The 136999-nt window shown below is 33.3% G+C and overlaps 3 protein-coding genes, 1 long non-coding RNA gene and 1 pseudogene across 4 annotated transcripts; 2 read left to right on the top strand and 3 right to left on the bottom strand.

Annotated features, from left to right (window-relative positions):
* Positions 1-14502: 14502 nt before the first annotated feature.
* LOC145562289 (AP2/ERF and B3 domain-containing transcription factor RAV1 pseudogene) lies at positions 14503-16137 on the bottom strand (annotated as a pseudogene).
* A 48506-nt stretch (positions 16138-64643) lies between these two features.
* LOC145562286 (receptor-like protein 4) lies at positions 64644-81199 on the bottom strand. Its single transcript, XM_081622510.1, has 9 exons — positions 80922-81199; positions 79776-80831; positions 79087-79237; positions 78929-79000; positions 77473-77541; positions 75046-75117; positions 70212-70289; positions 68329-68534; positions 64644-65467 (listed from the first exon to the last, which is right to left on the bottom strand). The coding sequence occupies exons 1-9, from the start codon at positions 80992-80994 to the stop codon at positions 65361-65363; spliced, it is 1884 nt and encodes a 627-aa protein (XP_081478636.1). The 5' UTR covers positions 80995-81199; the 3' UTR covers positions 64644-65360.
* An 11430-nt stretch (positions 81200-92629) lies between these two features.
* On the top strand, positions 92630-104339 carry LOC145562288 (uncharacterized). Its single transcript, XR_014094313.1, has 3 exons — positions 92630-94289; positions 103857-103916; positions 104035-104339. It is a non-coding gene; the product is annotated as an uncharacterized LOC145562288 (long non-coding RNA).
* A 5488-nt stretch (positions 104340-109827) lies between these two features.
* LOC145562287 (putative galacturonosyltransferase-like 3) lies at positions 109828-111145 on the top strand. Its single transcript, XM_081622511.1, has one exon. The coding sequence runs from the start codon at positions 109905-109907 to the stop codon at positions 110931-110933; it is 1029 nt and encodes a 342-aa protein (XP_081478637.1). The 5' UTR covers positions 109828-109904; the 3' UTR covers positions 110934-111145.
* Positions 111146-114493: 3348 nt separating this feature from the next.
* LOC145564918 (uncharacterized) lies at positions 114494-117416 on the bottom strand. The gene is made up of 2 exons (XM_081625075.1): positions 117349-117416; positions 114494-115652 (listed from the first exon to the last, which is right to left on the bottom strand). Exons 1-2 carry the CDS (start codon positions 117414-117416, stop codon positions 114494-114496), a joined length of 1227 nt encoding a protein of 408 aa, XP_081481201.1.
* Between the last annotated feature and the right edge of the window lie 19583 nt (positions 117417-136999).

Here is a 136999-nt window from a genome sequence, read left to right as displayed (position 1 = left end):
TATCAGATTAGATCAGATCAGAGCTTAATAAAATCAGACCAAATCTACTTATTTCAGGTAAAGAGAAGAAGTCCTTACCGATCAACCCAAAATCGACCCGACAAACTACTTTAACGAGTGGAAAAACCAACCCACAACTATTTGTACTATACTAGTACGTACTTCATCACAACTTACCTACCGAATGATAACTTAGACCAGCTCGTACATGCATCGTTGACCAAGGACCTAAGAAGGTTCAAGACTCCGTGTACATTACTTAGCCATAAATCCTAAGAGATAAGACCCTTAATTATTGGCCAATACCTAAGCACGTAGTATGCGTTAACTTAAGCCTAATTAACTACTTAAATCACTCGAAATATAACCCATAAATCAAGCATAATTAAGGCCTACTAGTCATTAGTCAAACATTATATTGGTTGGACCCTTGAATATCTGCAACAAGTACGACCAATCATATAATTTAAAAATAATATAAGATGAAATGTTTTATGTGTCTTTTCCTAATACATACACATAACATGTGGATTGTAGTTATGATTTTCTGAATTAGTGTTAATATAAACACAACTATGTCATTATATTATTATTAACTACATTCAGATGTGCTACAAAACAAAATCCAACTGGCCACAGATTATTTATTTTATTTAATTAAATGCGAGAGATTATATTATATGTTGTGGTCTACCTTAAATTAATTAGGATTAAGATTAATATTAATATCTATTAATCTTACTATAATTGGATATCGTACCAAGTTGCTGTGATGTAGATTCTGACGAGGCCCTTTGCTGGCACCTTGCGATCATGATAATTGTTGTACACAAATAAATATCATTTCCAACTAGTGTGTTAATTATACTCAGACTCAGCTCATTTGTTGCTGAAATTACATTATTATCCTTTGATGGTTAAATTATGTGTTATAGATTTGTTGTATTTAATTTTTTTTGACTTATTTTAGCTAAAATAATTTTTTATGTTGTTGTAAATTTAAGTTCTTAATGTAATTTGGACAAAATAAGTTTGAAAAACAACTACTTTGCCCTTTATTTTAATTGATTGTATGGGAGATACATTAATCAAATATGTGCTCGTACTATTATATGAGCTATTTAATGTATGTGGAGGCATACTATGCATGTAATGCACCAATAATTTTGACAAAAGCTACTTATTCTTTGATTAGATTTGTCAAAAATTATTAATTAACTCATATATTAATATTTCATTACTTGAAATTCAAATCATAATGATGGGTAGATAACACATTATTTCACTTCTTTTTTTTTTTTTTTTTTTTGAGTTAGTAACGCATTTTTTTTACTTGAACTTGAACCGTGTACACGTACTAACCAAAAGATTATTACAGCAGTTTTTGTCAATGACAAAGGTATTTATGAGAAATTAAAATTCAATAGATATGAATACGATTAGCTAGCTTGATTCGAATTGATCAATACAATTCCTAAGCCAAATTGAAGACCTAATTTTATCAAGTCAAACTTAAGTCTTCACTAATGACACCTTTATTTATAGAAAGTGATTATCAACGTAAATACATATCACAAGAAATTTCAAGGAAGTTGGTTAGTGTATAATTTCCAAACCTCACCATAATTATATTCCATCCAATAATACATAAATTATGGTTTCAGCTGCTTTAAATTATCTTATAATCCTAATTAATTGTTTTCGGATAATATAAGAGGATAAAATGATTCCACATTTAGGAAAAATGAAAGTGAGGGTTTAAAACTTTAAATTTTAAAGTAACCTCAAGCCTGAGAAAAACGTACTCCCTTCCTCCTTTTATTATATATATGTATTCTTTTTTAGGATCATTAAAATTAAGTGCCTATTTCTATTTATAGATTTTACTTTTTGTCAATATTATTATTCTCTTTTTGATAATTTGTCATCATTTTTCTTTTTCTTTTTTGTACTTTAATATCAATTCTCAATACTTTATTTCCCTCTCCTAATTTTCAACCACTTTCTCTTTCTTTCTAACTCTCTCTAACTCCACATGCATATTTATACTTCCCAATTATTAGTTTTAAGGAATCTTTAATTTTCTTAATTCCCGTGTAAAATGAAAAATAAATATTGAATAGTAGGACGGAGGCAGTAATAAAAATAATACTTCGTACTACTTAAGAAATAATAATTAAAAAAAAAAAGAAAGAAAAAAAAAAGGTTGAATAGTTGTACGTGGTGGTTGTCTAATCAACTGTAGCATCTAATACTATCATGATATATTATTCATGTGACAGTTCACAGTACACAATGCCGACATATTTTGACTGCAATCGTTGACATCATCTAAGTCGTTTTTTTTTTTTTTTTTTTTTTTTCTTCTTCTTAATTTGCGGCCATTTGTATTTTTTTTCCAAACAATTTGATATTCTGACGGCTCAAGTTTGCTACGCTTTTACTCCGATTTTAAAATTGTTATTCGGACTCCTTTTCGTCTCCAAGGCTCCAAGCATTTGCTTTGTTTTTCTACACGTATATGCTTAGAGCCTGTTATGATTCATTGAAGTGAGGTGAATTAAAGTGAATTGATTAGAGTTGAATTGAAATGTCTATGAGAGAAGGAAATTAGCAACTGAATTGAATTGATTGGAGCTGTTAAACTCAAGGAAATATTGGAGAAAATAGCTTAGTCTTTGCATTGATATTAATCACATATATATACACAATATAATAGGATACTTAACTTGTTTAAAACTCTTAACTAGATAAACTTAACATAAATACAATATTAACAAATATAACCAAACCGGCTCTATTAAGAGCTGAACTGAATTAAAACTAAATTGAAGAGAACATGCCCTTAAGAAGGTGATTGGATAAGATTAGGATGGCAACGGGCCGGATTGTGTAAAAGTCGACCTCGACCCTCCAAGCTGTCAAATTTATTATTCACCCCCGACTCAAACTCTGATAATCAGACTTTGATCTGACTAATAATCCTAGCATATGACTTGGATCACGATTTTCAATTTTATTTTTGACATAATAATCAATAGCAACCAAATATATAATCAATGTTAAAGATCGACTAACCTATAAAACCATAAGTTGGATTATTAAAATCGTATAAGTACATATAAAAGTCAAAGTCGGATTGGATAGTGAAAATTTGACTTCAATCCTCCTCTGGCTCGAAGTTGTATTTTGTAAAATAAAGATGGATTCGGATTAATCTTTTCTTATAATCGGTTCAGATTTATTTCTTCAAATCGGATTGGATCAAGGCGAGATTCAAACTAGAGTGTCATCCCTAAATAAGATAGTAGAATTTAATAAATTAAATATAAGTATTTTTTTTTAAAAAAAATATTAGAAGGTTTTACTTGAATAAAGTGATTAAAGCGAATAAATGCCGCATAAAAGTTTTATTTATTTATTTTTATAGGGAAAATTGCCGCAATGAAGTTAACTGTACCGTTGATATAATTTTTTTTTTTTTTTTTTTTTTTTGAAACAATAATAATACAATCTGATTTAAAGAAACAAAACATGCATTTGTTCAAAAAAAAAAACAAATAAAAAAAAATTAAAAAAAACGCATGCATCATGGATCATGCATGCCTCGCTACAACTTCCCTCTAGAAACCTTTATTACGTACTCCGTACATGAGTGATACTCTCATGCTTCCATTTTGTGTATCAGTGTATGCATAATAGAATATGCACAATGTTCTACTTCAGTAGCTGTAACTTGTAAGTTAATTTTATTTATACTCATAAAATTCTAAACTTTATATCCCTCCTTGTTTTTATGTGATGTTTTGACAGGCACAAAATATTATGCTGTAAATATTCAATTGAGAGTTTCTCCGCCGATTGAAGGAGTTGAATTTGTTAAATAATTGTGTAAAGTAAGGAATGTGAGAGCATAATACTCCCTTCGTGTTTTTTTTAAGTGACACACTTTCTTTAAATGGTCGTTTTTTTCAAGTGACACACTTCCTCTTTTAAAAATTCCTTACATTTTAATAATATATCTTCACCCCACTATCTCTTACTTTATCATTTCTCACTCCTTTCATGGTCCCCACTTCCTCTCACATTCTTTTACTTTATCATTTCTCACTCCTCCAACCTACCCCACTAACATCTTATTTTATTAAAGCCAATAAAATCTCCTAAAACTACGTGTCGGTCTAAGTGTGTCACTTAAAAAAATACGGAGGGAGTAATATTTTTTAAAAAAATACGAGTAGAGTTGGAGTGGGATTGGGGATCATGTGAGGAAATTGATATACGAAAGTAATAAAATAGTGTAAGGTATTTCTGAATTTCCATTAAGAAATCGTTATAATTTTTTTTTTAAAAAAGTGGTCATCTATAGAGAGTGTTGCAATAAATAAACAAATAAATTAACGAAAGGAGTAATTAGAATTTTAGAAATACATTTGATTGTATTGACTTGGCACATTTATGAGCTTTTTTTTTTAGGAAAATTTGTCAAAAATAACACCATCTTTGGGCCGTCTTCCAAGAATAGAACGATCTTTGGATTATTCCAAAATAACACCACCTTTGATGCACATCCGCCAAAAATAAAACAAAAAACCTGTAACCTGTTTCACAGGTTATATTTGACATGTGTCCATGTGTGATTGGTTGAAAAAAAAGTATTTTATTTTAACATTTTTTTTAATAATAATGATTTTAAAAAACAAAACTTAAATTTTTTTTTTTAAAAAAAAATTAAAACTAAAATAAACTGAAATAAAACAAAAAACCACCCTCACTGAAAGCAACCCCACCACAACAGCCCAACGCCGGCGGTACCCCATCCTAACCAGCCCCTCCCCTCAACCACCTTCCCCCACCCTAAAACCCCCCTCCCTCCCCTCGAAAAACCTCAACTCCCCACCAGCAGTCGCCAGCCAAACCCATTTCCCATTTCGTCGCCACCCCGCTAGCCGTCTCCTTCATCGGGAACCACCACCCCTCACCAGACCATCCCACCTGAAAGCTCCCTTCCCCGATCCCGATTTCAGCCCCCCACGAACCTCCACATCCACCACGAACTCCCCAGAAACCAACAAATTCACACCCATCACCTTCGAATCCGCCATGTAATCACCGCCCTTCATCCCTATCACCGTGAAACGGCGCGCCGAGCTACCCTCGAAACCCAATCAAACACTAACCGAGCTTGAGTGAAGGAAAAGGGGTGCTAGTAGGACGCTGAGAAAGGGGTCAGGGGGAGGCCTAACAATGGCGGGGAAGGGGTGAGACGACGTCGGCGGGGGTAGGGGGGCTTGGTAGTGGAGGAGGAGTGGTGGTTGGGCCGGTGGGGTTGGGTAGGGGGTTTTCTTTTTTTAATTAAGGTTTTAATTTTTTATTTTAAGGTTTTTTTTTTAGATTTAATGTTTTTTTTTAAAAAATAATTTGACCACTGACAGTTTGACATGTGTCATAGGTAACCTATTAAACAGGTTACTAACAGGTTACGTTCTATTTACGGAAGATATGAGTCAAAGGTGGTGTTATTTTGGAATAATCCAAAGGTCGTTCTATTCTTGGAAGACCGCCCAAAGGTGGTGTTATTTTTGACAAATTTTCCTTTTTTTTTAATATAATTTAATTAGCTTATACTCAATTATTGCATCAATATAAAAATAAAATAAAAATCGATCAAGCAAAACTTAAGAGGGGATAATTTTCAATATAAAGATGAATATGAAAAGCAAGCACGAGTCTAATTTGTAACCAAAGCTAAGTTTACAAATGATACTTAGGGCCTGTTCACATTTATTGAATTAAACTGAACTGATTGGAGTTGAATTGAATTGAACTGAACTGAATAGAACTGAAATAAATATTTTATGAGAGAAGGAAATTAGGTGCTAAACTGAACTGATTGGAGCTGAACTGAACTAAACTGAACTGAACTAAAATTAAGATGAAGTGAAGAGACCCTTAATTAACTTATATTTTAAATTTAAACCACTGTTGAGATAATTGCTTAAGATACAAGCAATACAACTCAAATTTTGGGGAAGAATATCTATCTAAAATCTCGAATTGACTTTATAAAGATTTGGAATTAGGACTATAGAATTTGTTTGTAAGTTTTGCAAAACAAGGAAAACTTCCTACAGCTAGCTACAACTACAAATAGGTTTTATATTGCTTACGGACAAACGACTATTTTGTTGAGGCCATTGCTAGTATAAAGGTGTAATTCACTCCGTAGAATACAAGTTTCAGCAATTCAGGCCCTGTTTAGTTCGCCTTATACTTGCTTATCTGAACTTATCTAATCTGATCTGATCTGGTCTTGATTTGAATGTCAGATTTGACCAAACTTTGACTTTACTTATACGATAATGTATACGTACGGAAAAATTATATCAAGTGGGGTCTTATTAGATTCGTAATAATGTGTATTTTATTATTATGTGATTTTTTTAAAAAAATTCATTACGAAATTAAAGATATTTAGCAATAAAAAACTGCACATAAAACGATGATCTGATCTGAACTTATTTTTTCTAATCTTATCTAAACTGAATTTATTTTTTTCGATCTGATCTGAACTTATTTTTTCTGAAATAAGTAAAAATAAGGTAAACTAAACAAGGCTTCAATAATCATACTTGACTAAAACATTTTTATAAGGTAAAGTTTAGGCTAAAATAAGGCGACAAGAAAGTGCATTTGTGGTTGTACAGGTTACAGAGTATTAAATTTCAAATTAATCAACAACAATTGAGTTTCGAGTAAATAATACTTTGTAATTATTTAAACAGGTTCAATATATTATTAATGATTTTATATGTGATAGTCAATTGTCTAAGTTAAAGGCATTGTACACTTTGTTGATGTTTAAGAGTTTGGGTCTATTCTGATTTACTAAACTGAGTTGAACTGTTTATGAGAAAAGAAAATTTGGAATTGAATTGAAATTAAGTTGAAGAGAACAGGTCCTTTATATAAACACCAAAGATTTGTTGTCCTCAACTTTATTTTATCGAATACAACTTATTCGGATTATTATAATTTAACTTAATTGTTTTTACTGAAATTAAAACAAACAAGTTGTGTTTAACTAGACTTAAATTTTATTTTAACCTTTATCTCTTTTTTTTTTTTTTTTTTTTTTGATGAAAACTTTATCTAATTTTGTTAAACCGGTGCAATTTACTCCGTGCTCATTTAGCTTTTTCTACTAGTGTTATTTTTTTTTTACTTCTTTTAATAATAGGAAAAATTGCCACCATTAATCCGAACTTTGCCTCGTCCACCAGTAATAATCTCTACTTTCGTTTATTCACCATTACTCCTAACTTTGTATGCCTTTAATTTCTATCACCCCCAACTGGTCATCTAACTTGATATAGCAGGTTACCTAGACACGTGTCCACACGTGATAGGTCCAAACAAAATTAAAAAAAAAACTACCAAACTCAGCCCCCCACCCCTATCCCGGAAAACACTCCACCCCCACCCCCACCCCGCCGGAAAATCGCCCCCACCCCCGAAAACCCCTCCCCCACTGCCGGAAAACGACACCCACCCTTCCCCCGCCCTCGAAACCCATCCATTTCCCTTCCCCCACCCTCGATTTCGCTGCCCAGCGCAGCCAAATCAACCCCCTTCTTCGCCGATTTCCCCCCCTTCCTTGCCGATTTCGCCCCCTTCTTCGCCGATTTCGCCTACACCTTCCATTCCCCTTCGAATTTCGCCCCTTTAATTCCTCGACGAATTTCGCCCCTTTCCCCTTTAAAAACCGGCGACAATCAGCCACGAAATGGGCCACAAACGGCCGAAATGGGCTGCGTGTGGAGAAGGTGTGTGTCGGTGGTGGTGGTGGTGTGGTGGTGGAGGTGGGGCAGCTGTTGGGTTAGTTTTAGGAAATTTATTTTTATATACACATATATTTTTTTAATTTTCTCTTTTTTTTTCAACCAATTACATATTAACACGTGTGCAAAAAAATCTAATTCACAAATGTTAACCTAATTAATCGGTTGCAGGTCATATGGGAGTGATAAAAATTAATATGGTATAAAGTTGGGAGTGATAGGGAATAAACGAAAGTTGGGATTAATATTGGCGGATGAGGCAAAGTTGGGATTAATATTGGCGGATGAGGCAAAGTTGGGATTAATAGTGACAATTTTTCCTTAGTAATATTATTTGGGAGTGATAGAGAATAAACGAAAGTTGGGATTAATATTAACGGACGAGGCAAAGTTGGGATTAATGGTGATAATTTTTCCTTAGTAATATTATCGAAAGTTCTTTAAATAGATAAGCTAAGAATTCAGAGGATACTCATAATTGTCCGTACGAAAGAAAAAGAAAGTTTGGTTTATTAATTGAATATAGCTAAAATCCTGTGTAAAATTCCGCAAGATGAAAATAAAGATAACTGAAACGCATGCTGAAACTATGTTAAAGTAATAATTTGAGATGCAGTCGTTATCTTGTAATTATGCTTGTTAAAATGTTTACATCTGTCTGATAACCAACTTATTTACAGTAAGTCTTCAAAAGACAACGACACTTTCCTTGGCAACCAGATCGGATTCCTTTTGTTTTCCTTCTCTTCATCTTCGTCTACTTGTTCTCTTAGTACTTATTGTCATGTCTACAACATTAATTATATATCCTCGATTATCTATTTCGTCCACATCATTTATCATATACTTTTTTAAAACAAAAAAATAAGCGAGAGTGGTAAAAACAAATTCTCCTATCTATATATACTAGAGTTCGATAGTATATGGTGATTTATACTTCTTCCATTCAAATTAAGTTATCAACTTATTACATTGTTAGTGATAAATTAGACCACTTATATAAGTTATATTAGCTTGATTAATTCATTATATATACAATTATTAGTTCTCGACGAAGAGTTATATGAGAAAGAATCGTTATCATGTGAAATTTTATTAGACAATCATACGTTTGTATGTGATAGAAAATAGGATTAATAGTCTAGATATTTTGTTATAGTAGGATATATTTTGTATATATTCTGTAATTATCTTTTGAGATTTCCTAACAAGATTAAGTCTCATACTTGTAACCCTATATATATTGATTAATTGAATACAATCGAATCTGGGGAGTTTCACAAAATCTAAAATGATATCGGAGCCAATGTGACATAGAGGTCATGGGTTCGAATCTTATCTACTCCTCCTTCAAAATGGAATTAATTCGCGCCAGGTATGGGTGGGCCTGTGTTGCATCCACATTTCAAGCCCAAAGGGCCTTTCATGTGAGAGGGAGTGATAGAGTATAAAACATATTCTTGGGCCTCAACCATCATCTTAAGCTTTTGGTTGAGTTGATTCTCTAACAGTATGATTATATTCATAGCAAAATATATTCCAAATTGCCATTTATCGCACAATGGCAATAATTGAGATAGTTTTATCAAATAGCCTCAAGCAAAACACAACATAAAACCCAAAAAAGAATAATTCCAATTGCTTCATTTTTAGTTAGCTTTAGTTATTGTTCATTATGCCATATAAAAAATAATACCATGGATACAATGAACTCAAGTTGTTTTCAATATTTATTCTATTTCTCTTTTCAACTTTTCTTTTGTCAAGAATCTAATGATACAAATTTGATAATATTCTGTCATATACTTATATTTTGTTGCATAGACTAGGTTAGAAGGAGGTTGTATCTTCGAATACTTTGTATTATACACAACCAAGAGCAGAAGAAAAAAGGCATTTTAAATTAGCAATAACTCAATAATGCATGCTGTACGTGATTGTTTATTTTTGGGTTATTTTAATTTATTTTATTTTAATTATAAGTCTTATGAATGGACATTATCTCTATGAAAATTAAGTGGGAGTTTAGTGTTAGAGCTCCCATCTTTTTAAGGGTTTATATATAATTTTCAACTCGACGGACTATTGTAAGCTAATTAATCATCCAAATCATCAATTTCGCGGTTGAGATAATCTTTTATCAGAATTGTGAAAGGAAAGATTAGTGCTATTATTAATTTCAGATAAGTTGTCCATTTGAATATAAGGAAAAATCTCGAGGGATGATAATTCTCCTAAACTTAGCTTGTTCAATAACAAATGGTACTAACCTAACAAAATAATAAAAAACGACACTTCCATCTCCTTTTTACATGAGATCAACCAGGAAACAAAATCAATGAAAGAACTAAATAATAAAATGTCTTTAAAAATGGAGTCCAAATCTATGAAGAAAATAGCAGCCTTAGTGAGACGAGACCTAGCTAACTTCAATCGACTAATTTATCGGATAACATGAACCCACGAAGGTGAACAATATATATGTCTGAATTCTTATACCAAGTATAATTTTACCTACATTCTACTATTTAGGCCAAGTTCCATTCACATTATATATACTCAATCTAAATTACTTTTACTAAATTAAATTGGTTTTACATAATCACAAATATAGTTATTTTTAAAAATTACTGATGATTTTTACCGATTAAAAATAACATTGGCCAGAGTTAACTTATCTTTATTAAGTTAAACTTTTAACTTATTTTTATACTCCTTAGAATATCAATTTTGTAAGATGAGGATAGATAATATGTTTAACTATTTCACTTCAACTTGATCACAAACTTTTACAAAAATCGGGTGTACAATAATTATTGTACATCCATTATAAAGATAGCCTAAAGTGATCAAAAGTTACCCCTAAAATAAATAAAAGTTATTCTAATATGCATAAAAGTAACCCAATACAAATAAAAATTATCTACGCTTTATTAGTAAAGAATCACATTTTAAATGACTAAAAATCAATTATTAGTGATTGAATGTAATTAAATTACCATTATAAAACTTTTCTTGGAGTCTATTTATATAAAAATTGTATTATGTTTAAAGTTATCCAAAAAAAGGCAAAAAGTAGTTACCCTTAAATTAGCTAAAAGTTACCCTTATAGTGCTCAATGTACATTAATATTAATGTAAACCGAGTGTATACAAAAGTTTTTCCAACTTGATATATAGAACCAAATATCTATACCTTTACTGAAATGTGAACAGTAATTTTAGCTTTATATTATTCGGAAATGTAAACTCTAGGATCCTAATTTATTTTTGCTGAATTTATTAGATCATCAGTTACAAACTTCTTTCTTAACTTATTTTTGCTGAATTTAGTTAATTAGCTCATTTTTGCGGTAGAACTTGTTTAAACAATTCAATAACATTTTTAATTATATCACCTTCTCTTTGATTTCCTAAACATGTTTAATCATGCTTTCAAGGATCCGTTAATCACATAATTAACAAAAGCTTTGCAATCTAGACCACTAGACAATTAATTAGAAGTAAAACTACTAAATTAGTGATGATATCTACAAATGGCGCATAGCTGGCTGCCAACAACTCTTTCTCATTTCTGATTTTATCACATGATTCAAACTTTAGATTAGAATAATCATTCAACCAACAAATAAACCTATATAATAATATAAATAATTTAGCTTAATACAATGTATAATTCTATAAATTGGTCACCTATGCCAAGAATTTATATAGCCATCAGAAAATGTCGAATGGCTTCTTGTAGTACAGACAAAATTAGAAATGTACCTTGTATTTTAATTTATTTAATTAAATATGTTTGTTAAATAAATTCATGTAATAATAATTTATATTATAAGGTTAGAGATTCAATAAGATTTTATAACAGCCAAATATCTCTATGTTTCGTCATGCATGTATCTAGACGTTTGCGTACACTTTACATGTAAGTTGTATGTACAAAAGTACGAATTCCATGTACAAATATAGTAATATTAATGCCATAATTTTATGATATGAATGATCATTTTGTACCATGCAATGTATACAACGAGAATTGCACTAAGAATAGTGAGAAAGTTTTCTGACAATGTTGGATTAATATGAGAATTGTTTTGTTGGATTCGATGTCATATTCATAAATAATGTTTAACGTTGTTACTATTTGTTCTTGGTACAATGTTGGAATTAGTCTTGAGGACTTCGCACAAATACACATTAATTGACTTGGTCTTTTAATTGTATGTCTCTCTCATAGCCTTATTATCTCTTGGCAAGAGGAAACTAATTTGCACGGGAGTTCCAATCTTTTATGCTTTAGTGTGTACAAAACACGATCTGAATTTGGATTGAAAATAGACCGGATTAAAATCTTGATTTCGGTTTGTTGGTCTGTTTTTGTCACAAATTTGTTTAAACTCGATTTAGGCTGGTAACTTGGTTTCTTATATAAAAAATATTAAAGATTTACGTTCAGCTTATGAATTACTACTTTTTTTTTTTTTTTTTAATTTTGTTATTTTTTTAAGTTCATAAGTTCCCGAAAGACAATATTTCATATAGAAAATAAATATTAAAAAAAAACGTAGAAAATATTTCGTAGAGCACTATATATCACTTAATAAGAAATCTTCAAAATGGAGTAAACCATTATTGAGGGATGGAAAAGCTTTTCCTTTATTGGGGGTATTTTGAGATTTTTTTAAAATATAAGAGTTGATAAATTGTCTGTTACCCTTAGTACGTATTGCATGTAATATTATAATTAATATATAAAAGAAAACCAAATACTCGTAAATTTTGAGAAATTTTGAAACTTATACAAATCGAAAAAAAATATTTAAATCCTAGCATGACTATTTTCATAATGCATGAAAAAGTAATTTGTAATTTATTTATTTATTATTTTTAAATTAAGTTGTTATAATTTTCAAATTAACATATGCATAGTTAATATAATTTAATAGCCATTATATTTTCTTTTTTCTTCAATTGGAAAAGAGAAAGAGGGAAGAGGAAGAAATTCATCATCTACTTGTGAAGATATATATAACTAAATACATTAATTTAATGCATGTATTAATCATGAAGACCAATAAATCAGCCACCCCTCTCATTAAAACTTCAAATTATTAACATATAATGGAATGAATTGATGACAATTTGATACAATTCCTTTGTATTTTAACATTGATTAAAATTTGGCAGTATTATTCAAGGTTGTAATTGATATGAAATTGACTTTTCTCTCAGTTTTCTTAGTAGTGACTTTTCTTTTAGGGTTGTAATTAATGTGAAGTATGTTTTAAGTTTTTTTAGTTTACTTCCACAATTGTTTTCCGTCTTTGTTTTTAATATAAAGACCTCTTTTTAATTAGTTATGATGAGATTAAATGTTGTATGAAAGATAAGGTTTCGAAGAGAAAGGAAACATACATTAAAACTAATCTAAACTAATAGTACTAATTTAAGAAACTAATTATTATATGTGTTATATATACATGTAGTGTAAAAATGGTCTATAATAATGTAATTTTGTCCCTTTACGTGTTAATGTTTGATAATTCAAAGTTATAGTTACAACTTACAAGCTAATTGTGATACAGTCGATAGATATATCATGTGCCTTCCTCTACAAAGTCAAGTCTACTTGAATTTCGAAAAGCTTATTAAAAAATCTCAACAGAAAAAATATTTGGCGTAATACATTTGTTTAAACATTAAAGATAATATTGTAATAATTATAATAGTAGCAAGTGGGAGTACGGTTTTGTATTAAACCATTTCTGTTTGGGTATTAAAGTCATTTCAATATATGCAAGTTGCATGGTGAGATTGGAATATTTGACACCTTAACAACTCCACAACTATTCCCTAATTTCAAACTATTATGAAGGAAAGATGAAGAAATAAAGTTTGGGTGAAAACCTAACATTGGATAGATATTGGGTTACCTTAACAAAAATCATAGCTTAACAAATTGGTGAAACTTTAAATAAATAAACAAGCTTTTTTTTTATTTATTTATTTTTTTATAACTATAAATATCTATAATATTGAGTGTGGTTATTTCTTCGAAATTTACATGAATTATTGTTCTTATAAAAGTCAAGTATCATGTGTTTAAGCGTTGCTTTATACAGACTGTCGTCACTTAATTTATAAAGTGATATTTTTCAATCAATGGTCTCTTTCAAAATTAAAAATAAGATGAATTAGCAGATCTTGTTTTGATTTAGTGCTTACAGATCTTGAGAGAGAGAGAGGAAAAAAAAAAAAAACCCCAAATACATACTCATAATTATTCCCTCAGCTCCATTGTTGCTCCATAAAATAGCAACACATTTTCATTATTAAACAATCGATCGGACCTTTCTCCATCTTGTAATTCCACTCAACATTACTATTTTAATTCTGTTGTTGATAACATATTTCCATTTTAAGTTCTACCTTTGATGCAAAAGGAGTAGCAATCTCTCTTTATTGCATAGCATATCAATGGTGCTTTATTACTTATTATGCACCAAAAAGTCTCATTTATTTAATTAACCACATGAGGAACATATCCAAACTAATTAATTAAATTGGGATATTTTTTAATCAAAAGTTTTTTCTAATAAAAAAAAAATTGAAAAATAGATTGATATAACATGTACATAAAGAAGGATGGACAGTTTTCCCATTGCTTTTGAACTTTCGTTCCTTTCATACTATTTTTTTTTTGTAATTTTTTTTTCTTCAAAGTTTACATAAAAACATAACCAGCTCTCTTCAGCTGTGTTTTTTCTTTCTTGTTCTTGCTTTTTTTTTTGGGTTGTTATACTAATTTACATATTGCAACTTGCACCACCTGCATCCTACACCTATCTCCACATTAAACAATTAATCAACTAGAATAATTAAAAAGAAAAAAAAAAAACAAAATCAATTAATTAGATGTCACAAAGCAGCAACCACCATCTGCTTCTTGCTACTAGACTCCATGGTCAACAACTCCACCTCCCTTAACCTCTTCCCATTGCCACATCCATTTTCGGCAACCGCTTCGGCCACCGCATTTGCACTAATCCCAACTGGAGCCTTACAAATATTTACCCCAAACAATCGTAGCATTGGCCCACTTGATCGTACCTCCACTACTGGGTACTGGACAACAACGCGGTTGTCCAGTACCTCAGCAGACTCAGACTCAGGCCCGTTTCTAATATTTCGTTGTTTGTAGTCAATGTATAGCTGCTTATCCGGGCCAGTAGATCTCTGGAAGCTTACAATATCCCCAGCCTTAAGACACTTCTCCTTAACAAATCGGCTCCACCCCTTAGTCAAGACGTAGCTCTGGCTGCTATTCCAGTACGAGTACCGGAACCTCCAGACCTTCTCGTTGACATCCTCGAAGTTTAGCAGCACGCCTTTGGACGAGGAGGAGCACGTCCCGCTCCCACCCTGGAGCGGGAAGTGCTTCTCGGCGTGCTGCTTAGGTATAACCAACCTATTCAACTTCCCTACATCACTTGGAGTCACTACTTTCTCAAACAATTGCTCCCTCCCAAATCCTCCACTACTTCCGTCAATCGGCTTAGCTTTCTCACCAGATAAATTCAATCCACCTCCCACTTTCTCAACGTCCACCTTAAAGTTCCGCCTGCTTTGCTGCAACTCATCGATGTAAGTATGTTTTCGAAGCATATCCACAATCTCAGTTTTCGACCTCGAGTTCAAGAACCTAAGCTCACCAGCACCCAGCTCGTCCTCCGGCGAAAGCGGCTTGAAATTCGTAACAGCGTCACGGCCACGGAACCGTTGCGCAGCTACGTCGTAAGCACGAGCAGCTTCATCTTCTTCATTGAAAGTACCAAGCCAAACCCTCTGATGCTTCTCATAGATTTGAGCCCCCCACCGGCCATTTGGCTGTGGGACCACTCCCTTGTATTTTGACGATGGGAGCTTCCTCGACTCGGCCTCGATTCCGTTTTCGGAATCGATCACCACACTCGTACCGCTCCCCATCCGGCACAGACTGCCCGCCATGGCGGACGCCTTGCCGGGTAAGGGAGCAGGTTTCATAATATTACGAACCATTATTGTAGGTTGTGGGGTGGTACTAATCAGAGATTCACTCGTTGAAGAACTTTCATCCATACTACTTACATCCATTTTCTTTTTATTTTTTTTCAAAATATCAAAAATTAACTTTTTTCAATGAATATTTCTTTTAGAGAGAGAAAATTAGGAAAAGTGGTGAGTTCTAGAGAGAGGGGGAGGGTGAGAAGTTGGATAATATTATGTGGGGTTTGAATGAGGTTGGGAAGGTTGAAGAGGGGTATATATAAGAAATTTTCTACTAAAGGAAGTAAATAAATAAGTAAGAAAATAATATAATTATCAAAGTATAACAATAACATGAGCGCTCACAATAACATAGAAAATTATTATATTTTTTATAATTTATGAAAAAAAAAAAAGGAGAAAAATGTAAGTTAGGGGAGTGGGTCAAGAGAAAGGAAGATTCAAGGATAGAGTGGGGAGGAGTGAGAGTATGTATGTGTTGTGGGCTATGTATGGGAAGGAGAGTGGGGTCCATAAGAAATAAGCAAGTTGATGGGATTCACATGAGTATAGAAACAGCCAATAGGAAGAGGAGAGAGAAAAAGGGTGTGGGTAAAGCGTAGAAATCGTAATAGTAGTAGTATGTCGTTGTAAGTGCATCCCCCCTGAAATATGTCGTCGAGTATTATCTATCTCTGCTGCATTACAATAGGATAAACTTTCCTTTTGATTCGTCTGCATGGCCCTCCCCTCCTTCCTTACTCTTTTTTATCTTAATAATAATAACCATATTTTTTATGCACATGTACTCCCTAGTAATTATTCGTTGTTATAATTTGGACAAATATTTTGTTCTAATTAATAGCCGATTCTGTTTATCTCATTTTGACTTATTTCATATTTAATAATTTCAGTTAAGTTAAAGATAAATTTAGTTTAGTAAAAATAAGTTCTAATAGAGAGTATCCAAGTTCAAATTACAAATAAAATAAGTTTAGTTAATTTTAGATAAGTTTAGATTAGATTAGTTAAGTTACTTTGGTCTAAAAAAAAAGTTAAGTTATTTTGAGAAAATTCTAATATACTCTTATGACTTTTGAGTTCCACAAACTTTTAAAATGGACGGTTAAGATTATTTGTTTTTCAATTTATTTTAATTGGTAATTTTAATTAAAAAAAATATTTTTTAATTATTATATATATTTTTTATTTTCAGAAATTTGAAAATATAAAAAAAATAATTTATGGAAGATAAAAATATATTTAAAAATTAAAAAAAATATTTTTAATTAAAAAATAAACCAAAAAACAAATAATCTTAGCCGTCCATTATTAAAAAAAAAGTGTGGTAGTCAAAAGTCATAAGTCTACATTAGAATCATCAGTTGTGTAGGCTTTTACGGCGTTTGGTATGAATTGAGGATAGGGAAAGGGATGATTTAATTACTAAAATAGAATAGGGAAATATTAAGATATAAAATAATGATTGTCTCTAATTTGATATATTAGTAAAAAAAAAAGAAGGGAAATTCTCACTGGTGAACTCCAATTACTTAATTTTACAAGTGGTAAATGTTTTTAAAATTAATTATCAACGGTAAACCTTAATTAGAATGACTAATTCATTGGTAACCTTAATGGTGATTTAATCTAATTATTTAGTAACCATGGTTAACTATAGCAATAATTACTAATTTATCCCTAAAAAATAAGCTTTCCCTCCAAAATTATTTCCCTAATTCCCTCCTAAACGAATTTCCCTAAGTCTATATATTATCATTTCCCCCAATTTCCCCCAATTCATATGAACCCTAACTTCTAACTCTGTTCATTTCTCTCTGTCTGCCCAGCAATTACCCCCAATTTCCACCATTTTCGATGAGAAATTCTCGCTCGTCTACTGCTAGGAAGGCTATCACCATGGATGACAACATTGCGTGGGTGAAGCATACTTGTTGCGGTTGTTCTCCTCCCCAGATTGTTGTTGTTATGATTTCAGAGACAACGAGAAACCCACGGAGGCTGTTCTTTAAGTGCAGAAGCTGCGATTTCTTTGCGTGGTTGAAGGAAGGAGATATAATTAGTGTTGGAGAGGAAATGGAGGTTGAGTAAGGTGGTAGTGTTTTTGGTGTTATTGATAGGCTTGATGAGTTGCTAAAATTTATCAAATTAATTGTTAGGGTGGCCCTGATAATGTATTTTGTGCTTTTATTTGTAGTTGGTAAGTGATGATTAAGGTTGTTAGGATGGTGGGGGTATGTTTTATGGATTAATAGTGTGGTTTACTAGGAGAACAAATCTCAGTTTATGTAGTGCTTTTTCACGAATAAAAGCACTTTATTTACATAAGATTGTTTGCAATTTCAACTGTTATTCATATTGAACCAAAAATGACAGCATAAATAATTGAACAAAAACAGAGATTGTATTGAAACAATAATCACAGGACAAATTCATATTGTCATAAACTTGAACCAAACCATACTTGTTCAAAAAACAACCAAAAAAATCCAAGTCAGAATTTGGCAACCTAAAAAGGCATACATTGTTTGATTTCCTAATGTGATCATACAAAAAACAGCCATACATTATAATTCAACTCTGAAATGCCAGCATAAATAATTGAACAAAAACAGAGATTGTATTGAAACAATAATCACAGGACAAATTCATATTGTCATAAACTTGAACCAAACCATACTTGTTCAAAAAACAACCAAAAAAATCCAAGTCAGAATTTGGCAACCTAAAAAGGCATACATTGTTTGATTTCCTAATGTGATCATACAAAAAACAGCCATACATTATAATTCAACTCTGAAATGCATAATCTAACAAGGCTGTAATGCTGAAACTCCTTTCTTTGCCTTGGTACTTGGTGACTGTCTTACTGGTTGTGATGAAGATGCTAGTGTAGCAGGATCTGGTTGGCTTTGACTGATTCCTTTCCTTGTTTTTGGGACTTGCTTTGAGGGCTGCTCTAGATTTGGCTTGCTTTGGGGCTGCTCCAGATTTGGCCTTCTCTTTCTTAGTCAGTCCACCTTGACATGTTTGTGAATTGTGCCCAAACTGTTGGCATTTGCTACATTTCACACTCTTAGACCTTTTCCCCTTAGCCTGCTCACCTTCTTCTACCCTTCTATTCCTAGCAGGTCTCTCTATCCCTCTCTTCATTGGTGGTGGCCCAATCTCTTCATAAGTGTTGTCCTGCCATTGCTCTAGATCAGGTATCACTTTGATGGTGTTTGCATAGGTGAGCTTGTACCTATGGACTGAGTACCACTCACTGATGTACTTCCTAAGGTCATCATGTGAGTGCAATATTGCCCTCATAGCATGTTTACAAGGCAATCCAGATAATTGTCATGCATTACACACACATGTTTTATCCTTAAGGTTCACAGCAAGAACAGATCTGCCATCTAACACTTCAAATTGTCCATCACCAGATTTTAAGCACTCACATGACCTAGACTCAAACCTTATAACTTGAATTCTTCTCATTATGTTAGGGAAGAAATCATCTCTCCAAGCTTCACAAGCTTCCCTTCTAGTAGCCATTCTTACCATAGTTAACCTTCTTATACCTACATTCAAAGTTAGGAAGACATATTAGCATGTGTTCAAGTTGCCCAAATCAATAATCCTCAAATGAGAGCTTGATTAATATTGTTACCTTCAAGCAAGGTCAATACTAGTCTGCATCTATCTACTCCCAAAGTAGAATTGAAGCTTTTAACAAAGTTGGATTTGTTGATATCATTTTTGATGGTTGGATTGAAAGCATGCTTTGTCCAAGTTGACTGTGGGCCAAGTTCTACAAGCCACACCAATGCAAGTGGATTTGCCTTCCGTAAAGCTGTCATAACTTTCTTGAAAGTGAATTGGTTGTATGCCCCGGCAGCTTTCCAGAAAAGCTGGAACATTAGCAAGCCAGGAAATTAGCCCTTGAAATTTTTTACTACATGCTTGCAGCAGTATCTCCTCCCCACCTTTGGCCAAATTTCAGTTAAGGTTAGATCAATACCCTATACAGACAAAATAACCAATGTTATTAGCATCATAATCACAAAAAAAAAGCAATGAACCAATGCAGAGAAATGAACCAATGCATCAATGTTACCTTTTGTCTGTCAGAAAGTATGCACCATTCATCCCCCCTTCCAGAATCTTGTAGAGAATTCTTCAAATGCCAAAGGAAGAATTTCCAGCTGTCAGCATTTTTAGCTCCCACAATTGCCTATGCAACTGGAAATATCTCATTATTTCCATCCATGGCTACTGCAGAGAGCAACACACCACCATAATTGCCCTTAAGGTGGGCCTCATATACTCCAATCAAGTTTCTGCAACCTGCTTTCAACCCATCCAATGCAGCTTGAAAAGCAATGAAAATGCTGCTGAACTATAGAGGCCTCTCAGGTTCAGGTCTAGTCCAAACAACATGAGCAACATAGTTTGGGTTGAGCTCTCTAACAACATCACAATACATTGGCAAGTGTTTGTATGAATCATCATGACCACCATGTATTTCTTCTAAAGCTTGTGACTTAACTCTGTATAATATGCTCTGTGCCATGTCAACACCATATCTCTTCCACAACAACTCATTCAGGGACTTAGCTGGGATGTCATTGTTAGCCCTAATATCATCCATAAACACTCTTCTTGCCCACCTCACATTCACCATTGGATTCCTAGTCTCAAGTCCCTGGCATGCGTGCTCTGGATTACTAAGCTTTTTTATTGCCCATGTAGTGTTATCTAGCAAAATTGATATATGCAGCCTCCAATTACAGTGTATGTCTGAGCATCTTGCTGCATATCTTTTGGTGCTAGAATAATCAACAACAACAACAACAAACCCACATTGTATACAATAATCCCTAACAACATCTTTGAGGTGTTGTTTGTCAACAAAAAGCTGCCATTCCTTCAAAACTATTTTACCAAACCCCTTATCCTTGTAAACTTCCCCATTGTTATACAGCCTACTCAAGTAGTTATCCTGCTCATCCTCACACTCAAATTCTTCTTCCTCAAAAGGATCAAAGGAATCCTCAACCATAGGCCCATATTCATCCTTGGATTGCTCTTCCTCTTCACTTAAACTTTGACTATCCTCATCATCACCATCATCCTCAGACTTCTCATCTGGATTGTACCCATCTTCATTATCATCATCATCATCTTCATACACTGTCAAAGCTGTCTCAACAGTGTCTTCACCTAAACTGACTTCAGCTCTCACATTCTCACTGCCACCTCCAACTCTATTCTCATCCAACTTATGCATAGTGTTGACAACACTCTCACCACCACTTGTACTACTACTAATTACAATAACCTTTCTTCTGGCACTAGTTCTAGGCATCCTCCTTTGAAAATAAGTTGAGACCCTAGATGACTTAGACGATTCATTGAACCCAGAGTTGTTACTAACACCAAATGCACCTACATTTTGCATAGGGGGTACAATGTGTTGGGAAGTTGGTTTAGGTTGTGTGTCTTGGATGATCAAATCTTCAGGGGATATGTATTGAGGTTCTAGGTCTTGGGTGTTAACAGGTTACTCAGGTTGTTCACCTTCCCAGGGGGTTGGAGAAATATTGAACCAATGCTCTAATGCATTTCCTCTCCCTCTTCCCCTCCTTCTCCCAGATGCATTTCCTCTCCCTCTACCTCTCACACTGTTCCTCCCCCTACCTCTAGCCCTTCCCTGCCTCTACCACTACCAACACCCTCTTCTTCCAATCTCTGTTCCATTTCAGGCCATGTTTCATCAGGATCATAATTAAGCACTTCAAGTTCAACAGTTGTATGTTGCTTGCCCAATGCACTCACATGCCTATCAAAGTCTTCCTTACTTACAACTTCAGCTTCTACTTCTTTGGTCTTTCTCTTTCTAGGTGTAAGTTTCTTCCTAGGTTTAATAACTAAAGGCCTCAAAACTTCAGGCTCAATCATTTGCTCCTTACCAACCTTAGATGCATTCATTTGATGCTTTCCCTTAACCAAAGACCTAGCAGCTGCTACAACTTTACTGTCTTTTAATCCATCCCCAACCCATATGTAGATCTCTCTTCTTTTTTTTCTTTTTTTTTTTCCTGGCAAGTTTGTAAACATTTTCATCACATCATTGTCATTTTCAAGTTTCACATGCTTCATCTTGTACACATAATTGAATGTGGGGTTTTTAGGTGTTTCAACATTGTTTTCCTTTGCCTTTTCCCAATACTCTACAATTAGGTCTATTAGATTAACCTTATCAATATCCTCAACCAAAATAGTCACATCAACACCCCTATATTGAAACTGTAAGACTATATTATCAGCCATTCTGCATCAATCACTAACACAAATAACAACACTTGTATAAGATTCATACCCTAGTCAGACATGATAACAATCAAACCAAACAACAACTTTGACAACAATTGCATACAATTCACACATCTAAACCATAAAAAAAAAACTTCTTTCGCATTTAACAATCTCAATTTGACAATATACAAGCATAATTAATAAGCATACAATCATCAACCATACGAAACCAAAAAACAGGGCATACTACAAATGTAAGCATAAAAACGCATACCTAACTTCGATTCACGCTCCAGTTGATAAATTTGCAACAAAGATCGCACTTTTACTCCGCTATGATGCCTAACAATCCAGAATTTTGCCCCGAACTAGCGCAATTTAGTCACACTTAATTCCCCCAATTGCCTTCAGATTGCCCTAAAATTCACTCCAAAATTATCTTTCACCTCCAAATAATTAAGCTAATACTCGATATTTGTAACCCTAGATTTTTTTACACTGATGAAAATTGCAAGCTTAATCTGCAATGGAGCTCAGAATTCGAATAGGAAGAAGAATAAATAAGGGAGATGATGGGTTGGTTTATTTTTTATTAGACATTGTTGGTTGAGGGGAAGTAAATAAGGGCAGAATAGGAATTTCAGGTTTTTTTTTTTAATGTTTTAAATGTTAACCATGGTTAAATAATTAGATTAAATCACCATTAAGGTTACCAATGGATTAGTTATTCTAATTAAGGTTTACTATTGATAATTAATTTTAAGATCATTTACCACTTGTAAAATTAAGTAATTGGAGTTCACCAGTGAGAATTTCCCAAAAAAGAATAAGATTGTAATACAGAATAAGATTGTAATACAGAATAAGTGATACATGTAAATAGAATCTTACTATATATGTAGTTACTTATTTCATCATTTATCCTTGTCCAATCTCAATACCCCTCCTCTCCAAATTACTCCTGTTATTTTTGTGCCAAAGACGGATTTTTATCTCTATTCCTCATTCCTTAATTAGCCCGATGCGTCTCTCCAAACATACAAATTATTTCTTTTTCCTTTTCGTATTGTATATTTTTATTCCTAGGAACTAAATCATCCAGTGAATTATGTTATGGTCTCTCCATCCTATCCTGTTTCCATATATTAGGAAGTAAATTGACATATATGCATTTATGAAATTATGAATTATAAATTTATAATGTATATTTCTACAACTTGGATTTTCATAAGGTTTACACACTTTTCTTTGACAAAGACCATATATATAAAGTTTTATTATGTAATACTTTGTAATATATACTTTTAAAATATTTACGTTTTACAGAACAATTTTTTACACGTGTGTACCAATGGCAATGAGCATATAATCTAGCTACAAAATTAGGCCCTGTTCTGTTCACCTTATTTTCACTTATTTCAGAGTTAATAAGTTCATATAAGGGTTAATAAGTTCAGATAAGATATGTTCAGGAAAAATAAGTTCAAATAAGTTGTGATAAGGGTTAATCAAGGCTACTAAGTTCAATTTATAACTAAAATAAGTTCTAACAAGGGTTAATAAGTTTAGATAAGTTCAGATAAGATCAGATAAGTAAAAAGAAGGTGAATAGAACGCACCCTTAATGTATTTTGCATTGGTAGCTTAGCTTCGATTCATTGTCAAATTAAAATAAGTAATTGTTGAAAAAAAATAAAGAGTGAAAACCCTTTAGAAAATTTACAATATTTATCTTGAAATAAAATAATGAAAACTTGTTATTATTAATCCCAACTTTGAGCCATTTACTTTCATTAATCCCAACTATTGATTATTCCTGAATAATCCCAACTTTAGGGGTTTTTTATTTTATCAAGTCCAAATGACCAGTGACCTAAAGAAAAGGTAAACTTCTTTTTTTTTTTTTTTTTTTTTTTTATATTGCCACATGTCAACTTTTAAATGGTCAAAAAAATATAAATCTTAAAAAAACGAAAAAAATCTGAAAACTCCTCCCCCCCTCTCCTTAGCTTCCAAGCTACTAGATCCCCTCCCTCCCAGCTTGTAGCCATCGCCACCCCTAGACGACGACCACCACCCAACCTAAACCCCTGCTTAAGAACCCGAAACTCCTCCCAACCCGGAACCACCAAGTAAACCCCTCCTAACTGGCGTTCCCCCATCCAATTACTCTCCATCTTTGAACTCAACAACACTGCTTTCGCCACCGCTGAAACCACCCCAGATCTTCCTCGTCCACTACTTGTCCTCCCGTCAACAACACCCGTGTTCATTTCCCTAACTCTGAAGATGCCATTGAACTCTTTGTTGATGGTTACGCCGTCAAAACCCCTAAGGGATTTGTTGTTGTTCATGCTTGTGAGGTTGTCGGTGTTGAGATTCCTAGATTTTGCTATCATAGCCACGCTTTGATCGGTGGGAATTATCGAATGTGTTCGATGATGGTGAAGGGAGTGGAGTGAGGTGGTTTTAGCGTGTGGAGTAAGGTGGTTTTAGGGAGTATTGATTGTTGGGGAGAGCCGAAAAAGGAGAGGAGGACGGTGGGGAGGTGGTCTACGGCACCAACGCTGGGGAGGGGGGAAATCGGTGTACGGGGGAGAGAGAGCAACCATCCAACGTCAAAGCTTGGGTGGCAGATGTGGCATATCGGTGGTTGGGGGTGTTTAGCTGGGTTTTTTTTTTTAAATATTTTTATTTTAAATTTTTTTACCTATAGAATGTTGACACGTGGCGAATAACTTGCTATTACAGGTTTGGTAACCTATAGGGCTTGATAAAAGACAATACCCCCTAAAGTTGGGATTATTTAGGAATAATCGATAGTTGGGATTAATGAAAATAAATAGCCTAAAGTTGGGATTAATAATAACAAATTTTCCATAAAATAATGTATTAACAAGAGCATGAATTTTAGATGATGAAATGTGAAAAAGAATGATGGTTGTACTTAATTAGTTTTGGATTCATACATAATTTTAATATGAATTTCTGTCCAACTCTATTGAAATTTGATATATTGATAGTTTGATTATCTTCCAGTCGTAGCTAAATTTAGGTGATTAATTTTAAATAAAATATATTTGATTAAAATAGTAAAATATTTTTGATGGGTGGTCAGATTTTATTACAAAAATAAGTAATACGAAGTAATAAGCTTTTCCGTAGAATATATCCTTAGTAGAAGTCAATAACAAGTTAATGGAGACTTTTCTCTCTCAGATTGGGTCCAAGATTATATCCGATTTTTCATTAGTCAAGATGGGCCTTACAGTACTCAATTGGGTATCTTTGTCGGTACCCTTGGGAGTTTTTGGTTATGTCGGAATTCCAGAATTTTCGGTGACTCTACTGCTATTTGCTCCTTTGCTTCTCGGTTTGCAGAGGTCATGGATTCTCATACAATATTCCTCGACCACGAAGTTTCTGGTGCCCCCGTCCCTGTTATTGGGGGTATAGCTGGTACCTCGCCCCCACCTGGGTTTTATGCAGCTCAGCTTGGTTTGCTCAACCAAGGGACTGCTTTACTATCTATACAAATTGATGGTTCTTGGTTCAAAGATTCTGACCATGTTGGGATGGGGTGGTGCTTGGATAATGTGGATCTGTTGGATGACCGGATCGTTGGCGGAAGTAACTTCGGCGTTTGCTCTTCAGCCTTACACGCCAAGGCAATGGCGTGCTGGTATGGATTACAGTGGGCTTCGGATTGTGGGTTTCAGTCCCTCACAGTCTTTACTGATTCCTATAATCTTGTTATGCTTCTTCGGGGGATGGTCAGGGTAACATTGATTACCTCTGGCTCATCACCAAGATTAAGCGGCTTGGCTCAACCTTTCAATATTGTCGTGTTCATAAGGCAGATCATCAGCGTGTTCATCGGGCTCATCAAATTGCTAGAGAAGCGGCGGTTAATTTTATTTGCTTTAATGTTAATTTGTAGTTTGTTTTTATCCTTTGAAAAAATAAAATAAAATTAAAATTAAAAAAAAACATTCTAAATATAAAAAGTTTCATGCATTACTTATTGCAAGTCTGCAATCATAAATAAGCTGTGTGAGCACTGTGAAGTCCCAAATTTTATGTTAAATTTTGTCCAAATAAATCCATAGATGAACAAATGACCTATTGTATACAAATTTAATCCCTACCTTATGAAAAATAGGAGATTGCACCTATGAATAGTGCACGGACCTATATGTCTTTCAAAATATTTGTTTACGTTCTTACCCCCATATGTAATTTCTTACATTTATGTCCTTTCACGTGTACAAATGTAATGAGTGTTGAGCTTTCTCTCTCCTTAAATTTATGCACCTTTATATTATTTATTTATATTATAGGTAAACTAGCCTTTTGGGCCGTTCGATACACGGGTTATTACTTAGATTATTTTTCTTATAATGTGTTGTTTATTTGTCTTAACATTTTTTTTTTGCTATTTTTTTTTAAAAAAATAATAATCTTAATTTATTATGTTGGAAATGAAACATTTTATTTTCTTACTTAAATTTGCAAGTTATGAAATGCATAAAAAGTTGAACATTATATTAAAAGGGAATATAAAAGGCAAATATTAAGGAAGCTGACATATGACAAATGAGTAATTTATGATGATGTGGCATATGAGAGATTTGTGGTTTGTGTTTTTAAATACCAAGGACCTGTTCTTCAGCTTAATTTCAGTTCAGTTCCTAATTTCCTTCTCTCATAAACAATTCAGTTCAGTTCCTAATTTTCTTCTCTCATAAAAAATTCAGTTCAGTTCCTAATTTCCTTCTCTCATAAACAATTCAGTTCAGTTCACTTCAGCTCGGTTCAGCTCAATTCAGTAAATCAGAACAGACTCTTAGTATAGATACAGATATATTACAGGTAAATTTAAAGTTCTCATCTCATGATCGAAATTAATAAGATGACTCCATTAGATGGATGAACTTGAAAGATCTTTCAACTTAATTGATTAAATTAAATGGAAAATGAAATAAAAAAATTTAAAATGTTTGATATTTAATTGGGGGTTATGGTTTAATTGCATGACAACTTTATCAATTGGACAAGGAAAAGGTTGTTTCTTTGTGAAGGTCAAAATTAACGACTTACATATAATTGTGTTTAAATGACATTGAGACCAATGAAATGAATCTGATAATTGTGACACAATAGATGTACTAGGAAGAAAACCAAATTGACTACGGTGAAAAGGGGAAAAAAGCAAAAAGGAGGTCAACGGAATTATCAAGGGTTTAAAGGATACAATGGGGTTGCATAAAGCTTTTTCTGCTGCGTAACCAAATCCACGTTTTGGAAGAAAGTTACCATTGCAATCAGCTGATATTTTCTCTAATTGTCTAAATGTTAATGTTTATTTGAGTTGGGTATAACTGTTTCTCTTTTTTAGTTTCATATAGTTAATCCCATATAATTTATGTAGAGTAATTACTAGGTTGGGTCAGAGTATTCACTTGCAAATAGTAATGCTTTGGAAAACTTTTCCATTATTATATGCATATGTAATGTTAAATTACTTCTGTAATTATATAATATGTGCTCTATGATTTTTGAATTATATTTAATCTATTCCTAATTAATTTTGTAAATGTTTTTGCAATATTGCACTGTTGAATAATTGCATAGATGTTTTCTGAGAAAAAGTTGTGTAGGAAAAAACGAAAAGCTTAAACACAACCCAATATACATATTATATTAATTTATTAAACTATTTTCCCTAAAAACCCTTTGCCGTGAAAAGTTTAAATACGACCCAAAATAAACATCAAGAAAGGGCAATTCACTAGTCGCGCATCGTGCGCGTTGGCTACCCTAGTCAATATAAAGGTATTATAAATTATATTTAGGAATTGAAATAATACTCCGTAGTTGAACAAATGACCTATTGTATACAAATCCTTAATCTTAGCCATCAAATCACCACCTCATTGATTAAAGTAACATGTATTATGAAGTGCTTCACACAATTTTAGCTAGTTAGCTTGCCCATCTGTCTTAAATAGTTCATCCTCAATCACTTATGTCTAATGTCTTAGTTTGAAATGTCAATAATGTGTTAGTTTTGAAATCCAATGGTTTATTTTCCTATTTGCTATTTCTTAAATAGTGCTATAGGGTACTTTTGTGCTTGATTCGATAATTTTTATTTATTTATTTTTTTTAATTTTATATTTTTTTAAAAACAACAATAAGGTACTCCGTAGATTATTTAATGGAGTATATATGTTTATGATGCAAGGAGTCAAACATTTATTATATATTGAATAATTCAACTTGTTATATATTAATTACTTGCATACACTAAGTATAATATTTCAAACTATATGGCCCAATGCAACCTTATTGTCAAAGCTAAGTTTTTGGTGTTATTAGCTCAAAAATTTAAATTAGGCTAAGATAAATATTAGTAAAATGATATGTACAATCCTTAGGGTTACATGTAAGAAAATAATTAGAATTACACGGAGCATTAAATATTTTTAATATAATTTAATTATTACATTTATTAGCAGCTCTTGGGGTGTGTATATCATAATCAAAATATTTATACTCCGTATCACATTTTAATTTTCTTTCAAGATGTAAAGGGTCAAATGACCCTTAATTCGCGACAAATCAATTAATAGCTAGTTGTAAGAAGCAATCATAACAACTACTCGTATATACAATCATAATCAATTATCTACCATGCATCTTAATTAAAATCATAAATGTATTATACATAGTAAATCATACGTAGTATACTAATTAAGCAAAAGGTATATACTTGTACATATTTATCACTACCAATTAAATTTATTAAATGATTAAAATAAAATTTAAAAGTTGAATTTTTGGTTTCTATTGTTTTCCTTATTTGTTTCGGTAAGGTAGCTAGCTTATCATAAATGGAACTCAATAATTATTCAAAAAATCGATCATTTAGAATATTTTATGAGTGTACCTAACTATGTATCCTAATGCAAATTGAGGTATTATTTTTGGATTGAATTGTGTTTGTCTATGTTACACACAAAGACTAACCAAGTAGCAAAGCGGACTTGATCGATTTTGCACATGTTAACTCTAATTAAAACACTAAAATAATAATGTTAATTAGCAAGCAATATCTATCAAACAATTCCTTTTAAGAGCTTTTGAATATTTTAGTTCGTTGATATAGTCCTTTAACATGTTCGTTAATGTTCTCGATAATATAATAGACATTATCGTGAGAATACTATACGATACGGAGTATCCGATGATGTATATGTATTTCCCACACCTGGGCCCTATGAAAATCTTATCTGATTATAAAACCACAACCCCACCAACATGAAAACTTGCTCGATAATTTGGTGCAGCAGTCTTTTAATGGATGAATTCTCAATACTACTAGTTGTATACTTGTACAATAATAATAATAATAATAATAATAATAATAATAATAATAATAATAATAATAATAATGTATGGTATGATATTAATATAGTAAAAGTAGTACATATAAATTCACTCCCCCGTCAAAAAAAAAAATCACTCCAGCTGCAGGCCAGATTAACATGAAAGTGAGAGTTATACAACACTACTCGTAGTGTGTAGAAGAAACAGCTGACCTGAATAATGTTGGATGGGTAAATGGGTCCACACTACTCGACCTATATTTGTAACTAGACATATACAATATGATAGGATAATAAAAACGATATGATAGACTTTATAAAAACGAGCAAAAACCATGGGTAACGATGCTATCTCATTGGCCACTCTCTTTATTGTCTACCTTCTACCCTTTTTTCTAATTATTATTTGGGCAAAATATGTATGCAATGTATTGTATATTTCAATATTTGTATATCAAAGGCTCCTAATAACAAGTGGATTGTGGGCATGCATTAGATGCATGTACCCATGTACGATATAAACTTATCAAGTAGTCAACCATTTTTGACGCAGTTGGCGGAGAATTTACTTTAATTTGTAACTTTGACCTCACAAATTTGAATTTTATCATATATTTGTTTGGGAGTAGAGGGATTCCCTTATTTCCCCTTTACTCTAAAGTGTTAATCTTTAGATTTAAATTAGTTTAACCTGTAAGATTTGTTGATTTAGTAGGGTCTTTCATCTTACCTTTAAAAAATATATACAAAATCAAGTTATGTTATTAGTCAACTAGTTTATTACTAAATTTAAATACCATATTTTAGGTTTTTTAATTTCTCCTTTTATATCAAGTAGCCACTTTTGTCTTTTCTTTTCATATCTACGAAGTATATAACTAATTAGAGTATTGTATTATGGAGTATATGGTATTGGTTTTAATAAGAGTCCATATATATGTCATATAATGCTCTCCTTTTAGTAGTATAAGAATTCTTTCTTTTAAAATACATAAAAGTACGAAGTATATATAGATAAACAAGTAATTTATACATAAACCTGTAACCTTAAATTTAAACATTAAAGTGTAAAAATCTAATATAGTAGTATAAAATGCTTTAATTTGTATTACATTTTTGTTCTTTCGTACTAAAGTCAATGAAATAAAAATGATTCAACCATGATATTTATGCATGCAATCATGCATTAATTATAAAGTATTGTGTAACGCTAAACGCCTATATCCATATCCAAAAACTAATTTATTGATTTCTTCATACTTTTCCATCAAATTTCATATACAGCTACTTATTTGGCTTATATATGTTGATTAACTATTGGTCAATAAAACGAAATTTTTTGTTTAATTTGTCTTAATATGTAGGCATCCAAGAATCAAGTTGCTGCGGTCCAATAATTATTATTGTGGTAGTGGGAGAAATATGTTTTTGTTTGTTTACGTCTTGATTAGTATGTAGAAAAGATGTACGTACAGTATACAAAAAAGTTTTAAACTGTAAATTTTTAATGTCTCTTGTAAACTACAATATTCTACTTATAGAAAAATATCTTATAAACATTAGGTGTACATATCTCTATGTGCATCATGTCGTGAGAAAGGATCTTTTTCAAATGCTCAATACTAATTATTCACAAAATCAAATTAAATATTGAAATAAGATTAAACTCAACTCATGTAGACAATAAATGGTGAGTGCAATTTTTTTCTAAAAATAAATACATAGAGAAACTAAAATTAGAAGCACATAATCATGTAATAAATCATGTTGCATTCTTTCAAAAAAAAAATGTAATCATGTTGCATTAAAGTGAATTATCACCTAGTACTTCGTATTACATATGGATCGGAATATTTGATTTCCAAAAAAAAAAAAAAAAAAAAAATGCACGAGATGAAAGTTGTACTTATTAGGTTTTTTTGTCTTTTTATTTGATAAAGTAGTATTAGAATATGTCTTGAAATAGTTAATTTTCTTTGGATAGTAATCATAAGGGTGTTGTTGTTATTTAACCTGGTAAATATTTTGTAATATGTAGTATATATCTTCAAGATCAATAAACTCTCATCTCGCTTGTCCATGGACGTATTTGACTCGCTAGTAAGTTATGCCAAGCACGTAAAATCTGTGTTCTTGTTTGTTGATTCCAATAATATTTATTTCGATAAACTTTTAAATAAATCGAATGTACAATAAAATATTGTACATGTGTTATAAAGTTACCCTAAAATAAGCAAAAGTTACTCTAATATGAGTAAAAATTACCCTGCCATAAATAAAAGTTAAAGTATTTATGCTTTATTCATAAAAGTTACCAAAAAAATTAAAGTGACCCTAAATTTAATAAAAGTGACCCCCTGATATATACAAAAGTTACTCATTTATTTCTTACATATGTTGTAACATGTTGTCTATTACCATATAGAGAAAAATGCAAGGTTTACTAAAGAGATTACTAACTAATAAATTTAAAATAATTTTTTAAACATTATTGTATGGATATAAATATCCAAAATATTAAGCGTAAAGGAAAATAATAAATCATCAATACAGCTCAAATGATTTTATAAACATTTAAAAGAAAAAAAATAGAGGAATTTTGTTTTTAAAATATTAGGTATGGGCTTTTTTTTTAAAAAAAAAAAATTATATTGTTGGGTTGTTTTATACTCTTATAGTCTTATATACGAAGTAGTTAGGATATCCTTGTTTAATATTACTCGTATTATTTTTTTTTTATTTTACATTTTCTTGTTTAGATGGATAACAAATTAAATCAACAATAAACTTAATTTTTTTTATGTATAGATATAATTAACAGGATAAGGTACTTTGATCAATTTAAGCATATTGTGTATTTGTGATCAGATATGATTAGATGATAGGATGCTAGAGCATCTTTGAATATATATATATATATATATATATATATATATATATATATATATATATATATATATATATATATATATATATATATATATATATACCTATTACTACATAAACTAGCATCATTTGTCCAATTTTTTTCTATAAATACCTACTTTAAATTTTTATCTTAAAAATTAATTATTGTGCATGCTTTAATACGGAGTATTAAATTACTAATCATCATATTTATTAATTTTATTAATTCAGATCATATGATATGTTTTAATTAATTATATCCTGGAAAGGAGGAAAAAGGTTTGTCAATGCAAGTTCCATCTTGCATTTTATGGCGTATCAAATTAAAAAAATATGTCTCTTTCTAATTAAAATGAAAAGAAAAGCGTCTTTATTACGCATAAATCAATTATTAGCTCACCTATCTTTCAGTTTATAGATATTATTGTTCAGTTTTTCTTCAATCAATGTTGATACTTGATAGGCAAGCTAATTTTTACGAAGTACGTAGAAGATTATCCATTCGCTTCTCTTGTTTTTACATGGACCATCAAAAACTATTATTGTGCTTGTTTAATTTCTTATTTATAATCAATTTATCAACTAATTTACAGAATATGTCAATTGGATCATATGAGGGATTAGAGAATGTAAAATAAATTTCTTGATCAATTTTGATTAACAAAGATATCATGTAAGTTAAATTTGATTGGGGTTGTATATATATTGAAAACAATAAAATAAAATTAAAAAAAAAAAAAACATGTAGGTTAAAAATACTAAATAATTTTATCTCAACTCGAAAAATAAGATGCTTACTTTCTATTTCGGAGAATTGATAACTTGTAGTCATTTTTTTGAGCCAAAATCAATGTTGGCAAAAATTAAGTCATTTAATTTTAGACATTTCATGTATGACATGGGTTGTTTAATGTCGGCCAATTCTATGTTGTTTTTGTTAATTCTACTCATAGACAATATATGAAGACAAAAGACCTAAATAGTCAATCCATCCGTAATTCTAAAAACTGAGAAAAGAAAAACGAATTTTATAGATCAAAACTATCAATAAATAATATATTCCATTAGTACGACTATATGACCAGTACCTTTCTTAAATTGTAAAATCAATCAACACCAAGAAAATAAACATTGCATGCATGGGTTCATTCAAATTCATGATATAATTTATAAACCATGCCATGCATTTCAATATTTTTAACAAAATTTGTCCTAAATGAAAAATCAACAAAAAATATTACTTGTGGAAAAATTGTACGGATGGGGGTCCTTAAAATGTTGATAAAATAGACAAAAACAATTGGACAACCCATCTCATCTCTTAATGCAACTTGACAATACCACGCGCATAATGAATGGGCGGATTCAGTAAATACTGTTGTGCTGCCTAATTATTGGTCAATTCACTTGTTTCATTTTTATTCCATTTTATTTATTTTTTTTTTCTCTTTCCTATTGGCTAACTAAACTACAAAATTGTCACGTTTTCTCAATTTTAACTAAAAAAAATTATTTAAATAATAATTTGAATTACTCATAAGATATTTGTCACGTACAATAAGAGTATAAAGGTACGGTTAATGGTTGTATAATCTTGACTGTTTGTGTATTTATTGCATTTTTCCCTACAAGTGGGAATTACTTGCACCCTTTTCTGGGGTTTTGCATGTGACCCTTTTTTTTTAATTTTATTTTCTTTTTAGGGAATATTTATAATGTACTCGTAGGATTTATATATACCACAGCCATCATGTGATAGTGGTACAAAACATATTGGTACGAATTTCCAATTGTACCATTTCTAGAAGGTAGAAACATTTTACTCCGTATTTAGCAACCAAAAAAATAAAGAGAAAGAATTTGGTCAATAGTTTTTTTTTTTTTTTTTTTTTTTTTTTTTTTTTTTTTTTTTTTTTGACAAAGTTGGTCAATAGGTTATGTAAGGAAAATATATACTTCGTATCTAACAGATCTAGGCCCTCTTCTCATCAGATTATATTCAGTTCAGTTCAGCTGTAATAAGTTCTGTTTAACTCCTAATTTTCTTCTCTCATAAAATATTCAGTTCAGCTTTAATATGTTCAATTCAGTTGCGTTCAGTTCAGCTCATCTCATTTCAATTAATGAGAACAGGCCCCTAGTAAAATACATGTAGTCATTATGATCGTTAAGTTGTTCAAATTCGTTAGTATATTTGCCTGCATACAGTTTTAATCAAAAAAACTGTTGAGTATTATTCACTTGATTATAATTTAAGATTGAAATATATTATCAAGTATCATTATGATTAATAAAATAACCAGTTCAATTCATAGCCAAAATTAGTTTATAACACAATTTATTAGTCTTGAAAAATTCAATTCCCGAATAAATCAATTTTAGTTTAATTTAGATAAATGAATGTATCGCATGAACAAAACGTACCTTTATTCACCCCTCAATAAATTTTCTTATCATTTTTACTCCCTTGACACCAAATTATCCACCACCATCAATAAATCGACTGATTTCATCTTATATTTATTTTATTTTATTTTTTTAAAAGTTCAAATAATTTAAAATAAGATAAGCTCGTAAAAAATAAGTTTGAAAAAAATTGATTTGGAAAAAATAAGTTTAAAACAAATAAAATTAAGTTCAGATAAAATAATTTTAGACAAAATTAAATATACCAAACAAAGCCTTATTATGATATATCTACCTTAATTCTTAACTAGTTTAGCGCCATCATATATTATTCTATATCATCTAGAACTTTAAGAAATCATATACAGTAAATGTATTACAGAGTACGTCGTATATTTATATATGCAATGTTATCCTGCCCTTATAATATTCAGTAAAAATAATTTCACTTCAGTAAAATTAATTTCAATTGAGTAAAAATAAGTTCAGTTCAGCAAATATAATTTTAAGTTTAGTAAAAAATAATTTCAGTTCAGTAAAAATCAATAATTTTAAAGAATAAATATAATAACAATTTAGCAAAAATAAGGTGAAATACACGGAGTGTAAATCTGTTTCTTCCTTCCTAAGGAAAAGGAGAGTTATATAACATATCTCCATAAAACTCCTTTATTTATTTTTCTAGATTTTTTTTTTTTTAAAAAGGGTTGGATTTAGTTTAGATTGATGACATCAACATGGAATTTATTCGTTAAGATCTTACAAGCCTTCCCATTATAATATAGGTGTTGTGAGGACTAAACACGTAGATAAAACATCCACCACTTTTATAATTGACAAAGCAATGTGAACTTGAATAGATTGTACCAATATCACGATGAACTTAATTGACATTATTATCTTTTCTTAATAAGGCATCATTTTGTTTAAGTGATCTATTTCTTGATTGGTTTGTACCCCTTAAATAAAACTCATGCTTTTGTAATATGCGTCATTATCTACTCGACATTATTACCAATATATTTGTCATCGATAAATTTGTTATTTATAAATTAAAGGAAATTAATTAAAATCATAAGAGTGATATGGTATGATCTCAAAATGTATGAGATCAAATTTCGTTTGCATTACTACTTTTGCATAACCTTAGCTTGTATATCTTGCATGTTAAATATACTAGAATAACTTATGCTTGTATAATTTGATGAGTATCCATGACACATAGAATATCAAGCTTAATCTTAGAATAAATTATCGCAAGTATGTGATATATTCCGTACAAGATTTTTAGACTAACCATAGCACAATGTAATATACGTTGCATCTTTTAATATCTCATTTCATGTTGCTTTTGGTGGCATTTCACTTTTTCACTTTTCACTTTTCACTTTTCTTAAATCCAATAAGCTATATATATCGGATACTTTTGTTCTTTTATTCATTAAAACAATTACTTTACATTATCTAGCCTACCTATCGGTATCACTAACTAGCTTGATCCAATAGTAAAGACTCAATTTATTGGTGGTAATTTTATCCAAACCTAAAATTGTCCAAGTGGGATTAGTGCTAAGTTTAGCTAAGCCAATGGGTTAAGAATTAGTAGATTTTAAGGATTTAGTTAGTGCAACAATGCGGTCATTTGCTCCCACTTAATTTGAGATATTTATAAATTAAACAATTCGAACTTAAAATTTTTGAAATTTTACTCTTAATCTTGACGACTATTCGCTCTAAATAAAATTTTTATACATAGTTTTACAACACGTATTGAAATAATTTTTCTTTCCTGAATTTGCCACTTGGTCGATTGTACAACTGTATTCATTCCTTTTACTACTTGTAATCATCTTCATCATCCAATTAGCTTAGACTTTCTTATGTGGCCGGTTTATAGCACTAATGAAGCCACTAAGATAGAGTAGGAAGCCCTTTTTTTCTCTCTAATCCACATAATTAATATGTAGCTTTATAAGTCTTTTTAACTAAATTTGAGTGGTTGTGATGTCATTTTCAAAACTAAAAAGTAAATTGGAATTTTATTTAATTTTTGACGTGTTGTTCCACCGTTTAATAACACAAGAAAATGATAAAATATAGCAGCCTCTTTTTTGGAAGCATTCGTTTACTAGTTTAGTGCTTAATTATATGCCTCAAAAAGCCAAAAAGCATGAGTTTATCTCTAGCTATCTCTAGATTTGTTTGTTTGCACCTAAACTTATCTTAAGCAAATTATACTATAATACAATCTAATTAATTAATCCGTGTGATTAAAATTGGAACTCCTTCTAACTCCAAAGAGCCTATTTCTGTTGGTTGTGACGCAATATAATGTGATTTGAGATTACTATGACACCTCATATTCTTTATATTTTGCACTATTAGGAATAACTTTTATTTTCCAAAGGTGATCGCCAAAGAAGATCTCCACAATAAATGAAAGAGCAAAAACAATAAAAAAGAAAGGACCTATTTTTTTTCTTTTTTATTTGTTTTGGATTTGCTTACCAATGGGCGGCTATAAGACGTACGTAGTAAGGGTAAGGTGGCTATTTTAATTCCTACATTCGGGTATAAAATTACAACATGTTTGATTTTATGTTGTTATGCAAATTGTGCAATCAACAATATAGTAATGCAGAAATAATAAAAACTAAATTAACAATAACAACACTCATGATAACAATAATGAGCCTATGAAAAAAATTTCATATGGACATTAAAATGGGTAATCGCCTCTTCAATTCTCCAATCTTTATGTGTTGGTGTTGTGCATGAGCAATTGATGGCGTGGCATTACATCTTGATTGTAGCCTTGTAGGATAAAATTCGTATTATACTCTGTCCGAATTTATATGTACATGTGGTTACTTTGTCCGAATAAATTATTTGAGTGTTTTTTGAAATATTAAGTCTTAGGACTTGTTCTGATTTACTGAATTGAACTGAATTAAATTGATTGGAGTCAAACTGAACTGAACTACTGAACTGAAATGAAATGAAATGAATTGTTTATGAGAAAAAGAAATAAGGAACTGAACTGAACTGAACTCAAATTAAAATGAAGAGAACATGAGCACTACAATATTTTTAAATTGTTTTTATACAACACATTAATTATATTATTCTTGTAATATTTGGATCAAAAGTGAACATTATTTATTGAAACTTAATTTTACCATTGAAATTGTCGTTGTTAATTATCTCTGAACTCTAATGTTCTCCACAATTAAGGGTCTGTTCACTTCATCTTAATTTCAGTTCAGTTCAGTTCAGTTCAGCTCAGCTCTAATCAGTTCATTTTAGTTTAGTTTAGCTCCAATCAATTCAGTTCAGTTCAGTTCAGCTCCTAATTTTCTTCTCTCATAAAATATTCATTTCAACTCAGTTCAGTTCAGTTAGCTTCAATCAGTCCAATTCATTTCAGTTCAGCTCCAATCAGTTCAGTTTAGTAAATGCAAACAGGCTCTAAGTCTTTAAGTTGAAGCCCTAGAGAGCCTGGTATTTGTAACTCTTTATAATTTTACCGGTTGAAATTTAATTGGTTTTGCTAATCATCATGTTACTTGTTTTGTTTATAATAACTACACATGTCATCAATTCAATTCAACCGATACAAAGTATTATGTATATGTTAATTTTTATGATATTTCAGAGACGCACAATGTATGGTGATCTCAGTAGCACAATATAATACTCTCTGGCTCTCCACCAATAATCTCAATTTCCGATCTCTTCCTTTTTGTGTCCCGCAGCTGGTTCCTCCCTTCACAAGATCACTAGAATTTGTTATATATACCCGAGTGATCGGGAGTCATCCGGGTTTACCGTACACCCGGGGTCATTTGCTCATTTCAAATAATATTTTTACTCTTTTATTAATTGAATGAGCAAATGATCCCGAATGTACGTACGGTATATCCGGATATACATGATAGGCTCACAAGACCACAAGGGCTAAATTCATTATGCCTAGCTTGTTTTTTAACCATAGGTAGCTCCTTGCCGCAATTGGGAGTACATTTACCATTTTTATTCTTGTAAAGTGACCTCTAGAACAAATGATACGAAAAGCCGCCAACTAATCTTCGATTGTGTGTGCCATCTCATCATTAGTGGATTCACATTTGACTGATTATATTGGATTTGATTTTGATCCAGTGTGCTGGCAAATGTGATTTACTTTTATCATTATTTTTTTTTTTTTTTTATGCAAACTTTTATCATTATTATAAACTGTAGGCATAGTTGCACAAGGTTAATTACAAATATTTTATAGTAAGTTGCTAGACCTTTTGATTTATTTCCGGTACTAATGTTTTATTTTTCTTAGTCATTTTATTGTTACTACTTTCATAAGCCTCTTAAAGCTATAGCCGTATACAATTTGACAAGATCGGTGCACTGTAGTACGGATCTGTTCTCTTCAGCTTATTTTCAGTTCAGTTTAGCTCCAATCAGTTCAGTTCAGTTCTCAATTTCCTTTTCTCATAAAATATTCAGTTCAGTTCATTCAGTTTAGCTCCAATCAGTTCAGTTTAGCTCAGTTCAGTAAATCAGAACAGGCCTTACGTGTTTAAAGTAGATAATCTATTTATTTTACGGAACAATTCATTTGATTGGTTAATTTAGAGCTTGATGTACTCTCGTGAATTAAATAGTGTGAAACTAATTGTATGTTTAAATTTTATGGAGATATTTACTTGACTAGTTTAATTTGGTAGCTATTTTGATAGCTAAGTCATTAAGGCCTGTTTTCTTCAGCTTATTTTTCAGTTCAGTTCAATTCAGCTCTAATCAGTTTAGTTTAGTTAGTTTAGTTCAATTCAGTTCAGTTCAGTTTCTAATTTCCTTCTCTCATAAAAATTCAGTTCAGTTCAGTTTAGTAAATCAGAACATGCCCTAAATCGGCATTTGGTATATAAATTCCTTTGTTCTGTATGTGTAATTTTGGTTTTTCATCGCGTGTGAAAAGAAATTGTCAATTTATTTTAATTCCTTTGTAATTAGTTAGCTAGTTACTTAGACATTAGATATTCTAGCAGTCTAGCTAGGGCTTGAATGGAGAGAAACACATACATGATACATGCAAAATTGCAAAGGCAAGAGAAGTTTTTGTGTCTTGCTGCATTATTACATGAACATTAGTTGCGTACAATTTCTAGCAATCTATTTTGTGCCTTTTTCTCATGATTCTAATTTTCTTTTAATTTTTTCAATTATTATTATTTTTGTTTTTCCTACTTTATTTTCTTGTGTTGCCATTAATTATTGTTCAAACTAAGAAGCTAGTCGGACATGACACATGAGAAATTAACTAACAAAAAATCAAAATAATTCTAGATACTTATTATTCTAAGAGACAACATGGTTTGGGGCAGCAGCACCTAGGACACCTACCTAACATGCACAAGACTTTGCTTATTATGTTCTCACTACTTCAATAAAACTACAATTACCAAAACTTATAATTAATTTTAATCCTATACTTAACTAGGTCAATGTTAATTATCTTTAGTAGTACTCCGTAATATTTTATTACTTCATATTATTTTTATTCCAATCTACTTGCATCATTTTTCTATTTGATGCATCACAATTTACTTGTATCATTTTCTTTTATCAAAATTTTTTTTCTCTCTACTTTATTTCTTAAATTGAGTCTCATCTTCACCAGGTCAATTTGTTCTTTATACTTTTTCTTATTCATAAATTTATGTGTACATAAATGCTTATAAATCAAGTAAATTGAGACGGAATAAATTTTATAAGTAGATAAACCCAAAAAGATGTAAAATACCCTAATTGTGCAGGCAAATGGCTGTTAAGATATAAAGTTGCCTAAAACCAATAAATAACACCATCGACTAGTAAAAAATAATGGATCTCTCATTCTCATGTATCTTTAACCAACAGTCTATAGTTCTATTATGTATGTACTAACATATTTATGTGGTAAAGTGCTATAGTAGTATAGTGATTGGAGTGCATTTTAAGAAGAAGATTCCAATTGGGAATATCTATATATTACATGGAAGAGTAATGATATTGATTTGGCCTTAATACAGCCACTAGCTACATGTCTAGGCTTCTATATAAGTGGGGTCCTTTTTACCCTATATTGGGCTCAAGTTGCTTTTGTTGACTGTAAAAATATCTCTTCTATGTTCTTTCGTCAATGGTATTCTTGTAGAAGTGGTCTTCTTTCTTTGTGTGCAATCTTGAAAGGACTTATAATATGTTTTAAAATTAATTAGGTTTTTTTATTGGGCTTGTTCATTGGATTTCTTTATCTGAATTTATTTGATTTGAATTTATTGGATCCTATATTATCGACTCTACATTTTACTTAAATCTAATTAATCATAGTTAAGGCTTGTTCTCATTAGATTATTTTCAGTTCCCTTCAATTCAATTTAGTTCAACTCAGCTTATTTCAATCAATGAGAACATACCCTTAGTTCTGTAACTTTATTTTTTTTATAAAACGAAAAGAACACGTTACCTTAATATTTTCTACGTCTATATTATATAATTATTATATTTGGATGTGATGATCAAAACATGTTATTTGTAGTTATAAATTACGCGGTAGTTGAACAATTTTATGTTTTTCTTACTAACGTTATTTTATTTATTATATCAATTTCATTCTCAGCTAGCATCACAGAATTTTTTTTTGAATAGTTGATTAATAATATATATATATATATATTTTATTATTACTTTTTAAATTAAGCTGTAGGTTTCACTAGAGTCTTGCTAGTAAAACATCATAACTCATTATAAAAATAAAAAATTCTGCAATAGTGCAAGACTGCCATTGGTTGACATAGGAATATTATAAAAATGGATCGTGAGACCCAAGGTACCTTCAATTATCTAAGGACAAGTCACAAGTGTTTAGTAAAAAAAGAGTGCACTAGTACAATTTTAATGTTTCACGTACAACTTGTCTTGCATTAAAGTCTTCCATTTGTACGTCAAAGTAAACCTTACGGCTTGGAGTAATAAAATTAAGAATTTTTACCTTAATATTCACTCTTTCTTAATTAGTTTGCCTAATTTTTTTGTGCTATATTACAAATTTACAAGTCAACTACTTATAGGTTTACTTTGGATTTCACACTCTTCAAGGTCCTTCATAAGTAAACTATAATGCTTTGTATATACTCCGTAATACTTTATACTAGCTACATGTTTTGTAATTCTTAAATTTAACTAATTACTAGTCGTTGGAGCACGCGCGATGCGCGTGCTCCTCCAACGGTAAGATAAGTGAAATTCGTGGTTGTGTTCGATTATTGTGATATTCGTAATTGTGTTCGGTTATTGTGATATTCGTGGTGTGTTCAAATTTTATAATAGCAATGATACACATGAATTTGTAGTATTAACAAGCTAAGATTAGTGATAAAGTTTTAATGGGGAAATGTCTATTGAAAGTGATACAAATTAGTGCTACAAATTAGCTAACACTTCCTCTCGACATTACCTTCTCTATCTACATATCTCGTTCTCCCTCTGGTCCCTTTTCCTCTCTTGACTCTACTCTATCTCTCTCCTAGCCCTTTTCTTTATTTCCCAAAACTCTCCTTCTCCTTGCTCTTTTTTAGTGGATTCATAGCTTTAAACTCTCTCTCTCTGTCATGTAAATCCAAAAAAGTATTTAAGTTAAACAATTTCCTAGCTACAATAATTGAAAAATAAATTTCTGGGATATAGAGGAGATACTAACCACGTTCACCAATATTGGAAAGACTCCAAATTTTACAAATGTAAGGTTTGCAAATTTGAGAATATCTAAGTTTAAAAAAATTATCCTTGCAAAATACTTTGATGGTTTTACAAATTTTAGTCAACATCTGCTTTTTAATGTCAAATCCTCTTCTCTATATGTAGAAGAATTGTACAATATTTATGACTTGTCAAAATTTAAAAAGTTTTATTTATATATTCCACAATTACATTAAAGATGATTTCTTGTATATCTTCCTTCTATAAGGATGGTTTCCTCCGTCTTTGTCTAGAATCTCCCCTTTTATTATTCCTCTAATCTCCGTATGTAAATATTGTTGATCTTACAACAACCACGGTTTAAATAACAATAGAAATTGTAATAACACTAATTCATTTAATAATATGCAAAACAATAATTATCGAAATGTTGGGCGTGTATATATTCTAATAATGTAGAGTACATATATGCGCCAAGTATAGATGAAATGTTGAAAACTAAGAATCTCATGTTATATTGATATCTGTACATACAATGATACAAGTAATCTAATGAACAAAATTGAGTGCAAAAAAAAAAAAAAAATGAAGAGTACCTAGAAGATGAAAACCCAATGAAATCAAAAGGACAAAAAAAGTATCAGTAAACCAATGAAACAAAGAGTTCTAAGTTTGTGATCAGAAAGTGATGAAAAATTGAGCTTGTACATGTAATCTAGAGCTGAGGAATTTGTAAAATGGTGAAAGTCGAGAAATTATGCAAAATAAGAGACAGAACAAAATTAATTACTTAAGTAATACTCAGAAGCAATATATAATGATCTATTGAAGTAATAATAAACAAAAAGAACAATATTTCTGCACCTGAGGGATTGTCTTCCTTTGCTTTCGGTCCTGCAGCAATAACATTCTCGACAGGTAGAGGGGCAAAGGATGACCAATATTCGAGTTTAGCTTCTGTGATGACTGGATAGATACCTTAGAAATGTATAGAGCCATATATCAACTTTCATTATTTGCATTATAAGGGAAAAAAAAAATTAAAAACAATAATTAGATGTCAGCAGGGTCTTGCTAAATTAATCAATTACCACATCGTACACATAAACTCCAATATTGAGCGAGCCAACACCTCTTAAGAACCACCTCTTCTTATTCCAACGTTATGAACCATGTAAATACAATTGGAAACAATTATAATAAGAAATGAAAGAAGAGTAGAGCTCAAACCATCTCTTCCCACGTCAACATTAATCTATGAACCGTAGACCGAAAAGATCTTTATTCGGACTCGGACTCCTGGAGCTAATCAAGTGCACAAATTGCCTCATCCCTAGTAGACTATTCAAAATAAAGTGTCATTTTATCTATTAAGAAGCATGAAAAGAAAATCTAGCATCTGAAAGATCGGTAGCTAGAGAAGTAAAATTGGACACCTCTGCCTCTATCCTAAGTGCCAACTATCATAGTTAACTAATTGAAAAATAATTGATCACCTACCCTCTACTACGGATGATAAATAGGAGCTTTGGCTCTGGCTCGACGTAGAATCCGCCCTTCAATTTAGTCTCCCCTGTGAGACAGATCAATTCCCTCTCCCGATTAACAATAAACAAGTTTAATCAGAAACTTAATTAAATAACCATACACCAAGAATAGACGCCACAAATAACATACTCAGACCTGGTTTGTGTATTCCTTAGCGTCGCTCAGCCCTATTAAAGATCAGCTTCCTGATTTTAACTCTTCTTCTTCTTCTGAACATCCTGATCCTCCTTGGCCAAAGCCCATTCTTCCTCCCTCTTCTGCTTTTTCAAATCCGACTCCAGTAATACAACTTAAACATTCAAACTATCCGTTTCTTCATCTAACATCTAAGAAAATTGAGTTGGTCCATGGTTTAAGGCACCAAGGTAGGTCAAACATGAAACTTGTTATTCTGTCCCTGTATACACTTGTAAAGTATTAAGGTGATTTTTTTTTATACCTAAAACCTTCTTAAGATAATTTTCACTATTAAAACATCACGTCTTAATCTAGAAAGCCTTATAGGGTATCATAACCTTTATTCTTATATTAGTTTGTTGAAGTATCAACTCCAAGAGGCCAAGATCAAAGGCCTCGACTAATCTTACAATTTCCATTCCAAGATTAAAGAAAATCAGTTAAAATCCAAACAAATATTGAAGAGAAAAAGGAGAATTTCGGTGGAAAAATGATAGACATAACAAAAAAAGCACCAATACCAGCAAAGTTCAATCCCCATGCCCCACCCCACCCCGACACTCAGACTGATCTAGTTACCTATGAAAGAAAAAAAAAATACAACCGTCATATATGACACACCACTCCATGTACATATGCAATTACCTCAGCATTTGAACCATAACCCCTCATAACAAGCCCAGCCTTCGAATGAGCTTCTTTGTCACTTATATTGACCTTTAGAACCTCTATCTGCTTTTTGGCACAAATTAACAAAAGAAGTAATATGAAAACAAATTTTAAATGTCAAAGAACTCAATATCAATACTAATTTCTCCGTACCTATTTAAAGAACTTGATAAATTTTGTAGTTCAAATGATCAGCTATGCAAAAAAGGCACAATAACGATTTTTCACAATGATACCTGAATTAAAATACATGGAATTAATACAAACTTTTGAGATAAATAATAATTTGGTACAACTCAACTTTATTTTGGGGAGAGGGGGGAGCTAATTGAAAATATTCATTACAAACAAAAAAATCAAGTTATGTACCATTTCATTTACCACTCAAACAAAAAAATCAATGTGTAAAATTACCACTCAAAACTCTCACCAATTCATTTACCAATTTACTAAAAACACTTCAAATTCCATAAAAAATTTCCTCACTTCAACTGAGCTTGTTTCTCAATCAATCAATCAAATTAAAGTTCCATCAATTCCACAAAACACAAACATCAACCAAAACACACAAATCACAACCACATCATAAATTAATCATTACATTCTAGAAACTATTTTTTTTTTTTTACAAAAAAACATAGATCAACCATGCAATATTACCTGAGTTTCTTCACCTTAAACTCGAATCCACCAAATCTTGCTTATTCTTCCTCCTGATTTTATTGAAAAAAAAAACCAAATCAATGAACAAAATATCGTTGTATGCATTCCACACGTCATATGATGTTTCAAGTTATATTTCTTTATATATAATGTCATTATGCAAACCAATTAATTATTTAGTAGATTACATTTCTCCCTTTGGATCCTCAGTTAACTTCAATCATAACATAAGACACAAACAAAATAGTGGCATGATTGCTAAATACAAACAGAGTGTGAGGTGAAGAAGAGGGGGACAAGTATCCAAAAAGGTTGCTCCCTCTTCACACCATTATTTGAATCCCAAAACCATGATAACGTCAAGTGTGGAATCTAATAACCTCTCGTTCACAGGATGCACCCTGTATAATAGTTATTTGAATCATTTTTTAGTAAGTCAAATGCAACAACCTTAATAGAACAGATACAAAAGGGATGGTCAATCACCATTTAGCATGCATAAGAAGAACCAGCAATACGAGGAATCAAATGCACCAAGACAAGTAGGCATATTAGCTGCAAATTATCAGTAATGCAATTATGTGTCATCTCATACCCCAAAATAATTCTCATATATTAACTCCTTATCAACATAAAGCTTCTTTTGCAATGGATCATATCAACATACATGATAAAACTGAGGGCTCTCCTTTTCCCCCTCCCCCTCCCAAAAAAAAAAACACCCAATTGCAAATTGATTTGCATATAGAAATTCAAAAGGAACCTTATTAATTGCATTCTAGTGACCAAGTGATTATACAACCATCCACAAAGGAACTTATATACTTAGAAGTTTCCTCAGATTAAGCAACCAAAAAAGGGACACCACACAAAACTATCTTTTAATTTAGTTCAGATAATCAACAATGATGCACACAGATTTTACTCACCTTTGCGGCATTTAGTAAAACCAACAATGTTTGCAATGCTGAGAGACAAACACACTGCTACAACAAGGAGATAATCTGCTTGAAACCGTATCAGAGAAAATATTCCGAGAATGATCCAGGCAGCAGCCTACAAAGAAGGAAAAATCAACAAACCTGGACTTAGATAGCAAAATACCAAAATCAGCATCCCAAATTATATAAGATAGACATGTTTGGAAACGTTGTATACTTCATTAAGTCCTTAACAAATTTATTTTAGGAAGCAATTGTACCAATTCAGGAACAGGATGTAATTTTAAGAGAGTACCTAGTAACTTTTAATTTGTATTTGTAATGGCTCAAAAAAATAGATAGATATTTATTTGCAAGAAGGGACTACATTATTTTTAAAGAAAATAAAATGAAATGAGGAGCTTCACTCACTGTGAGATAAAGGCTCCACCAAAACAGCCACGAGTCCTTCTTGTTCATGCGAGCCAATGACTGTACAACACAAAAAGATGAATTCATAAAGAGAAACTTAGAAAGGCACGCCATTCAGCTAAGCAAAAGATGGTCAAGCAATACTCAACATGCAATGACTATTAGAATAATTCTAGTGCAATAATGAGTACTTACCTTAGGATCAAGAGATTCAAATTTCCAGATACTTTCTCCCAAATCATTAATTTCATTACCTTCTCTAACAGAGCCAACATTGACTCTGTCATGAGGCAACATTGACCCTATCATGGCATAAGTTCCCAATAAGTTTACAGAAGTACAGAACAATTTAGCTCAGAGCTGAAAGAATATAAATTTTGAAAAAGCTTATTAGCAATGCAACTATAATGAGTATAGTAGCATTTTTGTTAGCCAGAAAAAACATAAAATTTATCCTTCATAAGTTGTAATTCAAATATCTTTAAGAATGCCAGCATCATTGACATGTAGCAGTTAAGCAAATTAGATTATTAGACAGGGAGCATTTAGAGTTATATGAAGGTAAAACAAAAAGGTAATAGCGTAATGAAAGAAATCCTAGTTCATTTACCAAATCGTGAAGAGGGTATCCTGTGAAGCAAATTTTGCATGACAGACTTGATTTCACTCACAGAAGATTGATCACATATCTACACATGTAATTTCCAAGATAATGAAAAAGAACCAATAAATGAACTTTTTTTTTTTAAAAAAAAAACAAAAAAACAAACATACAATCCAATCAACTAAATATTAAAAATTTAGCTTTCATCATCAACCAAAAATAAACCCAGTAAAACCGAATTAATACCAGGAATAATTTAAAATTTTAAGGATTTTATTTTAAAAAAAAAAACCAAATCAACGAGCAAAATATCGTTGTAGGCCCAAAATTACCCAGATATTAAAATTTTGGGTGAATAAAAATCTCAAACGCTTGGAAAACCCGAAATTGGAAAAGAAAAAGGAAGAAGTTACCTTAGTGTCGTGATTAGGGCGATTACAGGAGGAGCAAGAAAGGGAATAGCCTGGAACTCTGGAAGCATGGTAAAATTGACAGTCGCCATTGACGAACTTCCTTCAAAACAAAATTCTGCAAAACCATAAATCACAATCCTTGTCGAACAAAAGGGGTGCAAAATTGAAGTAATTCCACCCTAAAATTGATTGGAAATTAAGAAAACCCAAATAATTAATTATCAAGAAAGGAAAGAATAAGAGGAGACAATTGGCAATCGAACCTGTAATTGTTCGACAGGAGAAGAGTAATCGAAACGCTGAGAAGAATCGAAGCACCATCGTCGAAATGGATGATCGTTGATCTTGAGTTGCAGAAGTTTCTCTCTCTAGGTTTCTCTCTCCTTGTTTCCCCTAAATACTGACCCTTTTTCCTTCAGATTCAGACAGAGTTGGAAGAAGGAAGAAGCAAGAAGGTCAGAAGGTGAGGAAGTCGGTGAAAAGCAAGGGCCAAGTAAGTCAATGGAAATAAGGGGTATAATTGGCAATTCATTAATGTTGGGGGCAAGGCTGTAATAACACCAAAAAATACTATTCATAAGGAATAGTACCAACATTTGCATTTTTATAAGGTTTAAGGATTAGGCCTTGTCGCAACAATAAGATGGAAATACTCCGTATATGAAGATTTAAGAAACACGTATGATTTATAATATCAAGTTAATAAAGCCTTGTTTAGTAAAGAGCTTTTTAGAGAGCTTTTAATTGATTTAGTCTATTAAAATGTATTATAAAAAAACTAATTTGAGTGTTTGGTAAAACAACTTATTGAAATAGTTTTTCTCTTTCTGAAAAAACTCAAAATAGGAGTTTCATTTTAGGTTATTGAATATTTAGTTTTTTGGTTATTTTATTAACTGAAACAGTTAATAATTAACAGCTATATACCAAACACTTACATAATTAATTATTTACAACTAACTAGTCAAACCAAGCAGTTATATCAATCAACTAGCAGTTATTTACCAATCAAGGCCTAAAGCTATAAACATTACGAATAACATTTTTCAGAAGCTAAAATTGTATTCATCATATGTACACTGCCAACATTGGAATTGATTAAATGCTTAGGTTTCAACTACGGAATTATATACAAGTATACAATATGTGATAATGTTGATTGAACTAGATGCTCTAAATGATATTTCCAAATGTTTAGCTAATACTTCTTACAAAAATTAAAATTGACAACTTAGTTGAAATTTCTTATTCTTTTTTCTTTTTTTTTTGGAATTTTCTCCATCCCTTCTAGAATTTCAAATTTTCTTGATGGCACAATATCAATCTAAGTCTCTTTAAAGTGACTCATTAAGTGGGCCTAAATGTCCTCCGTCAAATATCATATTTGAAACTTTGAATACGTTGTTCATTGTCCAAGTAAGATACTCACATAGAAATAGAATAGGCACTTTGACAAATTTGATGAGATAGGTGTTGATCTTAAGTTTTGATGATGACTCAAGGAACCTAAGCAAACCCATAAGGGCTTTAACATTTGTCTATTAGCTTTGAAGTGTTGACAGGTTTATATGCTACGAAGTTCTAGAGTCAGAATGGAGCATGGAACAAGGTCAAAGGAAGAGCTTTGGACAAGGATAGAAGACAATCAGAAGCCAAGTTCCTTTAGTGAGGAACTGAAGCTCCAGAGTCGAAGCTTCACTAAGTTCCAAGGAGTCTGTTGTATCTGTAATATTTATTTTAGGCTTCTTGTATATATGTTAAGTACGTTGATTATTGATAGGATGTTAACTGGATTTAATTTCAGTTTATGAAGATTTTATTTTCCTTGTTTAAAAAGATTTTATTTTATTTTCGGAAAATTATCTTTTATTCTATTTATTTTAAAAGATTTTCTGTTTTAACCTTATCCTATTGTTTTGGAAAATCTGACTTGGTAAAATCTTCTTTGAAACTCTTTTTAAACGGTTCTTTTACTTGGTCAAGGAAGTTGAGAAATTTAAGGAAGCAGTAAACCACTTCCTCAAGAATACTTCAGCTTGCTGCCCAAGACTCCACGAACTGCACTTCCTAGTTTCATGGGAGTTGTGGTGAAGTGGAAGTCAAGGCAAACGTGGGGGTCTTTCAACTGATCTCCTCTAGTATAAATAGAATTGGTTTTCTATTTTGAAGAGGACACTTGAGCATTACAATCTTCTAAGCTTTTCGAAAAGAGTCAAAATCCACTTAAGTCCTTGAGTGTCTTTGTACTTAGCATCTTAGAGTTTTAATTCGAGTTGTATTGGGAAGAGTTTGGGTAAACTCTAGAGTGTGTAGTTTGCTTTGAGTGAAGCAAGGAGAAAGAGAGAGATTTGAGAGCTCGACTGATTGAGGGATCAGTTGAGGGGGAACTTAAGTTCGTAGAGGAACTTGAGTTTAGAGTCTTAATTTGTAATAGGTTGTTTGCCCTATTATTATTAAGAATTGAGTTCAAAATCCCTTGTGGTCGTGGTTTTTCTTCTTGATTAGGGCCAAGAAGTTTCCCACGTAAAATCTCTCTTGCACTTTAAAGTTTTTGTTTGAGTTTCTTTTAGAACCACGTAAAAATTACCCCAGTTCCTTCACAATACAATTCACCCCCCCTCTTGTATTGTTCATTCGAGTCAACAATTGGTATCAGAGCAGGTTCCTCGAAGAAATCAGGAAACCCTGACGAGTTAAGCTCCTAGAATCAAGATGAACAATCACGAGAAACTGGAAGAAGGCTACTCTACGCAGCGTCCTCCTATGTTCAATGGGAAATTCTACACCTATTGGAAGAACAGGATGGAAATCTTTATCAAAGCTGACAACTACCAAGTTTGGAGAGTTATCGAAGTTGGTGATTTTGAAATTACCAAAACCAACAGTGAAAATGAGGTAGTACCTAAACCTATGTCTGAGTTTGATAAGGAAGATTTTGAGAAAATGGAAATTAATGCACTTGCTGTTAAATTACTTCATTGTGGTCTTGTACCCCATGAACACAATCGTGTTATGGGTTGTAAAAATGCTAAAGAAATTTGGGACTTACTTCAAGTAACTCATGAAGGAACTAACGAAGTGAAACGCTCTAAAATTGACTTGCTTATGTCAAAATATGAACGGTTTGAAATGCAACCAAAAGAATCAATTCAGGAAATGTTAACTAGATTCACTAACATTATTAATGAGCTTGTTTCTCTTGGAAAGCAAATCCCTATTGATGAGCAGGTCAGAAAAGTTCTAAGAAGCCTCTCTCAAGATGAGAGATGGAGAGCCAAGGTAACAGCCTTACAAGAAACAAAGGACTTCACAAAGTTCAACATTGAGCAACTTGCTGGTTCCCTCATGACTCATGAGTTGCACCTGGGAACAAGCAACAGTGAAGGAAACCGAGGAAAAGGCTTGGCTCTCAAAGCTGGAGATCAAGAAGAATCTGAAGTAGATGAAGAAGAGGCAGCTATGCTGGTGAGAAGGTTCAAAAGAATGTTCAACAGAAACAACAGGTCAAGAAACTTCACCAAGAAATCCTCTACTTCAAAGGCTGACTCTGGTTGTCACAAATGTGGATCATTGGAACACTTCATTCGTGAGTGTCCACTTTGGGAAACAGAGAAAGGTAAAGGGAAGGCAAAGGAACAAGTTAAGAGCAACTACAACAAAACTCCTTTCAACAAAACAGACATAAGGAAGGCTATGATAGCTGCATGGGGAGATTCTGAAAGTGAGGATGAAGAGGAACAACCTGAAGAAGAATCTGCTCATCTATGTTTGATGGCCAAACGTGATGACAGGGCTTACAACGATGAGCTTGCTAAAGAGGTATTCCTTGATCCTAATGTACTTAAAACTTATACTAAAGATGCTCTCATTGATTTAGTGTTTGAAATGGAAGATGAATGGACTCACACTAGTATTCGTCTAGGTGAGTGTCAAAGAGCTCTCAAAGTCTGCAAGGAACACAGTACGTGGATTGAAAATCAACGAACTGATGTGCAAAGCAGATTTTTTGAGCTTTTTGACAAGAATCTTCTCTTAAAATAAATGAATGAGAAACTCAAGTTTGAAAATATTATGGTTAATGTAGAACTGACTCAATACAAACTAGCTAATGCTGAAATATCTCCAAGTTCCTCCTCTGAATCTTTGCCTAAATTTAATGAGGATTTTGAAAAACTAAAATTTGACCTTGATGAGTTAAGAATTGAAAAGGCAAAATTGGAGAAGGAACTTGAGCTTCGAAAAGAAAGATGCATTAGTCATGTTGGAATTCCTAAGTGGATTGAGATTGCTCAAACCAAAAGAACTGAAGGTCTAGGATTCATAAGTTCAAAGCATAATAACAAGAAAAAATATGTAGACCTGCCTAGCTATAAAGTATGTACCTTCTGTGGTAAAACTGGCCATCTTGTTACTACTTGTAACAAGAAGGAACAGTCTGTTAACAAGAATGTTAGGCAAGTCTGGGTAAAGAAATCTGATATTGCTTCAACGTCCAAGGAACCCAAGGAAACCTGGGTTCCTGAATCTAACCAATGAAGTTCTTTTGCAGGTCCTAGTGGGGGGGAACAACACATGGTACCTCGACAGTGGTTGTTCAAAGCATATGACAGGAGACAAATCAAAGTTTCTCTCACTAGAGGCCTATCCAGGAGGAACTGTGACCTTTGGAGATAACAAGAAGGGAGAAGTAATTGCTAAAGGAAAAGTAGGAAAGTCCAGTTCCCATTCAATAGAAAATGTACTTTTGGTCGAGGGTTTAATGCACAATTTGCTGAGCATATCACAATTTTGTGATAAAGGAAACTCTGTAAGTTTTACCTCTGATTCATGCAACATCATTAATGATAAAACAGGAAGGGTTGTTCTTGAAGGAACTAGAAAAGGGAACACATACATTGTGGATCTGAATTCTGTTCCAAGGAACAACCTTACCTGCCTGAGTGCCATTAATGATGATCCTTTATTATGGCATAGACGTTTTGGACATGCTAGCTTCTCACTCATGGATAAACTTAGAGCAAGGAACTTGGTCATAGGGCTTCCCTCAGTCAAGTTCCTCATACAACATATATGTGATGCATGTGTGAGAGGCAAGCAAGTCAGGTCCTCCTTCAAAAGCAAAAACATGGTCAACACCACAAAGCCATTGGAGCTAATCCATACTCCAATGGATTTGTGCGGCCCCATGCGTGTTCAAAGTAGAAGTGGAAAGAAATATGTTTTAGTTATTATTGATGATTTTTCTAGATTTACTTGGGTGATTTTCTTGTCTAGCAAGGACGAGACTTTTGATGAATTTGTGTCCTTTGCCAAAAGAGTTCAAAAGTCCAGTGGAAATCAAATTATCCACATTCGATCAGATCATGGAACAGAGTTTGAGAACTCAAGATTCGATGACTTTTGCAAAGAAAATGGCATGGATCATAACTTTTCAGCTCCAAGAACTCCTCAACAGAACGGAGTTGCTGAAAGGAAGAACAGGACTCTGGAAGACATGGCAAGAACTATGCTAATAGCAAGTGGTCTTCCAAGGAACTTCTGGGCTGAAGCTATTAATACTGCTTGTTATATTATTAATAGAGTTATGATGAGACCAATCATCAATAAGACTCCTTATGAACTGTTTAAGGGCAGAAAACCCAATATTTCTCACTTTCGAGCTTTTGGCTGCAGGTGTTTTGTCCATAATAATGGGAAAAGGAACATAGGAAAATTTGATGAAAGAAGTGATGAAGCTGTGTTCCTTGGCTATGCATCAAATAGCAAGGCTTACAGAGTTTACAACAAAAATACATTGTGTGTAGAAGAAAGCATTCATGTGATATTTGATGAATCTAATATGTTTATGAATGTACAGGAACAAGACATTAATGATTATGAAATTGGAATGATTAGAGACAGGAAAGAAGAGGAGGAAGCCTCCAAGAAAACCAAGGAAGTAAGAGAAGAACCTGAGCAAGAACATCAAGAAAATGCTGAAGTTCCTGATCAAGAAAACTCGGAGGAACAAGATCATGGAGAATCCGGCGACGAGGAAAATGCAGAAGAAACCGAAGAAGAAGTGCCTCAAATTGGAGTTCCTGCTAGAGAGTTTCATCCAAAGCCATTCAAATATCAAGGCTCTCATCCAACAGATCTTATCATAAGTGATATTGGTAAAGGAACTCAGACCAGATCACAGATGAGGAACTTCTGTGCCTTCCAAGCCTTCTTATCCACAATTGAGCCAAGAAATCATGACGAAGCTCTGAAGGATGCTGACTGGATAATAGCCATGCAAGATGAACTAAATGAGTTTGAAAGGAACAAGGTCTGGCATCTTGAAGAGAAACCAGAACACAAAAAGGTTATAGGGCTCAAGTGGGTATTCAGGAACAAGCTGGATGAATATGGAACAATTGTGAGAAACAAGGCCAGACTTGTTGTGAAGGGCTACAATCAGCAAGAAGGTATTGATTTCGAAGAAACTTTTGCTCCTGTTGCTAGATTAGAAGCTATTAGAATATTAATTGCTTTTGCTTCTTTCATGGGTTTCAAACTGTATCAAATGGATGTTAAATGTGCTTTCCTAAATGGTTTTCTTGAAGAGGAGGTGTACGTAGAACAACCTCCTGGTTTCGAAAATCCCCAATTTCCTAATCATGTCTTTAAGCTTGATAAAACTCTTTATGGGCTGAAACAAGCTCCTAGAGCCTGGTATGAAAGGCTCTCTAAGTTCCTTCTTCAAAATGATTTTAAAAGAGGAAAAGTAGATAAAACTTTGTTTTTAAAATCTGAAGGAACTGATTTACTAGTTGTTCAAATATATGTTGATGATATTATTTTTGGAGCAACTAACGAAAACTTGTGCAAGTACTTTGCTGAACTAATGAGTGGTGAATTCGAAATGAGCATGATGGGGGAACTCAACTTCTTCCTTGGACTACAAATCAAACAAACAGAAAGAGGTATTGCAATTCACCAACAAAAGTATGTCAAGGAACTACTGAAGAAATATAATCTTGACCAAGCAAAGACCTACCATACACCTATGGGAACAGGCACAAGGTTAGATGAAGATCTACAAGGAACTAGTGTAGATCAAACTGGATACAGAGGTATGATTGGATCTCTTTTATACTTAACTGCTAGTAGACCTGATATAACATTTAGTGTTGGCTTATGTGCAAGGTTTCAATCTATTCCTAAAGAATCACATCTTATAGCAGTAAAAAGGATCCTACGGTACCTCAAAGGAACTGACAATCTTTGTCTCTTCTATCCTAGAAGTGATACTTTTGAGTTAAAAGGTTTTGCAGATGCTGACTATGCAGGGGATCCGGTGAACAGAAAAAGTACTTCAGGGATAATTCAGTTTCTTGGGCCATGTCTAGTTTCTTGGGGATCCAAGAAACAGAACACAGTGGCCTTGTCAACTGCTGAAGCTGAATATGTGGCAGCTGCTGCCTGTTGTTCTCAAGTACTCTGGATAAAACAACAACTAAGAGACTATGGTATGAAGTATAATTGCATTCCTATTTATTGTGATAATACTAGTGCCATATGCATTTCAAAAGATCCAGTTCATCATTCTCGTGTACAGCATATTCATATAAGGCATCATTTCCTTAAGGATAATGTGGAAAAAGGCTTAATTAAATTAGATTTTTGTGAGACTGAAAATCAAATTGCTGACATTCTTACTAAGCCTTTGAGCAGGGACAAATTTGAAAAGATGCGCATGGAACTTGGTATGATACAATTGAGTTAGAAGACCTCAAGTTTCCCCAAGGTATAAGTCAATCATGCATGCATTATATGTGTCTTACACAATCTGTATATATGAAAACATAGTCCTGAGCATTAGAATGTATGGCAATACATATGGGATTGTGGCTGTATGTGAAGAAATCAAATTGCACTTGCTTATCTATATTACTAACAAGCTATGTTGACTTGTTCCAAGTTCCTCCTAATATTTTCACAAGATTTCGTTCTATCACTTCTTGAATTAATTAGCTAGTCAGTTAATTAATTTTTATCTTCTGGAAAAATCTTATCCTTTTATTTTTGAATTAATCTTTCAAGTTTATCTCTTTAAATTCAAATTTATCCTCAATTAAATACCCTAGTCTTTTCGAATTCAATTCAAGTTTCTGATCAAAAATTTCTCTATTTAATCAAGACTCTTGATGTCAAATCACATTAAATGAATCTTCCTTTAATCTGACCAAGTGAAAAGTAATTTCACTATCTTTCTTCAAACGACACATACCCCATTCAATTCACCTTCTACACTATTCCACCGACCTAATTCACCTCTCAGAATTCACCCCACTATAAAATGAAATCAAACCCTAACCACTGTTCCTCACCTCCTCACTCCGTAAAATACATACTACATTTCAACGATTCAACTTACTCTCCCATGGACATTTCACCAAAAACTCAGTTAACTCCACAAAAAGACTCACCCATGGAAATCGAGCAAGTAATTCAAACCAAGGCCGTCCCTGAAAAGCCAAAGAACTTGCCAGTAGACAGAAGCGAATCGAAGAAACGCAAGCTGGAGGAACCCGAGGAACAAAGTTGGGTAGAAATGGGAGAAAAGATACTACTGGAGAAATCTCCCTCTGTCAAGAGAATTGAAGCAAGCTCTGATCGCTTCATCCATGGTTTCTGCATCAATTTAAATTGGTGTGAGGCTAGTAAGTACACTGAACTCCTTGAAATTTTAGAAGCACAAAATTGGATTCAATTGTTTAGTGAAAGTTATAATAATGTGCTTGCTCATGCTCCTTTGAAAGAATTCTGTGCGAATTTCAAGAACTTTGATGGTGTTTGTGTTTCTAAAGTTAAAAATAAGAAAATTAGTTTTGATGCTGATTATCTGAGTGCTATCTTTGGAACTCCGAATGAGGGGTTTGATGAATATTTTAAGGGTGCAACAGAATTAGGTGTTGGTGATGTGTCTATTAAAGAAGTTGTGGAATCAATTGGTGGGAAGTTGTCTAAGGTCCAAACCAACCATAATTTGTTTTCTCCCCTTCAGAAAGTGCTGTTTATTTTTGTCCATCAAGCCATTGTCCCTAGAACTCAGCATAGGCATGAAGCAAATCATCTGGATGCTATGCTCATGTATTGTCTTGAAAACAAAATCCAAATTAATTTTCCATCCATCATGATTAAACACCTTACTCACTGCCTCACAAATCACCTGAAAGTTGGCTATGCAAACCTGATCATCACTCTCATAGAGAGTTTTGGTATTTCTGTGGAAAACTGTGAAAACCTCAAACTTCAAACAAACCATTTTGTCCAACCCAGAACCCTTGAAAGTAGGAACCTGTGTGTTGTTGATGGTATCACCCAGTTCCTTCCTAAGCAAAACCTGTCAAAAGACAAAGAGGAAGTGAAAGTAATGACAGAGGATGAAGAGTTGGATAAGTGGTTAGAAGGAGAGGAGAGTGAGGAAGAGGGAGAGAAGAAAGAAAAAATGAAAGGGGAAGGTTCTGGTTCTGAGAAGAAAGAAAAGAAGAGCAGTACAACAGCTGCAGGGAAGAGAAAGAGCACAAGGTTGGCTGTTAAGCCAAAAATGAAGGTGGGCACTCCTTCCTTTGTTGATCTGAGTGAAGAAAAAGAGAAAGTATTAATTCAGGGGGAACAGGGCACCTTCACTAAGGCCACAATTCAAGATGAAGTAGGGTTGACTGATCTTGGTTTTGTCAGCTCTACCCTACAGTTGAAAGCTCTTAAGGACTCAGTGCAAAAGCTTGTTGATGCTCAACCTGCTATAATTCAGAGAATCAAGACTTTGGAGAAGATGGTGTCTGACTTGACAAAAGCTTCTACAGAGCTCTCCTCAACAATTCAGCAAAGTACCTCCAGTATTTCCCAAGGGCAGGCTGACATTCTGAAGAAACTGGAAGACTTGGTGCTTGAAGAGGTGCATATTGAAGATGCAGGAGAAGAGCACCAGTCCACTGCCCCTGAAGCCTAATCCTATTTTCTTTCTGTCCTGTTTCTAAATATGTTTGACTTTTGAACTTGGTCTGGATTGAACTTTGTCTTATTTTACTTCTTTTGGTCTGTAAACACTTAAACAGGGTATTTTGTTTGTTTTTGGATGTTCTGGAGGAACATCAGTTTGTTTATATGGATGTTGCATGCTTGCTTTATGACTATTTGCATACTATTTCTGCCTATATGTGCTTTGTTCTATGTTTTGGACACAAACCATTATCATGGTGCTGTGTTTAGATATATATCTGTGTGTGCATTAATTTTGATGAACGCCAAAAGGGGGAAAAGAAGGCAAACTCAATTGTTGACAAGCTCTCCATCCATCTAAACTTAGAAGGTATAATTTTTAAATTTCAATAATTCATTCAGTTCCTTGTTATTTTTAAAGCTAGTTCATTTTTATTTTAAAGTAGTTTTTCCTTTTCTGATTGTCTTTCAATTTTATTCATGAGTTTGCTTAGGTTTGTCATTCATCAAAAAGGGGGAATATTGTTGATCTTAAGTTTTGATGATGACTCAAGGAACCTAAGCAAACCCATAAGGGCTTTAACATTTGTCTATTAGCTTTGAAGTGTTGACAGGTTTATATGCTACGAAGTTCTAGAGTTAGAATGGAGCATGGAACAAGGTCAAAGGAAGAGCTTTGGACAAGGATATAAGACAATCAGAAGCCAAGTTCCTTTAGTGAGGAACTGAAGCTCCAGAGTCGAAGCTTCACTAAGTTCCAAGGAGTCTATTGTATCTGTAATATTTATTTTAGGCTTCTTGTATATATGTTAAGTACGTTGATTATTGATAGGATGTTAAGTGGATTTAATTTCAGTTTATGAAGATTTTATTTTCCTTGTTTAAAAAGATTTTATTTTATTTTCGGAAAATTATCTTTTATTCTATTTATTTTAAAAGATTTTCTGTTTTAACCTTATCCTATTGTTTTGGAAAATCTGACTTGGTAAAATCTTCTTTGAAACTCTTTTTAAACGGTTCTTTTACTTGGTCAAGGAAGTTGAGAAATTTAAGGAAGCAGTAAACCACTTCCTCAAGAATACTTCAGCTTGCTGCCCAAGACTCCACGAACTGCACTTCCTAGTTTCATGGGAGTTGTGGTGAAGTGGAAGTCAAGGCAAACGTGGGGGTCTTTCAACTGATCTCCTCTAGTATAAATAGAATTGGTTTTCTATTTTGAAGAGGACACTTGAGCATTACAATCTTCTAAGCTTTTCGAAAAGAGTCAAAATCCACTTAAGTCCTTGAGTGTCTTTGTACTTAGCATCTTAGAGTTTTAATTCGAGTTGTATTGGGAAGAGTTTGGGTAAACTCTAGAGTGTGTAGTTTGCTTTGAGTGAAGCAAGGAGAAAGAGAGAGATTTGAGAGCTCGACTGATTGAGGGATCAGTTGAGGGGGAACTTAAGTTCGTAGAGGAACTTGAGTTTAGAGTCTTAATTTGTAATAGGTTGTTTGCCCTATTATTATTAAGAATTGAGTTCAAAATCCCTTGTGGTCGTGGTTTTTCTTCTTGATTAGGGCCAAGAAGTTTCCCACGTAAAATCTCTCTTGCACTTTAAAGTTTTTGTTTGAGTTTCTTTTAGAACCACGCAAAAATTACCCCAGTTCCTTCACAATACAATTCACCCCCCCCCTCTTGTATTGTTCATTCGAGTCAACAATAGGGATTTATGTTTTTTCAGAAAATAGGAAGATTATTGAAGACCAAATGGAGTAATACATCAAATAACTACTAGTATCAATTATGCTAAAATATATTTGAAGAGTTCAGATACGGAATGAAGTGTATTTTATATACCTTACCTTTGGAGGGAAAATAAAACCTCCTTTTGTGATACATAAAGTTATGTACTGATTGATATAAATAGAAATTTGCCCTTGGTGAGTTTGGTCGCAAATAATACTATTGATGGAAAATTTCTATGTCAATGTTTCCAATGCATGAACACAATGAGTAAATCTAGCCAATCATCCTTTTTGGTTGTCAATGTACCGCAAAATCCATCCTCATTTCAATAGAAATTCGTCCATTTTGTAATATTGAAAAAAGAATTTAGTAAACATAATATAGTTCATATTTCATGGTACTGACTACATCTATCTACGATAAGAAACTATTGTAGTAAATTAGAAGAGAACTTGATTTGCTTGTTTATACTTTATTCAAATTAGTTAAAAAATAAAAATAAAAAAGGGTTATTATTTTTTAAAATACATTTTTAATTTTTAATATACTATAAAAAGTTAAAATAACGGTTTAATAGGTAAGCAGTTCATGAAAAATATGTAAAAGTTTGTTTACAATATCTCTAACAAAAACCATCCCACAATTATAGTATTGTACATAAAGAAAGATATAATAAAGAAAATAAAACTTGTATAAAAAAAATTATACGTAGTAGATAATACGAGTAATAATAATACCAACAATAATGCTAATAATAGTTTTAATTTGATAAGAAGACAAAAATTTTGGGAAACACAATGCATATGCATGATGAAAAATGTAACATAGAAGTAAGCAAATGAAAAGTAATCAAAGTTTGTTAATGCAAACAACAAAAAGCTCCAAGTGGATAATAAAATATGATGCACATGGAAAATTAAATAAATCATGTTATATAACCTATGGTTATGGGAGTATCTTTTTTATAATATAAGATTATTATTATTATTATTAAATAAATAAAATTTGATCCATACACGTGAAATAAGGACATAATTTGCTTTGTAAGCATCATCATATATCTCATTAGTCAATTGGGTCATCATCCAATTATTAATTTAATTCATTTAATTTAATTTAATTAATTAAAAAAAGTACATCGGGTTATGTTGTTGACATGGCACGCACCAAAGTAAGGGAAGAAAAGTCAAAATTGGGTTGGGCCACTTGGATCAGTTTTTTGTTGTTGCTGGGTTGGCAGTTGGACCTGATAGGTCTGTTTTTCGTCTGTTGCAGATAAACCTGTTTTTTTTTTTTTTTTTTTTTTTTTTTAATAATTATATTTGTATTTAATTGGGTTATACAATAAAATAATTGTGATAAAAAGTAATACATCATCATCTTTATTTTCTTATTCTTTAGTCAATGTCCATCTGATTTTTTTGGCTTACATAAGATTATGTTAGTGTTTTGTGTTATGTGTGTGACATGTAACTATCCTGGCATTACTTTGAAAATTCTCAATTTTGTCAATTTTTCCACAATTTTGAAGGTTTCATACTAGAGGCATATGAGGAGAGGAGCGAAGTGTACTAGTTAATGCTTTTGTTGACCGATTATTTGAGCTATCTGAGGAAGGTGAAACGTCGGTGGAAAAAGATCCAAGGAGGAAGTAATTAGGAATTTAGAGGATAGTATTATTTATGTAGACTTAGGTTTAAAATGATTCTGGTAAAATTGAATATAAGAAGTTGTATATCTAAGTGCATATTTGACTTTTAGTATTATTTTGACTTTCATTCATCATAAAACTGCACATAAAACGTAACTCATATATTCCCTCCGTTTTAATATGATAGTCCCATATGAAATTAATCACATAAAATAAGAAAAGAAGAATATTTGGAATCTAACATTAAAGTAAAAAAGAATCAGCGTGTTTCTGGTGCGGCACGGTGCCAAATCAGCAAATAACAAAGTAACCCCACCAACCCAGTAACCCCTCCAACCAAGTAACCCCTGACCCCACCTGGTAACCCCTGACCGGACCTAGTAACCCCTGACCAAACCAAGTAATCCCTGACCAAGTAACCCCTGACCGGATCTAGTAACCCCTAGTAACCCCAAACCAAGTAAGTAACCCCTAATCTTACACCACCTCAAAGCCTTAAACTCCACTACACCACCACCAACTCCCGTACCCACTGCCCCACACCACCAGCTCCAGCCCCAACGCCACCAGCCCCTAACCCTAACGCCACCAGCCCCTAACCCTGATCCACCCACCTTAACACTGACCAAACCCGAACCCACACCCAAAACCCACCCTAACCACCTGTAACCACGCGCAACAACCATGCTGCCACCAATTCCCAAAACCCACCCTAACCACCACGCTGCCACTAACCACGCTGCCACCAACTCCCAAAACCCACCCTAACCACCACGCCACCACCAACCACGCCCAACAACCCACACCTAGCCTCGATACGCCATGCCACCACCACAATTCACCGAACCCACAAACAAACCCAGATCCAACCAAAACACAACCAAACCGGGAAAAAAAAAATTAAATCTAACAAATACCTTAAAAATTAACAATGACTTCAAATTTCACTTCAAATATGGCTAAAAAGGCCAAATTCGACCATGAAAACACTAGATCTAGAGTTTTCATGGCTGAATTTGGCCTTTAAAACCTCTAAGTTGTTTTCTGGCGACGGAGTACGAGGAGCTTCAAGGAAGTCGACGATCACGACGACGATCTGGGTTGGAGCTTCAAGGAGTCAGTGCTTCAAGGAAGAGAAAATGGAGGAGAGGAGAGGAGAGAGAAGAGATAGAAATTTTTTTTTTTAAAAAATAAATATATTTGTGGTTGGCCGTACGGTGCGGCCAGCCGCATATACAACTTCATAAATAATTTTGCCTTATTTAAATTGTTTTGATTTTTTTAGGAAACCGTCAACCATAATTGCATAATTCAAGGGAATAATTTCTTTACTTAGAGTTATGTCATAAATTCACAATCAATTAACTTAACTAATCAGAATTTAATATTTATAAAATAGGAAATAAAAGATTAAAAGCTAAGTTAAAAGTGAAATATATTCAATATGGATAATTTTTTTTAAAACGCCCAAATAATATATGGGACTAACAAATTGAAACGGAGGGAGTATCATATATATGAACTAAACCCTGACGAACTAAAGACTAATACTCGTAGCAAGATGGACCTCGAATAATCTTGACTTGAATCAGATTAGCATGGCCAATTTAATTTACTACCTTTGCTTATAAACCTAGCTAGACATTGGAGTGATAACATAGTTTGTTTGTATGTCCTTGAATACTTCAATATCTTTAACACAAAACCTTTCAATGAAATAAATTTTCCTAATCAGCAAAGTCCTAGAATTTTTAAAATTAATATGTCGAAGGCCCAAGTCTTAGAGTTGACAATAATGCAAGCTTCTTTAGTCATGCTTGTCTATGCACAAATTTAACCATTAATATCCATAATTACCGTTAAGTAAAAATTTGTAAAAACCCAATAGTTTGAAATGTATGTATCGCTATGAATATAATAAGACCCCACATAACTCTATTTGTTTGTTAAGTATAAATCACAAAATATGATTAAAGAAAAGTGTGTAAATAGTGTTAAAGTCAAATACTTCATCCGTTCTATAAATATTGCAACAACGATGAAATAATTCCAAAGCACATTTTATATGCTAAATATCTATAGATTGTAAGAGTAAAAATTATAAAAAAATTGATATTGTGAAAGTATTTTATGAGACGAATCCAACAAGATCCTACATGACTATATTTTGTTTAATGTATAAATTGTATTATAAGGTCAAACAAGAGTGATAAATAGTGCAAAAAGTCCATTATTGCGGTATTAATATAACAGAGGAAGTATATTTTGTAAAAATGAAGGTATTTTTTAGGTAGTATGAAGTATAATTTATACTCCTTAATTTTGAGTTTTTCAATTGATCAGTCAAATATCTCTCTGAAATCATATTGATTGGCTATATAATAATGTTTTGTTTTGTGTAACTCACTTGCCACTCCTAGTTTAAACTATGTTTTGTCAAAAAAAAAAGGGAAAAAAAAAAAAAGAATTGTTGCTAATTTTTTAACAACACACATTCCTATGTTGTTGGTGATACTAATAACTATACAAATATCGACGCTATAGACATCAATGGCATCTTCTTTACAGCAACTTGCCCTTTAATCCTTCACTCTGTATATAGGAAGGCGTTGTCAACTTTTCATTTCCATACTAGTTCAATGCATTTGGCTATACAAGATACATGCCCACTACTCAAATCTCTATCCTTAAATTGCATTGACCTCCATGTCATGATTAATTCAACTGTTGTAGATACCTTTCGCATACAGTACGCAACGAACATAATATCTTACATACACTCAAATATATAATAGACATGCTGATGCTTTAACAATTCACAAAGATTAGGTTGGTTTTATCAAGGCTTTGGCTTCTTGTATTGAATAGGAATATATACATGTGAGATTAGACGAGAAAAAAAAAAAACACAATAGCAATGGTAATATTTTAACGTGAAATATAAATAAAACATACTTCGTATAAGATTAAATTGCCAAAGAAATATGAATGTCATCTAACTTAGTTGGAAAATTTGTTAAGAATGGTACTCCAACCCTAAGATCAAAACTTGTCTAGTTCAGTAGTCCTTTATAAGTCATCGGATACGTTGGAAAAGTTACTTCAAATCATATTTAAAGTCATCTATTAATAAAGCTGCTTGGAAGAGTTGCATCTACATGGTCCTTAAGAAGCATTGGTTATCATAAGAAGAAACTTATCGTAAGATTCGTAACCAATCAACAATGGAATGCAACAAAGTAATGAAAGTACATGAATAAATTACCAAGATAGCGTGAAATTACAATATATTCACAGTAAGCTTCATCGATGAGATAATTTAAGCAGAAATGGTTACATTGAAGGGAATTTAATTGCTTAGTTACAGATTTCCAGAGATTATTTGGCCGCAAAATACTACTTTATAAATTCCTTTCAGACAACATAAAACCACCCAGGATCATATTCGACCAAAGGAATACTCGTAGTACATGTTATTACCTGACAGTAACACGAAGAATATACAATAACTAAATATAAGGGGGGAAAAAGAACTAAATTGCTAAAGATGATCAACAGCGTCAGATCAATGATGATAAACAAGTTGATTTGGGACCAGCAGCTACAAGTTGATCGTGTGTTGGAATTTTTAACCATTTCAGCAGTGGATGTCAATATCATACACACAACAATCTTTCCTCGAAACTGGGTATAAATACTTACAGTTTTCAAGGGCATTCACCTTTTCTGCCATTTCCAAAGAATAAATACGATGCACTGTATTTCTCATGGAATAGGTTGTGTTGTGACCACATTTTGTACCAAATTGTTGGAAGATGCCAAACCTGTCAGGATCTCAATCTTACTGAGCTCTCTGTAATTATATCTCAACAATTTCATAGGACCTTTTTCTATTAACTATTGGTTAGCCACAAATATGTTGCTGCAAAACTTTGTTCCTGCCAAAAATGTCTCATGTTATTGAGGTTTTGATGGCGGTATTAAACCTTTGGCATGCTGGCTTTCCATTTCGAGGACCATCAAGGACTTCTGTCTATGATATCGGTTTCTCTTTGCCGCCATTGCTGTAAATAGATACACAGGATGGGAAATAATTAGCCAACCACCCAACAGACATGATAATACCACATAAGAACACTGCTTAGCCTTAGAATACTATTCTAGTTAAAATATAATCTTGAGAAACATGAATACCCCGCTATCCGTTATGCTATGGAATTTTCACAAGAGGCACTGTATGGATTAATAAAATCTCCAGCAGACTGATAGTCATCTCACCATCCTCACAACTTTATTATAACAGCTGTTAAATTTTGATTCTATACTGCATTTTTTCACAGAGCTATCAGTATCAGACTTATGTTGTAACGATCACTAAATCAGTGTCCACATTGTTACATAATTTAACATCAATCTTTGGTTCTGAATTGCCAATAGTTCTTCTAGTATCTCCTTGTTTACATGGGTATCTTATTCCAACAAAGATGGATTCATTATGTTCAGGAGCTCCTTGAACATACAAATTGTGAATGGCCACCCCACCAGAACTCGAACTGTGTGTGTGTGTGTGATTTTCGTTTATCATAGACTATTCCATACAGAGTAGACAATCAAGTACCTTTTCAAAAGCAATTTAGAAACAAGAAATGTAAACAAATCATACTAACAAAGCAGGTCACAGGAGAAGGCTTGACGGTAAATTTAATTGTTCATAATTTAAGTGATATTGACCAACAGTGCAAAAGATAGCAAAATCATACGGAGAAACCCGAAATGTTCACTGAAAACTGAACTAAAGTTCCTTTCCTTTCTTGATGAATGATGATTCAAAGTAGTTTCTAATGTATAGGATCACATGTTTAATTAGTCGATTTATTTAATGTAGAGGCAGATTTTTAGGGATATGAATACTTAGGCTTTGTATGGTTCAATATTAGTAAAGGAAAAGAAGAGAAAGGATGGGAAGGGAAAAGAAAGGAAAAGAAGGGAAAGAAAGGTGATTTTATTTTCCAATATTTGGTTGATGAAAGAAAATGAAGGGAAGAGAAAGGAAATTACTTTTATTTTCTCTTTCCAGTCAAATTCCTCCAATTTTGGGAGGAAAGGAAAGCCAAAATTTTGTTAAGAGACTTTCCTCCCACTTCCCTTCCTTTCCTTTAGATTTTTATGTCATTTATTCAACCAAACATGGGAATACAATTAAAACAATTTCCTTTCTTTTCTTTTCCATCCAAATCCCTTCAACCAAAAAGGGCCTTAATTTTCCTACTAATAACTAGTAGGGAGTTAGGCATGATCACCATATCATAAAATGTTTATTTTGTCTTTGCTCTATATCATAAGATGTTTGTTTGCTCTATGTTTGTTTTTTGAGTGGAATGAACTATAACCAACTTATTGTTCTATTCCCTTCACCTTTTACTATGTATTTTAACTCCAACAGCTCACTTGTTCAGAGTTTAGCATACAGCATGTAGCCAATAAACCCAATATCTAGCTATTCTTCCCATTAAGAGAAAATTGTTCTTCCTTTAATAATCCTTCCTAGGTTACATATATGTATGGTTACATATTCTTTTAACAGAGTTCCCCTACCTAACATGCAACTCGATATTAGATCATACAGGTCAGTTGAATCGCATTCAGATTGGATCCTCTAGATTGATAGTTCAGGTTAAATAGGGTTTACATTTTATCAATATGGGTGTGTTATGGTTTGTATACATTTGAGTTTGGGTATACTACAATGGATAATAAAGGGTATGGCCATCTCAATGTCAGAAAGGGTATGGTTTGGATACATTTGAGTCAGGTCAATAAATGGGCCATCAAGTTTGACAGAGTTGTATCTATGCACTTCTTTAAGTTGGTTGGTGTTGTTAACAATTTGTTCATACCTTTAATTTCATACTTTGTATGACAATTTTATTTTATTTTTTTTAAAAAATGACCTTGGTATATCAGCTGAACATAATATTACATGTTCAATTATTAATACTGATCACTGATGTTTAATATTTGGTAACAATAGAATTCAGTAACTTCTTCGTATATTACAAATATATAACTCTGTATATTGGTGAATCACTAGAAGTGAGACTAATTTATTTTAACATGCCACTTAGTTGCAATATTTTTAGCCAAATTGATTTGAGGGGTTTCCAACAAAACATACATAAATTAAGAATGAGAATGTTATGATTTATGAACATATTAAGAATAATGACAACAAATAAGTAAATATATAGAGCTAGATTTGATTCTATTTCAGGTTTGGGTCATCTCTATTTGGTTCAAAATCACCAATGGTTAAAATTGGTTAGGGTCGGTTTAGCCGTTTTGCCCGTTTAAGCCACTTCAAAAGTATTAAGGGTTGCTGAAAAAAAGAACTAAGAGAATTTATGGAGAACTATTTCAATGAATTTTGTTTTATTTCCTTTTTCAACAAGGTGGGGTTCCTTGAATGCAGGGTTATCATTTACTTTCACACAACATTTATCCTTATAAGTTATAACAGTATACTTTTATTCCAGGAGGGGGATAACATTGAGTCCCTTAAAATCTTAAATGTCATTTGCTTTGTGAAAACCTACTGAATCTAATCAAACCATTCCTAAAATTACCCCTACCCACCCACATGGTCAGTCAGTCACACCCCACACCCCCCATACACACACATCTACTAAATATTATGATAACTGGTAGAAAAAGGAAAAAGATGTAGCCAGCCTGTAAGTATGGGATACATAAGATATGTTCTTTCAGCCAAATATGGAAACTACAATACCAACTCAACAACTATTTAAAAACAAAATATTCTAGGCATGGAATTTCATACACTCTCAGCAAACAGAAATAAAAATAAATAAATAAATAAAAACAAGATATGAAGATCAGAAGAAATACAAGATGAAAGTCAACTTACACATTAATTCATGTGGTAAACCAAAGTCATAATCATTCCTCTTTCTCCTTATACAGATGTATGCCACCAGCAGAAGCACCATGACGACAACCATGCAAGATAATCCTATTCCAATTTTACCACCACGGGACAATCGACCATTGCTCCAAAAAAGAGGACATTCTGGCAAAGAAGGCATACCACATAGACCCTTGTTCGCAGAGAGACTGAAATAGAAGTTCAATTTTAGCATAGAAACAGACAGAAGGCGGCACTAATTTCAGATGTTTATACAGCATGTTTCATTGGCAAATTTGAGTTAGCATATGGAAAAAGAGATCCAATGATCCACAAGCAAGCAAAAAAAATTGCAATTTCAATTCCTTTCAATTCGTACCATTACTTTATTCCAACAAACCCTTGCACCATAACACTATCCCCAGCACAGAATGGGAGAGACAGGAAAAAAAAACTGTGACACCCTCCAAAAAGCAAAATTGCAGAAAGCAATGACAATATGCATGCCAAGATGGTAAGCATGACAAGCCAAATAAACATTTCGCAATATTGCTCGGAACAAGAGTACATGTTGTGAAGGACAGCATGGTCAGCATATATTATACGGTTTTTTCACCATATACCATTGAGTTAAAGCTTAATTCACCATATACCACCAAAAACTTTCTAATACACCATGTACCACTGAGTTTAACATAAATGTCACAACATGCCCTTAATGACTAACGCCGTTAACTCCGTTAGTCATTAAGGTTAATTGTGCCACGTGGCTGTCACTTTTTAGCTCTTATTAATATTATTTAATTAATTACTTAAATAAAGAATTAAAAAACTTAAAAAAAAAATTAAATAAATAAACCACCACCAACCTAGCCACCGCTCCCCCCAGCCTAGCCAACAGCCCTGCCCCCACCGGCGCCACCATGTCTACACCGGCGCCACCTCCCCGCCGGCAACCACCATAACTCAAGACGATCCACCTGAACTCGCCCATCCCTTTCCCCTAAACCACCATCCTTTCAAGTCCCACCCTAAAACTCGAAAAACCTTCTCTCTAGCGACCAAACCCACTTGTCGGCGCCCAAACTCACCTTCCCCGAGCCGGCGAACCTAACTCACCCCTCAATCTTCCAACTCCACCCCTTTCCCCCCCTCTGAACCACCACCCCAAAATCCTAAAACCCCAAAATCAAAATCTAGGGTTTCGATTTTGGGTTTTGGGATTTTGGGTTGGTTGTTTGCAGCTAAATCGAACAGCGGCGATGTGAGGGGGGGTGGGGGGGGGGGGGAGCTGGGCCGCCGACATTGGGTTTCGGCATGGTGGTTTTCGGCTTAGGTGGAAGGGCTATTGGGGGAGGCGTTTTAGGCGGGGAAGGGGGGAGAATTTGGGTTGGGTATGGTGGATCAACGGAGAGATTCGTGCACCTGCACAAGGCTGGGTGAGAGTTGGCGCCGACCCGGTGGTGGTTCAAGGCTGGGAGCGGGCGGCGAGGGGTTGGGGTGTCACATTTAATTAATTGATTAATTATTTAATTAAATAGTTTAAATAAGAGCCAATTAGAGGCTGCCACGTGTCACATATAACTCTTCATGACTAACGGGGTTAAGAAAAAGGGCATGTTGTGACATTTATGTTAAACTCAATGGTACATGGTGTATTAGAAAGTTTTTGGTGGTATATGGTGAATTAAGCTTAAACTCAGTGGTATATGGTGAAAAAACCGTATATTATATTTACAGATCTCCAGACCAAGCAATTCATGTTGGTTTCTTAAAGTTGAACTAGCTCATTACATGCAATCCTTAAAACATTTATATGTCTGCAGCTAATGGAAATGGAGATAGAATAGCAATATATTATAGCATGAAAACATAACCAAACATACTCGATAGCTCCACCATGTACACCAACGGAGTAAATTTCCTCTGGCACTCGTCCTTCCAATTTATTATCATTCAACAGCCTGGCACATGTAAGAAATGTAAGATAAAGATACATAAACTGAATGTAAGGTAGTGCATTTACATGAGAAATGAATTTTAAAAACTACCACGGGAAGTTAAGCCCTGTGAAATTTCCCATCCACTCTTACAGTATTGAGCATGGTCTAGTTCAATTTCTATTAAAAGTTCATTACTCTATCCCACACATAGTTAGGCTTCAAAAGGAGTCACCAAAACCATTAATAAACCAATAAAATGCCTTTAGGACATCAGGTTTACAAACTTAAGCAAAGCATTAGCACGTTTCATCAAGTCAATATGCCTCCACCTGGGCAGTTTCTAAAATTTAATTTAGTTCAATCAGCAAATTTAGGGTCTTAATCATATAATGTCTTGTGTAGTGTCAATACATCCTTTGGTCTATAATAAAAGCTCCATAGGTGCACACACAAATATGACAAGGCATAGAGTTGGTCAATGATTGATGTAAAAGTAGGAAAGGGTAAAGCAGAAACTGGAAAAAAGTAGTCCCAAAGAGAGTAAATAAGGGATATTCATTTATCCATTCGAACTTACTAAATAAAGGTTTTTAACCATCAATACCCAAAACTTCCATTAATCGAAAATGTAGCAATTATTTTTAAATGAAGTATATGATATGGAATTGTCACGCTAGAACCAGAAAACTGTCACAAATACTTGAATAGAGCTTGGAAAGAGTTCTTTAAACCACTGAAATTCGTATCAAACTCAAGACAGATCTCTCATATTCACTTTATTTGTTGAACAATGTGTTGCTAACCATGATTGCTTGGACATAACTATTTTTTGGAAGGTAACCGGTCCGGAACCTTTCACAAATCAACCAACCCGGGTTAGACACTTTGAGAGTGGGGGAAGGGTAAGGGGATCCCCACCCTCAAAGAGCTCCTAGTATGGATTGAACCCCCAACCTCTTGGAAGGTCCTTTTCTCACAAATGTAGCAATCCTACTTTTTATGAATATTCCATCTCATAATGAGAAATTATATATGGATACTCAACCCCTCAATAGTCAATATACATGATGAGAAATGCAAGAGCATATACTCCAACAAATTATCGTCGGATAATAAGAGCATTTACATTGGTAATCTTCAAATAGCTCTTAAGGAGAGATAAACTTAAGAGCAAACACTACTCTGAGTCTCTGACAATGAGGCTCTTCAGTTGCTCTTTGGAGTTGCTTAATTTTTTTTAAGAACTAGCCATTGTAGGGTTTTTTGGCCCACATAATGTGTATGAGTGACCATAATTCTCCGAACTTTTATTGGCCCACACAGGTAGATTATCATAGAGAGATACCCACCATTGTAGGTTTTTTTTTTGGGTAGGTTTCTTATAGGGAGTGGAAGCGAGAGGGAAGGAGAACCATTGAAAGAGCAATGTACCGTTGAATATGATATTAGGGTTAATCTAGCCTTATGCTTGATTACTTGTCTAGTGCATTCCACCCCCCACCCCCCATTGTGTCCATCTAGATTGGTGTCCACAATTCAGATTAAAACTCAAATCCAATCCAATCCAAACCAAATTGTCAATTCAGATCGGATCCAAACTTATAATCGGACGGATCGGATTGACATTTTGTGTAAATTCGGATTTTCGGATTGATCTTGGATCCGAATAAAACCGAAAACCGAATTTTAAAATTAAGCTTGTATGAATATGGATTTTTTTGTTTTATAATTGGCCTTTTGAAGTTTAGCCCAAATACTTACTATGGTATAAAATAAATTTGGGAGACTTTGTATTAATTAAGGTGTTAAACTATTTATTTTAATCATGATATTAAAGACTTGTATTAATATTAAGGCTTTATTTTTATAATCGGATTAGGCGCTAAAAATTAACGTATTTTGATTCGGATTTTTAGAGCGGATCCAAATAATCGAATTTTAATATGGATTGGATCGGATCGGATTGGGAGAGAAATCCGAATCAGATCGAATAGGAAAATTGAAAACCGAATTATATTTCGGATTGGATTGGATTTGGCCTAAATCCAAACCGAAACCCGAACGGACATCCCTAGCCATAATATTCCTACCAATCAAATCATGGTTTTTAGAAGAGTGATTTCAAAACTAAGGTTTTGACGAGAGTAGGAGAGAGGCAAACATATGTAACTTTGTACTCCCTCCGTCCCAAATTACTTGCAACATTTTGACTTTTTGCTCTATTCACACCTCACTTTGACCATCCTTTTTTTTTTTTTTTTTTTTTGCTACTCTATAAAAGAAAATGTTAGTACATGATCTTGATGGATCTATTTTAATGTATATTTTCCAAATTTTAACCTTTTGAAATTTTTACTAATATGTAATTATATATATTGATGGTCAAAGTTGTATTGACAAGCTTGTATAGTTAAAATGTGGCAAGTAATATGGGATAAAGGGAGTATGCAGTTTTAGGATGAGGATGAAGGACAAGTAAATAATTTTCTTACCTAACTTTGAAACTGTCAATACAGCCAAAAATCACTATTGAAGAAAATTGTTTAGTTTCCTTTATTTCTGCTATCATTTCGACTTACTAAGTTATTGTTCATTTTTTAGAGCTGGGAGAAAGGTCTAGGTGTGTCAGCTTGTATGGTCCATACATATATTAGTTGATACTCCTTAACCTCAACATAACCCCATTAATTATCGAGTCAAACAAGGCTTGGTTTGCTAATAGATTGCTTCCTTTTGTATACTTCCACCATTCCACGGCTTGTTTGGTCAAGAGATTACACAGATGTGAAGAAGAGATTGTAGAAATACAAATGTTTGCAAACTCTAACCTGTTTCCTCTTGAAACGTAATGACGAGGAAAAAAGGATTCTTGTTAACTGGAATCCATTTTTACACTAAAGAGATAACTAAGTATGAGACACTGTTAAATAAGGGTCTGGCCACACTCGCAAACCAAGAGAGAGAATCTACTTTTATATAACCAACGAGGTTCCATCCCAAAACAATATGGCAATAGAAGGAGTAGCCCCTTAGCCTTATAAAGTGTTTGACTCTCTCTTCTTTTTTCAATATTGGATACTTACATGTGTTATTTGGTGGAATATACTTCAACACTCCCCCTCACATGTAAGGTTCCTTTTAACTCAAGGATCACTTGATCCAATTCAAGGTCCAGAATACTTAATGCCATTAAAGGTCCCAAACCTTGGGAGTGGCAATATAATCAAGCCATTAGAGATCCCATATCATGGGCATGGCTCTGATACCATGTTAAATACAAATCTGGGCCGTACCCGCAAATCAAAAAAGATAGTCCACTTTTATACAACCAAGGAGGTTCCATCCCAAAACCATATGACAATAGGAGGAGTAGCCCCTTGATCTTATAAAGTGTTTGACTCTCTCTTCTTTTCTCAATGTGGGACACTTACATGTGTTATTTGGTAGGATATACTTCAATAGACACGCTTCCTTCAACATCTTAATACCCTTAAGGTTATTTTAAAAAATAAATAAATAATTTATAAGCTTATGTTTATGAGTAATTTCCACAGTGTGAGCAGTGGCAGCAGCATTGCATATGTACTGTAGAGTGATGGCAGCAATGACTCCAGGTGGGTGCCTGTGTAGTGTAGCCAGAGATGGCAGGTGAGATGGAAGGGGTAGTTGCAGAAACTACCCAAAGAAAAGCACTGGAAGGCTATCATGGACAAAGCGGAACCATTGATCATTGATATGATGGTTGAGATTTGGCAAAATCTACTACATAGATCTTTAGAGCGCTCTACCGTAACCCAAGCCCCCTTTTTCTCGTAATTTTCCCAGCATCAATCAATTTTACAACATGGTTCTCTTAAAAAATAGTTGTTCACTTTTTCCTACCACCCAAACTCTACCATATTAAATAAATAAAAAATATTTAACATTCTGACATTAGAGCTACAGAAGACATTTGCCTGAATATAACTTGTGGTAACAGTAACAGCAACAAGACCAGGTCTGCGACCATAACTAACATGGGATCAATATGAGCTCTATGCAATTCTAAAAGCCAAACCAAATAGTACTTTGTTTAAGAGCAAGGGATGTCTCTCATGACCTTGAGGTCATGTGATCAAAAGCCCGATAGGGGCTCTTCAGGGTGGAACTCCTCTTATTCTTTCTCCCTACCCCCAAGGGGACCGGTGAGGGGTTATTCATCCTACCTACCCAAAAATTAAAAATCTCTATGCACATAAATGCAATTAAATCATGCTCCATATCAAGGATAAATCCGAATATTTTATTAGGGTGGTCTTTAGAGAGACATTGGCTAGAACTCTAGAATTACAATGTTTCATCAAGCGCTGTGATAAACAGCTTATGACTAAGAGAGTCACTGTCTTCACATCACGGTAATCTAAGACAGTCATTTTAAACAATCAATTTCAAATGCTTCACCATGATAAAGTCTGAATATATTGACCCACACCTTGATTATTCTTTATCAAACCAATCCCAAAATCTACATGGAACTACATAACACAATTTTGACCCAAACCAAAATTTTATCCAATCCAAACTAAACCAACCCAAATTGGTTATTGTTATTTTGCAGATCAAGGTAAGAATTTGGTCAAGGCTGGAGATACCCTACTATTTTAGTATTCTATGACCCTAGAATAGCAATAGAATATGAAATAAGCAGTAAAGTATTGGACATCTACAATTACTTTTAGATGAAACCATTAGTTATGAGATTGAAGAAATCATGAGGATATAGGTGGTTAATACTTACACAAGGCGCAAATTTCTTGATGTAGCTAGACTATCAGGAATAGATCCTGTAAGCTCATTATTTGACAAATCCCTGCCAAGAGACATGAAAAAAATATATATATTAAAAGAGCTGCATTTATGTATCTTATCACCAAAGATTAATCTTGAAGTAAAAGTGCATCATCAATATGATGCATGACCACTTTCTATATAAAAAACCATAGAATTTGACCCAGCAATTTCATCTGTTCTGGTAAAATGATGCTGGTATGTTTTATCATAATAATACAATAAATAAATAAATAATTTTAAAGAAAAAGAAGAATTGTAAAGTAGGGAGTCCAGAAATCAAGTGATAGGAGAAAAAATCAATCTCACAGGAAAGCCCATCAGCATGAGCTTATAGACAAGATAAAATACACCACTCAATTCCATTAAGAAATCAAAGAAGACATTTAGAAATCAAAATAAAACAGAGCATATCAAAAGTATCTATCTTATTTTTATTTCCTGGCTTTGCATACTATAGAGACATATACAGTATACACTTTCCGTTCTTTTTTAGTTGACACGTGTCTTTTAATAGGTTTGCCAACGCACAAGGTCAATGATAAATATCTCTAATTATCAATAAATAAAAATTATTAAAAAAAAGTTGATATGATGAAAATAGACATTGAGACAATTCTACCAAGATCCCACATGACTATGTTTTATATTACAAAAGCAAGTGAAAATAGAGTTTGTGAATAGTGTCAAAAGTTAAGATGTGTCAACAACAAAAGAACGGAGGAAGTGAAGCACAAGTGCATAGGAAGAATATTGATATTGTAATCCTTCCCCACCCCACCCCCCTCTTATTAAGGAATGACCAACGCTGGGAATCCAATCTAAACTAGTTTTGAGAGCAATCCTCCCCCCCCCCCCCCCCCTCTCTCTCTCTCTCTCTCTCTCTCTCTCTCTTTTATAAGGAATGACCAATGGTGGGAATCCATTCTAAACTAGTTTGGAGAGCGCTACAAAGGCCCTACCTTAATACAATATAACAAATTACAAGCTGCAAACAAAGTAGGAAACCAACACAAAACTTCAACTATACAATTCTTAGTTCTCAAAGTATCAAGCATTCAAGCCACGATAGGTCATTGTTAGACAGCACTTTCTATAATACTAAATTATGAATTTTATATAATAACACCTCCGTTACCATTTGCAAAATTAAGGCAATTGAAGAGAGAGAGAGAGAGAGAGAGTGTGTAGGTTTGGTGAGCGGGTGTAAAATAAAATTTGATAAAGTAAGAGAGTGTGTGAAAAGTGGGTGGGTGTAAGAAAAAGGTGGACAAAGTAAGAGAGAGTGAGTGAAAAGGTGTGTATATTGTGGGGAACTATCTGAAACAAAGGTAATATTTGCTATTATAAAGTCTTCAGTTAAATATGCACCATGTTGTTGTCACACCTTTTAGGGGTTCAAACCTGCTTCTCTAGACGAAAAAAACTCAAACAAGAACAGAAATAAAATATACTACCTCTGTTACTTTTTAGTTGCAACAAAGGAAGTTTTTCCATCTCACAAAAAATACCCCTTCGTTGCATCTAAAAAGTAACAGAGTTACAGAGGTAATACATTAGTACATCCATTTTCAATATTAAATCTTAGAATGTTAATATATTGGAGTCTATCCCCAAAATTTTGCAAGTCATTGCTAAACTAACTGTCAAACTTTTAGAGCACAAAACAAGCCTGACTACCATAATATTCAAAATTAAAAGTATATTATCGCATGTTTTTACAATGCTCAGGAACTCGACATGATTAGCCATCAAATGATTAATTTAGTTGAAAGTATTCCAACACAAGAAAGCCATGCTATTTTTTGGTAAAATCCCTTCAGCGAGAATAGCCAGTTACACAATGTATTCCTCCTCCACTACTTTGTATTTTATTGGAAGTAATTTTGTGCTAAAGGTCTTTTGGCTACTGCCTCTCTACTAGTCTCGAGTATTTAGACATTTTAGGTTATATACCTCATGACCTCCCCAAATTCTTCCAGTAGAAACAGCATAATTCACAGAAGCTTTGTTGTTCTTTTCACATATATGTAGTAAGGAAACCTCAAAAGGAGTTTCAAAATCTTAGATAACATATGTCACAGCTTGAGACTATAAAAATGGCATGGCATGGGGTTGGCTCTTCTCTCTCAGCTAAAACCCAGCAAAGACTTCAAATAATACTAAAGATATTAAAAGGTAAGCATACAAGAAAGTTCGTTAGATTTTAAATTAACACAGCTGACAAGCAAACAAAACCTGACTTGTCAAAGAAAATTAAACTGCAAATCAAATTGGAGAGCCTTTTGTAAAGTCCAAAATGCTTTGCCAATCAAAAAAAAAGAACTGTGCATAAATATAAATGACATGTCCCAGCTAGCAAAGTAGTTGCACTTACAGTTTTACAAGAGATTGTTGACCAAGGCCTTCTGGCAAAGAGCCCGTCAAGGAATTAGAACTCAAATTCCTGTCATAGAAACGATAATAAAGGTCAAATTATGAAGGCTAACAGACTACCACTTAAAAAAAACTGAAAATTCCACCATGAGAAAAGAACAGAAAACTCTGTTCCTAGCATGCATTATAGACACCCTGGAAGATATGAGTAGTAATCATGAGTATCCTTCAAAAATTTGCTAGAAGCCAACTTAGCTCATAAGACCTTAGATGCGGCATCTTGGTTTCAGGTTAACATATATTTCACATTAATGATTTTTTTTTTTTTTTTTTTTTTTTTTTTAAATTTGCATGTTTCAATCTGCTTTTCTTATAATACCTTCATGTTCTTTGGAAAAAAAAAAAAAAAAAAAAAAAAAAAAAAAAAAAAAAAAAAAAAAAAAAAAAAGAAGGAAGTGTAGAGCATACAGTAAAGTCTCCATATTCCTTTCATACACATTCATGTCCTTAATAATCAGAGACGGAGCCAAGGGGGCTGGTGGAGGCCTGTTCCCCATGGCCCAAATGCCAACTCTTTTATTTTTCTATGCTGGCCTCCTTTAAAACTAGCATAAAACTTCCTTATTTTGCATTGAAATCTATAGCTCAGTGGTAAATTATGATGGCTGTTATACTGCAAGTCCCAAGTTCAATCCTTGTTATTTACTTTAATCCTTCTCAACTTTCTTTTTGTTAATTTTGAACATTTTTTTAAATTCAACCATTGATACATTTAATAATAATTAGTAAAAGTTAAAAAAATAATTGGTTTATTTGAATTATACATTGAAAAATGGTTTATTTGAATTATACATTGAATTATTTTGCATTGAAATCTATAGCTCAGTGGTAAATAATCATACCACACATTATAGAGTACTTAATAACATATGTTTTTAATATACTAGTAAAAAAACATATGATCAAATAAAGGTAATTATAATAGCGCAAAAATAATAATTTTGCAATGAAAAAACCTTCAAAATACAATATGAATTAGTAAATTACTACTTTATCTAATGTAGTGGTATAAGTTTCGGCCCCCTTGGGTTTTAATTCATGGCTTCGCCCCCTTTTAAAATACACATTCAAGTTCTTCTTAGCACAGCTTTATGTTTAACGAATGATCCTTTCACCACTAAAAGTAACTTTTTTTTTTCAATAAAAGTAACTGTTTTTTATTTTCAAGATAAGGGCCCTTTTTACAAAGTTTGTAACGTATAATCCTTATCGTCAAAAATATATGTCAAGTCAGCTCTGTCTTTGTCTCTATTCTAAAGCTATACATTTTAAATTTGTGAAATACGCAGAGAGGGGCCAAAGAGATCGAAAACTGCTGAATCCTAGGTTGACATGCAATAGGTTATAGCTTCTCTGGAATAGATAAGTATGTAAAAGACCATGTGTTAGAAACTTACAAGACAGCCAAGTTCGTTAAAAGACTGATCCGGTCGCTAATGAATCCTTTCAAACCCTGGCTCCCAAGGTCACTACATAGAACAATTGAGGGTATCAGGGCATGACAAAGATGTTTAGTGCCAAAAGATACAAAGTTATAAGCAAAGGAACAACATACATTTGAGATATAACAAGGGCATTCCCCTCTTTGTTAGTACGACAAATAACTCCTTCCCATGCATTCCAGGTAGCAGGGGCGCATGGATCACCATTCCATCCCATTCGACCTGGAATTCGAAGCGAGTCCTTCAATGCCCTCATAGCCACAACTGCAATAACATTCTCATATCAGGAAACTCAAAGTACCCAAACAATAACACATGCAAGTTCTGATCATATAACTTTGTCCACATTTCAATCAGCAAGAGATGACACGATGTGCTGGAGAAAACAAAAGGCATTGACAGCCACTACAGTATGTGAACAATGTAGTAAGATATAATAGGCCAAAGATCAGAGACAAAGAAATCGGAGCTCCTACAGCATAATCATGACAGGAACCATCTAATGCCTAGATTTTCTCATCAAAAATCTACTTATGAACCACCAATAAAACCCTCCTATAGCACATTCACCTTTTTCCTATTACATTAGGAAAGGTCAAAATGGCAAATTGGACCGAAAAATTACTAAATTATCATCATAAGCAACATTTCACAAAGGTTTTGACCATTTCATATCTACAAGAAATGAAATGAAAGCAATCCCAATGATGATAAAATTAAGAAACTTGGCATGCAATTGCTAATAAAAGCAAAACAGAAACTCCCCAAAAACAAAACATCAATTATACCATCCGCCATATACCTTGATCAGGAACCGTAGCAAGGTCATTAGGTACAATGGCATAAGCCTCCAACCCACTAAGAATAGGCTCTCCAACAACAGGAGCCAACTTAACAGTCAATGAAGTACTACTCAAATTCTTAGCAACATAATGCCAATCATGAGCCTTGAACCCTCCGACCGCCTTGTAAACATCAATTCGATTCACATTCTCCCCGTTCACCTGCACATCAAACACCCTTTGTCCAGCCTTAGTAACCTTGCTATCAATCTCAGCGAAATGAAACCACAACAGATAATCCAGCTTAGCATCCACAGTCAATTCATACTCCAAAACCCCTGAACTCCCCACAGTCACCGCGTGTTGATACAACTTCGTCGGAAAATAATTCGGCTTCTGGTTCGCCCCGTTAACCGGCGTTATGTTCGAAATTACCTTGACATCCTTCATGTTCTTTGACCGGAACTTAGCATCCGACTGCCACGACCGCCACACGAAGTCGGTATCATTGCTAAGTCCCGGACCCCACTGCTCCTGACCACAGCTCAACCTACCATAATTAACCAAAACGGTATCATTCCCCAAACTGGAAGCGTCATATGACTCCGGATCAATCTCAACCACCTCGAGGGTTCCGATAATGGGTGGATCAGTTGCGATGGAATAAAAGCAGACATCGGCATCACCGTCCTGGACGAATGCAATTAGATCAGAGTAAAACCCATCGGAAGAGAGAGACTCCGTCCAGGGGGACTGGTAGCTGAACACAACCGTGCCTTCGACGGAGACCTCGAAGCTCGGGGGATGATTTTTACCATCGTAATTGTCGTAAGTGGTGAATGTGCGGAAGAGGTAGCGACCACCGTGCACGGCCGTGGGAAGGATGTAGCAGTTTTTTGGGCCGGTTGTAGTAGGGGGGAAGAAACGAAGGGTTTTCTCTTGTTGGAGAGAGAACTGGAGGGGTTCGGAGACGACGGAGGTGGAGCCGCCGGTGAAGTAGCGGTCGGAAAGCCAGGTGGTTTTGAAGTGGTCGGTAAAGGTGGTGGAGCCGCCGCAATCAATGTGGTAGGAGATATCTGCAAAAGAGGAGAGAGAATAATGGTTAGTACTTAGAAGTAGTGACGTCATCAATGGCGGAAATTGAAGGAGGAGAAGGGGGTGCTTACTGAAGGGGGTAGAGAGAGAAAGAGGAGGAGAGAAAAGGAGGAAGAAGAATGAGAGAATGAAGAAGGGAGACATGATTGATTGTCTGAAAGATGAGAAAAACCCGCGATTATTTGATTAAGCAAGGAGAGGAGAGAGAAAATGGCGAGATTAGCGGGAGAAAAGTGGGAGCACGATGAGAAGAGAAGAGGAGTGGGAGGAGAGAGAAAGTGGAAAAATGGAGTATGAAAATAGGAGTATTACAGTAATTGACTGCTCAATTTACGCTCTCTTTCATAGCTATGACTCAAATTCATAGTAGTGAGTGCTGTTGAGGTAAAGTAGTTAAGTTGCTGCTGCTGACTTCAGATGCCACTGCTAATTTTATTAAGATTTTGCTACTTTTTTAATTTCAACGGTTGGGTGTCCCCACTGTCACTAATCTTTCTCCCCACTTCTAGGATTATCTAATGTGATTAAGGAATTGATTTTATAATCTTTGTCGTAATTAAATACTACTACCTCCGATTTTTTTTAGTTGCAATTCTGGAATATTTTATATCTCATAAATAATATCCCAAATTTGCAACTAAAAAAAATCGGAGGTAGTATATAAGATTTTGTTTGAGTTTGAAATTATTTTCTTTTAAACGAGCATAAACTTACTTATTTTATCTAAACTATTTTTGCCTTAAAATTGTTCAAAGTCCCTGGTGTAGGGTATCGTAGTCCTTCGCTAGGGTTTCGTAGTTTTGCTAGTTTCTCCTAATTTTCGGATCGTTTTCAATCAATTTTGCTCGCAAATTGCTGTTTCTCTTAGCTTTTCGATGATGGAGTCGAATTTGATTAAGGAGTGGGAGATATTCAAATTAATTGATGATGAAAACACAATAATTGGAGATACAAGCGTAGGTAATGATGCGGAAGGTTCGAAAGAACAACTTTGCTTGGCTCTCGTTGGGAAACTTTGGACGATTAAAACCTTTAATGTGGAAGCTATGAAGAAGACCCAATTGGGGATTTGGCGATTGAATGATAACATTGTAATAAAGATGGTGGACACAAACTTATTTGTATTTCAATTCCATAATGCTGATAAGGAGAAGATTCTAGAAGGATGTCCTTGGTTTTTCGATGGAAAGCTGCTGGTTCTCAAAGATATACAAGGGTATGAACAACCATTGGAGGTGGAGTTTGGCAAGGCTCCGATGTGGCTTCGGATAATTGATGTCCCATTTGCAAAAAGAAACCCTTCTACAATGCGTGACATTGGCGAATCCCTTGGGGGTTTCTTGGAGATGGATGAATCAGATCCCTTTGGCTGGGGGGAGTATATGAGAATTAAAGTGATGATCAATGTGAGGAAACCGCTAAAAAGGGGTATCTTTATTGCGGTTGGGGGCTTGATGACAAAGTGGATATATATCAAGTATGAGAGGCTAGGGGATTTTTGCTTCTACTGTGGTATGCTTGACCACACGGATAAGGAATGTGTTGTGAAAGAAGCGGATGGGGAGGCTACGGAGACTGTTGTATACCAGTACGGAACATGGCTTAGGGCTTCTCCGGCTCGACCATCTATGAAAACTTTTGCTGCAAGCGAGAAAGAAAGAATATGGAGTGAAAAGCTTGGGGTTATTAGAGAGGGAAGAGGTGAGGAATTGGTTCAACAAAAAACAATCAAGCTTGGCCCGGTGGGGGTAACTAGAATACAACACTTTTCTAAAGAATTGTCTCCAATTTTTGAGAAGATACCGAAGGTGAGGAAAGCCACTCTTGCATTGGTCTATGATGTGGAAAACAACAAAATGTTTTGAGGCCGAGAAGTATAATATTGATGCAAGCAGCAACTCTGATGCTAATAAGAAGGTTGGAGATGAAGCTGTTAAGGGTAAGGATAGTAGTATGATGGTTGAGGGGGAGACGACTTTGGGGGGTGGGGGCTGCTCTATAGTTAGGGAAGAGGGAGAAAGGTGTGCAGGAGAGAGAATGTGGGTTGGGGATCAGGTGTTGGGCATGGGGTCAGCTAGGAATGAGGGTGTGTTGGGTGTGGTTTTACCTGAAAATTCACCTGTAAAATATGTTGCTAGAAGCTCGAAAAAATAGAGGAGGTGTGAGAGGATGGAGGAGGGTTATGTTGGGGATAGGGTAGGATCAAACACATATAGGGAAGGAGAATTAATGAAGAAAAGCAAGAGAGTTGGGACTGATGGAGGGTGCTTAGTGATGAGGCCGAGAACACGAGGTTAGAGAAAAAGCGGAGAGTAGAAAATGTGATGTTTACTGGAGACAAACAAAATCAAGTAGAGGGTGATGGTGTTGACCATACCCTCGAAAAGCAATGAAAATATTAAGTTGGAGCATCCAAGGGATTGACAACCCTTGGACGGAGAGAACTCTCCAGGATTTGTGTTGGAAAGAGAGGCCAAATGTGGTGTTTTTAATGGAAACTATGATTGATGTGTCAGTTCTAGAAAGAATAAAACAGAGATGTGGTTACGATAATGACATTTGTATAAGTAGTAATGGGAACTTGGGTGGTATGCGTTTTTGGTGGCGTGAGGAGAATATAGCTACTGTATCATACTCCGAACATTACTTTGCGACGGATATTTGTGACAGTGTGGGGGTTCCAAAGTGGAGAGCGATAGGTGTGTATGGATGGTCGAAAACGGAAAATAAATACAAGAAATGGGACATGATGAGAAGCATAAAGGTGGAGTGTCCTCTACCTTGTATTATGTTCGGGGATTTTAATGAAATTGTTTGTATGGCGGAGAAGGGTGGAGGAGCTACGAAACGTGAGTTTTAAATTGATGCTTTTAGGGGTGCAATTGATGATTGTGGATTGCGTGATTTGGGCTTCACCGAAAATATATTTACGTGGCAAAGGGGGAGGACGGAAGAAACTGTTGTTCGGGAACGGTTGGATCGTTTTCTTGGAGATGATCCGTAGTGTGAATTATTTCCGAATTTCAAAGTGAAACACCTTGCCCATATGGATTTTGACCACGCCCCTACCTTCTCGATACAATCAATTATTATAAACGAGGAAGGAAGATAAAACTCTATAGATTCAAAGCGATGTGGCTTTCCAAGCCCGAATGCAATGAGGTTGTGGGAAAGACATGGGAGGAGGATGCTGGAAATGCACCTCATGTGCGTGTTGCTTTATCTGCAAGTGCATTGACAAAGTGGGTAGCCAAGTCTTTTGGTGACATCAAAAGAAAAATTAGTGCACTTGAAACCGACCTCCAAGAAGCACAGGGGGGCCATATGGATGCTGCTAGATTGCGGCAATGTGAGAAAATTTCTAGGGCTATTAATGAGATTCGATATCAACAAGAATCATATTGATACGCGCGATCTTGTGCAAATGAGATGAGGGAAGGTGATAAAAATACAACCTATTTCCATAGAAAAGCAAGTCAACGAAGGAAGAGAAACCGTATAAATGGCTTGTTTAATTCGAATGGTGTATGGGTCGAGGATGATGATCAGTTGCAGGGGGTTGTTGCGGATTATTTCTCAACGCTCTTTAAATCTGATGAGCTCGAGGAATTTGAGGCAGTGTTTAGCAGGGCTTGAGCCAATGGTGACACATGATATGAACCAAAAGCTATCCGAGGAGCCGAGTGCTGAGGAGGTGAACTTGGCCCTGTTCCAAATGCACCCTAACAAAGCTTCTGGTATCGACGGTATGCATGCTCTTTTTTAAAAAAAATTCTGGCATATTGTTGGCTCTGATATTGTTGCGATGGTTAAAAATTGGTGGAGGGGTAAGACATGTATTGTTTTGATCCCCAAATGTGATGAACCGAAATATATGTCTGAGTTTCACCCAATTAGCTGTTGCAATGTTACATACAAAATAATCTCAAAAAATATGGCTAACAAACTCAAGCCATTCCTTAATGAGACTATTTCTGTAAACCAGAGTGCTTTTGTTCCTGGTCGTTTAATCACGTACAGATAGTGCCCTTATTGCTTTTGAGATTTTTCATTCGATGAAGAGAAGGGGTGAAGGAAGAGATGGTACAGTGGTCCTCAAGCTTGATATGAGTAAGGCGTATGACCAGGTGGAATGGCGCTTTTTGAAAAGAGTTATGAATAAAATGGGTTTCCATGATAGTTGGATTCAATGGGTTATGGAGTGTATTTCAAGTGTCTTTTTTTCTGTTAAGGCGAACGGGGAAACTGCGGGTTCTGTGACTCCATTGAGAGAAATTTGTCAAGGTGATCCTATCTCTTCCTACTTATTTCTTCTTTGTGTTGATGCTTTTTCCGGCCTCATATCTAAAGCAGCAAAAGAGAAAAAGACTAGTGGGGCTAGAGTTTGCTACTCTGCGCCTAGAGCGTCTCATTTGTTCTTTGCTGATAATAGTATTTTGTTTGCTAAAGCTACTCCGCGGGAATGTTCAAAAATAGCTGAAATCATCAGTTCATATGAGATACCATCTGGTCAGAAAGTCATTTTGAGTAAGACAGAGGTTACTTTTAGCAAATATGTTTTGGCCGAAAGAAGGAATGAAGAGATTATTGGTACCTTGGGTGTTAGAGAAGTGGAGAGACATGAGAAATACCTAGGGATCCCGACTATGATTGGTAAGTTGAAAAAGGCTATCTTTGCTTGTTTGAAGGAAAGAATTTGGAAGAAATTGAATGGGTGGAAAGAACGTCTTCTCTCAAAATCGGGGAAAGAAGTGTTAATTAAATATGTGGCTCAGAGTCCCAGACTATTTCTACATACATGATGAGTGTCTACAAAATCCCGGATGGTCTAATTGATGAAATTCACACTTTGCTATGTCGTTTTTGGTGGGGTTCTAGGGAGAATGAGAGGAAGTTACATTGGTAGAGCTAGGAGAATTTGTGCATTCCTAAAACTAAAGGTGGGATGGGTTTTCAGGATCTTAAATGTTTCAACCAAGCACTTCTATCAAAGGAAAACTAGCGACTGCTCACAAATGATTCATCTTTACTCCACAATATCCTTAAGGCTCGGTATTTTAAAAATTCGAATGTGTTGGAGGCCTTAAGGGGGTATGATCCAAGTTATACTTGGAGAAACATGTGGGGGGGTGGGGGGGGCAAAAGGACTCTAACGGGAAGGCCTTTCTTGGAGAACTAGAGGGCCATCGAAACTCCAACACTTCTTGTGGAGTGCAGTTAAGGGTAATCTAGCTGTTAAAAGTAGACTTGCTCATCGACACATTACCCATGATACAACCTGTCATGTTTGTGGGAACCAAAATGAGACTATTTGGCATACCTTATTTGAGTGTGATGCGGCTGCTGCTATTTGGGAATGTAGTGAGCTAAAAACGAACCTTGTTAATGCTCCCACACAATCGTTTGCTGATCTTTGGGCATGGCTGTATAGGAAATGTAATGTGGAGGTTTTAAGCACTATGGCTGCGCTTATGTGGGCAACATGGAGCTGCAAAAATCTCATTATTTTTGAGAATGAAAGGTCGAATGCTGTGTTGCTTGCGACTGGTTATTGCAGGTTGGTTCGTGATTATCAATCATATGCTGCAAGTGTGTTACAACCGTATGGCTGCGGTCATGGCACCTAGAAGTAATTTGAGTTGGAGTTGCCCTCCGAGGGATGTTATTAAGATTAATGTTGACGCTCATGTACCAATAAGTGGTATGGCTGGCCTTGGCGTGGTTTGTAGGGACTTTGAGGGTGCAATAATTGCTACAGCTACGAAAAGGGTTGGTTTATCTTCGCCTGAGGTTGTGGAAACAATGGCCATTCGGTATGCATTACAGCTTGCTCACAAACTGGGATATGCAAGGATCAATGTGGTAAAAGCAGTGACAACAGTCGAGAAAGGACTTTCCCCCATTTATTCCATTTATGATGATATTTGTTTTGATAGAGCTAAGTTTGTTTTTTTGTACTTGTTCACATATTAAATGTTCTTTTAACATGGTGGCACATCTTATAGCAAGATGGGACATGGGTGATAATGTCGAACGTGTACGTTTGGGGTTCCTTTCCCCAAAGTATTATAACTTTGGCGAAAATGGACATGGCTTGATTTAATTAATAAATGCTCTATCTTTCCTTTAAAAAAAAAAACTATTTTTGCCTTTAACTTAGTTTATTTTATATTTTCTGAAATTAGGTGAACTTATTATTTTTGAAATAATATAAAATAAGTTTAAGTAAGATGAAACAAATATACTCTAAGTATGAATTAAAAAAATAAAGTAATGAGGAGATAATGTTTTGATAATTTACTTTTATCATTCCAAAAAAAATGCAATGCCTTAAAAAATGGTGATTACGAGCTAGAATTTGGCATAAAAAAAAAGAAAAAAAGAAGCCTGTTTCGAGCCTAATAACTTTGGGGCAAATAAACTATAAAATAGCGGGTTTTTGGAACTAAGTCGGGTAAAGCCTAATTTTTTAATTAAAAATGTAATTTTGGGTTACCCATAACCATCTAACCCAGTAATTCGGCCCAAAAAATTTGCCAAACTCGACAATTTTTGCGTCGTGCCTACTTTGATCAGGTGTAACTTATTCTAAGGGCCTGTTCTGATTTACTGAACTGAGATGAACTGAACTGAAGTAAAATGTTTATGAGTGAAAGAAATTAGGAACTGAACTGAACTGAACTGATTGGAGCTTAACTGAACTGAAATTAAGCTAAAGAGAACAGGCACTAATTTCTCCAAATTCTCGTGTCTCCAGTTCCCTTCATTTTAAAATCTTCAATTTTGTTCAGTTTCTTTGTAAATTTTCTTCAATTTTTGTGCATTTCCTTTCCATAATCTGTAATTTGATGTTTGGATTTCACTTTATGTTAATTTATTTTCCAGGTTATATATGTGCGCTTTTGTATGTAGAGTTTGTGATCAAATGGTAAGGAAAACACACATCACGAATCCATTTTAACAATAAAATTTGAGACTCAATTTAAATGAAGGTAATGCTTGTTTTTGTTTGACTTAAAAGAGTTTTATATTAAACTTAACTTCATAATTTAATTTTCGATTTTTATTTCTATATTCGATTTTACGATGGATCTTGTAATTGTACCACTTTTGCTTATATTAATCTTTAAATTAATTGTAGAATTCTATGTTGTGAACTTTACTTTGATTCATCTTTGTTAGTTAAGACAAACACTACAAGAGAGGGGGTGAATTGTATGTGAGTTCGAGTGACTACTTTTCGCGGAATTAAAATGGAATATAAAGGAACTTAGCAATGCACACAAGATTTTACGAGAAAACCGTCCAAAGCCCAACTGGAAGTAACACCTCGACCCTCTAAGGGATTTCAAACTAAACCACTTCACTATAATAGGGTAAACTCTCCTAGTTAAAACCTATTATATTCAGACCTTTACTCACAAGTTCCAAAACTGAACTTGCTACTCGATAGGACCTTGTCCTACCCAAACTAAGTCTTGAACTTAGATTCACTCGGCACTCCTTGAATTCTCACACTCTTTGCTTCAATCTTGAAGCTTACAATCTGTATGCAATATGCTTAACACTCACCCAGACCAAAATAATACAAACACTTTTACTCTAATATGTGATTGGAAAGCTACACATGGAATCCGAAACTAATATGACAAAGTTTAGACTTTGCAAACTTACACTTTAGACTCTCTTCAGATTCTTCACGCATAAAACTCACAAAGCTGTGCAAATTATGAACTTTACTTCTTATACAAGAAGTACTCGTATGTAAAGTAGGGTTTTCAAAAGATAGAAATTATAAAACTACCATTTTCATAGTAACACGTTTATGTAAATTTTTTTAGAAGAAAATCTTTTTAGAAAACTTATCTAAGATATAACTTATGAAGAGAATAATATTTTGTAAAACCGGATTTTATAAAATAAATCTTTCGAAAATCTTTTCATAAATTAAAACTTATCTTTTATAAACTTTCCATTTTTAAAGCTTCCCAAGCTTTGTCAAGCCTCTAATAAATTCCATGCATAAACTAACTTAACATATTTACAATAATCCTTAGATAAATAAACTTAACAAAAAGACTTATATTCTTTAGCTGGATTATTTCATCATACGCTATATTGTTTAGGATACTTGGGCTTCACGTAGACCAGGATTAGGTTCCTGCTGACCTTCTTTCTCCAGCTCCTTGTTGGAACCTTGCAGGCCAAGTTCTTATAGAACTTGCTGTCTTCAATGCAGACCAAGTCAATCTTCTAAACTTGCTGTCAAGCTCCTATTAGGGAACTTTCCTTAGTGTTCCTACTAGGAAACCCAGTTAGTTCCATTGAGGAACTCTTCTTCTACTTTCTTTAACTTTCCTTGGAGTGTCCTTGAGTCTTTATAGTCAGGTTACTCTTCCACTTCCAAAGTCAACTTCACATGTTTTAATTACAACACTTAGAAAAATTGCATTAGTTGAAGTTTGCTTTTATTCATAATCATCAAAACTCTTAAGCTTCAACAATCTTCCAAATCAATTTCTAGGGTTTTACATGATTTGACTTTTATTTTTCTTGTAACGATATTTTATACTTTATGGAAGTGCAATTGTACAACATTCATTTAAGCCCATGAATAAATGTTAATAAGATGACTTGATGAAAAGTGAAAAGTAAAGAGGTTGATGGAAAATTGGAACGGTCGTTTACATATAGGGTTGCTACATAAATTTTTATTTTTTGAGGAAACATATAGGGTTTCTAGTTACACTTTAAACTTAAGTGAATAATAAAAATAATAAACAAAAACCAAACCAAAATGGTAAATGAAAAATAGGAAAATGGTTTAAAGCCTTCAGTTCTACCAAGTCAATATTTTAGCCACCACTTTAAGAATTAGAATTCAAAATTAGTCATTTGGGTAAATAATTTTCCTAAGTTAGTCATTTTACTAGTAGATTATGTGGGTTTGATTCCAATTATTTTTAAATACCATCAATTACTGGCACTACTCTTTGTTTTCTTCTCTTTGCTTTTCCAAAGACTTCCTCATTTCCATTATAATACATTTTGGGGTGAAATGTTTTTTTGGGTGCGTGTTAAGTAATAATGTGTCACCAAGTCATTGGAAAAGACAACAAGGGACAAGGGGAGACAGCTCTTAAGATCTTTGATCTTTTGAAACACCTCTACTTCAGATAGTATCTTAGGGTGCACCCTAAACTCTTGCTCTCCATTAAAGGCTTTTTTCAAGTTTCGATAGTGATGAGTACATGGCAAAAATATATGATTCCCATCAAAAACATTCTTCATAGATACACTCAACCACTTTCTTGGAAAACCCTCCATGCATACGGGACAAGCAGTTTCCCCTTTAACAGGGTATCCTAACAGATTACCATATGCTGGAAAATCTTGAATAGTACAGAACAAAATTTCTTTTAAATTGAAATTCTCGTTTCGATGTGCATCGAACACCTCTACACCTGTTTCCCACAACATCTTCAAATCATCAATTAGTGGATCTAGATACACATTAATATCATTACCAGGCTGCCTTGGACCAGAAATTAGTAGTGATAACATCATATACCTTTTTTCATGCAAAGTGCAGAAGGTAAGTTCGTTGTAGGTAATCAAAACAACATGCCAAGTACTGTAAGTGCTACTCAATGATCTAAATGGATTGAAGCCATCTGTAGACAAAGCAAGGCGTAGATTACTCTTTTCTTTGGCAAACTCTGGAAATTCTCCATTGATAAACCTTCATTATGGGGAATCAGCTGGATGTCTAAGCATTGCGTCATCCTCTCGACCATAGACATGCCATGTTAAATTTTCAGCATCTCCAGCATTAGAAAATAGCCTTTTAAACCTAGGTATTATTGGAAAGTAACATAATACCTTGGCAGACACTTGTCCTTTTTTTTTCTATTTCGCGAGGCATTACAAATTGAGCATCTCTCTAACGATTCATTCTCGTTTCGATACAACATACAATCGTTAGGGAAAGCATGAATTTTCTCATAAGGTAAACCCATGACACTTAATGTCTTTTATGCCCTCATATGTACAACTTGGAAGGAAATTATCATCTCAAAGCATGTCTTTTACCAATTCTAGGATCATATTAAAGCTTTGATCAGTTAAACCATGACCCGCCTTCAAATTATACAACTTAAGTATGGCAAACAATCTTGTGTATTTAGTACAACCTTCATACAAAGGCTTTTCAGAGTCACTTAACAAGCTCTCAAATTTAGTGGGATCTTCATCAAAATTCTCCTGTACTACATGGAGCATTTCCTCTAATCTATCTCCCGCATTTGTATATTGAAAAGTTACTAACTGAAGCTCCATCCCTACATTCTCCATGCCAAATCCAACAAGTATATGTTTTATCAAATTCCTATTTCTCCGAGTGATTAAGTATCTCTTCGGATCTCTTATTCAATAAATTATGGCACATGTGACAAGGGCATGGTAGCTTATGGCGGCCTCCACTATTCTTAACTGCAAACTTAACACATTCTCTCACACCTACTTGATATTTTGGGTCACCTGGCTTAGTTGTTGTTATCCAACTTCGATCCATTTAATATTTTTTACACAACAACAACTAAAATTATTAATCCCATTCTGATGATTTTATTTAATTGGTTTGAAGTATGATATATTCTTTGACAAACATATATTATAGGATTAAAGTCAATTTTATATACTCCTGCCCCTGCCCCTCTCCCTACACCTTCCCCCTCATCTTCTAAATACTAAACTTAAAAAAGAACATAACATGCATGAAAAAAGATCATAACATTAGGCACCAAGCAACAAAACCCACAATTTTGTGTACATGCATGAATTCCATAGTGCATTTTTAATTTAAAAAATCATTTTGGAAACCCAAACCCTACATTAAAGATGTCATACATGTTGGAAATAAGAAAGCAAAAACTAGAGAAGAGACGCCGAACCAAACTAATGCTTTCTCATTCAAATAATCTAATAACAAGTCATGCCTTATATAGGCTACAAAAGTAACTGACAAAATAAATAAAAATCAAATAATTAGCATGCAAATCCTAAGTACGTGGGATTGTTGTTGATAATGCCCATAATTCTAGCCCACTACTACCACTACTCTAACTTACTAGTTTAACTAAGTAAATAACAATATTAAAACTAAATATCTAATTGACTAACTTTAACAATACAATCTAAAATAATAAAGAAGTTAAAGAGAAATTCAAACAACAAACCTAATATATTAAAATAATAATAATAATAATAATAATAATAATAATAATAATAATAATAATAATAATAAAAACCCCAAAATTACTACAAAATAATTTTATACTTGAACCCTTGAAGCCCCAACAAAACCCACGATTCCCATATTCTAAAGTTTTTATTAAAGTTCAACTCTTAATAAGCAACCCAACATTATTCTCATTTAGCAAAGCATACAATCAACGCACAATTGAGCCAAAATTCACAAATTAAATGGAGAAATACCTTTAACTTTGCGGTGGAGGAAATTTGCGATAGCGGAGGAATGCGATGGAGGTGGAAAATCCGACGGTGGAGGAGCTACTCATTCTTGGTAAAGGTGTGGAGATGAAAAATTGAAGGGCGACAATCAAATTAAATGCGAAATCCGACCACCGCTACTGCTCGACCTTGGTGTGGGAATGAAAAATTCGACTACCTAGTTGCTCGTTCTTGGTGGAGGTGAGAAATCCAATGGCAACCCTCGTTCTTGGTGTGCAGGTGGAAAATGAAAGAGGGTTTATTTTGGGTATAAATTTGGGATGGAATAGAAAACAACAGGTGGCAATGGAATTCTGTATAAACTCGTTTTTTTTTAACTTTAACCCATCTTCTCTCTTTCTCTCCTCCGATCTTAACCGCAATAGTAACAAAACCGCCGCACAACAGATGGCCCTCCAAAACAACCACCGTTTGCCGAAACAACCCCCCTCCCCTGTTTGCTGACCCCCTCTCTCCCTAAAACAACCACCCTCCCCTTTTCGCGCGGCCCTCGAAACCCTAAAACCAACCTGAAACAACCCGAAAAACCAAAACCCGACCCTTCCCTTTTCGCCGGCCCCCGAAACCCTAAAACCCACCTGAAACAACTCGAAAAACCAAACTTGTTTTCAGGGGTTTGGTTTTTCGGGTTGCTTTAGGTGGGTTCGGGGGCCGGCGAAAAGGGGAGGGTGGTTGTTTCAGGAAGGGAGGGGGCCGACGAATAGGGAAGGGGAGTTGTTTCAGCGAACGGTGGTTGTTTTGGAAGGGCAACTGCTGTTGTGTGGCGGTTTGGGGATGCGGTGTTCAGGGGAAATTGGTGGAAGGGTAGCGTCGGGGTGGGGGAAATTAGGGATGTGGTGTTCAGGGGAAATTAGAGATGTGGTAGGGGTTGTCGGCTTGTTGCCGACGAAGAAGGGGTGCTAGCAGTGAAGGTGGTTGAGGAGGAAGTAGTGGATGGAAGGTGGCAGGACGATGGCTGGGCCCCACTAATGGAAATCGTAACAAAGTTAGACGGAGGTACCAAATTAAAGTAAAATTTTAGATGAATATGGGTCATTTTCGAGGTACCAAAAGTCAAAATTTCCTTAAAAAAAAGTTGGACACCTCTAGTTAACCAATGAATTTTTTTTATCTTTTTATTTATTTATTTTTTTAAATCAAAAAGGGGAAAAAATTTAGACCCTTCATCTTTTCATCAATTTTACTGCTATGCATTACTCCAACTTTTAATTTCTTTCTTCTTCTCTTTGTTCATTTACTTACAAACACCTAAATAGAGCATATTCCCCCATCTTTCACTCTGAAGCTTTTGGAGCAATGATAATTTAGGAAATTAAACCTTTTTCATTGAAATTACTTAGAGCATTTGCTAAGATATGGACATGTGATATTGGGGGTGGGTTGAATATAGGGATGGAAACTTCAAATATGGTGTAAGGGATGGGGGTACACAAGTTAGATATGTGGTGAGTCTGCTTGAGAAAACTTGCAGCTATAATGCTTGAAAACTAAGGGGTTTTCCTTGCAAACATGTTGCACAGCTATTTAGAAGGTAATGGAGCATCTAGAGCACTATGTGGCTCACTGTTTCACTAAGAAAAAATATTTGGAAACTTATCAATTTCCATTAGAGCCTTTGAATGGCCAGAGTCTCCGTATGCCCAATTATAGCCCCTGCTGTTAAAGTGTAGAAGCACAGGAGAAAAACAAAGAGAAAACCATCTATGGGTGAGGCTGAAGGGATCAAGATCTCAAGGAAAGGCTAACAACATAAGGAGCATACGTGTGGAAATTGTAGACAATCCAATAAGAGAAAATGTCCCCAACAAGCTACAACAACTCCAAAGCATTAAGAGGCAATGCATGATCCGGGCACCCAACAATCTCAAGCATTAAACGTAATAATGGAAGGCCACCCTACAACTAAGGTACATTACTTATACAATTTAAATAAAACATTGTAAACAGTATAGATACATTTGCATTATTTTTTTTTACGGTTTTTTCACCATATACCCTTGAGTTTTTTGTTTACCCACCATAATATACCCATGAAAATTTTCAAATTCACCATATACCCCCTGAGTTGTTACAAAAATTCACCATTTAACCCTAATGACAGCAAGATGAGTGAAATTTAATTAATTATACATCAAATCCACCTTAGATTTCTCCCCCCATCCTCGAAACCACTCCTCTCTTTTGTCCAATCCCTGAAACCACGACTTTAAATCTCCGTAATCATATTTGTATGATTGATTTTGAGAATGAGAAAAGGAAATTTGGGATGGTTTTGGGGTGGGAAAAATAAATGTGGATGATTTTTAGGGGCAGGAGAATGTATTTAGGGTGATTTTGGGTCCTAATTAAACCTAAAGATTGACAAGGTTAACAATTATTAGTCATCAAGGGTATAAGGTGTATTTCTGTGAAAACTCGGGAGTATATGATGAATTTTAAAAAATTTATGGGTATATAGTGAATAAACAAAAAACTTAGGGGTATATGATGAAAACCCCCCCTTTTTTTAAAGAGTTCAAGGCAATAAGGAAGCTACTACTTGTGTGGACTCACTAAATATTGCTGCTTTTTTCTATATAAATAAAAACATAGAACTTTTTTATACAAACCAGTAGCTTAGACTTTTATTAAAGCATCAAGTTAAAGACATACAACTTTTTTGCATTATTAAGCAAAATTTTGTAGTAGCTATTGGAGTATTTACAGAACTAACAACTATATTTTTGGATATTAGCTATTGTGACTTTTTTTTTTTAAAGGAAAGCTATTGTGATATGTTGCTAAATGTTTTTTAGAAGGGTCTAAGTTATTTACTTAGGGTCTAACTTTTTTTAGAAGGGTCTAACTTTTTTTCTCATGGTTAATGGTGAGTTTAAGTGAGGTTAACTCATCGAAAAATCCACCCTAAACCCCAAAAATTAAGTAAAATTAAGTTAGACTTCAAACACAATATTTGTCAATTTGTTGGACCCCATTTGTGATCTTAACTCTCACTAGCACAATATATATTATTACAAATAATAGGAACATTGTCAAAAGTGACTTCAAATCTTTCAATTGAGTCTTTATCTACTATCATTAGTATTATCTTGTACAAAGATATGTAAGCCAGAATTGTTTACACAAAGATATGAAATTGTCTAATTTTAAGGATATTAACTCAAATAGTGGGGCAATTTTCAATAATATACATGCTACATGGTGTAGGTTCAAGGCCCACATAGCTTATATAACATTTGCATATTGGTGCATTCTTTTTGTTGGTTAAGAATTGATCGTTTTAATAACTTGTAATGAGTATAGTGCTCTTGGTTAGGGACACTTAAGGGCTCATTATCAATATTGATTTTATAGTATAAACTTTTTTATTACTTGTTATTCTAATGTGCATTTTAATATATTAATAGTCAAACTTATGTGTTAAAGAGTTGCAAGTTAAAAAATAAAAAAAAGGGAATATCTTATTGCTATTTACTCCCTACATTTTTTTTTTATGTTTCTTCCAGTTTTGATTGTTCAAATTTCTCAATGTACATCTTTGACTTTTTTTTACGGGAAGAAATAATATCATTAACGAATAGCCATACGACATACACAATACTAAAAAATATTTGTAAAACCACAAATTAGAGAAATTAATATAACTTTTACAATCAAAATTATAACTAATTTACATATTTGAAATAGCTCATACTCCACCACTTCAAGCTTAACACGAGCAGTGATTTTCGATGTCTTTGCATCTTTCCAAGTAAAAACCTTGACAATAAAACTAAATTAAAGAAAAAGGGTTGAAATAGTATTATTTTTGAAGAAATTAGACTATTTCTGACCTAAACGGCCAAGAAAACTAAAACCTCTAAGGAGAGAAGAGGGTGGAGAGAGAATATATATACATCTTTGAGTTAAATTGTCCTTAATTATGTATTACAAGTAATTATAAATTTTTTTTTTACATTCATTATATTAGAAATAACTACATTAGTGCCCGTGTGATGCACTGTAGTAATAATCTAGTGACTATATGACTAAAGACTTATTATTAAATTCCTCTTGATTAACATCTAAATATTAATCAAACAACATACTAAAATCTACAGTAAAACTATTAGTACAACATACATATATAAATTACAAATAATATATCACCTTTATACCCAATAAAATAATTTCAATGGAAATAAATTATACTCGGACCGTTAAAGGCTATAATGATCCATAATTAGGCAACACTAACTTATATTATTAGTAGTTCATTTTCTGTTTATGGATTGATGCTCTACATGATATCGTCGCTTTTTGTAATTACATAAAAACGTGTTTGAAGCTAACCAATAATTGTAGTTTGATCATTATTTGTTTATTGCCTTAAAAGTTGAATTATTTGCAAATGATAGCTATTTATCCACAAAAAAAAATAAAAATATATTATGTCACTTGTCAATACGTTCGACATGTCATTTACTATGTAACTTATTCATAAATTTCGAATGTAATAAATTTATTATCTCAATCAAATGTTTCAGCAAAACATTACAATTTTTTTGTATTTACTAATTAAGATATTAATTTTTTAAAATTATTTAATAACAAAAAATTGATTGATATTTTACATTTTTCTAGAATTTGACGTATGATGTAGTTAGACCTGATCATACCTAGCCTGGCCCGCTGACCCGAAACAACTCGGCCTAATTCCGGGCATGTTTTGTGCAGAATTTTTCGGCCTGAAATCGGGTCGAGCCCGGCCCAGAGTGAAAATTTATTTTTTTGTTACAGGTTTGGGAATGTGTTTTTATGCATTTTTAGTTTTTTTTTTTGCCCGGCTCAAAAATGGTCCGAAAAGCTTGCACGAACCCGCCATTTTGGGCGAGTTTGGGCACAAAGATTTTGGCCCGAATCTTGGCCCGGCCTGATAAGTGGGCTGATTTTTTTGGCCTCGTCCTCTAGCCCGACCTACCTTAAGATCACCTCTAGATATAGTTGACGAACACAACATTTATTTTATGGGCTTTTCTAATTAAGCTATGCCCCATTAGTTGTTGAGTTTCTAAGGTGTGATCGTGCTTTTTTAAAATTACAAGATGTGCCCTCCAATTTAAGGTGTTTATTCAACTGTACCCTTTGATGTAACCTAACATTAGTAGTTGTGTTAACTATTAATTGCCTCACTTTGGAGAAAAATTTAACGCCCAAAGCCCCAAATTGGGTTAGTGTTATATAAAAGGATTAATATTAAGCATTTTTTCCACATTTTCTCATCTACCTTTTTTTCGTTCTTCTAAAAGCAACCATTGATATGTCAAGCTCTTGAAGAACTTCTTCTTTTTTCTCATCCGCTTCTTATTACTTTCCATTTTTTTATAATTACTATTGTCGAGTTAACATAAGAGGGTGTGGTTGATCAATTACCTTAAATTGGAGGACACAACTTGTAATTTTGAAAAAACATGGACACAACGTAAAAACTCAATAACCTCAAAGACACATCTTAGAAAAATCTTTATTTTATAATCATATCTAATACTCCCTTAGTCTAAGAAACAAAATATTAGAGATACTTGGAAAAAAAATAAAAAATAAAAAATAAAGTGATGCTTAGCTTTAAAGTAATTTTCTTAATATCAATTATATGAATCAATTTAATTATTACTTTTTTTGGCAAAATTAAATAATACTTCGTTTAAAAGATGTCTAGGCTGTAATGAAGTACGAAGTATCTTGTACCTGAACCAGTGATTCACTTTTTCAAAAAAATTAAAAAATACTACCTCCGTTAACATTTACTTGCAACTTTGGAATATTAATGTCTCTCAAATAATACCCCAAAGTTGCAAGTAAATGTTCACGGAGGTAGTAGTTAGAATAATATTTTAGGGAAATGTGTATGGAGAAATTAAGAACATGAAATATAAAGGAATAATACATTTTATATAAAAGATAATATATAAGATTTGGAATAAATTATTGTTGTATATTATACAAATATTTCAAAAATAAAAGTTTTTTGCTATAAGGGGAGGGGGGTTTTGGAGGGGAAAAAATAGCACTAAGAAGTGACATGTGTCATTCTTAGTGGCTATTTTAGTATTGATGTTATTGATTTAGAAGATTCCTTCAAATTGTAACTAGCTTATTGTTAAGATTTTAAACAAAAAGAGAAAATATATTTTAGATTTTATAATAGGATAAATTGGTAAGATTTAATCTCAACTTTGGGTCATTTAATTTTAGGAGAATTGACTTAAAATAATACCAACTATCAACGGTGTTTGCAAAATAATACAAAATCAACTATTTGTAATTAACGGTACCACCCTTTTATACTATATGTGCAAAATAGTACGCCGGTCACCAGAAAAAAAAAAAAAAAAAAAAAAAAAAAAAAAAAAAAAAAAAAAAAAAAAAAGAGGAATGTTCTGTCTATATACATATATGTTTTTTGGTATTAATTTTCTGTTTTATTTTCAAAATACATATCGTGTTAACAATTTCCTTCACTGTACAATCTCAATTAATAATGTCGCACCCTTTGTTAGGCCTTTTTTTTTTTTTTGTAAATTGTTAATGTGTATTTACGCAGCTATTTTGAGTTTTTTGAATAAAAAAAAACTCAATCTTTAAACCTTTCTTGGATTTTTATATGTTTATTATAAGATTATGGATGTATGTATTCATTTTTCTTGAGGAAAAACGAGTTAAAGAATTTTTGTGACACAATGATAAAACTCCAAAGGCTCGGTTGAGAGGCGATACTTGAAGGCTCGGTTCAAGAATCAAAGTTTAGCACAACGGAAAGGTTTAACAAATCATAAACACAAGCTAAGCTCTCGTTTTTCATATGATAATCAAAACTCAAATCTCTATCTAAAACGTTATAACCTAAAGCCCTTTATATAGGCAAAATAAATTATGGAATATTCTAAAATCTACAGATAAACTAATCTCTAAACTAAGGGTCTGTTCTGATTGACTGAAGTGAGTTGAACTGAACTTAACTGAATTAAATATTTTATGAGATAAGGAAATTAAGAACTGAACTGAAAATAATCTGAAGAGAACAGGCCCTAAATATATCAAAATAAAAGATAAATAACAACTAAATATTATCTATAATAACCACCCAAAGGATAACTATTATCAACAAAAGATTTAATTTTAATGGCTCTTCTACGTATCCTCTAGATATGCATCAATTGTCAATATGTATTTAAATATTTTTTTCAAAATATCTGTAGTAATTTTTACTACCACACTATTTTGGTTGGTGAATGTGGGGAAATTTTAGAATTTTGAAACTAATTATATCAACATAATAATGCATTTAAAGGCTCTATTTACTATTGTGTGATAGTAGAAATTACTACAGGTATTTTGAAAAATAAAACATTTAAATACATATTGACAGTTCAACAAAAAAAAGAAAAAAAAATCAAGGGTGGGGCATTATTAATTTGGATTATAAAGGAAATTGTTACATAATACGTATTTTGAACAGAAAACAGGAAATCAATAAAATATAAAATAATGATAAATAAGAAAAATTGTCAAAAATAATGATAAATAAGAAAAATTGTCAAAAATAATACAAACTTTTTTTATTATTTCTAAATAATATAAACTTTGGGTGGTGTTCGCTTTAAATAAGTTATGACCTGTTAGTGACTTGTTTAACAGGTTCCATGGGACACGTGTCATCGTCTTATTGGTTTGATAATTTTTTTTAATTTATTTAATGTTTTTAACTATTAAAAGATTTAAATAATACTCGTATTAATTATTTTTTTGAAAAAAACGACCCATTATTATTAAAATTCCTAATAATTTTGAAAACATCATCATCATCATTATTATTATTATTATTATTATTATTATTATTATTATTATTTAAAATAAAAAACCTTTTTCAAAAAAATAAACAACCTACTACCACAAAGCCAGCCCAGCCACCACCCCCTCCCCACCGTGAGTCGCCGCCAGACTCCATCCATCTCCCTTGGGCCGGCCAGCCCTACCCGCTTCTCTTACCCCTATTCGGATAGTTCGACCCCTCTCCCCTTCCCTTGCCCCCTATTCGACCCCCTCCCCTTTCCCCTAATCAGAATATCGACCCCCCTCCCCTTCCTAAAAAGTAAGCCGACGCGACCCAAACTCGATATTCCATAGCCCAAACAACTGCCAAATCGTTAGGGTTTAGGTTTTGGGTTTGGGTTGGGGGTTTTGGGATCTGATGAGGGGGAGGGGGAGGGGTTTTGTGGGGAACTGGGGAAGGGAAATGGAAGGGGTGGGGTCGACCGGCGAAGGGGAGTTAGGTGATTTGGTGGCAGCAGCGTGGCCGGGGAGAGGGAGTGGTTGGTTGTTGGAGATGTTGGTGGTGTTTTTTTTTTTAATTTTTTTTAAATAACAATAATAATAATAATAATAATGTTTTAAAAAGATAATAATAATAAGATATAATTAATATTAAAAAAAATAAATAATAGGAGTTAATTAATTATTTTTTTAACACAAAATAAATAAATTATTTAGTTATTAGGAATTATTTATTATTTAATTAAGATTTATATGAGAAATTGACCATGCTTAAGTTTTGATTAGAAGTAAATTATTTTGTTAAATGATTTTATTAAAGAAAAAAATATAATTGACCGGTCATTATGTCATTTAAGTTGTAGGTAAATTATCTTGTTTAAAGCGGACACTGTCCAAAGTTTGTATTATCTAGAAATAATCAAAAGTTTAACTTGTTTTTGGCGGACCGCTCAAAGTTTGTATTATTTTTGACAATTTTTCCTAATAAATATAGACGAAATATTCCTCAAAATACTTTTTCGATCACCGGCATACTATTTTACACATATACTACAAAAAAATACCGTTAATAGCAAATAGTTGAGTTCGTATTATTTTATCTACATCGTTGATAATCTAATATACATAAATAAAGTAGACATTTTTCGGGAGCATTCGGTGCGCCACATAAGCAAAGGTACTATTTTGACTAATTAAAAATTAGATTTGCATTTTATTTTAGAATTAAATAATTCATTCGCCACCTAAGAAAAAGTGACAAATGAAATTTAAAATTTTTTTCACGTAGTTTAAACAACGAATAGTAATTTACTAGGATATAAGTTATTTAAAAACTAAAAATTATCTTTTTGAAAAAAACTAACAATAATCTTTAAATATTAGGATTTAAATTATTAAAAAAAAAAAATTGATATTAATGGTTTGATAAAATAAATTAATTAATAAAATAAATCTGCATGTAAAAACAAATTTTAGTAAATAAAACATAAACATATAATCGTTAAGTATTCCAAATTATAATTAAGTAAAATTTGTCTCTTATTTTATCAGCACTAATTTTTACATATAATTGATAATTATGTTTATGGTTTTTTTGAGAGTTTTATTAAATATAAATATAATAAGCAAATTAGATATTTTTTAAATTAATTTGGCCAAACTTATAATTTAAGTGGATTCAAAATAATAAACCTAAAACAAAATATATTAATATTATTAATAAATTAACAAATTAAGTGTGTATATATATATACATACACTAGCAACAACAATAATTCTCCAAATATCAAGCCAAATTCAATAAATAAAACCAAAAAACCAAACACCAAACCATCGTATCTAAAAAATTAAATTAAATAAATTATTTTTTTTTAAAAAAAACCTTCGAAAAATTAGATGAAAGCGGAGCTCATGTTTCAGTCGCTCGGCATTTTTCGAGAGCCAATTGATACTCGTACATCACTTGATAACCTTCATATTCCTTGACGCCTTGAAAATTGTCACAAGTAAATATCCGACACTTGAATATGTAGCCCACAATCTTTTTTTTTAATATCAGTTATGGTTATCTTAGATGGAAGCGAAGCTCGTGCTTCAGTCGCTTGGTATTTTTTGGGAGCCAATTGATACTCATATAGCACTTGATTACCTTCCTGTTCCTTTACGCCTTGAAAACTGTCACCGGTAAATATCCGATACTTGAATATATAACCCATAACCTTCTTCTTAATATCAGTTATGGTTATCTTATATATGACGTAAGATGTTGGTGACACTCATAGTTAAAAGTTTGGGAGTAATCTGGTATAGGTTTAGATGGATGTTTATTCCAATGGGAATTAAACATTAATGGTTGGGTTTTGAGATATGGGGATTTAAAATACCTTGCAAGATCACCAACAGTAAATCTAGTGAAATTAAGAGGTTTAAATGACCCCTTTATTAACTGATTATCCACATAGCTCTGTCAAATCCTGAGTGCAATGTCTAGAGTATGATCCCATTTCCGAAAACATATCTTTTCTTGATTTACCTGGAAGCTTGATTATTTTTATTTTCTTTTCCGAGAGAATTGCTTTGAATTTCTCCATGATTGGGATTGTAATGGGTAAATTAGGGTTTATTTTCTTATACTCCGTAGTCTTTTAATGGGCCAAACCCAAATGAGTATTTATTTTACTACGTATTAATTAGGATATGATATGAAACAGTGGATTTCATGGTAAGATACGGTGTACTTTTTCATGGGAGAAATAAATCACATGTATTTGATATCACATGGTATCTTATAATTTTTTGATATGTTGTACTCCCTGCGTTCTCTTTTGTTCTTTACGTTTAGAATTATGCGCGGTTATTTAGGAAAATTAATAAAGTGGGTACATTCAATCATTTTTGTCATCATAATTCATTAGGAGATGATAGAGGGAACTATTACTACCAAAAAATAATGAAAAAAGAAAAGGTTTAAGAGGAGAAAGGAGAGAAAAAGTAATAATAAGCATTGAAATTAGTACTCCATCTAATATAAAATTGGAAAAAGTACACTATCACATGCAAAATGGAGGACAACATGAGATATTAAAAAATAAACCAAGGGTAAAGTAGTCTAAATTTTATGTCTTAAAATAGAAAAATCCTAAATTTAAAGAATAGAAAGAAACACCCAAAATGGCAACGTAAAAAACAAATGGGAACGGAGGGAGTATTTATCAACAATGGTAAGATCGCGTGCATTATAAGTTATCATAAGGCTGAGTGTTATAAGATAGTTTTTTGATATATACACGCCTTATTTGTTATACCTACGATTATAAGATAATCTTCAATAAAATTTGTTATACCTACGATTATAAGATAATCTTCAATAAAATTTGTTATACTTACGATTATAAGATAATTTTTTATAGCGTTATAAATTGACGTATCATACGACATCAACGAAATTTCGTATCATACAAAACCCCATCAAGCGAATTTGTGTTAATAATTTTCTATCAGTTTTAAGTCATCAATGGTTGGGTAAATCTTAGCTTAATTTTTAAATTTATATTTGTAATTATTACTTACATTATTTTTTTTTTGGGATATTTAACAATTATACATTTATGTTTTGTTTAATTTATTGAATTTTGTTTTTACATGCCTATCTAATTTAATAGGGGAATTAAATTCGAGCAACAATAATTGGAAAATCGGATATGGTCCTATTGGACGAGGAGGTAATATATTTTTATAAATTGCTTATCTTTATTAAATTTTATTAATATAAATCTTTTTTGTTTTTTATTAATTAATTTTATGAAAAAAATTAACTTAATTTCTTATTTTTAATTGCAGGGTGATTATGATCTTGCCTCAATTAAAGCCAACTTCGTCCAACACTTTTATCCAAAATATATTGAAGGAAATATTTTCCTTATATATGGAGCATGTTTATTTTAGATTTGGAATTACAATATTTTCCACAAATTATATACTACTTCCGTTTTTGAAAGTTCGACTCACTTACTATTTATGTGGCCAAAATAAAATAAATTTGACCACAATTTATGATTCATACAATAGAAATAAATTAGCATGTGGATCTTATTAGATTCACCTTATGAATTTTCCAAATATCAATTTTTTATAATTTTACTCATACATAGCCAAAGACATTCATGGTCAAAGATGTTTATTAGAGACCGCACAAATACATTTCGGGAACGGATGGAGTACAACATTTTAACATAAAAAAGAATACAATTTTATTAGAATTAACGTATTCAATCTCCAATAAATACTTAGAAACTAATCTAAAAAAACTTTTATGTACAAAGGGATTTATAAAAAAGATTTATAAGTTATTAAAAAAGGGAAAAAAAAAGATGCAAAAATATTAGAATAAAATCCGTGCATCGCACGAGCTTACATCTAGTTAGTATTATTGTAACCAATTTTCCTTACTCTATTAATCCCAATTATCGATTATTTTCTAATAATCTCAACTTTGGGGAATAGTTTCTTTTATCAAGTTATGATCGGTCAACAAAAGTCATGACCTAGTGTAACAGGTTACTTGACACATGTCAAGCTCTGATTGGTAAAAGAAAAATTACTACGTAAAAACAATTTTTTTAAAAATGAAAAAAAAAGTCTAACCACCAACAACCCCCACCAGGAAACACCTCCACCCCTCCTCTTCCCCCCACCGGAAAACACTTCACCCCCTTCCCGTCCTTCCCCTACCCCCTTGAAAACACTGACAACCCTTGTTAAAAAGGTTTATACCTTCAATTCTCTTAACCCTAATTTCGATTCTTTTGGTTCGCATTTTGTTGAAACTGTTGAAACTAATTCTGATCAATATACCCTAGTTTTTGCAAATTATTACCCAGAAAATCTGCGCGTTTCGATTAATATTAGGTTGGCAATGTATAATCTTGAATTCTTGATAGGAAAACCCAAACTCAAAATTATCTTTTCGCGGGTCGGACTATTTTGCCTTGAATTTACTTCTTCGTAATCATTTACTTTGGCATGGTTGTGTTCTGGGGGAGGGTCGTTGGCGATTTCTGGGGGCGAGGAAAGGTTGGGAAAGGGGTGGGCTATTTTCTGACGGGGGAAGGGGAGGGGGTTAGGGTGTTTACCGGAGGGGGAAGGGTGGAGCGTTGGTGGTAATTTCAATTTTTTAAAAATGTTTTTTACTAATTAAACTAAGTCACGTGTCATTTAAGAAAAAAAAATAAGTACTCCCTCCATCCCATAATGCTTGACACAGTTTCCATTTTCGCCCGCCCCACAATACTTGACACATTATTAAATAAGGAATGAAACCACTAATAAAACAATATGTTTTTTACATTTTGTCTCTCCTCACTACCTCCACCTAACCCCCACTTATTTAAAAATACAAAAGAGAATCTTTTGTCCTCCATCCCCAAAATTTCAACCCTTTTGGTCTAATTTTAGTCTAAAAATGATTGACCCATTTGCATTAAAATACCCATCAATTTACAACAATATTTGTGCAACATTAGCTTCCCCATATAAAATTTTGTTTTTCATATATTTTTAATACTTTATCTCTCTATTTTTTTACAAATCCCATGTAAATTTATCTTTCCAATATATTTTTATTTCTTTTTATTTAAGTTTCTTAATAATCGTGCAATTAACCCAAAAGGGTCGAAGTTTTGGGAATGGAGGGAGTAGTATAAAAAAACAAATGTTTTAAATAGACCCACTTGTAATTTTCTTAAACTACGTGTCAATTCTAAGTCCCAACGTCCCAAGTATTATGGATGGAGTAACCTTTTAATCAGATTAATTGTCACTTGACCTGTTAAAAGAAAACACCTCTCAAAGTTGAAATTATTCTAAATCAGTTGAAAATTGGGATTATTGATATTAAATGACTCAAAGTTGGGATTAATAAATTATATTAGGAATAGTTTAGAGATTCCTTCAAATTGTAAATAGTGTTACTATTTTAAATAAAAAGAAAAAATATTTTTAGATTTTAAATTAATGTTTTCTCTTTTAAATAGGCCCGACTTGGTTTAAAGTCTTTAGACACAAGACTATCAAAATATATTAAACGGGCCTTGCATTAAATATGAAAATCTTGTTGGTGTGGGTTAAACATTTTGAGGAAGAAACTTCTATTGTTCTATCAATCTATTGTCACAATTTTTTGTACGGGTGATAGCCAAGCCACTCAAGTTTGGGTCAATTCTCAGCAACTTTTAAGATTATACTTTTATTTGTACCCCATAAAAATTGAATGGTAAGCAAATTGTTTGCTTTTCAGAGTAAATAGTAAGCAAAATGTATACTTTTCATTTATGTTGATCAATTAAGCTTGCTTTCCAAGAGTAGAAAAAGATGGAGTTTGAGAAATTACAATGCTCAACAAGTTGGTCGTTTAGTTAGGTCAATATGAGTGTAATAACACCATACTGCATTTAAAGCTTGAGTTACTTCATTGCCTTAATGTTATGGAGTATATAATAATAATCGTTATCTCACATTTCTTTGTAAGCAATATAGTTGTTCTCATGGACCACAACAAATCTAATCCCTAAAAGAGAAATGCTTGTTTTTTTTTTGTCAATGCCAAATTTCTTGATAAAAGTCAATTGTGTATTCATGTGGACAAACTTTTTACAAATAAATACTTTGTATTAAATTAAAAATAAATAAAAAGAAAAGCAAAAGAAAAAGAAAAAATTGTTTCTTTGTTCTCAATTAAAAGTCTTTGGTTGTATATAAGGTGAATAGAACACAATATACACTTTTATTGTAAAGTTTGACTGGTTTAAGGTGATTAAAAAATACTCTCTTCGTGTTTTTTTTAAGTGACACACTTTCTTTAAACGGCCGTTTTTTTTTAAATGACACACTTTCTCTTTTAGATCTTCCTTACATTTTAATAATATATGTTCACCCCACTCTCTCTTACTTTATCATTTCTCACTCCTTTCATGGTCCCCACTTCCTCTCACATTCTTTTACTTAATCATTTCTCACTCCTCCAACCTACCCCACTAACATCTTATTTTATTAAGTCAATAAAATCTCCTAAAACTACGTGTCGATCAAAGTGTGTCACTTAAAAAAACACGGAGAGAGTGGATAAAGGTGAATTTTTTGGAAGGACAAAGGGGATACGGAGTATAAGATTTGACCAATTAAAGCTTAGATGTGAAGTTAAATTAAGATGTACAAATACGCTAAAAATACGATCTTTCGAGACGAGACTCCACAATTTATTGCTACTTAGGCTCTGTTCACTTCACCTTAAAAAAAATAATATCTAGTAAAAATAATTTCAGTTCAATAAAATTAATTTTAGTTCAGTAAAAATAAGTTTAGTTCAGCAAAATTAATTTCAGTTCAGTAAAAGCCAGTAAACTTAAAGAAGAAATATAATAGGAAATCATTAAAAATAATTTCAATTCAGCAAATATAACTTCAGTTCAGTAAAATAATTTCAGTTCAGCAAAAATATTTTTAATTCGGTAAAAATAATTTCAGTTCAGCAAAAATAAGGTTCACTGAATTAAAATTTTAATGGTATAAAATATAAAATATATTGAAGAAAAACTAATGTTGTACTCCCTCCGTTTTTTTTATTTATTTTTAATTTTTTATTTTTAATTATATTTGCATCACTTTGGATTGCACAAAGTTTTAAGAAAGTAATATAATATTGTGAGTGGGTGAATAAATTATTGTAGTAAAAGTAAGATGAGGTTCATGAAACAGAAAGTATGTGAGAGATGATAGATATTTTTATTATTTTAGTGGGGATCATGGAAGAAAAAGAAATGATAAAATAAGTTGAATGGGATTTAAAGTAAGAAAGAGAAATGATAAAGTATAGTATAAAGTTACCAAATATAGAAGTGATGCATTTAAAAAAAAAACACCTCAAAAAGGAAAGTGATGCAAATTAAAAAAAAAACGAAGGGAGTATTTTACTGATTCTTCAATAAAAATATATTTGTTGAACTGAAATGTTTTAAAATATATTGAAGAAAAACTAATGTTTTGAGTTTATCAAATCAGTCCTATAGAAAAACTAATGTTTTGACTAACGTCTTAATTGATAAGTAGATATTGGAGAAAAGCTAATGTTTTGAGTTTATCACTACACCGCATATATTTTATATTGTCATCAACAAATAATTAATACTGGTATGTATTAGAAGATTAAAAAAAACTGTAGTTTGCAAACTGTATTTTATCCATTGCATAGTTGCATACATGGATAAAAAAGACGAAGTATAGTGAAGTGATAGTAGGCTAATTTTTTTCTTCTAAGAGCAACTTCAATGGTTGTACCTAGGGAGTTGCTTGCAAAATTAAATTATCCCTAGCTACTAACTTCACCATTGGAGCAAAAAAATGCAATTAGCTTGGCCAAACAAATTAGCTTTGCCAAGCTAATTTGCTTGGAAAAGAACTTGCCAAAATATAGCAAATTAGAATAAATATTTTGTAATATAAAAACGTAAATTAAGGAGGTGGAGTTTATTTAAATAGTAAGCTAATAGCTAACCATTGGAGCTCAAAGTAGCTAAAATGACAATTAGCTTAAAAGGTTATGCGGCATGACAAGCTAATTTGATAATTAGCTTGTCATTGGAGTTGCTCTAACTTTTTTTTTTTTTTTTTTTCCTAAAGAAGTTTGTGTGAATAGTATTTATCCAAATGATGCAATTAGAAAAAGCAGAAGAAATATTAAATTTGAGTTTTTTTTTTTTTTTTTTTTTTGAATGGGATATTACCATATTAGATATGACTATATGAGAATGATACTCCGTATAAAGTTTTTAAAGTATTCGAAAAGAAAGAATATCTAATACTCTATTGATGAAACTGAAAACAAACATTTCCATGGGAAATAGAGTTAAACCTAAAATTTGGCAAAAGAATTCCTAATTTTCTACCAAGGCCAAATAGAAGCATCCCAACTCAATACCATCACTATACTAAATCACGGATCTTAAGAACACTTATTATTTCTTTAATATTCACTCCAGCTTTTCCTCATAAATTCTTCTACAGTACTCCGTCAAATTAATTTCCTACAAAATCCTCCCTTCAGAACAAACTACTCCCTTCATCCCTTTTTTACATTCCTGCTTTTCTTTTTGGGTATTTTAAAATTATATTTCTACTTTCCTTTTTTAGTAAGTAAATTTTTATCAAATATTCCAAATTATCCCTATTTTTCTGTTTTGTAATTAATGTTTTCTCTATTTTCTCACTCTTATTTTCAGAATCCATGTGCATCAATTTAAATGAATATGATTGGTTTTTTTTTTCTACCAAAAAATATTATTAGTCTTTTTTCTTTTTAAAGCATTGATGACATGTGCAGCATTAAATATTATTTTATCTTTGTTTTACTCAAAGACATCAATTAATGTCTTGTAATTTCTATTATACTTTATTTTATTCCAAATTCCTTAATTCCCGTATAATTTTACGAATAAAAATATAAACAACGGACAGAGAGATTATATTCAAGGACCCATCTTTCCAGCCTGGCGCTCTTCCATTTAACAACAACAATATCACTCTCCTTGACCCCACCTCTCCTCAACTCCACCGATTATATTCATTGTTTTTTCCACTCATCCAAGACAAATTTAACAATTTCCCATCAAATTAAAATACACCAAAATCTCCTCCCAATATCCTATCCCACCACCACAATGCCACTCCCCCTCTCACTCACCCTCCTCTTCCTCCTCACTCTCCTCACCCTCGGCTTCGCGGCCGATATCCCTCGGTTCCGCGAAGCCCCAGCGTTCCGTAACGGTGCAAACTGCGCCGTTGCGGGAACACAGGGTTCAACTATCCACATTGCCATGACCCTCGATACAACATACCTCCGCGGCTCAATAGCCGCGGTATTCTCCGTGCTACGCCATTCGGCTTGCCCAGAAAACATCGCATTTCATTTTTTAACCTCTTCCCGCCACTTCCATAACCTCAACCGTACCATCACCTCTACTTTCCCTTCTCTCTCAGTCTCTCTCCTCCACTTCGACCCTCTCCTCGTCCGCGGCAAAATCTCCACCTCTGTCCGCCGCGCATTGGATCAACCTCTCAATTACGCGCGCATCTACCTCGCTGAACTCCTCCCGAACTCCGTCGATCGCGTGATTTATCTCGATTCCGATCTCATTGTCGTAGACGACGTTTCCAATCTCTGGAACATCGATCTTCGAGCCCACGTACTCGGTGCTCCAGAATACTGTCACGCTAACTTCACCAGCTACTTCACCCCGAAATTCTGGACCACCTCAGAACTCTCTAGAACCTTCCAGAAACGAGAGCGACAACCCTGCTACTTCAACACCGGGGTTATGGTAATCGATGTAAACAAATGGAGAATAGGTGGGTTTACTTCGAAACTCGAAAACTGGATGAGATTGCAAAAACGACACCGTATTTACCAACTGGGTTCATTACCGCCATTTTTGCTTGTTTTTGGAGGTGAAGTTCAGAGAATTGAACATCGATGGAATCAACATGGATTAGGGGGTGATAATATTAGAGGGTTATGTAGAGATTTACATCCTGGGCCAGTTAGTTTGTTACATTGGAGTGGTAAGGGTAAACCTTGGCTTAGAATTGATTCTAATCGTCCTTGTCCTTTGGATAGTCTTTGGGCCCCTTATGATCTTCTCTATTCCCCACCGTCGTCGTCAGCCGCGGTGTTGCTTTCCGACGGATGAGGGTTATTAAATTATTGGGTGGTTCAAGATCATCACTCCCCGTGTATGCGTGTACATTATTAGTTTTTGTAATTATTATTGATAAGATCGACTGGTACAATTTGATTGCTACCGCTCTAATTTTAAATATTTTTGTTAGGTGGGATATATTCAAAATTTAGTAAACTCCGACTAATTTAAAATCAAACCGTGTTAGGTCCTATATGGAAAAATTTAAATTTCTCCCATGTTGATGTTGGTAAGACGGAATAACTATCTTATCAGTCGATTTAAGCATGTCGAGGTATGATCGAATGGCTAATTTAATTTCGAGGTTGCCCCTTAATTAAAAAAAATGGTTACAAGCTGTTTATAATAAGATGATCATGCTACAAGGCTACAAGTGTATACTAGCAAGAGCTAAATGATGACAATGGTAGTAAAAAATAATAGGATCACTCGGACATAGAGATTAGATAGTAAAGATGCATGTGAAATTTTGTTGGCAGTTTGTTAACGTGGAGAAATATTGTTGATAGGCTAGAGATAGTGTTGATTCTGTTGAAATTATTTATTTGGGCCTTTAATTTTTAATCTATTCACTGTGAAGTCACAGATTTACAGGTGGTGGTGGTAGTTGTAGCTTTGTAGATTTATATAGTTCGTATTGTAATTGTTCGATTTTAAATGTTGTTTTTGTTTTGATTTTTTCGTCTCATAAAAGCTTTCAACTTGGAAAATCTTTGTAAGAATGAAGGGAGCTGAGTATAGGTTAAGAAATGTGGGAGATTTTTGAGCAAAAAGTTTTAGATGCTTGGTTAGGAGATTATTGTGGTGTAATCATTAACAAGAGTAATGATTAATGGAGATTTATTGGATGCTAATCTAATGTACACTTTCAATGTTGATCTGCTTTATTAGAAATTGTAAATTGGAGGTGCGTCAACTTTTGTTGTTTCATGTTTGGATATAGATTCTATTGATTAAAAACAATTACGTGGGCTAATTAAAATGCAAAGTTTAGCACTATGTGATACTTAAATTAAGAATACAATCATATAGAAAACAATACTAGTGTTTCTTAAGCTACTTTTCTCATCTGAGTCACTTCTATACTATAATGCTTATACATTTCTTTTTGTTCATTCTTTGTTTCAAAACTGTGTGATAAGTTATTTAGCGTATGTCTATGATTGATTATACAGTTATATCTAAAGTCTTGTTCACTTCATGCATTCAACCTAGGTATAATAAGTTTCAATCAGTACAATCGGTTCTGGTATGTGTAGATTAGTTGTAGCCGATAACTAACCTTGTGTAATAAATACTACCTCCGTTACACATTAAGTGCAACATTTGCCAAATAAGGATGCTACACATTAAGTGCAACAAAGTGAAATTTTCCTAATATAGTAAAATTTTTCTGGTGAAATTACAATTTTGCCCTTACTTAATTTTTTAAAACACAATTAACACAAATTCACAGATTTGATTAGAATCCATTCCTTAGTTAATTTATCAAATGACTCCCACCAAAATCAAAACACAACCCTCCCAACTACCCACATTTAATTCAATCAATTCACATTAAAACAACTCCCACCTTCATCATTCATCTTCAAAATCCAGAAACCCTAACCACAACCATACGCCCCTCTTTCTCTCTCTTCCATCCATCTTTCTCTTCCATTCGGTTTTCCTAAGTTGCTTTTCTGATCAGATCTGACTGGAGCCAACTCTGTTTCTTTTCAAGGTTTGAGAAATTTCTCATATCTACACTTGAGTCCCTATAAATGGCTGATTTAACCCCTTTACACGATGCGTTTTTCACTTGTGATGATGAAGACGAACTTGAGGTTCTTGATGAGCTTATTGCTTATCTTGAGGATGATTTTCCTTGGCCTTTTCAATTTTACAGATCCGGTGAAGCTAGGGAGGCGTTGTCTGACCATTCTTTCAAATGTCTGGGAAGGATCCTTAATACTATTCAGATGGCAAAAGGTGAAGATCCTGTGGTGGATTTGGAAGAGAACTACCATTCTAGGGTTCCAATTGTCAAACCGACTAGACCCACCTTTAAACCACGAAGGTTAGATAGAGCTACAATTATGTGGAGGATAAGTGGGAAGCGGGTGAAAATTTCTGATGCGGATGAAAGGGAAAACGGGAAGGAGGGAGGTTCAGATGGAAAGGGAGGGGGAAAACACGGGGGAAAGGGGAAGGAGACGAAGAAAGGGGGAAAGGGTGGGGTAAAAGAAAAGGGAAAGGGGGTGGAAAACAAGCAGAACGAGTGTGTTGAAGAGGAGGAGTACTATGGTTTTACAATGAAAAATCCCCCAACCAAAATGATCTTCCCTTCTGAAAAAGCAAAAGATGGCAACAAAAGGATCAGATCTGGGATTGTGGTTGATGAGGACCAAATTGATCCAGCATTCCTCGATTTTCTGAAGTATCTTGATCGGAAATTTCACCCTTCTCAGTGAATGGGAAGCGTATAATTTTCTTTACCTTAATTTAATTTCTGTTTCTGACTATATGAGTCCCTTTGTTGCTTGAAATCTATGCTTTGGTTGCTATATTCTTCAATACATGTTTTGCTTTATTGTTATTGCTATTGCTACAATGAGATCATCTTGCTATGAGTCTCAATTGTGATGATTTTGGATGTTGCTCCTATTTTGTATATGGTTGGCTATTCTGGTTAATATTGTGAATATGGTTGGATTTTCTGGTTGATTTTGTGGATATGGTTGGCTATTCTTGTTGATATTGTGAATATGGTTGGCTATTCTGTTTGATATTGTGTCTATGGTTGGCTTTTCTGTTTGACATTGTGAATATGGTTGCCTTTTCTGGTTTTTATTGTGAATATGGTTGGCTTTTCTGATATTGTGGATATGGTTGCCTTTTCTGGTTGATATTTTGAATGTCTCCGAGTCCCTTAGTTAACAAATTTGGAGAAGGTGGTTGATGAATGATGCATGTTGCCTTGTATGCATGTGTTTCATTGAATTATTGAATTAGGGAGGTCATTGTAATGCATGTCAGTCCTACTTTGGTTGATTGATCTCAGTGATACTAAGTTGAGAGATCAGTTTAGTCTAAACTTCTAGATGATGAAGGGACTCAATTGACAGAATGGTTCATGTGTTTGATTTTGCTCCATTAAATTGTGTATCATTTGATGTTTGAGGTAACAAACCATGAATCATGTACTGAAAAAAAAAATTACCTTATGATGGAATCCTTTAAAAAAAAAAGGCACACACACACAGAATCAGATTAAACATCAAGGAGTCCCTACTTGATTGCCTTACATGCCTTTAGTTTAATTACACACAAAAGATGGCATAACCACATAGCCATTTTTACTAAGGGGCCCTAGACTAATTACATTCACAAAATGTGGTTAAATGTAGCAATCAACAAATGTTACAACATGTAATCAACTTGATTGCCTGCCTTGCCTTTTCTTAACTGTACATACAAAAGGGCATAAACACATAACCACATTGTAAGGAGTCCCTATAACTATTACCTGCACAAAATGTGGTTCAAAATGGCAATCTCTACTGCTGCATTCAGTTTGCATCCACTTCATTCCCTGCTTCTTGTTCTGCATTTGTTTCATTTGGTCGATTAGCTGGCCTGAACCTGTGACTAAGATATTGCACTACATCCTCTACAATTTGCTTGTCGACTGCAACATTTCTGGGCAAAATGCCTGCATTTTCCAACCTTTGCTTTGCCATGTGTGGAGGTGTGAAGTTGTTTCCCCCCTTATGTTGAAGAATCTTAAGCATAACCTTTTGTAAAGTCAGCCAACTGTTTCTATTCACAATAGGGTCAAACTCATCGTATGCATTATGAACTTCCATAATTAACTCAGACAAATTAGTTGGGAAAGTTTGATATTGCAGTGACTGAATTGACCTGAATAGGCCTAAGTCTAAGACATTGAGATCAGGGGATTGGGCTGGTTGATATATCATTTGGATGCTGAGGCCCCTTTGGGTTGCTGCTGCTACAAACTTTGGATCTGTTGGTATTTTGTGTGGTCTAGCGTTGTCCCATTGAATGTACACATTCCTGCCTAATTGTCTTGGCCACTTCTCTAGAATAGCTGGAATGACTTTGTTCAAAAGCATATCTTTGATGATTTCTTTTATGACATGTTGATGTGCTTTTGTTTCCATTGTTCCAGCTTGCCTGTTCTTGCTACTTTTTTTAGCTATTTGCTCATACACAAATAGGAAAATCCCATACTTCCCATCATGAATAATTCTGCCTTGTTCATCTTGAAGTACTCTGCCAATGAGTCCCATGAACATGCCTTTCACTTTGAACCTTCTACTTTGTTGGCATCTGTATGGATCTTCTTCTAGTGGACAAAGATAAAACTTCCTTGTCTCCGGGTTTAAATAAAACCATTTTTCATCGATATGAATGACATTATTCATATCAACAAATCTGGGATTTTTTGTTGGTGTTCCAAGGATGATATGGGATAAAACCCAATTCATCCTTGCAATCTTGTGATCTGGAGTGAGGGCTGGATGATTGTTGCTTGAATGAGGCCTTAATTTGCCCTGTTTAATCAACCTATGAAGTGTGACATGTGAAATTCCCAAAGCAGCCGCGTAACTTCTTTCGGTTGTCCTCAACCTTAGTGGGACTGACTGTAGCAGTGCATCTGGCCATTCTTTTGGTTTTGGACCTACCCTCCCCAATTTCTTTGTCCTGACATCAATCACCTCTCCATTTTATCTCTGTTTCTGCATTTCCTTAAACACTCGATTGACTGTTGATATGTGAATGATATGTCTATTTTATATAGTATTTTACCCCCGTCCCTTGGTCATAATTAGTAGTGTTTTTGGCTCTTTAGAGCCACTTTTATTACTAATATGTGTTTTCTAGTGTTTTCGTAGTTTTGGTTGAGTTTTGTATGGAATTGCACCTTTGGAGCATTTTCCCGGGATTTTATGGAGCAACTACGAGCATTGGAGGAGCACGACCATCTTTCATAGCCCAAGATCGGTTAGAGTAATCAAGCCGGTGAATAAGGGCTCGACTTGTGTGAAGACGAGGCATTTGGACCGAATGATTTAAGCCCCAAAGAGGATATTTGGTTCGGGCCAAGTTACGAGCCCAAACGAGGAGTCCAAGCGGCCCAAAGGTTTCCGCCCGATGGTCCGCCCGATGATCCGCCCGATGATCCGCCCGATAGCGCGCCCGATCGGGCAAAGAAGACATATATCGCAGCAGCCCTTCGTCCGATCAAAAAGGCGCGCCCGATCGGGCCGTGCCTCGCCCGATCGGGCGCGTGTTTCTGGAGGACGTTTTAAGCGTCGTTTAATTTGTTTTAACTTAGGATTTTCTAGCTTAGTATAAATACGCTTTTGTTAAGCGAATTTAGGGGGGAGTTCTTTTCTCCCTTCCCTTACTCTCTCTTTTCTCTCTCTAACTTTTTTCTTTCTCTCTTCTCTTAAACTCTTAGTATTATTTTCTCTCTCTACAACTCTTGTTCCTTTTAACTTTGGTAACGATTTCTTCTCTTTTAATCTCAGTTATTTATTTTATTTCTTTACTCTATCATGACTACTTTTATTGCTTCGTTTAGTTTAGATTTAATTATGTCCGAGTAGTTTAATTCTAGGGTTTATGGGGATCCATAATTAATATGAAGGGATAATTTGTTATTGTTGATTATTGATATTGCATGATAATTTCTTATTGAATTGTTTTAATTCTTTACAATTAGATTATGAATCGAGCAGATGTAATTTGATTGTAAAAGTATAGCAATATTGAATTGATGAATCGAGCAGATGTTAATTTGATACTAAAGGCTATTTTCAATAGGAACTTAGATCTAGTAAATTGCGAGAGCCTGTTAGATCTATGTTGATTAATAAATTGCGAGAGCCTGTTAATCATGTTATTTGTGCAATGTTGATTATTGATTGTTATGTTTTATCCCGGAATATTAATTATTGGTGAACCTGTGACCCTAGGCCTTCTTATTATTGTTTTTCTCCCTGAACTTGATCTTCGTAGTTTAATTCCTTTTTACAACAACAATTTGGTTACTTTAATAATTTAGATTACATTAATTAATTAGGAGTAGAAAGACCAGTTTCCCTGTGGATTCAACCCTACTTCCCTATCTACTTTAGTTAGAGGACTTAGGTATTACTTTTGGTTAGGGGATACGACTTTACCCTGTCAGTGAACATGAAACTTTCTTGCTATTTTTGATTGTGCACCACGAGGTAAGTTGTCCTCCTCCTGTAGCATAGCTAGAAGATGATCAACAATTCCCCTTCTTTAGTCGAGAGTTAATTGTTTTCTGCAAATCATTAGTTGGCCATGTTGATTTTCTTCATCTGTTTCTGTTTCATAACCCTCTTCATCCGTTTCCATATCATCATACTCTTGATTTTCTTCATCGATTAACATTTGTTCAATACCCCAAAAGCCATCATCACTGACCTCTTCCATTGCTTGCTGTTTTGTTGTTGTTGTTGTTGTTGTTGTTGTTGTTGTTGTTTTGTTTTCAGTTTTTTTTGACAAAGCAGAAGGAACCTGAAGTAGGATTTTAAGATGCTTATGATGATTGCTGATGAAGCTGATCTTGAATGCTGCTGTAGGATTTTTTTTTTGGTATATTTTAGGGAAAAAAAAACTTGGTCTGTAATTTAATCTAACTCATGGTGACTGGTTATGTAATGGAAGTATAGAACAATGAACATGGTATGTGGCTGCCTCTTTATAAAGGGGGTTGCCTTTTGGAAGAAAGAAGGAAATAATTTTAAACTTTCAAATTCAATTTGAAATTTTGCTGAAAAGTGGGGCGGGAAATCTTTTCCCCCAAATTTTTTGGCAGAATTATTAAAAGTAAACCAAAGAAAAACGGGACCCAACTTTCTCTCTCCTCAACCTAATCACATGCACTTATGTTATTTAATCACCCTTTTCATTTTTTTTCTTGGGAAATGTGCACACCCCTTTGTTGCACTTAATGTGTAACGGAGGTAGTATCACAAGAGTAAAAACAAATAAAAAAAAGGTAGGTAACAAAATTCGTTTATAATTAACAAGTAAATATCATTTTAAATTAGTACTCTGATGATTAACTTTTAATCGCTAATATTCAAGGGTAATGATATATATAGCCCTTAGGGCTATGTATAAGCATTAAATACATTTCCTAAAATGGAATTAAGTTGGGAATTCATGACAAAATCACGCGCAAATCGGTGTGATTAATGTAAATTTATCCTTAATATTCCTTTTTTAGCTCCTTATACATATCCCTAAGGGTTATGTTTATCATTTTTCAATATTCAATTATGATTAATAAATATTTCACTACATCATTAAAAGTTAAGTGAATTGAATAGGACCTTCAAACTACGGTGATGGATATCCGAGCATATCTCTAAATGAGATAACACTTATGAATAGTGCGTAGGCAATTATACCCTCTAAAATATATATTTACTTAATTGCTCTCAATTATGTTAATTAGCTTTTTTTTTTCAAACTCTTAAAGTAATGTATGGATATTTATGCCCCTATAAATATTTGTTTACATATTTTCCCTCATTAATGGTACTAACAACTAAAGTTATAATGTAAGGCCAAATCGAAAGAACTTTCCAATATTATTAGCTATGGCGCGCACATCGCTTGCGTTAGCCACCCTACTAACATAAAGAATTGAGATTTTAAAATTTATGTTAACTAAAAGAGTTAAGTATAAAACAAGGGACTCAATTCTTGCAAAATGTGGGGAAAGGGGACTCTATTTATTTTATAGAGAGAAAATGGACTGGGCTAGAATGGGTTTGGGTTTTCGGTGGGTTCTAACTAAATAAGGGAAAGAATTGAGTCCCCTTGGTTAAAGAATTGAGTCCCCTTGGTCAACTAAAAAAAAGGAGTATGTTTTTTTTGTTTTGTTTTTTTTTTTTTTCTGGTAAATATTTTAATTTAAGACCAACAAAAAAAAAAGAGTTCCTTCCTCTTTTTGGAACAAAAATAAAGCATAAAATTACAATACTTTGAATGTTTATTTTCTTCATCATCTTCATTACATTCTCGACCTTCTAACTCCACATTTCTCTTTAATTAAAATCATGACCATCTCATAAACTAACTCTGACTCACGTGGACTGTTAACCAACCTACCACCTAATATAATCACACCCATCCACTTGTTTATAGTTTGGGCATATTAGAAATCTCATAAAAGGATGCTTGACTTTCTTAGAAACTCTCCTTAATGACCTTCTGTTGCAATATACACTAGGCTTATCGATAATTTTTTTTTATTTATTTTTTTTTTTAAAAAAAAATTAGGGCCCTACAAGCCTTCACTAAAATTACGATGTGTGCTTCTACTACAAATGCAAGACAAATAAGCTACAAACCAGATAGATGAAGAACATTAAAAAATTATTGAAAGAATTTTTTTTTTTTTTTGGATAACAAACATTAAAAAAATTTCAAGAACAAAGCTTTTGTATTGTTGTTGTACTTTCTTAATTTCAAACAGCCATATTTTCAAAACAATCAGCAGAAATTATTAATGAAGGGATTGAATTTGTCTGGTAATATAATCAAGGCAATACTGAGGGGACTTAATTCTTCTTGGGTTAAAGGTGAGTTAAGTCACCTGAAAATACCCCATAACACCAGAAATTTAACCCTAGTCCTCTTTTCCTCTATAAAATAAATAGAGTCCCTTTTTTCCACATTTTGCAAGAATTGAGTCCCCTGTATTATACTTAACTCTAACTAAAAAGATTATGGTACAAATTCAAAGAAACAAAATAATATAGAAATTGGTACCTTTTCAAAGACTGAAATTTATAGATACTTCGTATATAAATAACAAACTCTGGCAAGTCTGTCAATACAAGTAGCTACTATACCCAAGTTCATTTTCATAATAGTTTAAAACAACACCCACAAATAACCCACTTATTGATGTTACCAAAATTATATATATATATATATATATATATATATATATATATATATATATATATATATATATATATATATATATATATATATATATTCAAATGAGAAGTTCCTTAAAATGAGAAGGATTTTATGTGCATAATTTTTGTATTAAATGTGCATATTTTTCGAACTAAATGTGCAAAACTAATTTAACTCCAACATGTCGTGCATAAATATTGAATTTAATGTGCATAAATTTGTGTACTCCGTATTTCCAGACTATCATATACTTGTACCATGTCGTTCTTAATCAACGCTTGTACGGCTATACGACATGAAGTACTAGTTTGTGTTCTTATTTTTTTCAACCATATGTGCATATTCTCATAATTGAATGTGCATTATTTTTATATAGAATATGCATAATAGTTATATGTGCATGTATTATGTTTGACCAAAAAAGTATATAATAAACAATGAGAACTTATCTTGAGCAGAACCTGCAAGTTTGATATACGAACAAGCAAAATTAATAATTTCATAAAAAATGTCCACCACTACCTATTTCACACATAGATTGATTCACTTATATTCTTGTTACATTATGTTGACCCTTATGAGATTTTGATGATAATGTCTATAATTGAGAAAACTTCCATCTAATAAGGATTTTCTAGTGTTGTGATGTTTGCAGGTCAAGTAAATTATGGGAGTTGAAGTAGGAACTGAAACAGAGGAACTTTAGAAGATCCAGGATAACAAGTAAAGTCAGAAGAAGAGTTCAAAAAAAGAAGTTCTGAATTCACCTAATAGAACTACAAGGAGTTCCTAAACAGGAACTTATCAACGGGTTGTAACGACCTGGTTCCAGTGTAATGCTGGAGCACAACCTCAACAATCAAGGACCAGTACAGAGCTTGAGATATCAATCGAAAAAGATGGACTTCATAACTTAGGTTGTATTAAAGATAAGTTTGTTTTTGTAGGTTGATGTAAATATATATCTGGTTGTTATACATGGAACTTATTAGAAATCGGAGAAAGCTTGGCAAACTAAGTAATTTGTAAAACATAAGTTTAGATTTATGAAAAAGTATTTTATTTGATTTTATCTTTTAAAATTTGGTTTAATTGGTTTTATCTTTTTCATAAAACCTTATCTTTTAAATAAAACGAATTTCACTGGAAAAAGGTTTTCTTAAAAACGAAATTAAATCTGTTTAGTTTCAGTTTTGAAATGATAAGAATGAATTTCTGTTTAAACTTATCGTTTTACCTAAATCCTACCTTGTGAGCTGAGGAACTTCTATAAATATAGAAGTGATACAGTGAAGTAAAGTGAGAGGTTTAAGCGTGAAAACCACTTAGTGCTTAAGAGTAAGTTTGCCAAAAGGTTTAAGCTTTATCATTTTGATTTTGGGTTTCATGTGTAGCTTTCCATTTTATATATTAGAGTGAGTCTTTGTGTTGTAATTGGTTTGGGGCGTTTGTGAATTCTTGACAATTTACGTTTGAGTTAGGAGTTTGAATTCTCTAAAATTCGTATGTGTTTAGGAGTTTGAAAGTCTCTAAAATTTGAGTGGTAGCTGTGAGAGCACAGTGAGTGAGCTTTAAGTATGAAGTCGAGTGTAGGCACTCAGGGAGTGTTGAGTGAACCTAAGTGGGACTTAGGTTGGGTAGGATAGGGTCCTATCAGATAGCAAGTGTCCGTGGTGGAACTTGTGAGAAAGGTCTGTAATAATAGGTTGTACTAGGAGACTTGCCTATTATAGTGGAGTTTGTTTTGCAAATCCCGAGAAGGGTCAAGATTTTACTTCCAGTTAGGTCCTGGAAGGTTTCCTCATAAAATCTTGTTGTGTTCTTTAAGTTCCTTTTATGTTTTGTCTTTAAATTCCGCAAAAGTTTACCTAATTGGAACCTACTACTATTCACCCCCTCTCATAGTAGTTCATCTAAACTAACAATTGGTTCCTTGTAGAGTAAGTTCTCACGAAAATACAAGAAACCTTGTAGAGTAAGTTCTTGGAGAGATGAATGCACATGAGAAACTTGAAGAAGGGTACTCGACCCAAAGACCACCAATGTTCAATGGCAAATTCTATTCTTACTAGAAGAATAGAACGGAAATCTTCATCAAAGCTGAAAACTACCAAGTATGGAGAGTTATTGAATCTGGTGACTTCGAGGTAACAAAAACCAATGAGAACAAAGAGGTAATCTCTAAACCACTGTCTTAATTTGAAAAAGAAGATTATGAAAAATTTGAGCTAAATGCTCAAGCAGTGAAAATCTTGCATTGTGGACTAGGACCTCGTGAGCACAACAGAATCATGGATTGTAAGTCCGCAAAGAAGATTTGGGATTTATTACAAATAACACATGAAGGAACGAGTGAAGTTAAACGTTCCAAAATTGACTTACGGATGTCAAAATATGAAAGATTTGAAATGCTACACAAGGAATCCATTCAGGATATGTTCATAAGATTTACTAACATTGTCAATGAGTTAGAATCTTTAGGTAGGTCCATACCCATTGATGAACAGGTAAGAAAAGTACTCAGAAGTCTTCCTTAAGATGAGAGGTGGAGATCCAAGGTAACTACTCTACAGGAATCCAAGGATTTCACCAAGTTCAACCTTGAACAACTCAATGGATCCCTGCTCACTCATGAACTTTACCTTGGAGCAAATACTGAAAGTTTCAAGAGTAAAAGCCTTGCTCTAAAGGCTTATGAATCAAGAGACTCAGAAGACAATGATGTTGAAACAACCATGCTTGTCCAAAAGTTCAGGAGGATACTGGGGAAGAGAGGAGACAGGAGCAGACGAGGACAATCAAGTTCCAAGGAGATCAAATGTTACGGATGTGGTTCCAAGGAACATCTCATCATAGACTGTCCTCAGGCTAAGGAGGATGAGAAATCCAAATACAAAGGGAAGGAGCAAAACAAGTTCTATAAATCATTGTTCTCCAAGGAAGATGTCAGAAAAGCCATGATGGCTGCATGGGGAAATTCTGATTCAGAAGATGAAGAAGAAGGAGAACCCGTGGAAGAAACAACCAACTTATGTTTGATGGCTAAAATTGACAATGAAGCTCATCTAAAGGAACTTGAATCTGAGGTATGTTATGATTATAGACAACTTAAAAATTTGAATAAAGGAAATCTTATGGACATTATTATGGAACTTCAAAATGACTGTATTGAATTAAATAGATCAAAGTTCCAAACTGATCAAGCTTTAAAAATCCACAAAGAACATAGTGAATGGGTTGATAATATGAAAACTGATGTTCAGACTAGATTTTTCGATTTATATGATAAAAATGTCCTTCTAAAAGAACAAGTTGAAAAACTAAAACATGATAACATTATGTTAAATGTAGAGCTAGCTCAGCTGAAACTTGGAATTGACTCTCCTGATTCTGAAGTTCCTTACACAAACCAACTTCCAAATTTTGAGAAACTGAAATCAGACTTGGAAGAAGTAAAAATGAAAAATCAAACTTTGGAGGAGGAACTTGCAAAAACTAGGAAAGGAAAGGAAGTTATCAATGAAGGAATTCCATCCTGGATAGCTAATGCTCCGCACAAACACAAGGAAGGACTAGGATATAAAAAGAAGTCTAGAAAAGACAAGAAATATGTAGATCTGCCCAGTAAAAAATTATGTCACTTCTGTGGTCTTACTAGACATCTTCGAGGTGCATGTCCTAAAAGAATTAAAGATACTCTTAAGAATACTGACCATGCTGAACAGGTTTGGATGAAGAAATCTGACTCTTCCTCCAAAACAATGGAACCCAAGGAAACCTAGGTTCCAGAAACTAACGCTTAGTTTTCATGCAGGTTCCAGTGAGGGGGAACAACACTTGGTACCTCGACAATGGTTGTTCTAAGCATATGACTGGAGACAAATCTAAATTTCTCTCACGGGATGCCTACTACGGAGGAACTGTGACTTTTGGAGATAACAAGAAAGGTGAAATTATTGCTATTGGAAAAATAGGAAGGTCAAGTTCCCATGCTATAGAAAATGTTTTTTTTAATTGAGGGTCTTAAACACAATTTGTTAAGCATTTCTCAATTATGTGATAAAGGTAACGCAGTTAGCTTTACTTTTAATATATGTAGAATCATCAACAATGACACTAACAGAATTATACTTGAAGGAACTCGAAAATGGAACACATATGTTGTGGATCTCAATGAAGTTCCAAGCAGTAGCTTAACCCGTCTTAGTGTCATTGAGGATGATCCCCTATTTTGGCACAAACGCTTTGGCCATGCTAGTTTCTCTTTACTTGATAAACTTAGATCAAAAGGACTTATGGAAGGACTTCCATCCATCAAGTTCCTGAAAGATAAAATCTGTAGTGCATGTGTTAAAGGTAAGCAGACTTGAATATCTTTTAAATCTAAGAATATGATAAGTACCACAAAACCATTGGAACTTATACACATGGATTTGTGTGGTCTTGTGAGGATACAAAGCAGAAGTGGCAAAAGGTATGTAATGGTTATTGTAGATGATTTTTCTAGATTCACCCGGGTTTTCTTTCTTGTAAGCAAAGATGAAACGTTTGATGAGTTTGTTGCTTTTGTCAAGAAAGAACAGAGAAGAACAGGTTGCCAACTAGTTCATCTGAGATTAGATCATGGAACTGAGTTCGAGAACTCCAAGTTTGATGAGTTCTGCAAGGAATATGGAATGGATCATAACTTCTCAGCCCCTAGAACGCCACAACAAAATGGAGTGGTTGAACGGAATAATAGGAGCCTTGAAGATATGGCAAGAACTATGCTAATTTCCAGTGGACTGCCTAGGAACTTCTGGGCTGAAGCAATAAACACAGCTTGTTATATATTAAATAGGGTCTCTGTTCGAGCAGTAACCAACAAGACACCTTATGAGATAATGAAAGGAAGAAAACCAAATATTTCATACTTTAGATCATTTGGTTGCAGGTGCTTTGTACACAACAATGGAAAGAGGAACTTGGGAAAATTTGATGAAAGAAATGATGAGGCAGTTTTCTTAGGATATGCCTCAAATAGTAAAGCTTACAGAGTTTATAATAAAAAGACAATGTGTGTCGAAGAATCTATACATATAATTTTTGATGAAACTGATTATGTGATTAATGTGTAGGAAGATGATGATTTTGAGATAGGGTTAGCAAGAAGATATGACCCAGATGAAGAATCATCAATATCCATGAAGCAGCAAAACAAGAATCCTATAGCTGAAGACCAAACGGTACCTAAAACAGAAGTTCCTCATGAGGAACATACAGAGCCTGAGAATCCAGAACCTGAGGATCCGGAACCACTGAATCAGGAGGGAGAAGACAACAACACTGAACCTGAGAAATTGTATCCAATAAAAGACTTTACCCCTAAACGTTGGAAACATAAAAAATCCCACCTAGTGGACATGATCATGAGTGATATAACTAAAGGAACTCAGACTCGTTCCCAACTTAGAAACTTTTATGAATTCTTCTCATTCCTCTCTACAATGGAACCAAAGAACTGTGACGAAGCCTTGCAAGATGTAATACCTCGTATTTTTATACGTATTTTCCTAGTTAATTAATTAATTATTATTTTCTAAAAAGGGTATTTTAGTAATTCAACTTACTATTTAAATCTTGGAGCCAAAATGATATTTGAATTTTGGCGCCAAAAGTATTTTAAAAACAAATTTTATTTTGGATAAGATTTATTATCCATTTATCCTATTTTAAAAACCGAATTATTTACATATTTCGGATATTTTAATTAAAGCAAAATAACTTTTTTAATTAATTAATTATTACGGCCGAAATTACCTAATAACTAGCAAGGATTTTTTGGATTTTCCATGTATGGAAAATCTGATTTTTCTTGGTTAATTATTGGTAAATAATTGGTATTTAATTAATTAATTATTTAATTATTATTCTATATTATTTATACAATTATTTTATTCCTTAAAAACCGAGAAAAATATTCCTAAATATATCTAGAGGAATCCGAAAATTAGAGCTATGGTAAGCTCCATATTTTCGGCCCTCATGAAATATTTTGGGGGAATTTAATTGGTAAAATTATATTTTTAATTATCTCTCAAAATCTCCTATTTTCCTTAATTCTAATTCTCCATCTTTTTAATATCCAATCATCATATTTTCTTGCCATTCATTCTTCTTAATTATTCCCCAAGTAATTCCAATTTCCTTAATATTTTTCATGACATACATACCTTCCATATTCAATTATACACAATCTCTTTAATATCAAAACTTTCCTTAAATCTTTACTCACTTCTCCAAGTAATCCCTTAAACCCAACTTACCATAATTCTTCCTAAATTTTCCTACCATAATTCATACACATGATAGCCTATTAATACCCCTTTAATTCATGATCAAACCTCACACTAATTCTCTTCTTTTCTTCTCCTCTTTTTTACACAAATCATCCCGTTTATCTTTGAAGCCAATTTTCGGGCACTTCTGGTCAGTTTTTGGGGACAGAAGATTGTTACTCTCAAAAAATCCTTGAGGTTAGGCTCAAGAATCACCCAATTCGGAGTTATATCAAAGGAGTTATAGCCTCTGCAAGTTCTGCCTATTCTTTCCAACGAAAATCCAATTCTTCTCTTTTCCTTGGTTTCTTATCTTATCTTCTTCTCTTCTCTTATTCAATTATTATTATTAATATTATGGGGGATTTATAAAAATTATTATGAGTAGTTTTAATTATATAAAATTAGATTTTTAATGATGTTTATGAAAATTAATTTAAAAGGTTCATGTACATATAGTTGGGAGGTTTTAATTTAATGATTTGTGATTATTTGTTAACCTTATATTGATTAAGGTTATATTTATTTGTAGGGTGTTTTTGATCAAGCTACTTGAGAGTTCTTTTGAGGTGTTTTTGGCTAAGCAAGAATCAAGGTACGTTAGGTGGTTAGATACCTTGAAAAAGATTGATTTGAATGAGCATGTTTGAATGATTTCTTGTGATGATTGAATTAAATTGAATTTGAATTGTGATTATGAAATAAAAGTATGTTTAAATAAATTGGAGTATTGATTTTATATCATGTTTTAAACAATTAAAATTATTATTCATGTTTTTTTAAAAAAAAGTTTGATATTGAAAGCATGTTGAATTTAAATAAGGAGTTTGAATTAATTGGAATTATTGGATTTTAAAGAGGATTTATTGAATCATTGAATTAAATTTATTATTAATGCTTTATAAGCATGTTAGTAATCCCACTATGCGGATTTAGTTTATTGATAAGGCCTTAGACTTTGTATGACCGGGTCTTTCCTCAAGAATAGCCTTGTAATATAAGGAGACTAGCTTGGGGGTGTGCACACTTGGGAGAGGAATTGGTTTAATTGGTTTTATTGGTTTATTATTGAGGAATTGGTTTTTAATATGAGAAATTGGTTTTAAAATAATTGGTATTGGATTTATTGATTATTGATATTGGAATATTAAGAATCGGTTTTGAATCATGAGTTTGGAATTATTGGATTAACTATTGGAATTGATTTCAAAAGCATGTTTGCAAATAAATTGAGTTTAATTATCTTACACTTACCGTACTTAGCATATTTTGCTAACCCGTATTTCTTATTTGTTTTGGTTCGCCCTGTTTACCGTAATGGTAAGCAGTGTTATTTCAGGCGGAGTGAATAAATTGATGCATTGGAGTCCCGGGATTTGGTTTCATCTAAATTAGGAGTTTTGGTCTTGTATTTAATTTGAGTACTCATGACATTGGTTTCTATTTATAGCTATTATTAAATAAAGAAGAGTTTTGAAGTTTCCGCTGCAAAGTATTGGTTTTCTTTAGTAAGTTTGAGTAGCCTTGCGTAATCACGCGGCGGTAATACGCCTAAGTCTATCTCTACGGTATAATTATACGTAGTATACTAGTTTTTCCGTAGAGGGAGATTTGGGGGTGTTACACAAGATGTAGACTGGATAATGGCAATGCAAACCGAATTGAGTGAATTCGAGAGAAACAAAGTCTGGCACCTAGTTCCTAAACCAGATCAGAAAGTCATAGGTCTAAAATGGGTATATAGGAACAAGCTTGATGAACATGGAATCGTTGTTATAAACCAAGCTAGGTTGGTTGTCAAGGGTACAATCAACAAGAAGGCATAGACTTTGATGAGACGTTTGCACCAGTTGCCAGGTTAGAAGCTATACGCATACTTATTTCTTTTGCAGCTTTCATGGATTTTAAGTTGTTCCAAATGGACGTCAAATGTGCATTCTTGAATAGACTCTTACAAGAAGACGTCTATGTGGAACAACCCCCTGGATTTGAAAATCCAGAATTCTCGGTTCAAGTTTATAAACTTGATAAAGCTCTTTATGGATTGAAACAAGCACCAAGAGCATGGTACGAGAGATTGTCCAAGTTCCTGTTAGATAATGATTTTAAACGTGGTAAAATAGACAAAACATTGTTTTTGAAATCTAAAGGAACTGAGATTCTAGTTGTGCAAATTTATGTTGATGATATTATTTTTGGTGCAACTAACGAAACTTTTTGTAAGTATTTTGCTGACCTTATGAGTGGAGAGTTCGAAATGAGGATGATAGGTGAGCTGAATTTCTTTCTTGGTCTGCAAATTAAGCAAACCGAGAGAGGGATAATGATTCACCAACAAAAATATGTGAAGGAACTCGTGAAGAAATATCAGATGGAAAGTTCCAAGGTGATGAGAACACCTATGGGAACTAACATCAGGTTGGATGAAGACTCAGCTGCAACTTGCACCGATCAGAAGATGTATCGAGGTATGATAGGTTCCTTACTATACTTAACTGCTAGTAGACCTGACATATCGTTCCGTGTAGGACTATGTGCAAGGTTCCAAGCTAATCCAAAGGAATCTCATCTTAAAGCAGTCAAAAGGATATTGAGGTATTTGAAAGGAACTGAGGACCTATGCCTGTACTATCCTAGAAATGAGTCAATTGATTTGACAGGATACACTGATGCTAACTATGCAGGTGATTTAGTTAACAGAAAAAGCACGTCATGTATGACTCAATTCCTTGGTCCATGTTTAGTTTCTTGGGGTTCCAAGAAGCATAATACGGTTGCTTTGTCCATAGCAGAAGCTGAATATGTAGCTGCTGCTGCATGTTGCTCACAAATGTTGTAGATAAAACAACAAATACATGACTTTGGTTTAAAAATTGAATATGTTCCAATTTATTGTGATAATACTAGTGCTATATGTATATCAAAAGATCCAGTGCAACATTCTAAGGTTAAGCATATCCACATTAGACATCATTTTTTAAAAGATAACGTGGAAAAAGGCAATATTAAGTTAGAATTCTGTTCAACTGAGAATTAAATTGCTGATATTCTAACTAAGCCTTTGAGTATAGAACGCTTTGAGAAAATGAGACTGGAACTTGGGATTATCAAGCTGAATTGATTGCAACTGAAGTTCCCATATATGACATTGTTAATTACAAGACCAATAAGAAGAAATAAAACGTCTATACAAATTTGGTGTGATAAACATAGCGGGAATGTCACCGTTGGTAACTTCTTGGAGGTCAGTGCAATTAACACTTATAAGACTGTACATAATTTTCAAGTCAATGTAGACATGTATGTGACATGTTCTAGGTAAATTTGTTTTAAAAAATTCTTTTTCAAAAATTATCTTTTGAGTATAAAAATATTATCTTAAATGAAATATGAAAAGATATTCCTTGAATTTGAAATCCATCCAGATAACATTTCAAATCTAGTAAATACATTGTTCCTAGAGCTAACCTCTTCATATCCCACGCACCGTCTCACAAATTTACCTCCCCTATAAATACTCACCCAACCACATATGTCAAATCACATTAACCCTCAAACTCTCTCTCAACCACAAAAGCAATTTTACAGCTAAACCATCCCTAACCATGGAAGCCAAAAACCAAAACCCTAAGGACCAAAATGAAAATTCACCCACCAAAACACAAGATCCAATAACCATACAGCCAATTGACATGGTAATTCCCAATATTCCAGCATCTCTCACCTCAGAAATAAAAAATACCAAGCCAAAGGCAATTGAAGAAACTGAAACCACTTCAACTGCTAGCTTACCTAGTATCATAGACCGACTCAATGCATGGAAAAAGAGAAAAGCGGAGAAAGTTAAGAAGTCTCTTGAAGAACAAATGGAGGAAATCGATGCTATGTCTAAGGGGGAAGATCTCAAGGAGAAGGATGACTCTGAGGGAGAAGATGATCAGAAAGCTTTCGGGAAATAGGCTGAAAGGTATGTTGTAGGCTATAGAATAGACTTTGATTGGTGTAGGAAAGTGAATTTTCTGGAACTTCTAGATCTAATCAAATTTCAGGGGTGAGAAGTTCTATTTTCGATGAAAGCAAAAAATTACTTATATCCTCTAGCTATGGATGAAATTTGCAAAGAATGTGTGTTTGAAGAGGGCACGTCTTTTAGTAAAATCAATGGGGTAGATATAGAATTTGATGCTGAGAAGTTAGGAACTCTGCTGCAGGTTCCTAATGAGGGGTTTGACACCTATATGAAGGGGGCAGTAACTGTTAAGGTTGCAGGACACACTAAGACTGAAGTAATCAACTATTTAGGTGGTAGGAAGGGTGTGAGTATTATGAATCATAATGACTTGTCTACTCTGCATAAATTATTGTTCAATCTTGTGAAAAAGTCCTTAGTTCCCAGAACACAAAAGAAAAATGAACTTTGCTATTTGGATATGGCCTTAATTTTTTGCATGTCAAAAAGAATTAAGATAAATTTTCCATCTTTGATGATGCAACACCTAGAGCACTGTGTTGAGAAGGAAATAAAGGTGGGATATGCTGCTATCCTTGCTTCAGTGTTCGAGGATCTAGGTGTAAAGCTTGTGGACTTTTATGGCGGAATGAGGGAAAAAGGAGAAAATATTATCAATGAGGATACTCTGAGGGGATTAAGTCTGGAGGTTGTCAGGGGGAAGTGTGCAATATATGATGCAAAGAAGATCAAGACAAAGGAGGAGAGTTCCCAGCTGAAAGAGCCTGTCAGGAAAAGTCGAAGACTCTCAATTGGAACTCAGGCGAAAACTAGTGCTAGTGAGCCCTTGGAACTTAGTGACAGGGAAGACGGAACTGAGGAGTTAATCAATGATTTGTCTAACAGACTCATGTAGGTGGAAGGACAGCTCCTAGAAGTGACAGGGAAGATGAGGACAATGGAGAGAAGCATTCTGAACTAGGGAAAGGAGTTTTAGAAGACTGTCTCAACCATAGAGGCCAGGCTGAAGAAGATGGAGGAGGACAACAAAGAAAATCTTAAGTAGATCCTCAAGACTCTTGAAGAATAACCAGCCTTCACAGCCTCATCCTATCCCTAACCAAATTCCCTGCCTATTTTGATTTACCCGTTTTAGTCTATGGAACAATGTTATGTTTTCTTTGGATGTTTTTGAACTTGGTTTGGTTTTGAACATTTTGCAACTTGGTTTGTAATATTTTAAAACTGCTCTGGATGGTTGGTTTTTATCCTGTTTATATAATCTGGAACTTTGTCTATATATGAATGCATTGCTTGTTGAGAAAATACAAGTTCATTTGTGTGAAAGTGATGGCTTAAGAGAACTAGCAAGCGCTGCTTCCAGTTTTCCACACTCGATGAATTGCTTGTGGGGCTGTGGTTAGATGAATAAACCTTTGAAAATTCAAGGTTTTTGATGATGCCAAATGGGGGAAAAGTAGGAGCAAACTTGGAAGCGAAAGTTGTTCTAGTTCCAATTGTGTAAGTAACAAGGTTGTTCTCTTCTCCATTTTTTTTTTGTTTGTGTTTGTTTTCCTTCTGTTTATTTCTGTTTTTGTTTTTGTCTTCTTTCAATATGAGTTTGTTTGATCTTTTTCTTAGTCTATAAAACAAAAGGAAAAAAAATTGGAAAATGAAAAAAAACTAACCTTCTGCTTTACTTTATTATTCCAGAAGTTTGCTCAGTTTGTCATCATCAAAAAGGGGGAAATTGGTGACCCTTATGAGGTTTTGATGATGATGTCTATCATTGAGCAAACTTCCATCTAATAAGGATTTTCTAGTGTTGTGATGTTTGCAGGTCAAGTAAATTCTGGGAGTTGAAGTAGGAACTGAAACAGAGGAACTTTAGAAGATCTAGGATAACAAGTAAAGTCAGAAGAAGAGTTTCAGAAAGTAGTTCTCTGAATTCACCTGATGGAACTACAAGGAGTTCCCTAAACAGGAACTTATCAACGGGTTGTAACGACCTGGTTCCGGTGTAATGCAGGAGCACAACCTCAACAATCAAGGACCGGTGCAGAGCTCGAGATATCAATCGAAAAAGATGGACTTCATAACTTAGGTTGTATTAAAGATAAGTTTGTTTTTGTAGGTTGATGTAAATATATATCTGGTTGTTATACATGGAACTTATTAGAAATCGGATAAAGCTTAGCAAGCTAAGTAATTTGTAAAAGATAAGTTTAGATTTATAAAAAAGTATTTTATTTGATTTTATCTTTTAAAATCCGGTTTAATTGATTTTATCTTTTTCATAAAACCTTATCTTTTAAATAAAACGAATTTGACTGGAAAAAGGTTTTCTTAAAAACGAAATTAAATCTATTTAGTTTCAGTTTTGAAATGATAAGAATGAATTTCTGTTTAAACTTATCGTTTTACCTAAATCCTACCTTGTGAGCTAAGGAACTTCTATAAATATAGAAGTGATGCAGTGAAGTAAAGTGAGAGTTTTAAGCATGAAAACCACTTAGTGCTTAAGAGTAAGTTTGCCAAAAGGTTTAAGCTTTATCATTTTGATTTTGGGTTTCATGTGTAGCTTTCCATTTTATATATTAGAGTGAGTCTTTGTGTTGTAATTGGTTTGGGGCGTTTGTGAATTCTTGACAATTTACGTTTGAGTTAGGAGTTTGAATTCTCTAAAATTCGTATGTGTTTAGGAGTTTGAAAGTCTCTAAAATTTGAGTGGTAGCTGTGAGAGCACAGTGAGTGAGCTTTAAGTATGAAGTCGAGTGTAGGCACTCAGGGAGTGTTGAGTGAACCTAAGTGGGACTTAGGTTGGGTAGGATAGGAACCTATCAGATAGCAAGTGTCCATGGTGGAATTTGTGAGAAAGGTCTGTAATAATAGGTTGTACTAGGAGACTTGCCTATTACAGTGGAGTTTGTTTTGCAAATCCCGAGTAGGGTCGAGGTTTTACTTCCACTTAGGCCCTGGAAGGATTCCTCGTAAAATCTTGTTGTGTTCTAGCAAAAATCATAATATCAAACTCAAATAACCAAAATAAGAGCATTCAAATTTGAAGTTTTCCAAAACACTAAAATTTGATAATTAGAACATCAAATTTGAAAATTTTGATGAAAAATACTAAATTGAGATAACTCAATTCGAATATTATAATGAAAAACCAAAATTAAGGGCATGATATTCGAAAATTACTTACCAAAATTATGTATAAGAAAACAAGAGGAGAGAGAAATTATCGATCCTTGAAGCTTCAAACCATTGATGTTTCTCCTTCAACTTTGGAGAGAGATAAATAAACTGGGTAATTTTTTCTAGAGAAAGAAAGAGGTTATGTGTTATGTTGGGTTTGGTTGGGTTTTGTTATGTTGCAAATTACATTAATCTCAGCTGTTGGATTTAATACAATCTAATGGCTGAGATTTGTCCTCACATAAGGGATGGGTTCTCATATAAAGGGTGGTTCTCACCGGATTCATTCAAAAAAGACAAAAATTTAAATTTCACCATCAAATCCGTTAAATTTAACATTTTAAAAAAATATCTTCGGCTTTCATGCTAAAAACATGCTATTTAGAGGTATAAGGGGTCATTTCTCTATGGCTCTGATTTGAGCTTAAAATTTGCAAAAAAATTATAAAAAATGCCTCATATTGCATGTGTCACGTAAACCCCAAGGTCTTTTTAATGCGCAAAATGAGGCATTTCTATATATATATATATTGTAAATTTTGACTTTAAATCGAATCTGAAGGAAAGGACAAACATGACACCCAAAACCTCAAAAGAACATGTTTTTGGCACAAAAGTCGAAGAACTTTTTTTAAAACGTTAGATTTAACGGTTTTTTAATGAAAAATATTAAATGCGATGAAATCTATTTTTTTTTGTCTTTTTTGGTGGTATTTTAAAATAATTTATTTTTAAAAAAGTGATAATATCAATAAGTGGGTTATTGTGGGTCGTAAATACAAAATTTTCTTACTACATAAAACAACTATCTATATACATTTTTTTTTTTTTGACAAAGGATATCTATATACAGTTACAGTGTATGAATTAGCTTTTTTAAAAAAATTAAAAATAAAATAAATAAACCAACTACATATACAAATTTTGCTTGGCAAAGTTAATACAATTAATAGTTAGCTAAGCTATAATATTTCGTTATAGATGTGATAAATTAGCTATTTGGGTATTTAGAAAAATGTAGATTAATTCAAAGGTAGAAGTATGTAGAAAAATGTATTACTTATAGATGTGATAAATTATTTTGAACATGACAATCACAACAATAATTAAATATTAATCAATCCATCGTGAAGTACAAATTAAACAATTTGAGAATTATGTAAATTTCTACTTAGCTCAAATAGGAAATTCAATTTCCCAGTCATATTGAAAATGTTATATAATATATGTGTTTAGTAGATGCCTATTATACCACTATGATTATTCTAGGATATTCTAGATATTAGATTTATTATTCTACAAGGATTGAAAACCCTAATTGTATCATATGTGTATATATATAAACTCCCATATCATTTAGTAATAAGAATATAGATCTATTCTCTCCTCAACTTTCTTCCTTTCCTCTTTAATTTGTAACAATTTTTTTTTTGGTTGCCACAAAGCGTTTCAAACTCATGGAGAATTATGACATAGATTTTCAATGAATTTTGACACAACATCAAAAGATATTCATATAATTTACGAAATTACATGATAATGTGTAATAAATTAGATATATGACGTACATGTTCAGTACTTTTCAATTTGGCATAGGAGAAAATTGCAATGCACCATAATACATGCATTTTTCAAATTTTTTGCACCAAAGCTACATAATTCAATAAAATAAACAAAATTAAAGAAAGATGTTAATGAAAAAAATTTTAAGAGAAAAGGAACAAAATTTGGCAATTTTTTGCGCCAATGCTTGCACGTGTACTTTATATAAGATTTGATACTAACATCTTTCATAAACAAAATTAATAGACATAATTAATTTAACATTAGTGTATTTTCAATAATCATATATATATATATATATATATATATATATATATATATATATATATATATATATATATATATATATAGTGGTTCCGTTGAAAACAAGGCTAATGCTGAAAAAACAAATCTCAACCATTCATTATTAGCACAAAAGATCAAACGGTTTAAAAGGCCTACGATCTTTCCAACCATATATATAATCAATCCAACCGTTTTAAAGGTCACTACATACTAAAATCAGGTACCTTTATCTAAATTGATGACATTTACATAGAGTCAATATATATAAAAATAACGTAACTATATCATTTTTGACAATATTTACACAAAGGTCATTATATACAAAAACAAGGTAATTATATCAATTTTGACAACATTCACATAAAGGTCACTATGTACAGAAATAAGGTAAATATATCGACTTTGAGTTTTTGACACCTTTTACATAAAGGCCACTATATACCAAAATAAAGGTCACTATATATAAAAATAATGTAACTACATCAATTTTGACAACATTTACATAAAAATTGATGTATACAAAAATAAGGTGCCTGAAACAAATTTTACAACATTTTCATGATACTAAGGTCATTATATACAAAAATAAGGTAACTATATCAAATTTTACAACATTTACATAAAAGTCACACTATATATATATATAGAAAAAAAAAACATACAGAGAATGAGAGAATACTATATGAGAACGTCAAAAAAAAAAAAAAACTATAACAACAATGAGTCAATGACACTATATCTTAATAGGAGTATATGTTAAAAATTAAATATCACTACATGTAAACCTATGTAGGATTCGAACCTATATTATTGTGTATACACAATGCTCGACCAATTGAACTAATAGGCTTCTAACACGCGAAAACAAAACAACTAGTTCATAATACTGCACAAAATCATTTCAGAGCCCCAATTTTAGTGAATGCAGATCGAATATACTAAGTATAACCAAGTGATATGAGGTACAATAAATAATACACATAAATCAACTTATTGTATTGTTTCTCTTTTTATTCCTTGAATAGTTGAATGACATAGGAAGCTTTAATAGAGTTCTAAAGTCCATGTCGTCGACTATCCTTTACTGGATTTATAAATCATATTTACGTGGCAAAATTCTTTAGGTTGAAGTTACAAACTCACAACATCAGGCAAATAGTAAGCCAACTTGCAAGTATTGAATCTTTCACCTTCCTTTACCATGGTGCAACTAATGGAGCACCAACAAAACAGTCTACAATATATGATTATGGTAATATAAAAAAGGGACTATCTGGTATTGAGCAAGGTGATAGTTATTCAACCAAATACACAAACACCGTATGTGCAACAATTTCTCCTAGTGTCTAATATATATATCCAGGAAAAAAAACAACTTCAAAACAGAAAATAAATATTTATATTGCAAATTATATTGGTTGAATTGTTACAAAAAAGAAAAAAAAGAGCGTAGAAAAAAAAAAACTTTCATTAGAAACTAAAAAACAGAGCAAATAAAGTCATTCAAGCAAAATCACAAACACCTTATGTACAACAATTGAAAACCTTCATAGATGAAACGATTGAAACTTGTAACCAGAAAAATCAAGGAAATAATATCAAAATAGCATATATATATATATATATATATATATATATATATAAACATCCACTGGTTGAAAATTTTCCCTCCATTTTTTTTTGGTTGTCTATCGTTTGTATGAAAGTATTTATAGCTTATAATATACACCTTCCACAATTGTATTTTTCTATACACACTCAAA

Source organism: Chenopodium album, chromosome 10, assembly GCF_948465745.1.
Source record: "Chenopodium album chromosome 10, dcCheAlbu1.1, whole genome shotgun sequence".
NCBI classification, from domain to species: domain Eukaryota; kingdom Viridiplantae; phylum Streptophyta; class Magnoliopsida; order Caryophyllales; family Amaranthaceae; genus Chenopodium; species Chenopodium album.
This window is presented reverse-complemented; position numbering and strand designations above follow the sequence as displayed.

Excerpts from the sequence above, each read along its gene's own strand:
- LOC145562287 (XM_081622511.1), top strand. The coding sequence starts at position 109,905 with ATGCCACTCCCCCTCTCACTCACCCTCCTCTTCCTCCTCACTCTCCTC.
- LOC145564918 (XM_081625075.1), bottom strand. The coding sequence starts at position 117,416 with ATGGAAGAGGTCAGTGATGATGGCTTTTGGGGTATTGAACAAATGTTA. Across the intron at positions 115,653-117,348 it reads ATCGATGAAGAAAATCAAGA|GACAAAGAAATTGGGGAGGG; the intron begins GTATGATGATAT and ends GATTGATGTCAG.
- LOC145562286 (XM_081622510.1), bottom strand. The coding sequence starts at position 80,994 with ATGTCTCCCTTCTTCATTCTCTCATTCTTCTTCCTCCTTTTCTCTCCT. Across the intron at positions 80,832-80,921 it reads TTCTCTCTCTACCCCCTTCA|ATATCTCCTACCACATTGAT; the intron begins GTAAGCACCCCC and ends CCTCTTTTGCAG. Across the intron at positions 79,001-79,086 it reads GCCCTTGTTATATCTCAAAT|TGACCTTGGGAGCCAGGGTT; the intron begins GTATGTTGTTCC and ends TGTTCTATGTAG.